This window comes from Lipophrys pholis (assembly GCF_963383615.2).
Source record: "Lipophrys pholis genome assembly, chromosome: 10".
In the NCBI taxonomy this organism is placed as follows: Eukaryota; Metazoa; Chordata; class Actinopteri; order Blenniiformes; family Blenniidae; genus Lipophrys; species Lipophrys pholis.
In genome coordinates this window covers 15,213,852-15,358,030 of record NC_137640.1, presented here as the reverse complement: position 1 = coordinate 15,358,030, position 144,179 = coordinate 15,213,852, and the positions used below count along the sequence as shown (strand labels likewise).

The 144,179-nt window shown below is 41.0% G+C and overlaps 6 protein-coding genes across 12 annotated transcripts; 3 read left to right on the top strand and 3 right to left on the bottom strand.

Annotated features, from left to right (window-relative positions):
• The first annotated feature begins 43,859 nt into the window (after positions 1-43,859).
• Positions 43,860-55,693, top strand: ncln (nicalin). Of its 6 annotated transcripts, none has more exons than XM_080473337.1 (15): positions 43,860-44,155; positions 45,744-45,934; positions 47,274-47,415; positions 47,571-47,665; positions 48,728-48,808; positions 49,293-49,396; positions 50,607-50,695; positions 51,189-51,328; positions 51,624-51,802; positions 52,086-52,173; positions 52,279-52,317; positions 52,884-53,044; positions 53,290-53,343; positions 53,587-53,665; positions 55,037-55,693. In XM_080473337.1, the coding sequence occupies exons 1-15, from the start codon at positions 43,981-43,983 to the stop codon at positions 55,097-55,099; spliced, it is 1,680 nt and encodes a 559-aa protein (XP_080329463.1). In that variant the 5' UTR covers positions 43,860-43,980; the 3' UTR covers positions 55,100-55,693. The 6 variants fall into 6 exon arrangements, with proteins under 6 accessions (XP_080329463.1, XP_080329462.1, XP_080329461.1 ...); XM_080473336.1 differs by having other exon boundaries at positions 43,885-44,155; positions 47,271-47,415; XM_080473335.1 differs by having other exon boundaries at positions 43,885-44,155; positions 47,271-47,415; positions 52,881-53,044.
• Positions 55,694-60,596: 4,903 nt separating this feature from the next.
• cers1 (ceramide synthase 1) lies at positions 60,597-88,543 on the bottom strand. Its single transcript, XM_080473338.1, has 7 exons — positions 87,254-88,543; positions 69,086-69,245; positions 65,050-65,230; positions 64,415-64,576; positions 64,025-64,172; positions 63,198-63,358; positions 60,597-61,190 (listed from the first exon to the last, which is right to left on the bottom strand). Exons 1-7 carry the CDS (start codon positions 87,500-87,502, stop codon positions 61,148-61,150), a joined length of 1,104 nt encoding a protein of 367 aa, XP_080329464.1. The 5' UTR covers positions 87,503-88,543; the 3' UTR covers positions 60,597-61,147.
• Positions 88,544-88,723: 180 nt separating this feature from the next.
• On the bottom strand, positions 88,724-99,150 carry cope (COPI coat complex subunit epsilon). 2 transcript variants are annotated; one of them, XM_080473328.1, is made up of 12 exons: positions 98,950-99,150; positions 98,744-98,857; positions 96,697-96,861; positions 96,454-96,516; positions 96,248-96,348; positions 94,597-94,749; positions 93,892-93,945; positions 93,516-93,597; positions 92,922-93,077; positions 90,692-90,760; positions 89,459-89,533; positions 88,724-89,074 (listed from the first exon to the last, which is right to left on the bottom strand). In XM_080473328.1, exons 3-12 carry the CDS (start codon positions 96,796-96,798, stop codon positions 89,021-89,023), a joined length of 909 nt encoding a protein of 302 aa, XP_080329454.1. In that variant the 5' UTR covers positions 96,799-96,861; positions 98,744-98,857; positions 98,950-99,150; the 3' UTR covers positions 88,724-89,020. The 2 variants fall into 2 exon arrangements, with proteins under 2 accessions (XP_080329454.1, XP_080329455.1); XM_080473329.1 differs by having other exon boundaries at positions 98,830-99,129.
• On the top strand, positions 98,426-114,986 carry tnfaip8l1 (tumor necrosis factor, alpha-induced protein 8-like 1). The gene is made up of 3 exons (XM_080473331.1): positions 98,426-98,877; positions 110,423-110,702; positions 112,564-114,986. The coding sequence occupies exons 2-3, from the start codon at positions 110,431-110,433 to the stop codon at positions 112,850-112,852; spliced, it is 561 nt and encodes a 186-aa protein (XP_080329457.1). The 5' UTR covers positions 98,426-98,877; positions 110,423-110,430; the 3' UTR covers positions 112,853-114,986.
• A 5,715-nt stretch (positions 114,987-120,701) lies between these two features.
• LOC308116046 (uncharacterized protein) lies at positions 120,702-134,563 on the top strand. The gene is made up of 4 exons (XM_080474012.1): positions 120,702-121,998; positions 125,429-126,545; positions 130,861-130,990; positions 134,300-134,563. Exons 1-2 carry the CDS (start codon positions 120,877-120,879, stop codon positions 126,395-126,397), a joined length of 2,091 nt encoding a protein of 696 aa, XP_080330138.1. The 5' UTR covers positions 120,702-120,876; the 3' UTR covers positions 126,398-126,545; positions 130,861-130,990; positions 134,300-134,563.
• Positions 130,684-139,211, bottom strand: mydgf (myeloid-derived growth factor). The gene is made up of 6 exons (XM_080474013.1): positions 138,950-139,211; positions 137,453-137,503; positions 137,295-137,356; positions 136,810-136,891; positions 133,974-134,046; positions 130,684-132,337 (listed from the first exon to the last, which is right to left on the bottom strand). Exons 1-6 carry the CDS (start codon positions 139,112-139,114, stop codon positions 132,258-132,260), a joined length of 513 nt encoding a protein of 170 aa, XP_080330139.1. The 5' UTR covers positions 139,115-139,211; the 3' UTR covers positions 130,684-132,257.
• Positions 139,212-144,179: the final 4,968 nt, after the last annotated feature.

Here is a 144,179-nt window from a genome sequence, read left to right as displayed (position 1 = left end):
TTGCCTTTGCCTTTGTAACTTTGCAGTGGAGACAAGACCTTTCTGTAATATATTGCAGCAGCAGCAGCAGCCACAAAAGACTCCACTAAAACCGTTATAACATTTTGGTAACTCTTAACTAATGCATGCAGCCAAATTTTTTTATTTATATTTTTATCATCCTTGATCCTTCATTTTTATGATCTTTGTCTATTATAATAAAAAAATACATAACTCTCCATACTTTGCAGTGAATTCAAACAATGCTTCTACTTGTTTGAGCTGGTGGGATGATTCACTTTGTCATTAATCCTCCCTCTGTGCATGTGAAATCAATAAAGTTCAATCTTAATCGCTTCCAGTTGAACAATAAATCCTACATGACTTCACACATTTGGACCCTGCATTTCAAAGAGCCATCACATTTTTTCTTTCCTCACTCTGATTATCCTGAGCGTCTGGACCTGGGGTTTTTTGGAGTGGTCCTGTGAAGCAGCAGAGGCCCCGCCACCGGCCTCATTTGTTTCTACACGGCCTGAGGATGGGAAAGAACTGAAGCTTTGTAGAACAGATGTTACTGCTCTGCTTTAAACCAAATCACACAGGCAAAAACCACACGAATGTTGATTGAATGGAGTAAGGGGCAACAAAGGCTGATTGGGCTAAAAAATAAAAAAAATTAAAAAAAAGCTGCCCCATCACAAAGTTTGGTCAGTCTTTGTGGCCTGTATAAAATTGGCATTGCTGTGTAGACTATAAGGAAAGCTGGAAGCTTTGAAGTGGCTGTCTACCCTGGCTGAGTGGATGTGTCAGTATATTTTGAGGAGAGAACTCATTTTTAGTGTATGAAACAGTCAGCCCACATCAGGAAGTGTAACTCAAGAAGAAAATCTTGATTTTACCACAATGTACTTACAGCAATAAAAACACTGATGATGTCTGACCTCAAGTGTGAATCCAGAGGGCCGATGGAAAATTCTTTTTTGGGGGTGTGTGTGTGTGTGGGGGGGGGGGGGGGGGGGGGTCATTATTTTCACATTTAAAAAATGGCATTAAAACAGATTGAAACATATTCTTACCATAAAAAATAAAATAAAATTGGGTAAATGCCTATTTCCATTAGCCTGAAGTCAATGATGAAATAGGTTGATGATTAAATGTTGAAAATGTTCGTTATTTTTACTGCACCACAAACACGTCAATAAAGACCTTCCAACAATATCAAATAGCACTTTAGCATTCTTACACAGGCCCTTAAACTGTCAATACTTCAAACTAACAATCTACTCACATATTATTCATGGATTAACCTGTATTACTTACATACAGTATAGTGACATGACTAATAAGATTTTGCATAGAACTTGTCCTTCGCCATCACATTTAGCAGTTAGCTATTAGCATATCACTGTAAAGAGTTAATCAAAAACATTTAAACTCACCATGAAAGTGATTGTCCATCTGCAGTTTACAACCTAAGCTTCAATAACAGTAAAGCAGCATGTAAGAGCTTTTATATTTTGTGCATCAATAAATACATCAACAGAATAATGCAATTGGCCTCCTCCTGTACGATAACGTTCCAAAAGACAGATGGCATCTCTGACGCTGCAGCATCATGCAAAGATGTGATCCCAAAATGCTTACGGGAAATGACAATTTTAGTCATGATTAATTCTGACACATGGGCCTGAAAGCTTTTGAGAATATGTGGTAATGATCTGCCATTGATTATCTTTTCATCAATTCCCTGCATACAATTTTTTTGCCATGTCTTTTTTTTTTTTTTAATGACCGTTTTTGTCTTCATCGCCACCATTGTTCTTACTTTACACATCTCTGCCACCTGGGGATAATAGATGTTACATTCTCATTATAGAAATTACAATGCTGCAATACATCATTTTTCATTTAACCTTTATTGCAATCAATACATCAGTCTGGATTAGAAGTAACGTGAAACAATAGCTGCACCTGCAAATTTAAAATAAATCATGCACCAAATGGATGAATGTTGTTAGATATGCACTGACATTTAGACTAATCCATTTCATGCACGGCCGTCTTTCACATTTTGTTAAATTGAACTTTTTACGAATCGTAGCCGGCTTGTCAGCGGTACCACCTGGCTTAAACAATGCCCTGAAGTCAATATCACATCAGGGACATGATGAAAAATCCAACTCCCCACTCTTTCACTGGATAGTCTCCCTCAGGTTTGAACAAAACATTTATCCACAGAGATTCACAGCAATAGAAATATAATTTTAATGTGCCAGCCACATTCAGTGTTGGAACTGGATATAATTTTACTCATCAGGCCTGCTGATGAGCTCTCATTTTCCTCTGGGTATGAAATCACCAAAATAAGACACTTTTCCTTGGTGGTGTTTCCTGATCGTCTCAAAAGTGTGGCGGGAGCAGCACTAAACATATTCCCAGTCGCTGATAATGGGGACTGCTGGGTGACATCAATTACAAAGACACAGTAGACATTTTAGTGTTTCAATGGGATTAACTGGGGAGAGAGAGAGAGCGAGAGAGAGAGAGAGAGAGAGAGAGAGAGAGAGAGAGAGAGAGAGAGAGAGAGAGAGAGAGAGAGAGAGAGAGAGAGAGAGAGAGAGAGCCAGCAACACAAGTAAAAATAACATCGTTGGCTCCCACCATTTTCACTGTGACATCTTCAATAATAAAAAGACAATTTAATTCAACCTGTAAACCTCAATTACACTTGGATGTATCTCACTCGTTTCTGTCTTACTCGTTATACTTTCATTTTATAAGTGAATAATTCCTTATGTCTTTTCACATTGCGTCAATTGTAATAATCACAGCGAGAAAAAAATGTAAACTTCTCTGTGTAAATGTTTTGAAAATAACCAATAAGACATTCACCTTCACGCTTTTTCTTTTTTTTTTAATGCATCTGTATTCACACAACAGTGCCAGGCCTACCAATCATGCAAAAATGATCTAATCCCCCATTGGGCCATACTTTCACAAAGGATGCAGAGTCATCTAAGTGAAGCAGCGCTGCTGCGCAGACGTCAGGGTTCACTGGTGTTGTTTGACAGTTCGAAGGTCTCGTGTTTGAGTTTCATCAAGGCCAGTGACTCGAGGCAAGCGTCTGATGCGGCTGTGTGGTGGGTGTGTTCAGTTTACTGCAGCAACTGAAATGTTGAATCTGGGCGAGGCTGCAGTTCACTGTAATTTGCAGGACACATGTTGCTAGTCAGCAGGCTCCACTCCTGTTCCTGCTGAACTGAGCCAGTTTTCAGGTAAAACACTGATACCAGTTCAGTAGGCACGGGAGGGCACAGCCCAAAACTCCTTTCAGGGAGCAGTCCAACATGAGTTTGTGCATTAAAAATAATAAATAAATAAAAACTCCTGGATGAAAGTGTTTGTATGCAGCATGCTGAGGATGCACAGCATGTTGTGAAGGCAAATAATTAGTTATGTTGGTGCCACCAAACACTTAGATCCCAACTGGTTTGCTATTAATTCTGGATATGTGCATTTTTAGTGAACAGAATGGTTAATTCTGGATTTGGAAAATCAAATCCATTGTTAATATGAGACAGTAGTGCTTCAAAGTCAGTGTTACTCATGGTAATGCTGAAACATACACATGAGACTAGCCAGCTTTTGGCATTGTTTTCATTTATTTAAATGCAAAACTCTCTTTTAAAAAATGACTCTACAAATGATCTGTAAACAATAATCTGAAGATGTGCATACCTACATTAGTGCTGCATACATTGGTGCACATGCTTTTACAGTGTGTAAATTAGATTAGTTTCATATCAGAAACTGTCTCGGAGCACTTACCAGAAAGGATGACCGCAACATTTATTTTCATTACCCACCAACATCAAATGTTATATCCTGCTGTGTTTGCTCAATGACGAGCAAAAAACAAATCAATCACCCAAGTTTACAATCGATTTTCTTCTTTTAAATGTGTCATACTTTCAGATACTTACAATGTACCACATGAAGGTTTACCAGACAACTTCAACATGATGAAGACTCATGTACTGCTGTGGGTGATTGAACTCTACGTATTTCTGTGTTTACGTATGTTCTTTGTTCGTTGTTCCTCCAATTTCAAGTTTATAGAACAGGCATGAAAAAGAGATGTTAGTTCTCAGGGGGCCATCCTTCAAATAAACTCTAAATGTATTTGGGCATCGAAGGAGCCAAGTTTAGAAGTAGATGACTTAATACACAACACATGATTCAGCTTCTGGGTGTGTATTCTTTGGAGTTTGCACATAATGGTTCTTACTGAAGCAGATGAACACACTTTTATTCCATTGCATGCAATCTAGGTTTTTGTGTTTTTGTGTTGCACTGACCCAAATTCAGTAGGATGGCTGGAAATTGCTCATGCCAGACAGTTTGGTGGGAAAGACAAAAAGAGGAGGTTGAGCCGTTTTGTCCGTTTGATTGGGAAAGATTATAGCTATGCTGGGAAACGGATGTTGAGGAGGCAAGAAAAGAAGAGGGAGGCCAGTAAAAAAGGTTCACAAAGCGAGAGAGGAAGGACATGAAGGCAATCGGTGTGAGGACGGGAGAGAGGGGCTTTTAGATAAAGATGGTATAATCTGGAAAAAATGTTGAAAGGAAAAGAGGTATTGGAAAAGAGAGAAAAGTGCAAAAAAAAAAAAAAAAAAAAAAACTGTAGTCCAAAAGACTGTGTTCATTATTTGTAGCTTCCATAAGTCTGCTGAAGTTTTCAGTCTCTGAACTCTGACTGGAGAGTTGCCGTCCAGTGACGGGGTTTTATAAGGTCAGTTAAGTGTATGTAGGGTTCACTGCTGTTTGGTACTAAAATATGGGTACAGCTGTTATAAGCTTTCAATGGTTGGACATAAACTGGCGTGCCCAGACAGGTTTTACTCTTTACATTCCTAAAAATATTTTACAATCAGTGGCATTTTTAAGGCCACATTCGAAGCTTGGCTGCACTGAGACCATTTGTAATATATTTGGCTTTCGTGATGAGTCTTGTCAAAGACTCAAGGTGAGATGAGACAGTTGTTGCTGCAGGCAAGCACAACAAAAATGTACAGCTTGTCTGACGTCTCGACCATAGAACACGAGTAAGAAATTTGGCCCAAAGAAACTCACACAGAGATGTGGTTCAAGTCCACATCCCTTCATTTCCATCCAATCACTCGTCACTGTTCTGCTTTTCCCTCCTTCTTTTCTTTCTTCAGATCCAAGATCATCAAGTTCTTTCCATTCGGTGGAACAAATCCCCGACGTCGAATCAACTATTTCACCTCAGGCACTGAACTTAGCCACTGTGAACAACACATAGCAGGGATCAATGCTCACCAATTAGCTAAGCTCTGTGCCTTTAGCAAGTGGGCGGCTGGCTTTCCAAGGAGCGGAGATTCACGCTGACCTTTACGTATATACTAATACTAATACTCATGGTATTGAGGTTTGCTTTGGCTTTCAGGTGTCCAGGCCACTTTTTCATACTTCTGAATAATTTCCTTTTAAGACCTTGTAATTCCTAAAATAAGACCTTCCATATAGAGTACGATCAAGGAGTATATGACTCTCATATGTACTTATGTAACGTTCCTAGTATATTTGAGGAGAAAACAGAGAAAACAGCATGCATTAGGTATAGCTGAAACTTGACAGCAGCGTTAAATCAATTTACACATTTCTCAGACATGTTCGTCTACAGTTTGTCTTGTGAGAACGTGAACAATCAATATTCTGAACTCCACTGAGCGAGATATGAACACAGTATCTAGCGTCTCTAATCATGACCTCTATTACTCCACTGTAAAATCCTGACTCAGAAAACAACAGAAAACTGTCAGTGTGGACTAGAAGAGTTCACAAACACATCTAACAATCGAATTATGGAAATATACTGATACGCAGGGTCACCTGCTGAGCCGTGAAGGAGTGGAAATCCCTGGCAATGTGATTTTTGTTTCTCTTTGTGCATCAAATCACGGTGCCAGGAACCCTCCCCTACCACAGCCAGGACAGAAGCTGGATCCCTCCGCAACCTGTCTGCCCTCTGTTGTCCTCTGCAGTTACAGCCTCCTGGGCTCCAGATGCCTTCTTCAGCAGCTGCTTTGAGGTACCTACCTGAAAGAAAGAGGGGAAAACAAGGTTGGAATACATTACTTCTCTAGGAAACTCTCTGAAAAACAAAGCCTTTGCATTAGAACTGATCTGATGATCGTCTCTGATGCATTTCAAACCATTAGTGTGACCCCGGAGTGAAAGATGATACAAGTTATCTCTGGAACAAAAGATTACATTAGCGGGATGTGAGCAATGACTCTGCAGGCTTTTCTGCTGCACACGTCAGCAGGAAGCAGCAGATGTGGAATCTAGTAGAAACATGCCGAGCCAACTACCTGGTCAGTTTGTTTAAAGCAACTCAGGAACAAAAGCGAAAACACAACTTGTTTGAAATGGCAGAGCCAATCCAAACTGTCTGGTGCTCTTGGACGTCAGCACGCCGACTGTCAAATGTCTGGAGAACAGGCACCAGAACCATATCTGGGCTCTTTTCAGCAAATAATAAGCAAACCACGATAAACGGATTAGGCTCTGTTTTGTCTCTGTCTGTCATTAAATGAGAGGACTTCAGCTCACATTCAATGTGATTTCTTTCCTTACTGTAAAACAGTTTGACATAGCTGGGTTCACAGGAGGACACAGGGAGACAAACAAACTCATTTTACAACTTCCTTTGTGCAAAATTGTAACATCACTGTCTGTCATTATCTTTGCTGTTTTAGTTGTTGTTGTTTATGCTGTTATGCAGGGAAAATTCCTTCCTGGCCCACCCGGGTGGAGACAGAATAATGACAGGATTGTCAAGGCATGAGTAGGAGGGAGAGGAGGAGGTTAGGACTAAGCCTCAACAGTTCATTGTCGTCAGTGTCTCATCTTCCATAATTTTGATGAAGGGTATCTCCTCTATCATGAAATACCTTGAAGTCTTCAAATGGCCATTAAATCCGATAAATGAAAATATGACATGCTGCCATATTTCTGGATGAGACCGGCAGCAATTTAGCTGAGCTAAAAAATCAAGACTGGAAAAGAGGGGAAAAAAACAAGAAATTGTGTTGGCAACCTTCAAGGCACGTTGATTAACATGTTAGATCTTGTTTGTTCAATTTCTCCCAAAATGGGGAGACTATTTCTTGGCTCAGAGAGTCAACTAACGTCCTCGTTTGCAGGTTGAATGGGATCTGCTCCAAGGCAAGAAATAGTCCGGCACCTCTATGTCAGACATGCTGTTTTCTCTCATAGCAATGAGCTCACGGGTCATTTGTGCAGGCAGCTAAATGGATCCCAGGTTCTGTCTGACCATGAGAGCACCTCCTATTGGCTGGATCATTCATGACAGAGTGAAGGAGGTTGTAGGGAGGATAAGAGTTGTGATCACTTCATCCATAACATCGCAAGCAAATATATTATTAGCTCGTCCTTAAACAGAAAGAAATGTGAGGAAAAAAAGAAAAGTCACATCCAACATATTCAAATCTGCATGCTCTCTACGAGCATGCTTGGGTTTTCTCTGTTCACAGTACCATCCAGATAAATGCAATTGATGCTAAATGTTGACTAAATTATCCATAGTTGTGAATGTGAGTGCGTGTGATCGTCTATCTCTGTGTGTTTCTCCTGTAATGGACTGATGACCTGTCCAGAGCACACTCAGTTGGAATTGGCTCCAGCACCCTGAACTGATTAAAGCTCATAAAAATGTGCTAGGAAATAATGTAATTCAACTTGATTTTTCATTGAGGCATGCTTCTTCTGTAACATTATCGAGGTCTGAATATCTGAGTTATGCACACAAAGTAGGTGAATTTCTTGGGTTCAGTGTTTCATGTGAGTCAAGTTACTGATTATTTTATGTTGAATCTATTAGTTTACCTTTACAGAACAGGACCTGAGAATAGTCATTGTTCATTCACCTTTAATTAGCAGGGGTGAGGAAAAATCTGGAATACTAGCAACATTACTGTGATGTGCTCTAAGAAATACTCTTTTACGCTTATGCCACTGCAAAGGCCAAAATAATATTTACCACCTATACAAGCAGTTTATCTGCTTAAACCAAACTCGAGACGAAAAATATCTGTATTGTGTTTCGTGCCACCGGAAACTCTTAAAGCAGTTCTACTCTTGACATGAAAACATTTCACCATGTACTGAAGAAACCCCAAAGACAGTCAGTGAAAGACACTGGATGTCTTCAAACAGAGCCAGTACAAGTTGTACAACCTAACGAAAGCGTGTAAAATCCTTCCAGACAGAGAAATATGTCTGTCTTGTCATGCAGTGTTAACAGTCAGCCCCACCCTTCCACAGTATTCATGAATAAATACGTTTGTCTTGGTTGTGAGACGTGGAACAGGAAGTTGTGCTTCACTGAACAGAAACGCAGAATGAGGGATTGCCAAGGGGGTGTGTGCGCGTGTGTGTGTGTGTGTGTGTGTGTGTGTGTGTGTGTGTGTGTGTGTGTGTGTGTGTGTGCCTTTAATTTCCATGCACGAGTTGGAGCGTGTTGTGTGTGAATAGAAAAGAAGAAAATGGTGAGAGTGTGAGTGAATGAAGGGAGTAGACCTGGCAGCTTAAATTTCAGTGAGTTAGTATTTGATTGTTGGGTGTGAGGGCTCAAGATGGAAAATAACTCATCAGTTCTAAATGAATGGAGTGAAGATGTGACACTTCACCCCATTCAGTCGGTTGGGAGTAGTACCAATCAAGAAAGTTTGTAAAGATATAATTCAGTTTATGCTGCATTGTGTCTTCAATTCATGTGAAACCTGTTCCAACTAGTTCTTATCATCTTTCAGGTTATATTTTTCTATGTCTATTTTTAATCGTTGACTGTTTTTATTCAACTTTGCGATTGTCCATCTTCCCATCCACCTATACCGCTTCATCAACAATTAAACCAGAATGCCTGTCTTTGTAGGAGGAAACGTAATCTCTGGAGAAGAACCCATGCACGCACAGGGTTAACATGCAAACTCCACAAAGAGAAACACAACATAGAATTGAACTGCGGATATTTTGCCGATAGTGAAAGTGTTAACCACGGCTATCAGTAAGTGGCCCATTTGTGGTTGTTGTTATTCTGCATGTTTAATAATTTAAGCAGTTTGAATTGCTTCGCTGTTGAAATATGCGATAGGAATCAAGTATTCACTTCACACACGTTAAAAAAAAAATACTTCCACAAACATTTGGATGTGGCTGCACCCATTAATTTCATTGTGTAGTATTATTTGATTGACATTTTTTCAAATGAATCAACTGCTGTTCCAAGACCACTACTCTCTGCAGGTGAAGCATCAGTTGTAGCAGCGAAACTCGACTCTCCCTGCCATTTGTATGTGGTTTGTAAAAGCCGAATGTAATGTCTCCAGCTTGCGTGAGTCCAAACAAGCATAATTTACAGCCCGATGGAACTTATTATTGTACACATGGCTGAAGGTGTGAACAAGTCAACACGTTTAGAAAGCGCTAAGTTGGCACTCTCAGCCGAACAAACTGACCTCATTCACGCAGTCTCGAGGAACTGCTTGTTGGGCAAACGAGTGAAGGGTGAGTCAGAGTGGAAACAACGTTGAGCTCAGGTGGCAGTCAAGAACTTGGAAAACAAGCAGATCCAGCTGCTAAAAAAAACTAAATAAAAAAAATAAAGTGTCACATTCAGGAGGACATAAAAATCGACAAATGTGGGACTTTATGTTACTCGGCCGCCTCTTTCTCTATTTCCTTTGAGGGGCAACTGAAGTCACACACCATTTGCTGAACAGTGCTTGTGTGCAGTTAGCAGTGTTTACACAGGGGATGTGGTGATATATGTGGTGGTCAAAATTCCCATCTGACCCCAGCGATGCAGCGCTGACGTCACTGTGCCTCTCACACATCGGTGCCTGTGATTTGTCACCCTGCTCTCACAAAACACAGGCGAAAGTGTTGAGATAAAGGAAGGCAAATGAATCAGGAGAGAATCTGCGAGGAAGAGATGGTAATAGTCGTTGTAAAAGCTCTGGTTGATGAACGCCACACTGTCAAGCTGTTGGTGACTACAAGAGGCTCCTCTGAAACATAAAGCTCATTTTAATACAGCAACAGAGGGAACGATTTGAATACTGGCAGCAGTGCTCTCCGAGTGTTTGTCAGGCTGCTGAATTACATCTGAAACCTGCTCCTCTTGCAAGGTCCATATCAGACAATGATGTAACTTTACAGAGTCGGTGGCTGAGGCTTGAAAGCACTGCACAAGATAAAGACGTATATAATATAACATTGCAGTATATATAAAAATGTATTGTATGTTTGGGATTGAGAAATTGATGCAAGTAGTAAATGGACTTCATATATCGTTAATCACATTCACCCGTTTACACACACATTCACACCCCAATGGAGGCCGCTGCCATGCAAGGCTCTGTCAATCCATCGGGAGCAATTTGCTCAAGGACGCTTCGGCATGTGGGCAGGTGGAATCAAATCATGGGAATCAAACCTGCAACCTTACCATTGGGAGACCAACCAAGCCATGCCGCCAAAGTGAATCAAACTTGAGATGTCATGTGGAGAAGAACTTGTGAAAAAATAAATCAATAAAATGTATTCATTAGAAGTCAATAAATACCAACAACCCAAAAAATCTTTTTCTATTTTGATACAGCATGAACAAGCAGATTGATCTCAGCGCATGTCATTATCAGTGTATTTCAACAATAATGTAGCTCAAACTATCTAAATAACATGGACACTTCTCCATTGTTTGCAATTGTGGATTAAGTAAAATACATAATTAAAACCTTGTCACCTCCAGCTTTCTTTGTAGACCTCTGTCTCAAATATGTCAGTCCTGGGGTTGTAAAAATAAAATTATTCAAAAATCGCTTGTATATAGCTGGGCTATGGATGATGTCTTGTTCTGGTTTTCATTTGAAAATAAATATTTTTAAGTTAAAGAAAGGTCACTGAAACAAAAAAAAATGATCAACATGTCCAAACATTGGACAAGGCTGGTAAACATTTCCAATTAAAGCCCTCATAACCTGTCATTTAAGATGAGGTCTCTCTGAAGGTTTTTTCCCCCAAAACTTTTTGTCTCAAATATGTCACTTCCTGTTTCAGAGAAGCATCAAAATTCTCTTTGGGGAGACCAAAGGTAATGGAATAATTGATTTGTTTAAGCATCACAGCATCTAATGAATATCAGCTGGTTTTTCACTCTCCCTCATACTGTGCTTCCAGGCTTTCAAAACCTCCTTCCATAACTCTGTGACTGAGAGGAATTGACTCATTATGTACAACCACTCATTCCTTCATTTTGTAAAAAAAACAAACAAAACAACCTGTATCTAGATACGAGCATGTATTTAGAGTATGTACAATAACTTTCTTGAACACGAGATACAGATACTAATCTGATCACAGGACATCTTTTTAACCAGCCGTATCGCTGTAGGTAACTAAAAAACATTTTGACGGCATTAAAAAGTCATTATCAATGTTCATTGGCTCTGAGTTTAATTATTAAGCTCATTAGATGACACAGTGTTGATAAACCAGCCCTCACATGTGACGGATGAAGGGAGCAGGCATCAGGCAGGGCCTTTTTCTCATGTCCCATTAACAATAATTCACTTTGCATAGTGTTAATGCAATTTGTGAGAGATGTAATTTCATGCCGAATCAATCACTGCCAACATTTTCTTAGAAAAGAATAAGAAACACGAGACTAAACAGATTTGGGAGTTTTATGTCACAACATACTCAATGCTAAATCATGTTCATCTTATCTGTGGACAGTCTGCTGATGCACCTCCTGCAGGAATAATGGAGGAATTATAAAAAGAAAACAAAAAAGATCTTGCCCTCCGCTCTGGCAGGAAAATGATCGATTATGCATGATGGGAAATGGCACTAAAGCCTGGCATGGGCTATCTCTGAATCTGATAGCTATTCCAGATATTAGCGAATAGGAGTGGCTGCACGGATAACACTTTAACCAGAGGAGACAGACTTTTAAAAAATCTTGAGAAGAGCCAAGGATCAGGGAGGTGTAAGATTGAAAAAAGAATAGATGGGCATATATGGAAAAGGAAGCTAAATTGTGCAGTTGTGAAAACAGTGCTGATGTTGGTAAAGCTCTGATCTCTGCTAATGTCTCCCAGAGTATTCAGAAAACCCAACTATTTGTTTTGTTTGTTTGTTTTTTGACTTGTTTTGTTTTGGGTTTTTTAAGTACACCCTCTATAAACCTCCCCAACATTTTGACACAACCTTTCCCAGGTGACTTAAAGATGTGCAGTAAGGATACAACAAAAGACAGCAACAGGGACTACTGGTACACTCTTTCAGGGCCATTAAAGTAGAGCAGGGAGTAGAGGATGATGAGGAGGGAACACTGACAGACTACTGAAATGCATCTGTCAGCATGGCATGTGAGAAGGCCAAGAGGAGTTGCGTGTTCGGATTGTGACCTCTGTAACCAACAGGCTCCCTCCCACTGCAAGCATGCAATCTCCCCACACAACGAGGCCTGTTTTTCCACCACACATGGCTTCAATTGGAGGCTACTGCTGCCGCTGCTGTGTCTGCAGCTCGGAAAAAGAAAAACAGCAGACATGCATAGCACAACAAACCTGATTTTAAATTGACTGGCAATCGGATTGGGTTGGCAGACGCAACAAGTCAAGGATATGTGTGTGGTGATCTGGCAGAGACCTTGGTTTTATGGAAATTCTTTGTCTGCTTGCGTACCTTCGCGAATGTGTGTTTAAATGTGGATGTTTGTGCGTGAACCAGCCTGTATTTAAAGTCTTGCTCTAGCGCCAACAAGGCAAGCTGTTTACTACTTGGTCGGTTGTAAAAGTAAATATGCATCAGAAGAGGCCTATCAAAGGCTCCTTCATTTGGTTTCGGGCTGAGATGGCTTTGGATGTGTGCTGTAATTGCCTTTGCACAGACAGAAATTCTCTGTGGTGGACGCATTGGTCAAGCTGAAAGAGCCAAAGGAAACCATGCTGTTCTGTGCACTTGAACACTCTGCAGTTGATCTAAGGCGAACCAGTGAACTCACAAAGTGCAGGAAAACCAAGGGAGACAACCGCGTGGCTTCAGGACATCTGCAAACCTACACACACACACACACACACACACACACACATAACTAATGTGCAATTGCATCTGTACATGTACAAGAAAAAGCACCCACCACATAGGCAGGCGCATGCAGAGACACATGTGCTCCTGTTCAAATAAACCCTATTAATGACAGCCATATTAACAACTTGAATGACAAACATCTGGTCATTGTTCTCAAGACAACGCCCAAGTCGACATCTGCCACAAACAGAGAGCGCAAAGTGTTCGACCTCCTCTAAAGTGGAGTTTTGAATCAAAATTAAGTGGATTGTGACAGTCAAGCGGGAAAAACAGGAAGACACATGTTTTAACATCTGGTTATCAAGCTGTGATGGCTGTTATTTTCTTGAACTTCAGACAGCCTATTTCTGAAGTTTGACATTCACTGGTTTTCAAATAATAGAGAAAATATATGCACAACGCAGTGTTCAGCTGGAAGCTAAACGGCTAAACTTTTCTCAACCGATGTTTATTTATTTTGGTATCTGTTACTATTTCCAAAAGATTACTGATGCCGGGGATATTTTGTTGCTTACTCAGCTCTGCTAAACAGTCATGTATGGTTTTACATTGGTGGGTGATGATGGATGAGAAACTCAAGAAAATCTTTATAGTGCGCGTAGAGGAAAAAGGTAGGGGAGAGTTCAGAAATGAAGCTGAAAGATGCATATACCACACATGGGAACAAGAAGCACACACTGATACGACCTTGTATCATTCTCAAATATTTCAACTATTTGTCAAAAATGTTTCCTGCACTTGACTTTTGGGTTAATCAAATCGAACTTATTTTCTAAATAGTAGTGAGATTAGGGCCTTGTACAAACCTCCACGCAGTCACGAGATTGCTGAGAAAAAAGTGCTGGCGCTGCAGCCAGGAGTCATGCAGGTGTGTGTGTGTGTGCGTGCGTGCGTGCGTGCGTGCGTACGTGCGTGCGTGCGTGCGTTAAATACAGACTTATTCAACTTTTACAATGTTCTTCATGGATTTTGTGTCACAAAATCTATTTAAAGCTAAAAGAAGCTCTGAGTGAACGAAGATGTTATTTTCCAGTAGACCCCTGTCAGCAACACAATTAAACCACCTGTATGAATGAGCTTGTCTGAGGAGCCTCCAGCGTATTTGTTGTACAAACAGACACATTTTCTTCTCATCATCAAAAGATAAAAGCTGGACTATGAGAATTACATATAAGCAATGAAGCATCACATCGAAACTTTGATCAAATCTGTTGTCTTAGTATTTTCTGACACGTCAGCTGCCAGAGATAAAAGCATGAATAACATAGGGAGGCAGACACTCGTGCCAAGTGAACACAATTTGAAAAAGAAATGCTGCAGAGGGGAACACTGGGAGAAAAAGAAGATGTGTGAGAAAGCATGAGAGACAGAGAGTTGTGTTTGCCACTCACCATGTCCACAGGTCCGTTTTTGCTTCATGGTTTATCTGAGTCACCTCAGAGTTCAGATGAGGATATGCACAAAGTGGAAAGAGTTGACTCTCTGGGTTGGACCCCACTGACCGATTTACTGGCTGACTGTCTGACTGGCTAATGACTGACTAGACAGCTGCCTGGCTACCTGACTGACACTCTGCTGGTGCCAACTGAGCCATTTCAAATCCAGGAATCAGCCGGCGGAGCAATCCTCAGAGTCCGGTTCTCCTGCTGATGTCTCGTGCTGTCCTGTCATGTCCCTCTCTCTGTCCAGGGCCGGATCCCTGAGCTCGTCAGCTCAGCAAGCAGTAGAGAGAAGGAAGACCCGTCCCCCTTGCGTCCACGGTCTGCCAGGAGAGGAGCGTGAAGAGGAGGCTGCTCTGTTCCCATAGAGGTCAGATGTGGAGTTAACACACCCAGCCAGCTGACTGGTAACTGCTGCCTGCCTGCTACCGGAGTTGTCTCCCTCTCTTCCGTCTGTCTCCCCTCCCTGCAAACCTGATAGATCACTCTGGAGACAGAGCAAAGCACCAAGCCACTCAGCCACTTACACACAGCCAGGAGTTACAGTAGAAACAGAGAGAGACTTTCAACCATTGTCCCAGGAGATCCATACGAGAGTCTGAAGGCAGAGCTGCCAGTTCTCCTTCTCTCCTCCCTCCCTCTCTCTTTCCCTCCCTCTCTGCCTCTCCTCTTACATTTCCCTCTCCAGATTTTTTTACAGTCTCCGCTGAGACACTCTTATTGTGTGGCAATTGCATTAGCCTTTAGCGAGCGAGGAATGGCTCTTAGTGTCTAATGCAATGTTCTGTCTCTCCGCCTTTATCTTCCTCCTTATCATTCTTTCTTCTTTCTCTTTTTTTTCTCTCTTTCTCATATGTCTATCAGTCTGACTTGTACACATATGCATACTTTCGTCTTCTTCTTCTTCTTAGTTTTGGTTCTTCTGAGTTATTGCTTCAAGAGACACGGTCTGTTACCTGTTTGTGCTGGTGCTTCAGGTACTTTGAGGGAGTCCAGGTGCAGGATTATGTTACTGGAGACTGAGCAACATCAATTGTTTCCCTGTTTGCCGTGTGATTGTCTCAAATATTTACCTGCTGTTACACAGCTAATGGTCCAATGTGCTATTGAAGGAGATAAGTACGTATGTCTAATCAGTGAAACAAAAATGGGAAGAAAACACAGTGAGCTTCTTGGGTTACGATCAAATGTATGCAGAAGCATGTCATCACAATTCATCCTGGGGGAATCTGAGTTGTTTTCAAATTGGATTAAAGTGTACTTCAAGGAGCATTAAACTTGAGACTCGCAATTCAAACGTAATGTCCAACTCTGATGATGCCTCATATCATGTTCAGTTTATAATCATGACTGTGCCAAAATTATAATCTTCTAACTGTTATTATACTCTTTAACAGGGAGACTTTGAATTAAAAAAAACCAACTGTTGAATTCAACATGGAAAATCTCACTAGTCTGATGTTACTGTACTTTTCTAGAGATTTCATGTTCTGATACTATATTTGAGGATTTATCTATTAAATGCCGAGAAATGACTGTGTTGTATTTGGCTGTATATGAATAAAATTGAATTGAAGTGAATCTATTAAAACTTCTTTTTCTGGCTCAAGATTGATTCGAACTGATTATTCTCATAATAAAGATGAGTCATTTGTGTTTCAATCAATGAATTTAATCTACGTAAGATTATAAAAAGGGCGACACTGTGGGGTCGCAGTTAAGAGAACCCATCTCATAGTGAGAAGGCTTTTCTGTGTGGAGTTCACATGTTCTCCCTGTGCATGCTTGAATTTTTGCTGGCTATGAAAAATATGCACGTGAAAATAATTAATGTCACTAAAATGTCTGTAGTTGTAGGACTGTCTATCTCTGTGTGTTTGCCCCGTGATGGACTGTGAAGAGTGTAACCTGCCTTCGCTCTTAGTTAACTGGGATTGTCTCCAGTGCCGTGCAAACCTGAACTAGTATGGAAGTGGCCAAGATGTTTTTATTGTTGTTTCTTTATTTATACAGTGTAAGTAGGCTAAATGCATTTCACATGACTCTACACATTCACTCATTCTCTCACCAATGGGGAAAGGTTACAAAAATTCCTGTCTGTCAAACTTATGGATCCTTTTATTGCCCATGCACATTTTAACAGATGGACAGTGCAGGACAGGAATTAAATGAGAATTAAACCTCCTATATGGGATTTGTAAGACGATCTGTTATTCCAGCCGCCACTTTCCTTTCTCTGGTGTGATTTTACCACAGAGAAAATGTGCATGACGATGTTATACATGCGTTTCAAAAATAACTGAATGCGGACCAGATATTGCTGATGATGAAGCAGATGTCAAACGTCTGTGGTGCTTGTTAAAATTTGCATTACAAGTTGAAACTCTGAAGAGATGATTTGTCGAATAAGTCATGAATATAACATTTTTTATTTCAACTAGGTTCAGTTTAGTAAAGAAGTTAAATAACTATTTGTAACGAGATGAAGGACGTGTGTACTTGAGACCTGTCACATATCTTTTGCACCTCCGGTTAATTTAAATCAGTCTGACTGAAGTCGTTGACAAACTATTTTTTTAATATTTCTCCGACATTCAAGAGATTCTAAGACACACAAAGTCACAAATATTATGTGCATGTGTGTACTATTATCCAAACAATGCTGAATTTCACATGACTCATTTGGAGAAAATAAAACAAAAGGTTGTTTTCATAAAAAGTCAAAGCAGACATCAGAACAGCCAGAGAATTTAGTTAATTGAATTAGGAGTGACTGCAGGATGACAATGGCAGTTTGCAGTTTGGGTGACTCACATAAATAAAGTAGTTCCGAACATTGTCTAGCACAGAAGCGTTTGAAGAACGAGTTGCAGCGACTCATAAAGCCCACACATCAATATGTTCAGGCCAGTAAATCACTCTGTCAACAAAACTGGTGGAGGGGTGACAGTGTTTTATCAGCAGTTTAGGACTTGGCCTTTAGGTCTGACAGCACAGAGTGACAGGAGGCCCAGCGGAGAAAGTAAGTAGAGTCACGATTTTTCTCCCCGCAGCGCTTTCTCCAAAATAACTTTTCTGTCTTGCTGAATTACTTCCAAAATCATGAAAAAAGAAAAAGAAAAAAATCTGCACCGGACAAAAACTCTCCCTGGATTAAATACCTGCTCCCCGAAAAGAAGTTGAATTTAATGGCATTAAGAGGAACATATGACCAACCAAGCTCAGCAGGAACATCCTAATGATATCCCTCCGAGGATGAAACATGGCTCACGGTGGCTCTAACTGCTAACTGCTCCCCGCTGTAAATCTCAAATGATGAGAGGGCAGCAGAAAAGATTAGACTGTATTTCAAAGGGTATTACATGTCCAGACATAACATTCATTAATTAAACTCTTGTGTTCTCTTTGATGTTAGATAATATCTTACAAAAGCAGTTTGAAGGACGAGAACAGCCCCTGCAATGTTCCCTCTCTGTCTCAAACAGTAACTCACAGTTACATACTGTACTTTATCAGTGCAATCTGTCATTTCATTGCACAAAACTAGACTTCAGTGCTTTTTCCTTGCTGAGTTTCCGAGGTAAATCTAGGAAGGCCAATGCGGCGTTGCGCTGCTCCTGAGCACATGACCCAGGTGTGACAGCAATTACAAAAGACAGATTGTCTCATTTTCATCTCACTGCGCCAATCTTCGTGTAGCCTCGGGTTAGGATTGCAAAGGTTTTGTGATAAGAGGTGGAAGTTTTAATCCCTGGCATAATGAAGGATGCTTTGTGCTGCTTTGCGCTGCATTAATTTAAACGTTTATGTCAAGAAGACACTGTGAGATGCCTCTGTCTTTCTACTGAACCCAGAGCATGTTAACATTACAACTCTGAAGTGGGCCAGCGCCATTTAGCTTGTCTTCAGTTTACAACTCGGCTCTTTTGTTACCTTCAACTTGCAGGAAGGATTAAGAAAATTACAATACACTACCTGTTGAGCAGCAAATGCCATACAAATAAAGCATGTAGGTGTAAACATATTTAATTACCTAGCAGCTTAAGTGGAACCCAGGGTTCAGTTCAGTTTTCTCAAGCATTTGGAAGACAAAATATGCAAAACAAAATGAGTAGATATAGCGGCACTGTGCTGCAGTCATTAGCGAGGCCTCACAGCAGGACGATCTGGGTTTGAATACATGTTAGGCCTCTTCTTTTGGAATTTGCATGTTTTCCTCTTGTGCCTGTGGGGTTTTTAGTACTCCAGCATCTTCTTACAACCCAAAGTCTTGGATATTAAGATAATTGTTTACGCTAAATAGTTCATAGGTGTGAACATAGGATGTTCTCTTTCTTTTACCCATCAAAAAAGGCTCCCAAAAATCTTTAAGTTTCACATTTATACTACAATCCGAGTGTGTCACTGTTGTTGTGTCCCTGGAGAAAGTGTCAAATTGTCTTCCAATGCAGTCATACTTATTTTATAAGTTAATAGTCTCAATGAGGATATTCTAAGAAAAACTCAGCAATGACTAAAAAGAACAGATGCAGGTGCACTGCATGAAACACAAAGGGAATGAACACCCTTGTGCTCTGTTGCAGTTATGCAAACGATGAGCCTCGTTTACATTTCCTGTCAAGCTTGAAAGAAGAAAGTCTTTAGGTGACTTTTACAAGGATTTATTGGGCTTGAATTATGGAAGCTTCATTCCCAGAAATTGTTCAGGTGGCTGCTTGAGTGGGAAGTGGAACTTAAGTCAAAAGTACACCGTTGATAATCATCTTGCTGTAGTATTGTCAGGAATGACACACACTGGAAAGGAGTAGAAGTAGGAGCAGTACTGTCTCGTGTATTTGTGCATGTCGGTGTAGGTCATAAACAAAGTGTCAGTCAGGACATACAAAGGAATATTAACACACGGCTGTGATGCATAAACATTCATTATGAAAATGAGTACCGGTACATATCCGAGAGTTCAGTGTTCAACTACAGACACTGGTTAACAGAGGAGTAAAAAAACTAAATCATATGGTCTGTTTAGTAATTTTTATCATTCTAAAATAATATAAAATAATTTAAGCAAGTGCAAGTTTGGCATACAACGGTAGTCCCTAACCTTTTTGTCCTTGCTTCCCCATTTATTAAACACAAGATAGTCACTGAATGGAAATGCCTACTCATTACTGAAGCCAAGGTGCTGATGTTTGCATGTTTTTCACATTTTTTCCCTTTGAGGTTATTTGTTTGTCTAAAGTAGCCTGAGTGTTTGGGCTTTCCAGAAGGCCGAGCCAGGATAAAGCAAAGATGGCAGGGTGACCGACAGGGATTATATTCTGATTTTCAGTGACTAAAACATCATTGATGAAAACATCAAGCAGTACAATTTGCAGCATTGAAAGGGTTTCACTCAGTTAAACATGTCTGTATTATAGTGTAAACACAAAGTCAAAGGGTTTGTCTGACACTGTCTTGTGTCAGGAAGAAAATACTTCCTCCTTTCACCATATCACGGGTGCAGTGGTGAGCACTCATGCCTCATTCACTCACCCCTATGGTGTCAATGTTCCTATTTTGACAATAGATTAGGCATAGGGTCTTTTTGTGTGGTTTACATGTTCTCCGCATGCATCCATGGGCTTTCTATGGGTTCAGTTTCCCACCACAATCCAAAATCATTTGTCCGAGGTTAATTGATGGCAATAAATTGTCTGTAGTTGTGAGTTCTTGAGTGACTGTCTCTGTGTTTGCCCTGTGATGGACTTGTGACTTGTCCAGGGTTTGTTGATATGGATCAACATATTATTATGTTATTTTAATGAGCGGATGACATTATTTTAAGGTCTAATAATTAGTTTTAACTTCATTACTTTACAACTATCTTGTTCAGACTGATTGTGACTTCAGTGTACATTTCAGTGACTGTTTCTATTTTTCTTGATAGAATATGACTCAAATTAAGATTTGTTAAGTTGTCATGATGCCAGAATGTGGCATTTCTGCTTTTTGTAGATGTTGTCCTCCTGGGACCAATGCATGAGGACCTCCGGCGTTCATTGGAACCGTTGGGAAAAATATGGCATGGTAGGGGGGAGTTTGAGTATCTCTGGGTCTTATTCACGAGTAATGGGAGGAGGGATAGTGAGATCGGCCGCAGATTCGGACAGGCCGCTGCAGTAATGCCGTCACTGTACTGAACTTCTGAGGTGAGGAGGGAGCTAAGCTGTAAAGCAAAGCTTTCTGTTTACTGGTCGGTCACCTATGGACATGAACTTTGGGTCATGAGCAACTGAAGGAGGTCGCGGATACAAGTGGCTGAAATAATTTTTCTCCATAAGGTGGTGGGCGACACTCTTTGTTATATAGAGTAAGGAGTTCGGCCACCCAGGAGAAACTCAAAGTCGAGCTGTTGCTCCTCCACACTGAGAGGAGCTGGTTGAGGTGATTCATCTGATTTGGATGCCCCCACCCAATAGATGTTTACCAGGCATGTCCAACTGGGAGGCATCTCGGAGGTTGGCCCAGGACTCACTAGAGAGACTTTATCTCTGGTTTGGTCTGGGAACGGCCTGAGGTTCCCACGAACAGCTGGAGGAAGTTGAAGAGAACGGAGATGTCTGGACTTTTATACTCTCTATACTGCCACCGTGACTCCTATGGACTAAATGGGAAAGAAGATTGATGAATGGATGGATGGATGGATGGATGGATGGATGGATGGATGGATATACAAAACCCATATAAGCCGCACCCCACCTGTTCAAACCAAAGACTCCACTTTCAGGTCTTTCCCTTTATGCGGTTACTTCTTCAGAGAAAAGACAGAATATTGGAAGACAGTCTGAAGGTGGCTCAAGTCTGCAGACATGCTAAGACATTATCTTCATGTAGTTCCTGCCCTCACACAGAAAAAAGGCATCCGTTAGGAGACCATACTCATCCTTATCTGGATTCCACCTCTTTTGTTTTGGCACTTTTCATAAATATGTTCTCTGAAGGTTGTGTTTGTGTGTCTGTATGTCACTGTGACACGAATCTCTACAATCTGGGCAAACCCATTCAGACTTAGGTCGACAGCAGTGCAGAAAAACAGGGCGACGCACGCACGCACGCACGCACGCACGCACGCACACACGCACACACGCACACACGCACACACGCACACACACACACACGCACACACGCACACACACACACACACACACACACACACACACACACACACACACACACACACACACACACACACACACACACACACACACACACACACACACACACACACACACACACACACACACACACACACACCTATGCAAATAAGCTCCAGCAGCTCCATGGCATGTGGCAGATGCCCAGTTTTCCTGCCCACATCCTGTTTCCAGACCAAACCAGAGTTGGCCTCCTCACACAGGGCAGCAGCAGATGAAAAATGACACTGTAAAAAGAAAGTTTTCATGTGTTTATTGTTTCAGGATTTTTTTTTTCAATACTTTAGTGAACTCAGTCCCAGTTCATCGTAATTTTTGTATGTCCCAGTGCCTGTGCATGTCAACATGAACAGCACAGCTCAAAGATGTTTATCGTAATTTCTTTTTTCATTCTTCAACCCATTCCCGAGGAGGTGATGAGTTTTTAACTTGTTGCTGAAGGGCACTTTAAGTAAGGTCGAGACTTGCTGAAACAGGACTGAGATCATAAAGTTTGAACGATTTTCGGTATGTGAAGAGTTATATAGTTCAGCACATTCAGCTTTTGGAGCAGGGCACCTCTTTGTGGCTGCAAAAACTCCATTCAGTGACCGTTCAGTACCCTCTCTACATCTGCACTCTATTGTAAGCCAGATACAGTGAGAGAGTAACCAATAGAGTTACCAAAATAGAGTCAATACACACACACACACACACACACACACACACACACACACACACACACACACACACACACACACACACACACACACACACACAAGTAAAGCAGCCTGGTAAATGACTATTTTGAACAAAAATCAACACATATGTTCCCTAAAGCTCAGGGACTTTTAGCTGTAAGCCCTTAAAGAGTGGGATTGTGTGTGATGCATGCTGCCCAGAGGCCTCACTGTTCAACTTCTCACTCTGTTCTTTCCCATACCTCCAAAACTGAAGGTCATCTGCATCTCAGTTAATATCAAATCCCACTGCCACGTGTGTGTACATTTTGTGTACAATATTGTGAAAGATTGGACACCTTTTATTAATTTATCACCCCATCTTCCACTTTGTTTAGTTCTGTAGTTCACAACTGTTATTGTGATTTGTCATGACAACAAAGGCCCAGGTGTGTCTAATAACATTAACAATGCCTCATTTAAATTTAAACGTCTAAATGAGCACATGGCAGTGAATCAACAATACCAGGGCCCCAGGCGTTTTGGTTATGAATTGCATCTGTTCTAAAATGAAAAAGACCTGTGGGAAAATGGCAGCAAAAGGATTTGAAGTTGCTAAATTTAATTTCAGTCAGAAACTTGCAAAGGCTTTTCTAGATCTTTCCGTGGTAACCGTATCAGATTAATGATGTCAAAATCAACTGCATTTGGGCTATTCAGGGGTGGTGAACAAAGTATTTTACGGTCGAGGAGGTGAAAGGAGAGGAAAAGAAACTTGAAATGATATGAAAGAGTTGGAGCTATAAGCCATGGTCAACAGTAGAGTGTGGTATTGATGGAGGGAGAAATGAGTGGGGAGACAGATGAGAACTGAGACAAGCACGTATGTGGACTGTATGCTTCTTCCCAGCGGCCATGCATGCACGAGGGGCTCAAGGGGAAAAATCCCCAGGGACTAACTGAACTCTTCGCTACTCTGCAACCACATCTGGATGACACACCACCAGCCTGCATCAAAGGAAAGGACACAGCGGACAGCAAGACAGGTGGCAGGAGTGTATGACTGGGACACACATACTGTATATATTGCCTGGACACACTGAAACAAGCAAGGGAACACATGTTGAACTGCATATGTATACACAAACACATGTATGCTTAGATGGTACTCAGTATCACAAATAATCGTATGTATTAGTGTTTCTATATTAAAATGTTTGTCACCTATTGCCTCGGTCCCTCTCTTTCTTTCTGGGTATTCCTCCCCACGTTTTTCTGCTACTTGTGTTTCACTTTTTATAAAAGTCTTTTTTTAATCATAATTCAAAAGATTTGTCTACTAAAACAAAATTTCTTTTTAAAATACTCTCCCATTGCTTTTGTGACTTCATCTTCCATGTTAGCGTTTCCCCTTTCTAGAACTGATAATCTCCTTATCTGTATTTGTCTCTTGTGTTTCTTGCCTTGGTGTTTCCCTGTTTTCGCTTGAGTGTCCGCTGGTTGTATGCACGTGTCTTTGACTCCCTTCTGTGTACTTTTGCCTGTGGATACATTTCAAAGTCCGAACTAATCATTGTAAAAGGCTGAATCCTGGGTGCAGTGTGTACAAATGCCTATGTACGCAGTACGATCTGTTCAATCTATTTTGTTTGTTGTTTTTTGGTGAGGCTTTCTAATTTTAGAAATAAAAACACAGCATGGTTTATGGATGACCTTTCAATTGTACAGAGTTGTGCATTAGGTGTTTACAGCTCGGCCAAAAATAAACATTTCCCATAAAGACATAAACTCCTATTTGTTGATTGGCAGTGGACATTGCCAGCAATGTTTTGTTGAATCACTTGATCACTAATGCTCACTCTACGAATATGTTATTAGTTATGAAAGATTTGCTGTGACATTGGGGAGATTGGTATGGACAGTAATACATGCAGGCAGTTTATACCTGTATTGTTCTTACTTAAAATATTTTCTTTCAACTGCAGTTCAAACCACATTTCAGGATCAATCACACTGGCTCACTCAAACACCAGTGACAGTGGTCTCCCACTAATGGCTCCAACATCTAGTTTAATGTTTTACCCAAGAATACATATGAACATAGACAGGAAGTAAAGCTGATCAAACCATCACAATTGGGATTGAAAGATGAGCCACTCACCTGAGTCAAAGCAGATTTTGTGATGTTTTGGATCAATCAATGGGTACAGACTCTGTCTTCCCTTGTCTCAGTTATATTTCCTTCTCAGTCTGTTGTAATGGTCTGAATTTTTTTCCAAATTGAATTGTCAATTTTTCTCTACTTTTTTCTGTTGACTGACACATGTATGGATGTGTACAACCAATCGTGCAGGAAAACAAGTCAACAAGCAGAGCATTTGCCTTGAATGTTGTGTATTTGGTTGTCTCCCTCATGTTCACCTTTAGTTGTGTCACATTTGCAAGTATAGAGAAGCGGCTGCATCAACCATATAGAAGTAGTACGCAAAACTTATAAACACATCAATGAGTATGTGGAAAAAAAGTAAGACAAATCTCTTTTCAAGCATTTATTTTACAGTTAAAACACATAAGGTGTCTTGTTAAATCTGCTACAGGAGTGGCGGGATTAATAGATTATTGTGGCTACCTTTGTTTTTTCTCAATCTATCACGTTAACACATGGACGCTGCACAGGCTGAAGTAATCACTGCTGCACACTACAGGGGACTCTTTCAAGCACAGGTTGGACTGAGCACCCTGTGGAGCTCTCCCCTAGTCCAGCGCTGCTCTTCTGCCTGCTGCCAGTGATCGATGACCAGTGAGGGATGATGAATCGGCTCCTGTCACATCCTCAACAGATCCTCATCTGAGATTCAGCCAAATGCAGAGACGAGCATTGCTCCGCAGCGTATTTTCAAACACAACTCTTTCACCTCGAGAGAAGGTGGTCATTACCACTTGACATGACTAAGTGGAAATGGAAAAGAAGGGAAGCGTTGATGTGATCGTTGCTCCAGTGAAGCGGGTGATTTTTTTTATTTTTCAAAATCAACCAAGTAATTGCTTGACGTAATAACGACATTTAAAAATCGAGCGATATGAGACTAACACAAATTGTATTGCAAACACACGCACGCAAGTACGACAGTGCCTTCAGAGTTATTATTTTCAATAATAAGAGGTGTGGGTTTCCACCTCAGCTGGAGTATTTCTGCTGTCATTTCAAGTTTTCTGATTATTTCTTGCAGATCACATCACAAATTTGATGACAACTATGTGACTATGTCATCAGATCTGTTACAGTTCAAACAGACAACTTTTTTTTAAGTGTATTATGACATAGTTTAAGTTATTTGTGTTTCTTATGAGTAGGCCTTTCAGTTTCTTTGGATGGATATTCCACAGCATTTTGCTTTGCTTAATTGTTAAATACTTGCGTTGAATCTAAGCAAATCCAAAATGTCTTTCTACTATCTAATGAGTTTGTTTCGAAATAGGTGGTTTGAAAAATAAATGACTAAAATTCCCAATGATTCACGCTGATATAATGATGGACTGTTGGTGTGTGTCCTTGCATTGAAATGTTTATTCAGTAAAAAGTTCTAAGATGTTTCCACGGTAAGTAAACATGGTGGTATTAAATATAAAGCATTCTATTGCTTTCTGCTTGGCCAACACTCCTCACACAGCGGAGCTACTTTTACTCTTTGAACTTCACACTTGTTGCTTTCCACACTCATTTCGTCAGGTTTTCTTCATTTCCTGTGTGCAGTAAGTAGATGAATCTGAGGTTTGGCTAAGGCCTCGGAGTTATATGTGCTAAGCAAGAGAACAGCTTTCTGGTAGCTTCAAAGCCAGCAGATCGTGAGCTCTTTTCAAACCAAAGATCTTCTCTGCTATCCTGAATGCTGTTTCTCACTGAGATGGTCAGCTGGCTTCATGAGAGTCTGCAGCACAGATGTTTTGCGTTTGGGTGGAGGGATCATGTTAACGCCTCTTGCTGATATCGTGTAAGCAGCTAGATTGATAAGGCTTGGGTCAGCGCAGAGATATCCACATAGAAAGAGTGTGAGCCATGTGGCAAAAACGTCTCATTTCACGCAAATCTCAGCATGAGTGCAAACAGAAGCAGACGGAAACCATTCACTCTCTACAGCAAGCCCCGGCCCAGATTACTTCCTGAAGGTTCACTAGAATTTCAATCTTATCCCCACGCTGCCTTCCTCCATCACACCCGCATCTGGTGAATGTCAGCTGATATGTATATATTCATAGCAAGTACAGAATGATATAAAACAAGTCTGGCAGTGCAGCTTAAGATGCAGATACCCCGTTGTAACATCCATGCTGGGGTGGACTGTTAGCTGATATTGGACTTCCTTCAGAAACCCCCTCGGGCAGACTGTAACGAGGACAATGCAGCCTCAGACAGTCAACTCAGTCTTCTGCACCATGTGTACAGCAGCAAGCCTAATTACAAACCAGATGTAGCAGAAGCCCAGGGATCAGGCCTCCCTGATTGGAGTAAATTAACATCACACACTTGATTCTGGCTCTTGGTTTGAGAAAGGGGTTGAGGCCTAAATAAGATATATGCCACCCTGTTTAAAAAAAAAAGTATTATTGCATCATTTTGGGAAGTCCCACATTTAGGAATTTCAAACAAGAGTTTGATTAGAAAATTGTTGCCACGTATTTATAAGCCAGTGTGGATGGTAGGTAGCTCAATATGCCTACAAACACTGCAGAAGCCAATCATAAAATTTGACTTATGTTCAGATATCTCAAGATTATGCACAAGGCAAAGCACAAAAACTGCTTGGTTACATGGAGAATGTTTTAATGGTCTCGTTTTAAATGAATATGCTGTTCTCTTACATTACACAACACTCACCCTGTACATGTTGGTCTATGGACTGCTTCAGAAAAGTACAGACAGTAGAGAGTTATATCATCACATTCGAATTAATTGTCTAATTGCTACAAACATTAAATCGCAAAAATTGGAGACAGTGAACCAATAGATCTATGATGTGTTCTTTAAAGTGAGAGAACAATTACCACGATTCACAGCTTTTCGTGATGAGCTAAATGCTAAATGAGGGTTCATGTCAGAACTTTGCTCTGTGAAATGTTTTTGGCACAAACATTTATCTACCTGCGCATGTCAATCCATCCATGTCCATTATACCATTTCATGCTAAGTTGGGTTATGGGATTCAGAGCTGATCATAGCAGAGTATGAATGCATTAAGAAAAACATATCTGACAGGGAAAAGCTCACACATGCACCCTCACAACACCTACAGTCACCATAAGTCACCATAAGTCACCAAACACATCAAACACATTTTGGGCTGGAGGAACTAACATATGCATAGGGGGAGAAAATACAATCTCCAGTCAGATATGGACCAACCTGGACTTGGATTTCTCAGTGAAGGCAAGATTTCTAACAAAGATACAAATGTGTGGCCACTGTGAACAGTTATTCAATTTTCAGGTTTTTTTTTCATACACACAATCATAAATTCTTCTCCTCTCGCACAGTTTAGTTAATTTGTGAGTCTGAAAACAGTAATGGAGGCAGTACATGAAAGTGTTTTCTCTTGTTCTAATCAGGAAAAGATGGTCAAAAGATGGTATCATCAATAGAGAGCTTCCATACTCTGAGCAGACACACATGAATCCAATGTTCGAACATACACCAAGTTCTGCATACATGAACACCGTCAGCTGTGATCTCTGTCCTGATTCCTGTTTTTCTCACCATGTGAAAAACCTAAACATGTCTGGCAATCAGTCGGCAATCAGGACAATCAGTCGGGCAAACAACCAAAACAAACAGCGTGCGAGTGAGCGATGGCCAGACACTGCTCCCATAAGCCTGACGTGACCTCTGGATGGAGCGGCCTCATGACTAATTGGTGTTTTAAGCTCAATCACAGTCTGCACACTTCCTACTCCTGTGGGCTTTCTAAATGGCTCTATTGTCTCTGCCTAACTCTCCATCACTCTCTCCCTCTCTTTCGCTCTCTCTCTCTCTCTGTCTCTCTCTCTCTCTGTCCCTCCAGGGTCTCTAACGCCCCCTCTCTCTTCAGACTGTCTGTCTGGACCAGAGGGAGGCACCGTGGGAGTTTAATTGCCTCGTATTTCTATGAAGCAGAGTTCATTACATTAACAGCTCCAGCCCACGCTACATACTTCTAACCTGCTGCAATTTGTTTTTGTATTTATTAGGCTGGCAGAAGGGCAGATTCCTGTTCAACGGGGGGGGGGGAGAGCGATCACAGCTGGGTGAGGGAGAAGGTCAGAGGGAGCTCGGCAGGCACAGGCATCCATTGTGATGCGTCAGGCAGACGGTTAAAAACATGACAGGGAAGTTGAGAGCGTCACACCTGCGCTGATGACGAGACATCAGGGCCGCTCTGCACGGGACGCAAAAGCAAGAGACTGTGAAGGAACAAGGAGATGGTCAGAGGAAGCGTCATCTCTAAGAGTTTGTGGAAACTTTATAAATAATCATATGAACAAGGAAGGAAAAAAATTGCTCATGGGCAATAATTTCCTGTTTAATATGTAAGGACCTTTTTTTTTTTTTTTTTACTATGTGGTGCCTGCTATACATTAGGCATTCTCTATGTACAGTAAACATGTTGAAGTAGATTTTCTAAAATGATTGTTTTTCAGAAACAGAATAGAATAAAATAGAATAGAATAGTATTTCTTTAACCTGTTGAAGCTTCTTTAAAATAGAAATGGCCTATATGAGTATAATTGAGACAATGGAGGCTCCAGAGGAACTCTACACCTTTGGGTCAAATTCAGATAAGCTTTTGTAAGCTGATTAAACTCCCTCTTGACAACTTGTACATTGATAAGTTTGTTAGATATTTAATAGTTTACATGAAAAAGAAAAGAAAATGACACGTTAGACCCTTGCAGACGATGACACTGAAGTCAGGATTATAAACAAATTAAGCCAGTATTAAGACGGTATTCAGTTATGAAGATCATCATTTCTGAAAAAGGTGTAATTATACAACCATACTCACTTCAATCATCCAGTAACCAGTCAAAAAATACCAGTGTTTTCTAAAGGGAACCAAAGTGTTACTAGTTTCCAATTTGATGTATAAAAACACGTTATACCTCAGGGTCAATCCAATGATGAATCCACAACAACACAACACATAGGATCTTTACAAGGGCAGCTGCCTCAAGTGTTGCCAGGAAAACCGAAAACCAAAGAATAAAAAAATAAATAGAATTTGTATACCGATATTTGCTACAAACCAAATTTGTGTAATTTTAATAATATCCACAATTCTAACATTAAAAACACCAGACTTGTGTCTTTCCTGGTCAGATTGCAAGGAGACGGGGGAAATGAGGCAGCTGGGCTTCTCCTCAGATAGATCAGTCTCATACAAACTGGACTGTGTTTGACAAAGCGAATACCCCTTTTGCTTTCTCCATTTGTCACCAGTCTATCGTTTGTAAATGCTTTTATTCCATGCCCTCACTTTCCAAAGGATAGGTACTTTATTTCATATATTGTATGTCAAGAACATGCTTAGGGAATGAATTACTTCTATCCTAAAAATGAATGCTCTGCTCAGACAAACAGATTGCTCTCCAAGTTTGTCTGTTAAGACCTCAGACACAAAACTGGTGGACTCAAATGCACAACTCAGAAACTGGGCTTGGGACCGGCACCAAACGTACATATAAGTGTTCCCCTCGTGTCTAATTTAACTCAGAAAGTAAAGTAGTTTATTTAAAAGTCTTTACTTTGCTCAAAGTAAAAACAAACAAAAAAATACAAATAATAAAAATACAAATAAAAAAAGTGCTCGCAGGATCAAAACTTATCACCAGCTTGTAAAACATGGAAACCCAGTACTTGGTCAGAACAAGACGACGGGAGATGAGGACTATTTATACATGAGCAACGGGAGAACAGGTGAAACCAATCAGAGGTGGAGAAGATATCACAGTGGGGAGGAAGTCGGGTCTGAAATGTGAGGGAAATGTTAAGTACAAGGAAACGCATGAAACAAAAGACTTGACATGGACTTAAGCTAAGGCAAGACATGAAACATGAAACATTTAAAATTAACACACTTGGCGAGATTTTCTTGCGAAATATCAACGAGGAAGATTAGCATGAGTGGAATGAAGTGCAAACAGTAGGATCTCAATGACGGTTTTACTTGCATTTTGCCTGCGCACCAAAGAAAGATTAGATCAGTCCCAAAACCAAGATCAGCAGAAAAAAATGAAGGCCTGAGAAGAGGTACGTAAGAGAAAATCTCTGATTGTAAGATCTCTGGAAATAAAACTTGATGGGGGTATATTGAGGAAACGTCTCTGCAAAGTGTCGATTTGTGCCTCATTTTCAAATGAAAAAATACTTTCAGATGTTGCAAATAACATTGTCCATAGTGAATAAATCTGTTCGCTTTAGCCTTCCACCTACAAGTATTTTTCTGGTAGACATACATAAAACATATATTCATAAAAGCAAATGTGCAATTTTTTTTTTAAAAAGCTGTGTGTTTTGTTTATGTGTCACTGTTGCAGTGCTCGGCGTGTCCCATTCGATCAGCTTCTGTGTTTGCAAGTTTTGCACTTGCATGTGCAAAACTTCGGGCATATCTCTTTTTGTTTTCAGGAATAACAATGGCAAAGGAGGACACAAGGTACTTGGTATCGCTGCCTCACGCAAGATCAGAGAAATGTGTCCTTCATCCCATTCTTGTCTCACAGCCCTGGTATTATGAATTCCTGCATCTCGTTCTCAAAGCATCATCTGGGCAAAACTTTTCACGTGTGGTGTACAAACACTATTTTGTGATTGGTAGATATTCGAAGGGGGCATGTTTATTGCAAAACACATTGAGGCGTTTTGACTTGTGCAAAAGGCTGTTCACCATAGCATTTAGTGTGGGTGACGTGTGCCGCAGTGGGAGGGCCCGTGGAAGACCTCCCAGGAGTTTCTCCTGAAGTATGAAATATCCTTACTTGAACTCACTTTGTTCCAGTTTTTTTCCAGCTTAGTAAAATGAACAAAGTCTTTGTTCCCGCTGTATCACTGAAAAAGTCTGTGGTACGGCAAACTAAGTATTTTAGCTATATTCAACATATTCAGCATTTATTGTGACCATTAACCTTCTTTGCACTTGCAGCAGGTGAAAATTGTTCTACTGTTCCAAAATAAACAAATAAAAACCCCTCAACTCATCTTTCATCCTCAGTCAGAGCATTGAAGATCGACTTTTTTTTCACAAATCAGCGTAGAATAAAGGAAATCTTGGGCCACAATTTTTTTCATCAAGTGAACAATTTTTTTTTTTTAAAGTAACGCTGATGCCCAAATTTGGTCTGCAGCCCTCAAATGAGCTAAATGATTTATGCAGGTTTTTTTGTGCTTCCTAAAAGAAAAAGAGACATCCGTTCCCATCATCACACTTATATTCCCAGCATTATGTAGAAAGTGATTGCTACATACGGTATGTGTAAAAACCACGCACCCATGTCTCCATTCATAAATTTCTCTCTTCCTCAGACAAAATGTACAGTTCACAGTGTATTATTTCACTACAAATGGACGTCTTTCACAAGACTGAGGTTCCCACTTTGCCACACATCCTGCACAGACATGCATGTGAGGCATTAAAGAAGCACGCAGGTTTAAAGAATAGGCTTCTAAAAATCAAGGATTGAAAGTGATTGAAGTGCAAATTCCTCAGCGTAGTAATTTAAAGGCAAAATATACCCTTATTCCTTGTGCAATGACAATGATGATGTTGTGTAAGGTAACCACTAATTAATCTGAGAGAGAGAGAGAGAGAGAGAGAGAGAGAGAGAGAGAGAGAGAGAGAGAGAGAGAGAACAAAAGGCAGAATGGGTAAGAAAGAAAGAGAGAAGGTAAAGGGAAATAAACTAAAAGATGTGTGACAGGAGTCAGGAGGAAGATGACTATAGAGAGAAAGACAACAGAGAGAGCAAAAAGCCGAAGCCACCGCCAGAAAGAGTGAGCGTCTCTGAAAGTGGATATGAAGGCAGATGAGCCACGCCAACCTCCTCTGACTGCATTAACAAAACCTAATGGAACGGCTGGCTCCAAGAGGCCTCGTCATCCATTATCTGACTGTTGCCCCGCGCAACCGAGGAGGTTCATGGTCTCAGCGGCTGCAACTCAGCTGTCATACATCGTGTTCCCCTTTTTCCTTTGTCTTATTTCCACATGCCATAATGAAAATGACTGCTAAATCAATTCCCTGCTACATCAAGAAATCAGGGTTATATTGCCTTAACCCAGCCTGTGGCCACACATCAGAGCAAATCATCTGGAGACGAGAGGAAAAGGATGATCAAATGCTACAGTGAGATGCAACCATCACCTCAGTGAACACGCATCAGGATATTATTAGTCATGTCCTGTGAGAAAGCACCATCTAAACCTTCAGACTAACTGGTGGGATACAATCATGATTAAGACTTGGTGTGTTAATGGTTGCTAAGTAAAGGATACTTGTTAATTTGCTTCCTTGTCTGTCTGTCTGTCTGTCTGTCTGTCTGTCTGTCTGTCTGTCTGTCTGTCTGTCTGTCTGTCTGTCTGTCTGTCTGTCTGTCTGTCTGTCTAGCTGGCTGGTTGGCCGGCTTGTCATAAAATTCGAAATCCAAAAAAGAAATTTTGATCCCATTTGAAAAATGAAGTCTTTCTTTCATGTCCTGACACCTAACAAGAAAATGCTAAATGCTAAAAATGAAAATGGCAAATGGCTCTTCAAGCACATGTTTATATTGCCCCTATTTTGACACAGCAGAAACACTCTGTCCTGCAGGTGGTATAAACTAAATTATTTCTGTTCTGAAATCTCACCAGTGTAATGCCACTAAAATCAGCAACATCCTGATCTCCAATAGATACAAAATGCTGCAGAGAGTAATGCGAATTAAATATTATATTTCTCCCATATTGTTTCCCTTCATTGGCTCCTAAAGCCAAAACTTAAGGTTCTAAAAGTTGGAGACAGCTGAGCCTTCAGCTATCAGACTTCTCTCATGTGGACCAAGCTCCCTGTCTCATGAGCTGGGTATGTTGAAATTTCCATAATATCAAAAAGCTGAATCGGAGTGATCCATCCATCCACCATCCATTAATCAATCCCTTCTATGCTAGTCATATGTAAAATCCCCAACAAAAATGTTATCTCTGTAGTAATTCACAATTTTAATCACGGTTATTGCTCATTAAGATAATAATTTTGTAAAAATACAACCAGAGCAAAATATTTGGTTTATAGTTCCTTAAGAATGGCTGTATGTTCAGTTTGGCCTGGGAGCAGTTGTGCTGCCCTGCTCATTAATAAGGGGATTACAGCCAGTGGTGACTTAAGGAGAGAATGACTCAAAAGAACTGCTCCAAGGTTTTAGTAAGACAGACCACCATTATGTGGTACCGGTGGTGTCTGCATGCAGAACTCGGGCCAGGGAGCACTCCTTCTTACACTGTATCTCTGGTATTCTGTGATTCTGACCTGCTCACTGAGCGGTTTAAGCACTTCACTGTGACCAGTGTTTGAACACCCAGATGGAGTGGTGAGAAAATGACAGCATCCTCTGGGAATGATAAGGGGCAATAAAGCAGGGAGAGAGAGGGGAGCCACTTACACAGGCATGCTACACAGAAATTACTTACTTACAGCAAGGTAGATAATCTGTCACTAATCTGGGATACTTACCCCAACTCACATAGTGACTGTATCTTTTGTGCGGTTGCACAGAGAAAGTGTTTCTCTGTGGCCGGAGGTCAGTAGCCCAGGCCGGTCTGATTCGGGACATTCCCAGCAGCACTGGGAGGAAAATGAGGACACTGAACAGCTCATGCATACAGTGCGTGCATGTGTCCATGTCTGTACCTTTGATTGTTAGTCTTCCTTGTGGAGTGTGTTGGACAGAAATGCCATTTGACAAGGCGACAACAAATGAAAATGTGACCACGTGCATTTTTTCCTGAGCCGCTGTGTCTGAAGGTCCCGTGATGACAGGATGTTATGAATTTTCAGGAATTAGATTCATGTGATGTGATGGCTGCAGTGCCACTCACGCACCAACCACACAAGAATGCTATTTTTCTTCACGAACAATTGTTCTTTTCTACTTTTGTCCTCACAATTTTGTTTTCCTTTGAGCAGACGGGGTCATGATGTCTGCATATCTCCAGAAGATCATTCCTCAATAATGTAAAAATCATCATAATGAGTTTCTATGGCCACATTAAATTGGTTTTGTGCTTTGTTTGCTGCTTGTTCTCTCACCAGCCCGGGCATGGATTACTCATACAACAGGAAATAATGACGCCAAGGTCCATTAAGTGGGATGGCAGGACATCATATCAGCATTAATCTCTCCCACTTAGTGGAGCAGCCCCAGGAGGAGGCAAGAGATGGAGGGGAGACGGGAGAGAGAGAATATTATTTTCAGCTCCTCCCTTCGGGACTCTGTCATTTTTATTTTTATTGCTGCTTGAAAAAAAGATTCAAAATGTTCTGTGGAAAACAGATCTCATGACATATCTACAATCACAATCCGGCCACATTTTCAGTTTTTAAATCCTGTTGTGAGGGCATAATTATGAGGATTTCACAAAACATGAAAAGACTTTGGGTGCATGTGTGTCTTCCATTTTTATGTTTTTATTTAGTTTGAGTTTTTTTGATGAACCCATTATACTGGGTACAATCTTTTGGTATTTTTAGTCACAGTGACCACGATAGACATGAACTGCTGCTTATAAGTGCATGCGTGTCACATACAGTGTGCATTTTATCGGAGTTGCTTTTGTTCTGTTGGAATAGTTTCATAAGTGCAGCCCCATGACACATAAACATCATTTCCTACATTATAGATGATTGAAAGATTACCAAAAACTGCTTGTCGGTCAAAGGCTAATTCATCAGCAAAATGATTCACACCTACAAAAACATCCGAACATGTAAATATATGAAGGACCACTTCCAACTGGGGGGTATTTAACTTCAGTAGCTTGTTGTCCCTGCTTAAGGTGAGTATACACAAAATGAAAAGAAGACTGGAGAGGACTGTCAATGAATAAATAGGTGAGACATCATCTACTATAATTTTAGAGTTATATACAAGTTCAAGAATAGAGAAAATAACTGCATGGTATAACAGGTCGAAGGTCATATTGTATACGGTTGTGGAATTGTGTCGCTATGACTATGAAATCAACTGAAGAATATAATTGAAAGAAAACATTCTGCCTCAAAAGATACCTCTTATTTTTATATACTTAAAACACATTAAATGTATCCATGATTGTTTGTATTGATATCAGCTGTTAAAATTGACAGGAAGTTAATTCAATGAAAACTGTATAGTCTACTGCTTTGTGTCACTGGCAGTGAATGATTAGTTTACTTTCCTTGTTATGATCCGGTAGGGAGACTGACGGAACACAGTGCCGCTCCGATCCGGCTCGTTTCTTTGGTGCATAGCGACACCTGGTGTCCCCAAAGCAGTTACTGCTGTCTGGGTCTGAGGTTTTCTGACGTACCATAAACTAAATTCAACTTAAATATATTTTATTTATATCAAAGCATGACGCAAAAAACTTCAATTGTACTTTGGAATTAAGAAACTCCCATCTGGGCCTCTTTAGAAACCTGTTTAGTTTTTTTTACTGTCCAAAGCAGGAATTATTCAAATTTTTTGGCAGAACAATATGTCTATACAAAATGACAGTTCAAGCTGTGATCTATAATTTCAAATGTACACTTTTATACTAATGAGGGATTAATTGTTCATTAAGAGACGTTCAACCAATTAAGGCTGAGGGACAGTGAAAACACTGTTAGAGAATAGATCTCTTGAAAGGTAGTTGTGTTTATCTTCTCTACCCGTGGATCATTGTAGTATCAGGTAGTAGCAACCCCTATTGATCAGGAACCCTGTCTATTTCTTTATTTTTCCATTACTGTAAAAGCAACTTTCAAGTCGAGGTTTGATTGATTTACAACCTTTACAGTGAGCAATTTATCATTAAGGAGCTCAAACCTGTTGCCATGAGCACTCTCCAGGCCTTGTCCTAACACACCGAGTCATTTGTCCCACCACTTCCACCATCATTGTGGTGATTTTATCAACACACATAGCAAAGAAGAAGGTGCTGAGGGAAGACGTGGAAAGTAAACTTGTCAGTGTGTGTTATAAAGCTCATTAATGAATACAACTTTATTTATGTGTTTTATATCCAACAAGTTTGACAGAATTTCCAAGGATGTCGAAGGGAGGGAATGTGAAGCTGGAGCCAATCTGCTAAGAGGGTAGGGTACACAGAGACACGGACAACCAAACACACTCACATTCACACCAAGAGGTAATTTGGTCATCACCTACATGTTTTTTGGACTGTGGGAAGAAAACAGAGTACCTGGAGGAAACCCATAGATACACTGGGAGAACATGCAAGCAGGATGAGAGCAGAATGGAGATTGGTTTCAATTGCATGTTATTCTTGAAGAGGGTCTCTAACGTGCAAATGATCGACATCATCCTCTTGGTCGAGAGTTGTCAATCTTTGCGTGTATCTTTGCAACGGCAGGACCAAAAGATACCGCAGAACCAGTCCAGTCCATTGGATCTGAGTACACGTTGCTGTTTTCATCTTTCAAATTAAATTTAAATAAAATTTGGCATTAAATAGAGAAGAACAAGAGGAGAGAGTAAAGACTAGAGGACAAAGAGCAAACTACAGGACAGCGTCTTTCATAGCACACAAGATCATAATTTTTGAGAATTTCTGCAAGTAAAATAATGCAGTCCAGCAGTGTTTTCAGTATTATAAGTGGGAGTCATATTATTTTTCCTGTAATTAGTTTTCATTGAAGGCAAATAAACCAAATGTTTGATTGGTTATCAAATTGTTTACTAATAAAGATTTGGATGAAGGAGACCTTATGGCTCATAATCTATCTTTAATTGATGTGGTTGTTTGTTTTACTATACACACAGTTTTTACAGTGGCCCAAAAGTGCCAACAGCACAACGCAACAGCAACAGCAGTCTGTCCTCTCTCCTCTTGGTCCTCTCTGTATTTAATACAGAATCTCTGACATGGAATATGGATGTTTATGGAGTTTGTGAAACCCCAAAATAATGGAATGGATGGATTACCTCACACTCTGAGAGAAACTTGATTGTTTGTCGTTCTCTGTCCTGCCATGCTCTGGCGTATATCTCCAACCATGCAGCAGAGAAGCTGCCACCTCTGAGTCTGGATCTGCAGGAGTCATTTACCAAAGGAATCCTTGTGTTGTGGCTTTTTGCTGTTGCGTTGCGCTGTTGGTCCTTCGGTGCCACTGTAAGTTTTGATGTTCATTAAAAAATGTATATGTATTTTCCTGTGGAATTAAGACGGTCTAAGATTAAGGAGTCAGAGACCAGACAGCCTGACTGGACCCTTTCATTAGGAAGGCTGGTGGAGAGGAGATGGACTCTGAGCAGGTGGTCTCAGAGAGGAGGGTCTGGTCCAAACTGAGGGCCATCTTCTGTAATGATTCCCACCAACTCCATGATATTCTGGTCAGCAGCAGGAGCATCTTCAGCAACAGACTCATTCCTCCAAAGTGCACAACAGAGCGCCACAGGAGATCCTTCATTCCCGTGAAAATAAGACTCTGTAACTCCTCTCTGTAAAATAGTGGTTGTTGTGTTTGCCTGTTAACCTCACTCCTCTATGCGACACCATCACTGCTGAGCTTAACACTGTATATATTGACATTTAATTTAGTATTACTTATTTAACTTTATTCTGCAATATTGATTAGTTACATCAACTTCCATCCTATTTGTTCTGTTTGGAGCAATGTTACAAGAATTTCCCTCAGGGATGGATGAAGTATTTCTGATCCTGATTCTGTCTGGGGAAAATATGTTGGATTATTGAAAGCTAGTAGGCATGACTCAGCTTCAGAGAAGCTTTCAGGACTGTTACTCCTACTGCTGATTTTGATTCTCTGGAGCAGGGTTCCCCAATTCTGGGCCTCGAGGGCTGGTGTCCTGCATGCTTTAGGTTTCTCCCAGTTGCAACACACCTGAATGCAATGAGGGGCTCGTTATTGGGCTTTTTCACAACCTTGGTGATGACATCATCATTAGATTCAGGTATGCTGAAGCAGGGAGAGAACTAAAACATGCTGGACATGGGCCCCCGAGGACCGAGGTTGGAGACCCCTGCTCTAGAGTAACAAGAAGTTGTTTCATAATAGAGCTGCACCACCTAAAGTTTACAGAGTGAAATCCCTTCAAGTCAGACCAGGTTTCCAATTGTTTACAGAGCCCACTGCACAGTTGTCAAAGGCAGCCTGTCAAAGGCACCTTTGGGTTTGTCTTATTATATAAACAGGCATGCAATTTTTTGATCGTTTCTGGTTCGTTTTAGGGAGCTTGTTTATAAAATGTAGTTGCTTATTTAAATTTTTCAAAGGTCCAGGAGTTATCACACAACTATTTTTGTTATTTTTCTTCTTACAGGTAATTGGAGATTAGAGTTTTACTATTTCATAACGAGACATACGATGAAAAATAAGGGACAGAATACCACAAACAATGAGAGAAAGAGGGTCACTTAAAAGAGTGAATACATTTTTGTTTGTGGTCCTTGAACTTAAAGCCAAGAAAAAATGTCATGGGAAAAATGATAAAAAACGGAACGTACATTTGTAATGAAGCGAAGTGCATAAATTGAGGTTTGGAATAATAAAATACCTGCAACTAGAGTCCAAAATTAATTTCAAATAGGTTCACGTTTTGTCATTAACGATTTAATTCTTTTGCTGCAGTGTTTCTGTTTTAATGTGCGTATTCATTCTTTCGCTGCTTGTTTTGGCCCATAGATATGCAGTCTCTAGAAATACGGTTTTGATCAGCAGGTTGATTGTTTCACGAGATCGGGAGACACGGGGTTAGTGACGTCACGCGATAAAACAGGTCGCCTCTCCGTCACCGTGAGCAGATCAGATCCAACAGGAGCAGCAGACACGTCTCCGGATTCACCAACACCTCAAGTCATGTATGGATTTACTGTTGGTGGAATCGGGCGTCGTTATCATCACCAATTACTATCACATAGTTTTTTACCTTCACTTGGATCTACAGTTCCGTTTCCCCTCGCGCGGGCTGGTGTTCAGTCTGCACGGGAGAGGTGAGCTGGACCGCCCGGGCTCGCTGCGGCAAATCCTCACTTCCAACGCTTCGTAAGGATACTGCGATCACCAAACGACCCGAGGAATAATATAACGAATCCAACAGAAGTACTAACAGAAAAGGGGCGAGAAAGAAGCCACCGCAAAAGATTTTCTTTGCAAAGCTGCTCCGATTAACAGTGTATGGACGAGGGAGCACATTCAGCGACAATGTTGTCGACATGTGTTTTTAAAAGAAAAACAAGTAGTATTGCAAATATTTCATTGTACTCTCCCCATCCCACACACTACACCGGCTTCCACAAAATTGACGTCTCCTGTTGTTCGTCTTATTATACGGCTGCTGGTATACTTCCAGTAATTCTAAGCATAACACTATACAACCATTGTTAAAATATCCAAACCTGACCAATCGTTTTTAATCAGGGGTTTGGAGAACGTGATGCCAATACATTTTTACTTGTTGCCACTTGGCCGTCTTATTTGGAATTCAATTTTATTTTAATGCTTATGGCACATAAATGCACATATACCAATCGCATTGAGTTTAATGATAAGGCGATTGTACATAAATTACTTAACTTCCTGTATAAATTAATTCTTCCGTCGGTGCAGACGGGCGGCCCTTCATTATTTTTATTAGTTTGTGTTTTCTGACATCAAAAGTGCAGGAATAATGGACATCAGACGCACTAAAATGCCTTTCAGTCACAAGCAGCCATATTGCTACCCCCTAGCGTGCACGATGAGAAATAAAGGCAATGAATGCCTCCTGTTTGGCGCAATCATCTTTTCTGCGCATGTCCAAATCAACCACGCACATTGACCCATACATGGGCAGAACAAACCGCAGTTATGGCGGGAATCACGATTTTTGCGTACGTCCAAATCAACCACGCCCATTGACCCATATGTTCTGTACATACGTAGAACAAACCGAGATTCTGGCGGGAAGTACGAATTTTACGTAGACGTCTAAATAAGCCGCGCCCATTGACCCATATATTCTGTACATGCGCATAACAAACGGAGATTTTCGCGGGAAGCACGAGATCTACGTTCGTATCCAAATAAGCCACGCCCATTGACCTATATATTGTGCACATGCGCAGATCAAACTGGTGTTTGGTGCAGTTTTAATGCGCATGTCGACTGAGCTATGCCCGTTGACCTAATTATTCTGCGCATGCGCAGATAAAACAACCAGACACAAGCCTTAACGGAGCCATATCCGCGTATGCGCAGACGAACCGGAGCTTCGGCTGCAAGGCTAAACGGCGACATATTTTTCTTTTCCAAACTGCCGTACATTTGAGACATCAAGAAAACTCACAGATACATCAGTGAGTGTTGGTAATCAACGCACCGTGAGCAGGAAAGCGGTGTCCAAGTGGAAACTTTGCGTTTCATCGTTTCCCCAAAGATCCTGACAGGTAATACCTGAAAACATGGAACCATGGCAAGTCCTACATATCTAAGAGCTGGCTTTGAGTAAGAATGAATCGTAACAATAGCAGGATGAACTTCCTGCGTGTTTTACGTCCCTGACGTGTGAAGACAGCTGTATTGAATTTTGACGGATGGATCTTCACGTAACTATAGAAGCAGCGGTGATTTAGTGGTGAATGAGAATCATGTATAAATGATCTATTTCAAATTCAGATGCTGCAGGTTCATGCCCAGATTTAAAACATATAATTGTGCTTCTGTTAAACATAGATAGTTTTATACTGGTAAGTTAAATCATATACCGGCTATTGACAATGATTTAAACATTCAACATGTAATTTATAGAATTCGAGATAGTTTTAGAGAAGATTACTTTTACTCATGAATAAAGTTGTCATTTGGACCCAAATATGCCAAACATACATTGGCATTATGCCACAAAGCAAGTGTTTTTTTTACTCTGCCAAAAGTGTTAAACTTCATGAATCAGATTTACAGAGTGACAACCAAATTAATTTATGTGGAACATTGTTTAATTCTCAAATGTCTGTAGCTACATAAAGGCTGTGCATTTTAGACCGGTGTTACAAGTACAAACCTTTCAACAAAAACAAAAAACTACAGCCCACATTTTTTAAAATGTAAATGCATTAAGGCATTTGGGCCTGACTGCACTTTTTCCTCAGGGATTATCACTATAGTAAAGTTTATCTTACATATCAGAGACAAAATATAACAGACAGCCAACTTATTCAGGACCACAATAAACTTAGAAATTTCAGCAAATAGAATAATTTCTGTGATGCTGATTCATGTTAAAACATATTTACTGTCCTTGTAGTTGAAAGAAAATATATCTTAATATTCTGTAGCTTTCTATTAGTCTCTACTTCATACAATTCCCGTGTTTACTTTGCTTTCTATAAAAACACTGACGAGGCGAATGAAATCTGATGAATTGAAACCAGACCAACATGACACGAGTTTCATGCCAACAGAAGCTGTTTCTCGTTTCTCTCTATCGTTGCACCTCTCAGTTATCATGTTTTTTTTATGATCAATGTACAGCTGATTTTGCATCCTGTAGTGAACTCATTGTGTTTGAAATGTCTGCCAATGTCTGTCATTATAAATGAAATGACTCAGAGAGATGGTATTACCGTGTCTGCCAGTCAATTGTCTTTTTTTAATAGATTGCTGACTTCCCATCAGTGTTTATTGGCATCAACTTATGGAACCAATTGCAAAGTCGACCACCGCAGCAGTGGTGGATAGTTTGATTTTAAGCAAACTTATCCAGAGCTGGCCAGTAATTTAGAGGAGGCGATTTGTAAAGTATGCAGGAGACTAAACTATAACAACATTAAATGAAAAGTCAAATATCAATTGGAACAGTTTGCATGCTGAATAATTGTAATGCACAGTGTGATCATTGTCAGGTATAATAAACTTTAGGGCTCTAACATTGAAGCAGTCTGTAAGCCCAATTAAATACTGTGGCACACGAAAATGATTTAGTTTCTGTCATTTTAGATTCTATGAAATGCTTTCTACTGCCTTCTGAAGTCATTCCTCTTTGCGAAGTGAATTGCTTATTGAAATGTATTTGCTATCAAATAAACCTGAATTGATGTTACACAAATGCCTGTTTATTCTTTTTATATAGATTGCATATGCATTTTTTAAATAGAAATTGAATTTGTAAAACCAAAAAGAAATTGATACTTGAGAAGAGATGACATCGTCCATCCATCTTCTTTGTACACGAGCCTTTATCACATCAATTCAAACTATTTGTATCGCACTTTTCATACAGTTTTTGTATCGCAAAATGCTTTCCGTGCTTTAAAAAATGTAATTGAATACACCCACCACCATCCCCAACTGCCCAAATCAAAATATAAAAACTGATGTAACAATGACCGGGCGCTGATGAGCCAGGAGAGAAAACACCATCCTAAGGGGCAGACCACCTTGAGAGGTGCCATAGCCTACAGCTATGGCTATGGGGGGGCCCTGACCCAGCTGGCCAAGAGCCCACACCACGGTCAGTGGGCCACAGTGCAGAGCTCCCACCTCATTTGGAAGGACGACGCCCCCCACAGGCAGACCAGACACAACTCCCCATGCGGAGCCTCAGGGCTGCGGAGACTTGATGCTTTCACCCTGAGCACGTTTGTGGACTAGCCTGCTTGTTATAATATAAATAAGCAACAAATGAGACCCTTTGTTGATTGTATTTATTTTAACAATGAAAAAGAAACAACTGTTGTTGAAATAATTAAACTTCCCTTGTCTTGAGTCTGACTAGATTTTTCTGATGAATGGCAGAGCTGTCCAACAACTTTGTATTGATGGATTTGTCATGGATAAGTTCTTCAAATAAGAAAACGAATATGTTTGTCTCTGAAAGAGAAATACAGTATATATACTACTTTTGAACAAGATTTACAAAGTTGTGTGATTTTAAAATAATATAACATTAAAGAACCTCATAACTTCACGTAGCTTATAAAGCTAATTATAATACACCATTATTATAAGAGAAAAGACACATTGCATTGAATGTATTCTTTTAAATAATAGACAACGGTAGCATGATCAATCTTACTTGGAAAATGCAATAAAGCAGATAATAAAAATAAACATTAACGAAAATATGAGTCGTTGACCTTGCCTTGTGAAAAGTAGTCGTCCCTGTAGGTGCCTGATCAGAATTTCCTCCGCTGGTTGTACCCCGGTTAGCTGGAACAGTACCGGGCTGTCAGCAGCTGAGAGCAGTGACAGCTCCACACATCGTTTCGTCTTCAGCTTACCACCGAACACAACCGCAAACATGTTCGAGGAAGCCAGCGAGGTGTTTGACAACATGTTTAAGTCTTCGTTTCCCCTGACCTTCATCGTGTTTCTCCCCGCGGTACTGATCCTGGTGTCCCCGCTACCAGCCGAGGCGGCACACGAGTTCACCGTGTACCGCATGCAGCAGTACGACCTGCAGGGACAGCCATACGGTACGTCCGCTGGCTCTCTCACTCCCGTAGCACACCGGCTGAAGCCACTCTTACCTTTTCATTACACGGCTATTAGACGGAGCTTTAGCATTCAGCAGTTGTGTCGCCTCGCTGGAGTCTCGGCTTGCCGTCCGGGTCGCCCACATTAATGACAGCGTGCGGAGGAGCTAGTTAGCTGCTCATGTAGCTCCGCTGTGCTACTTAGCAGCTAACTAGCTCTTCAAGTGAAGACAATTCCTCCTTAAATCTCCTACCATTGTGCAATGTAAAATACGCGGATCCTCCATAGGAGGTTCTTGCTTTCTATTTTAAAGTATCAGTAATCAGTACATTTGCAGCTCGGGGGAAATGGGATTTAAATGGCACCGAAAGGCCAGGCTAGCAGAGCAGCCCACTCCTCCCTTTACACCAAATGGCACTAATGGTGATTGTAGAGTTGTTGATCCATTGAATGGGAAAGCAATCGTGATTGTAGACGGGCAGACGGCAAAAGCAAGCTTTCTCAGACAATGATAAAATTGTGATGCGGTTGTAGTTACTTTGTTTTGAAGGTCTTGAGTGGAAATGAATGAAAGGTAGCAGAGCTTAAACAAAGCTCACCAGCCCGATCCTCCTTGATCATGGGCTATATCAATAATAACTCTTAATCTTAGGTTGCTTTGCTTTTTCACTTTTCACAACCAGTCACAAAATGCACCACATGAATTAAATGGTTGGATATAGCCACAACACTAGGTGCAAGAAGATTGAGCATATTCACACCACTGGCTGAAAACATTATAGGGGGTGTGTGTTAGAGTTTGAGCAAGTGTTTTAAAATGCACAATCGTTACTTCTTTATAACATGTATCAAGGCACTATCAGTAGGCTGCTCTGATGTGTGTTGCTAATAAAGGGAGGGAAGCAGTGATGACAGGAAGAGTTCAGAATTGTATGAAAAAGAAATAAACAACATGCTCACCACAGAGAGCTCTGTGAGTCATAATAAAAACTTTGAAATGGATCTTGAATTTAATTGTAGAAAAGATGAGATGATGCACTGTCAGTCCTTGTCATTTTAGTTTAAGACCAATTGTATGGGGTCCAGGGGCATCTGAGTGAGGCAGGCAGAAGGGGTTTGGCAATAATCTTGCTCACATAGGCAATCTTTGTTTGATCAGATTGTGATACAGTAGATGTGAGTTTGATGATTTTGTTTGGGTCCCCCCCCCCAAAAAAAGAAGAAAGAAAGCATGCACTTTTCAACACAACCAACATTTATGTCCTTATAAAATATGTTTAGCTATACATTTTGAGAAATTGCTTCTTAGAATTTGAGCAATGTTAAAAATTGTATTCCTTAATCTGATAATGAGAGCCTCAGTCTAGTGTATCAGGATGTGAAAATACCAGTGATACAATTGAGTAAAGCACATAGTTTGTGAGTTTTACTGTCTGTAAATAGCTGAAGATTATCAGGACAACACCTCTTTGAAATGCCTTCTAATTTTCTGACCGAGGAGCTTTGGGGTACTATATGATCAGCACCAGTTTGTTTGTGTGGATATCTGATGTTGTCCCAGAAATGATGTCCTGTGTGTCTTCTCAGGTACCAGGAATGCTATCCTGAATACGGAGGCCCGTACTGTGGAGGCAGAGGTATTAAGTCGCCGCTGTGTGATCATGCGGCTCGCAGACTTCTCCTATGACAAGTACCAGAAAGCCCTTCGCCAGTCAGCGGGGGCTGTGGTCATCATCCTGCCCAAGAACATGTCCGCTCTACCACAGGACATAGTTCAGGTAACAACATGCTCACCTCATGCAGCAGTTTCATCTATACAGATGTGACTGCACTGTTTTTGAACCTCTCCCATCAGAGCTGGATGCAGCATCATTTTATTTTCATGTTACTTGTATATTCCTGCAATTTGACGTGTATGTTTATTGATAATGGGTCTTTCATTTCATGGTATGATATTAACGTCCTCAGATCATGTCCAGCTTTTAAAGGAAGAGTTGTGATTGTGTTGATTTTGAGGAGTGAAAGCTGCTACAAAGTCACGATTGTATGTTTTGTCATCTTCTTCACTTATATCTTTATCCTCAGACTGATTTCATGTTAAATCAGGGCTAAATGTTTGCTTCCGAAATGTATTATTTTATTGTGTATTGTTAACATTTTCTCTGAGGTTTGGTGGTACAACATTTAAGAACATGTGACCCTGTGACATATATCACGAAAGGGAAAATGAAAAATTAGAGCCTCCACTATGTTAAAAGTAATGTACTCTTTCTGATTTCTTTCTGCTACTGATAATATTTTTCTTTCACATTTGGCAGCCCATCACCTTTTTTTTTAATAAAGAGGCACCAGCTGGACCACCACTTGCATCTTTGTCAAACAAATGTTATCGGCTGTTACTTAGTGGTCCAGGTTGTTATATACTGTTACTGGTCAGAATGTAAGACTAAAGCATTTCAGATGCAGTATTGTGAAGCGTTTGAGAAGTTTAACATCAAGGTCCAGCCCCTTTAGCTGGCTCCTCTTTCACCCTGTATGATCACCAACTCACCATTTCTGTGATCCGTGGTTCACATCCAGCTCGGCCCTCTTGTTTCTGAGGCTTGTTGTTATATAGAAGTCAACATAACACTGGGATTACAATATTACCAACATAAAACAATTCGACTTCTTAAGACCTTTTTCTTGTGGAGAAAAAACTGAAACAAAACACTGTATTATATTTGGAATACCATGCACAACCATCTTTTTGATGTCTTTCTTTCTTTGTGACGTATTTGTAATGTTTCACCAAATCTTATCCAAGATTAGTTTGACTAAAATAATGTAAGAAAAATGTTGTGAAATTGTGGGAGGAAAACATTGAGGTGGCAGTGCTTTATACAGACATTTAATAATACATCTGTGAAGCACATAGTGACTGATTAACCTGCACACTTTATGAATGTGTATCTTTCCGAAGGGAGAAATAGTTTAAAAAAAAAAATCATTTTCTAGAATAGTTTATTTAATTTATAGGGACATGGTGTGTAAAGCTGCAGCGCTACAAACCTTGCAGGAATGACGTGGTTGCTTCAGTGTTTGAGTTTCTGACCTGTTGTTGACTCTTTGCAGCAGTTCATGGAGCTGGAGCCAGAGATGTTGGCCACTGAGACCATTGTCCCCGTCTACTTTGCTATGGAGGATGATGAGCTGCTGTCTATCTACCTTCAGACCCTGACCTCTTCGTCCTCGCAGGGCTCCTTATCAGCAGCAGAAGGCAAGACTGAGCGCTTACACAACACATTGCTATCCTTCCTGCCTCCACTGTGTTTGAAAGTCAGGCCTGACAGGTTTTTAAGGCCAATGTCTGGGGGACACTTTCCTAAATCATTTCACATTTGTGACATTTTGTGTTTATTGTGCTCTCTGCAGTCCTGCTGCATACAGCCACAGCCAATGGCTTTCAGATGGTGACGAGTGGAGCTCAGAGCAAAGCCATCAGTGACTGGGCCATCACAAGTTTAGAGGTGAGAGACTGTAATCTGAATGCTTCTGGTGAACAAACACATTCCCAGTCCAAATGTTTCTGTTTTGTCACAGTAGAAAATTCATTGTACACAAAGTCTATCTTTAATATCCAAAGACCTGTTTCAGTCTATTGTGTGTGGGTTTTAAGAGGTGTATTTTCTCCTCCATCAGCCAATAAGCTGAGACTCAAGCAGACTGCAGTAACTCTGTACACGACAAAATATTGACTCACTGTGCAGCAAATGATCTCTAAACTGTTTAACACACCAGGATACATTAATCCAAAGGTTGATAACAAAATGTCACAAGGACTTATTTACAGGAAAAAGCTTTCACAATCCATCCTCCTTAACTGAGTTCAAACCGGAGATGTTAGTATGTGATACAGTGGCAGGGGATCTTGTGTTTATGTTTCAGCATTGTGAACACTCCAAGATGTCTGAATGCCTGACCTGTGTTGTCTGAATCCGTGGAGGGCCTAAATTCCTGAACAAAAGCCGTTGTGTGGACTGAAAGCACATTTTAGCTGAAGAGATTAATATGAAATGTTTACGTTTAGAGTTTGTGCCTTTACACATTAACTCAGGAATTGTAGTCTTTTCTTTTAACTATAATACGCAAAGACACTGTTTCCTGACCACCTTTTGGTCTCCAAATCGAAATGTTCAGTGTTTTAAATTCAAACACTTTTTATGAATTTTATGTGTTAATGCTAACTGATATTCACAAGGTCCTATACACTTTTTATTGTTTGTTTGTTTTTTCAAGTGTTAAGCAATTCTAGTATGATTCAGAGGAGTGTGTTACAAAGCGTTACAAGTCAGTCAAGTAACTGGAGTCAGACATACAACAAAACAAAGAAGGATTAAAATGTCACTCATTTATTTCCTAATCTGAGCTTTTACATCGGTGGTTTAGTCAGACCAACAAAGAAGGCATTGTCCATTGATTCAGATGCCACTGTTTGTTGTTTATACACCATATTTAATTTTATTGTTTCTGTTTATATGTTTACTTTATTTCTTTCTCTCTATTCTAAAACCTTTTAACTTGTGCTCCAGGGTCGTCTGGCTGGGGTTGGAGGAGAAGATCTTCCCACCATTGTTGTGGTGGCTCACTATGACTCATTTGGTGTTGCTCCTGTAAGTTCACTGCTTTTTCACCTGCCTGATTGTCCATGTAAAAAAAATGTTGTCTGCCATTTTTGATAAACATTAAGTTAGTTACAACAGCTTTTTGAGGTGATGCCAGCTTTTGTTAGTGAGTCGTATAGCACATTCAGATAAAAATTTCCTATGTTGTGGTCCTTCAGGAAATAATAGTATTTTTGTGTAGCTGCTTTTAAAAAAGAGACTAATCAGATTCTTCAGGGCAGCATTGGTTTGCAGGTTAGAGAAGAAGAGTTGGAATTGTAACTTTGCAGGTCAGCTCTTTGGATCCTGAGTAAGGCGGTTGTCCCCGCTGCTCCGAGCGCAACGCCAGAGCAGCCCACTGCTCCGAGCATGTAGAGTTCAGGTTAACGATGAATAAGATAGATTAAATGCAGAGTAGTGTTTCCCCTGCGGGATCAATAAAGTATGTTTTCTTTCTTTCTTTCCTCCATTCTTCTTTTTCTGTGGTGTTTAGTGGCTGTCTTATGGAGCGGACTCTAACGGTAGTGGAGTGTCCATGTTACTTGAGCTCGCTCGTCTCTTCTCCAAACTCTACACCTACAAGAGGACACACGCTGCGTGAGTCATGAAGTCATGAAGATATATTTTCATCATTTGATCATGTATCACGGAACCCAAACAGCTTCAGCCTTATATGAATAATCCATCCATCCATCCAGCTTAAGTCTGCATGGTGCTGGAGCCAATCCCAGCTGTCTGTGGGTGAAGGTGGTCCACCAGTCCATCACAGGCCAGACACAGACAGATAGACATTCAGACTCACTCACATTCACACTTACTGGTAATATAGAGTCACTTTTATTAACTTAGAAACTTCAAATAGACACCAGGAGAACATACAATCCGGACTTGAACCAGAGACATTGCTGTCAAGCGACATTGCTAACCACCACATCACCGTGAAGCTCAGTAAGAATCACTTTTTGTTTTTTTTTTTACTTCACAATTGTTCTATTCAGAGTCACTTCCCTGCAGCTTGGCCACACACACACTTATGCTTTTTGTGCAAACAGTTTATATACATATAAAGGGGACACTGTTATGTCCTTTCAGGGGACCAACAGCACCAATGTATGAATATTGTGGTTACTTATTCAATTTGTTCATTCATTCATTTGGTCCATGTCTGATAGTTTTGAATAGTGGCTTCAGTTGTCTATGTAAACACAAATCAAAGTTTATTTGTAATGTCCGTCATTTTTACTGTCCTGCTCTGAATGATTTATAAGACCTGTATGGAGTTTATCAGCTCACTCTAATGACAATAACAATCACATCTGACTGTGTTCAGTAGTCGGTGCTGTGGTGGAGACTGAATTGTATGTCTGAGGCCCTGCCCACATGACGTTTCGATTGAAGACACATTGTTTATTCGTTTCAGAAAATGTTTGTGTTTATATGGCTGTATTCAAAAAATAATGTCTGTTTACATGGCAAAGGCAGAACCACTGAAAACTATGTATTTAGCCTCAGCTTTAAACTACCAAGTCCCAGGACAGTATGGAGTAGCAGTTATCCTACTCTGGAAGCCGCCATAGATGTTAATGTCCACCTACCTACGCACGCACAGAAGAACTATTTACTATGGTCGTGATGCACATGTGTAGTAGAAGGGCTTCTGCCATCAACTTAGGACAGAGTCCGAGCGTTTCCAGAAAGTACCTTTCAGCATCAATTCAGGAGTGTATCCTGAATATCAAACCTGTTTTCATTCAGCTCACTCACACGAGTCTCATGTGGATTTTGTGGACTACTTGTGTGTGTTTAGGTACAACCTGCTGTTCTTTGTATCTGGTGGAGGAAAGTTTAACTACCAGGGTACCAAACGTTGGCTGGAGGACAATCTGGACCACACAGGTATTTCTTTTTACACAGAACATCTGATGAACAGTCTAAAAAGTAAAATAATATCCATCTATTAATACCGTATGAACTTGACATGAAGCTACTCCAGCGTGTGGCTGTACAGAGCTTGACTGAAGTTCCAACTCAGTGATGTGATGACAGTCTACAGTTTTTTACAGCAAATTTAAAAACAGGTTCTGCAGTTGTTTCTCTAACAACATAAGTGCTAATATATGATAACACATGGAAAGTACAAGAACTTAAAAATATAACATTTTCTAACATTGTTATGTAACTATGGTTTATCCCAATAAAAAGACTTTCAGTTAGATCAAACCAAAGGAGCTACCATTTTAACTTTTCTTTAGTTTTTTCCAGATTTCATGACTATAAATGTGCAAATGTTGAAGTCAGACAAAGTCTGCCCATAATAAAGTTTATAGAATTGATGCACGTACTTCAAATCCAGTGAAAACGATGTGCTTTTCTGTTTTGTCTGTTGCAGACTCCAGTCTCCTGCAGGATAACGTTGCCTTCGTCTTGTGTCTGGACACACTGGGAAATGGAGACACTCTGCACCTTCACGTGTCTAAACCTCCTAAAGAAGGGACCCCTCAGTATTCTCTGCTCAAAGAACTAGAGATGGTAAAATTCAGAGTCATTCATTCATTTCAATTACATACAAAACAAGGGGGGGGGGGGGGGGGGGGGGGATCTTACTTAATGGAACGTCTCATCACCTGCATATCCTTAGATGATACTGCAGCAACAAGAGTTTTATCTAATTTATTGACGTCATCATGAGTTGCCTGAAGTCAGACACTCGTCTGCACATTTGTTTCCAATGGGGCAACAAACTACAGTGAATTACACTCTCATAAACTCCCCACACCTTGAATGTCTCTTAGGTCCTTAACCTTCAGCTGTTTCCTTCTCGCAGGTGGCCTCAAGTCAATACCCAGAGGTGAAGTTCTCCATGGTTCACAAGAAAATCAACCTGGCTGACGACATGCTGGCCTGGGAGCACGAACGCTTTGGGATCCGCAGACTGCCGGCCTTCACTTTGTCCCACTTGCCTTCGCACCGCCTGGCTCAGCGCTCCAGCATCATGGACGTGCGGTCAGTGTCCCTCTCCTCTCGCCACGGAGCGGGAGAGCCCCCTGCTGGGTGGGTTCATTACTGCAAGTCTCTTGAATCAAAAGAAGTTTCATTTTAGTTTAGTTCCACTGTGGTCATCATATCCCGTAAACCATGAATCTTTGCCACTCTACATATCAGCCTTCCTGTGTGAAACCTGAACCTGATTGCTCTCTCCTTTCAACACTTTTTTCTCATGATTTTTAGTGTCTCGTTGATATTTGTGTTATTTCTGTCTTCATCGTCTCCATATTTGCTGTTACAGGCCTCATGTAGACGTAAAGAAACTCGGCAGGAACACTAAGGTGGTCGCAGAAGCGTTGGCCAGAGTTATCTACAACCTCACAGAGAAGGTATTTCTCGATTGAGCTCATTATAATATCACTATCATCAATGCCTCCGGTCTCATTTCTAACGTACAACATGCTCTTTCTCTTGTGTTGCATCCTCCTGCACAGGGCGCACCTGGAGACTTGCAGATTTTCACAGAACAAATGGTACGTGAATAAACTGCTCGCCTCTTCTCTCACGCTTATGTTTCAGTCAATTACTGACAACACTTCAGTCTTTGTGAACCTAAATGGTTTCTTGTTTATGGACGTGTACTACATTCAGACAAATTTCTTTAATGACGAAATCCTCCAAAACACCACGAGAGGGCCCAGTCCCCTTCCTGACACTGTCTGCAGATATCTTACCTGAGTGTCTGAGTCCGTGTCTGAAGCAGAGCTCATCCGGCAGTTATGCAGTGCGGTGAATAGATTGCTATACAGTGTTGCATGCTCTGTGAACGCAATATGGTGCATCTCAAAGGTACTCAAACTGATGATATGATGCCACACAACAGAGAACTGGGTACTGAAAATACAAATGGTTGGTACAACGTTGAGTTGAACGGTCTAGTTGACAAGGAAAATCAAGTTATTAGAATAAGTTTATATTTCTAATAACCAGTGTGGACTTTTTGTGTGTGTCATTGCAGTTTGCCTCTGTAGGTTTTGTATTGAAGAACATGATGATAAATCTGTGGTGGACTCTGATGATCCTCTGTCTCCGTCAGCAGGTGCAGGAGGAGCATCTCTCAGCAGTGGTGGACTGGCTCACAGCGCAGCCCAGAGCCGCCCAGCTGGTAGACAAAGACAGCAACGTGGTGTCCACTCTGGAGTATCACCTCGGACGCTACCTCAAAGACGTCAAGAGACACTATGTCAAAGCAGATAAAAGGTACAAAATGCAGTGAGGTCAAACGGAGAGTTCGAGCAGAGGGGATCTTATAAACACCCGTGAACAAACTCTTGCACATGTTGCCTTCTTCTGTGTATGCAGATCTTTGGGTCTGCTACAAGGCTCTTTGAAACCCGAGAAGTTGAGGCTTGAATAGTTTTCAATGTCACGGATAGATTCTTTGAACATGAAGCTGTTTCCAGTACAGATTCAATATATGATCTGTTTTCTCTTCATCTCTGCAGGGATCCCGAGTTTGTATTCTACGACCAGCTGAAGCAGACTATGAACGCTTACAGGTTTGGTTCAATGAGCTCATTTTCTCTCCTAAAATTTTACTCTTGTGATGTGACGGCTCTGCAGCTAATACGGCTCTCACCTGCTTCACTTCTTCCTGTCCTAACTTTATTTTCAGACTTTGGTCCATAACAGTAAAGAAATGACATTCAGTGCCCTTGTTTCTTATGCGGCTCTTTTTGAAAGTCTCTTGTGTGGTCTCGTCTCTGTGGGTCTGACTCTGGTGGTTTCTCTCTCGTTCTCAGAGTGAAGCCGGCTATTTTTGACCTGCTGCTGGCTGTCTGCATTGCAGCCTATTTAGGGATGATGTATCTTGCGATCCAGGTAAGTCACAGTGTTGCTGCAGCACTCTGTACATCCTCTCACACCAGCTTCACTTTACAGAGAAGAAGTATTCACTTTAATAATGATAATAACTTTATTCATTGAGCGCTTTTATTACAAAGTCTTTCATAGAACATAATGAAAGGTAATTAAAAGTGGAAATATTTAATTTAAGTGATAAAAATTCTATGAAATGAACGTTGTGTCCTCCCAAAGCTTTATGAACTGAGATATGATGTGATCAAAAAGACAGACATGTCAGAGCGTCTGATCTCAGACTCCTCTCACTCACCAGACATGAGTTTTTGGGGGTTAAGCAGCAGCGCTGTGATCAAAATACTGATGGATCAAAGTCGGTCTTTCATTTGCTCTTCGCGTCAGAAAAAGAGAAACTGGTTGCAGGAAAGTTTTAATAAATAATTTAATAAGTTCAAAGTTCAGACAGTTTCGCCTGTCAGAGCTTGAAAAAATGATGTGACGTAGTTTTGCTGAGAGAGGAATTTATAAATATTAAACAAAGTACCGTACCTTGTGAACAAAGAGTAATATAAGTAGTGTCTTGATGTTGAGTTATTTTATACTTCAGACACCTTAACCATGCAGAAAATGTTAAGAAGGTGATCTCATATATAAAAACTTAAATTCCCAGACTGATGATAGTGTTGCCGTCACTGGTCTCTCAGTAATTCTCTTCAGTAGGTTCATACGGAGACCTCAAAAACTATATTACAATAACAAGGAGTCCTGCGGTCATTTGTGGCTTTAATATTTGGTCCCTCTTTTCTTTAACACTGTGACTTTAACCTGCTTCAGATAAAAGCTTTCATATCTTCTGCCGTGGCTCAGAAACTGGTCACGGATGTTTGAGATCATCTTCAGACAGATTTCAGGCAGCGGTCTCCCTCCGCTGCACTGAGCTGCTATGAGCTTCAGCTACTAACCAGACAGAAGAAAAATTATCTAAACCAATTAGATGATCATGTCCACATTCTCCGACTCTTTCCAGATGGAGGTTTTTCTCTGCACATGAATGTTAATCGTAATGTTGGAGATTAGATTAGGTAAATCATTACTCTTTTGGTTGCTTCCTTCATGTTGCAGGTAAAATAAGCTGTAGGATGAAATCGTTCATTCTGTAACAGTAGTTCTAGAGGAACCTGGTTGAGCTGATGGTGCAGTTTGTCTTGTAAGAGGACAAACACCTGAATGACCATCACGAGAAGGTTCAATACATCTCTAATATATCTCTGTGGAATCTGAAGAGTGACAACATCATTATATTTTTGCTTATAAATGTTTGAAAAGCTGTTGTGACATTTAGTATCTGAACACCACATGATCACTCTTTTTCTCTTGTTGGTCTCTTCGCAGAACTTTGGAGTCCTATACAGCATTGTCCGTAGGATCACTCAACCTAAGACCAAGACCTACTGAGAGCACACCACATGGTTCCCACCCCCCCTCAGACCCTGCTGCACCTCCTTTCCTCAAGTGTAAAAAAACCAACAAACTCTTACAGTACGATGCAGACGTGGGACCGAGCTGCTCTTCTTACAATGGTTTTCCAACCAGCAGATTCACTTCTATGTCCTTTATCCTGATCCTCAACGTATGATGTCAGACCACTTCCTGCTGTCAACTTCGGCCATTTGATCTCGGTAATCCTGTTTCTCTCAGCAGTCAATTGTGTGTTTTGATTATTTCCCCCACATGACGGATCTCAGAGTGGCTGTTGTGTCGCTCTTTATCGTTCTTCTCAGTCCACTTTGAGCCAAACTGACACCATGTGTTGTCTCAGGCAGCTATAGAGAGAAACTGAACACTTTCAGCCCCCTCATGCCCACCAACCCTCAGGTTAAAGCCTCTTTCAACACATTACTTACATTGTTTTTATGTTTTTCAAAAGGTTACAGATTGTCGCAGTCATTTCTTTTCCCCATGTCGACCATGCAGAGGATTGTACTAAAGCTTAATTTTTTTATCCTGAGATAAAACTGAGGTTTCATTCCATAAAATGTTATGATTTGATGTTGCATTAATATGATTCTTCCACTGCAGGAAGCAGGGTTTATGGAAATGACTTGTACAGACATTGATAGCATACAAGGCTCATATTGCATTGGTTTTCATTTTTAAGGCCACCGGCAGACGTCTGCTGAGGCATCCAGCTTCCTCCAAACAATACAAGCTCATGTTTGTCCAGAAGTGGGATTCTCTCTGTGGTGACTCTTGACCTGAACCTTGACCTGAGTCTTTTCTCACATAGTTGCTGAGATAGACCCCCGGCCTCCTCGACCCTAATAAAGCTCATTTTTCTGTGGTGTTTTCAACCATGTTTCCTCATATTAATCATCTGAAAGACTAAAATTAAATTACAGCAGCAGCAGTTAGATATTTCCTGCAACCAACAAATGTTTAAAATTAGATTTTGATTATCATTCCTGCAGAATGACAAAGGCCCATTTAAAAAAAACAAACAGGAAAAGACAAGCATTTATTCTTTTATTTATTGTCTGAATATGTCATGTAATGAAGCACCCACCTTGCAAGTACAACAGTTTGGATGAGGAATGAGAAATGATCTGTGTGGTGAGGAGCACTCCATGAATAATGTGATTATTGTGTTGAGAATGTGCTGATAAATACTTGTGGATCTGAATCCTGGAACACAAACTACTGTTTACAAAGAGGAGTGGTCTGAATGAAATGTGAAGTAGTGTTTAGATCGTGTTGACTCCATCGCCTTGGTCATGGTTTTGTTCTAAAAGAAGTGACGAAATGAAACATCCATGCCAAATAATGAACGCTGTATGACTCCCGGGTTTAATGTCACTGGAGAAACAAATGTTGCCATCCGCCATTTTCAGTTTTTCTTTCTTTAAGGTTTGTTTTCTGTCGCTGTCTGAGCTGCTGTGTCTTATTTTCCCACCTCAAACCTTTTTAAATTTATGAAATCAAATATTGAATTTTGGCGATTGACTCGTGTGATCAGAGGACGTTGGCGATGTTTGGCATCCTGTCCCGGAAAGATCAAACCTCTTTACTCCTGCTGACGGGAGGAAAACATGAGCCATCATGTGATTCTAAAGCTTCGATAAGATTTTGAGTAATATAGCAGTGCCGTACTTTATCACGGCACTGCACAAAATCTAGGGAACTATTAAAATTGGAGAAGTAAAAATGGAACATTTGTTTTGTTAATTAAAAACTGCAGTACTGCCCAGGCACTTTTCTGTGGGTGAATCTTTTTATATACTTTTTTTTTTTTTTTTTCCCCACCTGTTTGCTGCATGACGTTTTAACCACCTCTTGCCATTGGAACAAAGCAAAGATTATTTCCTGCCCTGACGAGAATTACTGTGGTGGTACAGAACACATTTTTATTTATTTGATGCGGTTTGTTTTCATTGGTGCATTGTAAGAAAACCTCCACAGCATTGAACTGATCTTCACCACAGTTTGGTCCTTACAATAAAAACGATATCAGTTGTGATTAAAAAAAAACAAACAAACACAAAGCGTGAGCTCTTGTTTACAGACATGTTTTATTTTATGAGAAAAAAATGAAACAACATTGGCAGAATGGTATTAAAACTGTATTACAAAAGAGTCATGTTTTGGAAAGTGGTCAAATTGAGAATGGGGGGTAATTCGTTTATAGCTTACAGTATGCATCAGTGGTTCAACCGTCGATAAAATACACCTTTTTAAAATAAGATATTTAGTCAATTATTCTTCAGTCGAAGTCATAAAAATGCCCAAATGTTCCCTTTTTTCCTTCTTTATTTTTCTTCATCAACTAATGAACAATAAAAATAATACCAATAAATTACAGTGCAATGTAAAAGAAATACCTGCAGGGGGCTTTCTCTGCCCATCACTCATCACCAGCTCCCACAAACACTTGCCTCATAGTTTGGGTGGACTTTTTGGCACAATCAACGCCTCAATGGAAACACTTTGTCATCATGGAGCGGAACTTGTCATCCAGGTCATGAAGATGTGCAAAACAGCACCTTCCTCTCTAATCACCTTTCACTGTTTACCTCAGGGAAGCAGACAAATCCAGGCTGATATGTAATACTATTGATTATTGCATTAGAAATCCTCTGCCACTTTCGCAACGCAGCAGCTTCATCAATGTTGCTGATAAATTTTCAAACATAGATGGTTTTGTCATGATGTATAATTTTAACTTCAGCATTAAGCCAGGGTGGGTCGAGACGGTTTACCGCCTTCCCTCAGATATCTCTGCGCTGATCTCATTAGTGTGTACATAGACAGCAAATACACTGAATATCAGCCCTCCGCCCACCACTGTTTGCTATAAGGTGCCCAACGCAGCTTTACAATGCAGCTCACAAACACCGGTCATAATCCATCACCCCCTACATTTCATGATTTGCTTTGTCAATGTGGAGATAAAGAGCTCAAAGTCTGGAAACCAGCTGCATCACAAACTGTTTGAAAAACACTTCATTAGTCCTTCAGATAAAACCCAGATTTGTGTAATGTTGAACTGAGTGTTCACTGCTCAAGAGGAAGTGAAAACCAATAAATGATCGACTGAGTGTTTTCACACAACTTTGTGAGGGTGATTATTCTTCGCTAGACTGTGATTGCTTTAATCATAATTTACCTCAAAGATAAGAATCATTCTAACACAAGCTTGGAAAATCATACAAATCCGAAAGAAATAATTTAGAATTCACCATCATGAACATGTGCCGTTAAGACCTTTTTTTCCCCTTTTTTATTAATTAATTAAATTTTTTAAAATAAACTCAGTGCGGATGGTGTCTAGGTATTGCAACTTTTATTGCACAGGGAAATAGATTACATAAACACACTTCAAAGTTCTGGGGAGTTTGTGTGATTTTAGTTTTTTGTGTTGTTTTTCTTAAGGGGAGGGGGTAATTCACTAATTTAAATACTCAAAACCTTCTTTAAATGAAAAAAAAAAAAAAAAAGATTTAAAAGCTATTAGCTGTTTAAAGACATTGTCTGTAAAAGCTGAACATACACACCGGTGTTGAGGAGGGTAAACGCCACGTTGTAAACATTACAGTCTTGTCTAGTGGTACATTTAATCTTATTGCCCACCCCGAGTAGTCGCTACTCGTTGACACCACACAGCGCTGTGTGTTGTGCGAGCGAGCTGGAGAAAACAAGTGTGTATCACACGGTACCATTTCATCACACCTAATCCAGATCACAGGTCTTTGTGGGTTTACTGTAGTCTTCCATCCCAGTTCAGGTATTATTTCCATCATCGCATAACAAAAATATCAGCAATCTGCTGGATATTCTAGTCTCACAGTTGAACAGGAACGACGGCAACATGTTGGATGAACCATGTCGCTTACAGTACAGATGTGTCGTGTGACTACACCACAGCGAGTGTGAGCCAGCATTCAGATTAGAAACGAGAGGTGGGGAAAACTAAAATCCAGAGGTTTGGATGGACAATGGACAAAACAGCTTTTCCCTGGTCCCGGGTGAAAATACCTGATCCGAGCAGACGACACACAGCAGGAAATGAAACAACACATCTGGGATACAAACAGTGCTCTCACGGGTAAAATAACAGCAGCAATTCAAAAAGAATGTAAAAAAAATAATCAACAGAGATAACCCGAACTATAGCAATAATAGTGATAGTTTCATGTAAAAATTAAAAGTTAGTTTCAATCCCCTCATTCCGTCACACAAACGTGGGGACTGCGGATAACAAACTAAAACAGAATGAACAGACGACATCTGCGGCCTGCTCCAGCAGCACAAGCATGCTGTTCATCCAAACAAGAGCTTGAATTTGATCGAGAAGGTAGTAAAAATAGAAACATCCCTTATTTAATAGAGGTGCAGCAGCTGTTCCAGTAACACACACAGGTAACCAGCAGGAGAAAAGCGGTCAAATGAAACAATTCCCTTCACTGTGGTCTACTGAGTTCTGCTCAGATGTCTAAATGTGTTTTCGAGGAGCTCGTCTGGAGCCACACAGTCTGAAGGACCCATGTGTGAATTTCACAGGAGGCTGAGTGGCGCCCTGTGTCTATGGTGGTCAGCGCTGCTTCAAAGAAAGATCCATTTCAGGATGTATTTCTGACTATAATAAAGATGTAATGATTACATAGCTAGAGGATTTTTGACAATTTTATAGCATATTTCCAAAAATCATTCCAATGTCATGCATTCCTGAATACCATAATGTGTGCATACATGTTTTGATTTTTTATCTTTTTTATAAATATCATACTGATTTCTTTTTTTATTTTATTATCTTTACACATGTTCGGGGCTATTGTTTCAAATCTTTTGCAAACGCAATAGCCGCCGCCGCCTCCAAACTGCTTTAAAATGTGATTCAAATCCATGTGGGTTCAAACAAATTAAATCATGAGGATGACACTAAAAACCCGTTCAATCAATTCTCGCTATTTGCCGTCATTAAACCAGCAATCAGCTTGTACGCCTTCATGTCAGTGCAGCAACAGATGCTTTGCAAAGCACACTGAGGAACTACAATTAAAACATAAGAAAAAAGCTTTCTCCACACAGGAATGCTGAGGGAAATAATCCCAATGCCTGTTGATCTTCAGTATACACACACATATTCACACACACAGACACAGACACACACACACACACACACACACACACACACACACACACACACACACACACACACACACACACACACACACACACACACACATACACACACATACACACACACACACACACACACGTACCTGCTTTTCAGTTCAAACTAATAGATGCAGAGGGCCGCAGCTGTGCAGTCACCACAAATAGTATGAAAATCAATCCATGTGGTGCAGCAGCTCCGGACAACGCGAGGCAGGCTCGCCCTGCATCACTCAATCATGTAGTTTCTGTTTTTTTTCTTTTCTTTTCTTTTCTTTTTTTTATCTTGATTCCTCGTGTTTTCAGTCAGAGGATGGACGGAAGTTGAAGTAGGAGAAGGTAGGAAGAAAAGGAACCCATTGGGAAACATGTCACCCTTACAGAAGTAGCATATAACTTGTTCGTCATCTTACTACAGGTCTGAAGGTCTATAGTGCTTTTAGCGGCCAAAACCTTGTCCTTGCCTGGGTGCTGTGGTGGTGTGAGGGTGAAGTGATGAATATGACACCCTGTACAGTCACGGTCCAACTCTCACTCAAACGGGTGTTCTACTGAATCTACCAAATGTAAAGTTACCAACAGTAAGACAAAAAAGTCATCTGAAATAACATTCACAGTGCTCTAACAAAACAAAAAACTGAGAACAAAAATGACAGAAATGAAATGAAATGTTCTAATACAAATAAAAAGAATACAAACTCGTCGCACTCTGGCTTGGTGTTTTTCCTATTTTGCTTGTTTTCACACTCATCCTTCCGGCCACGTTCGGGGCGGGAGCTTTCTGAGGAGTTGCGTCCCACCGTGCATGCACAGGTGGTGGCGGTGGAGAGGCGGTTATAGATGCTTCTCCTTAGTGATCCCGTTCTGCACGTGCTTCCTGCCAAAGACAGACAGAGAGAGCAGCAGTGAGTGGTGGAAGAAGGAGTGGGGGTGGGGGTGGCAGCCGAGGTGATCAGCAGACCGAGCCACGAGCGGGCGCCGAGGATATCAGAAGTGTTAAAGGCCGGGCTGATAAGGAGCGCCACATAATCAAATCTCCATATGGTCCCGGGGTGGTTTGATCCTATCTGCCTCTCAGTGCTGCTGGTTACACGGGGCTCAGCAGGAGGTCCACCTGCTCCGCATCTACAGCTGGTCTTATGAGAGGGGGACTCCTGACCCACAACAACAAACCTTTTAATTATATCACTACAACACTGTTATTGTCATATTTACCTATTCTTAACAAATCAGAGAGGCAGAGTGAAGAAGACCCTAAAGGATTCAGGGTCTTCAAGGATAGAGTGGTCAAAGGCTGCATTGATAACCAGCAGCAGATGACAGGGATGCACAGGGGTAAAGGTATACGCACAGATAACAACGGATGAGTCAATAGCTTGAGATAAAAGCACAAAAAGATATACTTTGGTTTCAGTCAATATTTCTCTGGTTAGGTGCTTCAAAGTACATTCGCACGAAAGTACAGTGTCCATTGTGTAATACGGTGGCTTCCTCAAAGGTCTAGAAAAGGCCCAAAGACTAAGAGACAAAATCTGAAAGCCTCAGTGTCCTTCTATAGAATCAGAGAGTAATACCACAGTATCTGCTTGGATAACTCACAAATGGATCAAATGAGACAACATATCCTCACTGAGCTGAAAGGAACATTGTTAAGAAGCTGAAGTTCAGCAGTGATTTTTAAAGTGTAACCCACTCCCCTGTTGGAGTGGGCTCGGGGCTTTTCTATGTGGAGTTTGCATGTTCATGTTCACTCCAGGGACTTCAGTTTCCTCCGACAGGTCGAAATGATGCATTTGAGGTTATTTGGTGACTTTCAGTGTCCTGTAGGGACAACCTTCCCCTTGGGGGCGCCAGAGAGCTGCCGCGGGGGCTCATCCTCAGTCTCTGAAGCCCCCACAGGGTCTCTGCAGTTTGAACAACTGAATACCAAATAAATGTGTTTTGTGATGTAATGAATAACTAATTTCATTGTTGAGTAATTATCTCGTGTCAGACGGTTTGGAAATGCGGTTTAAAGGCTAAAAGAGGAGCTCTTGCAAGTCTAAACACTACATCTTGATTAATCTTATATTATGTGACATTAAAGCATCCAAAGCACAAACAACACTGACAAACTCAATTCTTAATTGTCACATATTTCATCTCGTCAGCCTGGGGTTAAATAAAAACAGTTTCACTTCTGTCAGTAGTCTTGTGAAATCCAAACACCGTCTTTTGTATGAATGCCACGGCTTTTTGTTATATAAACAGTGGAGTTGAGTGTGAGTCAGTTGAGTTTGGATCTATTGTACACCATGTGGTTATGAGCAAGAAGAGAACTGTGGGACTTTGGTTGCAGTTTGACCGTTGTGTGAGCCCAGCTTATCTTTGACAGCAGGGTAAAGTATATCATAGTATCTGTGAGGCGACACTGTCAAAGTTTGTTCATATTTCTGGGACACTTTCATCCAGAGGCAGTTTGAATTTGACATGCAGAAGCTCCCATCCCTCTCAGGTTTTGGATTCATCTTGAGTGCGACATGTTAGCATGTAGCTATGCTATTAAAAAAAAAAAAAAAAAAAACTATAACTGATGATCAATGTGAGAATCGATACAGGTGATAAACACCAGGACAGGAACAACTGAACACGCTGACAAAGGCTGGCTTTGTACAGTAGCGCAGGTCTCCCCAGAGATCTGTCTCCTACTGATTTATTGGTGTGGAAATTCTACAAATAGCAACTAAAGACGGGTTTGGTTTTCCTCCAAACTGGCTGCTCCTAAAACAGGTTCTACTTTTATAGTGAAACTCTGCCACCACTTGGCTGGAGGGTCATTTTCCAGCCAGAGCTGTGGCTTCTGAGACGGAGTAAACACAAGACAGAGACCGACGGCGTCGCTCACCCCACGGCAGGATTGTGATGTCCAGCATCATCGTCGTTGTTTTGTGCCTGAGGGTCTCGCCGCAATCTCGCCGCTGCCTTGCTGCTGTCCTCGTCCTCGTACTCGCGGACGTCGTTCACTTCCTTCATCTTGAGCACCTTCACTACAAAGACCACGATGAACTACACAGACACAAAGAGACGGGAGGAAATCAGGGACAAATTAAAATAGATCTGCCACACAGGTTTTTTTTTTAGGACAAACAGTGAAGTGTTATTATCGTAACAAGCAGGGGGAGAAATCTGCCACCTGAGTTAACAGTTTCTTATTATTAAATCTTCATAAGCCACTCACTAAAATATCTGTAAAATCATTATATTTGCCTTAAGGTGTTGTATATTGCTATAATTCTATGATTTTAATAAAGTTTTATCATTATATACCAATTGCCATCATTTTTCTCCATATGAACCTTGACATCACATTATCCCGTTCTATGAATTGCTTAATGAATATTTCAATCGTTAAGCTGGAGTTCAGACTAATATCTGACCAACTCTCCAGATCTTTCCTTCTTTTTTTTAAATTAATTTTTTGCGTAATTTGCATCATATATTGTCAGAATGACTTGTGTAACATTTATTCCTAAATATTCTATTGATTTATCATTCATATTGAGCTTGTATATTTGTATTATCTCTTGAGGTGGGAAGTGCCTGTACATTGCTGAGAAGTACTGACCTCCATTTGATGTAATTTAATACTGTTTGTTGTTAAAAGCTTTAAATGAATTCTCCCGTGATTGTGTGAATTTCAGTGTTTTGTAAATGCCTCTCACGTATCCTCACCAAGAACCAGTAGATATTCATGATGAGCAGCGCAAAGAGAAGTGCGTTAAAGAAGAAGTAGAAGGGGATGGTGGGGACGGACTGGAGGCTGGACACACATGTGGCGTACAGCACTTTGAGAGGGAACCAGTAGAGACGGAACCAGAACCTGAGAGAGACAGAGACGGTAATACAGTAAGGACCAGAAGTAAACGCACCACCCATCTGTTCATCTTTAACATCTTATTGAGTGAATGACACAAAACATTACGTGTGTGTGTGTGTGTGTGTGTGTGTGTGTGTGTGTGTGTGTGTGTGTGTGTGTGTGTGTGTGTGTGTGTGTGTGTGTGTGTGTGTGTGTGTGTGTGTGTGTGTGTGTGTGTGTGTGTGTGTGTGTGTGTCAGCGCTCACCAGGTGATGCTGAAGCTGACGGAGCCCATGTTAGACAGCACGTCATTGAGCAGGTAATATCCTCCTCCTCTGGACTTCAGGTAGACGTTGAGCTTTGTGAACTCCAGCTGGATGTCATTAATGTCATGCAGGAACAACACCAAGATGCCAACGTTGTGGTATCTGAAGGGCAAATAAAATACACAGTACAGTACATGTCGTGTTTGTATTCATTTCTAATGCATGCACGATAGCAGGACATCATACATCGATAAAAGAAAATTTTAAAAAAAGGAAAAGAGAAAAGAACATCTAATGTGATTCATTTTGATGGTCCAGACATTCACTGATGCTGTGGAGTTTTTTGGAGTCGTTTATTCTGTGTTAAATTTTTTGTTTTCCTGGTTACAGAAAAGGAATTGCATTGTTCTTGTTCCTGGTTTCTGCCGAACTGAGATAAATAAGTAGTTTCTGTTCAATCTTTTTCAGCATATTAAATCATAAAGCAAAATGTAATGCTGGCGTTCATGAATTTTATCATCGTCGCTGGTACAACACACTGTATCCCTGCTTCTCTGTGTGTTACTGTGATTATTACATCTGCCTAAAAGTTTGAACTCTCTCAAAGTACAACAATACACCATTAAAGAAAGTACCTGAAGGCATAGGAGAAGGAAATGAGAGCCAGAGTGATGATGTGGTGCACCACCATGACTGCAGAGTCCTTCCTCCACGCGTCCATGTAGACTGTAGCATAGATGGAGTGGCCATAGAAGCTGCCTTGGATCAGGTAGGCTATGGCGATGTCTAGAGGCACTGACATTCCACTCTTCCAGTCTGGACGAAGGGCGAGAAGGAAACAGGTGATTTCAATATGTGTGCAAAGGATGATTTCTTTTTCTTTTTACTGCATTATATGCATTGTTAACCAGACGTTCACTGTCATTGTCTGTTAGGGAAGACATCTTAAAAAAAATAGAGATTTCTGTTAATATCTTGGGACAAGTCAGCCCTTTAAATTATATTCACTGAAATACTTAAAAACTGGGCCTTGATTTCAAACATGGGGTCAAATGGGCAAAACATAATGTGTTTATGCAATTAGGACAAGTGTGAAACAGAAATGTGGTCTGTTTTCATAATTCTCACAAACAGTAGATCTAATGCACAATACTGTATCCTCATCGTGAAATGACACAAACAAAGTTAGAAATTCGACCAAATATGGTCACTGATAAAGGGTAAAGTATAACTTTTGAAGAAGTAACATCACATGACATTTCAAATTAATGTTGATACAGTATGTTATGCACAAACCTCTGCAAAGGAATCTTGACCAGGCAAATAATAGAAATATAATAGAAAGCTTTAAACCAGAAGTCTTGGAACCATTTTTTTCTAAGGTCCAATACCAGGTTATGTTATGAGCTACATATGTTTATTTCATATTATCAAGCTAAAGGGAAATAAACACGTAAAGGCAACACTATAATATATGATCAGAGTTTTGTTAAATTTAGGAAAAAATCCTGCTAATCTCTTGAGCCATGTATTGTTGCAATGTTTAAGAGAGTCTGTGGTAGATATATTGAAATTTCATCAACAGGGGGCAGCAAAATGACACATTTAACAATCACAGCTTCATTAGTTCTCAGTTCCCTGTGCACAGTGCTGACCTGTGCACACATCATGCACACGTTACATGTCAGCAGCACATAAACAAATATGACCCCAAACATACAAACACAAAGATTCTTTTGTAAAAGATAATTGTTATGCTAAAGATTTATAAATGGCACGGGAAAAAAGCCACACATTCATGTTGTGTATGACAGGTCTTTCCTTTTTCTGTTATCTGTGCCTTTTTTGCTCCTGAGTGCAACATATTTTAAAACTGAAAGGAGTAGTGGTATCATCACTATCACACAGTTTGATACAGCCATGCCAATAGGCCTATTTACATCAGGCATGGAGCTTATCAGTGAAAACTCAAGGGCTGGAGGCCCTTGTTTTATATCTGCCACGCTGTGATCTACTCTGCACGCACTTGTTTTTGTTGCACAAACCAAACTGCATTGTCGTTGTTGCAGTCTGAGCTGTGATAAACTTTGAACAAATCATTTGCTCATGTTTGAAAGAGATCAACTTCACGAACGCCTCGGATAAGAATGCAGAAGTTGACTCAACAAAAGAAGAAGACAGCCATAGTCACAGTTATATCTACTGGCAATTTAAATTCATCATTACTCAGAGCAAATATACACAATGCACAAGAAGAAGAACATGCAAATTCCAAACAGTACACCGCCCAAGCCTAACCCAAACTCAAACTGTGCACATTTCTGTTGCGAGACGACAGAGCTGACCACTGGATAGCGCTATTTGATTTTAGACATATTCTAATTGCTCCAGGGCATTACAGCAGTAGTATGAATATAAAGAGGAGTAATGCAGCAGTTGTTTTCTGCAGATGATGAATAAGTGAGTATAAAGCCAGTTCCTCATGGTATATAAACTTACAGCCCATTTTGACATAAATATGCTTTAACCGGTATCAGTAGAGAGCAAACTATATACAATCATTTCCGGGGAGAGATACCAGAGGTGAAGGGTCAGCTGGGGTAGTTGGTATGAGGGGAGGCTGAAGGGATCAGGTTTACCCTCGAGAGTAGTCGGCAGGGTTTTTAAAGTACTGCAAGAAAAACAGGTCGCATGTATATTAAGGCTATGAGGCTGGCTCATGTCTCTGAGACCTATCGGATGTTGGACGGAAACTTTCTCCTCTGGTGTTTGAGTGAGGTTTGTCTCTAGTGAGATGAGGTTACGTTCGGGCCTTGTGTAATGTTTATTGATTGGACCTTCCATCATTAAACATTGAGAAGAGGTCTGCTAGATGGATCACAACAAAGTAGCTGCCAAGTGGAGGCATGGGAACTGGAGTCTTTCCTATAGATATGTGCATATGTGTGTGTGTGTGTGTGTGTGTGTGTGTGTGTGTGTGTGTGTGTGTGTGTGTGTGTGTGTGTGTGTGTGTGTGTGTGTGTGTGTGTGTGTGTGTGTGTGTGTGTGTGTGTGTGTGTATATATTTATATTCCTCTTTTCTCCTCAAGACACACATACAGTAACCCTCTTCAGATCTGTCCCTGTACTTTGGTTGCTTTTGATTTTCCAAATGCTTGGAGAAGCTTCACGTCTCCGCCTGTCCGTTCTTTCCTTCCTCTCTCTAAACCGTCCAGACCTATTATGCTCCTTTTGTGCACGACTCAAGCTGACAGCTATTAGAGGTGAAGTAGCTATTAAAGATGAACCTGGCACTGTCAACTGGCCTTTGCGAGCTCCACTCAGGAGCCTTGACACCTCCACGTCTGATGGAAGAGGCTGAGAGGCTATAAAATACCTCACAAGTCCCAGTGCACATCCACCCTGCATTAGTAATGCTGAGTTTACAGGCATGACTCTTTTCTCCAGGTGAAATTACTCAGATAATTTATATTTGATATTGAGCCAGAGTGTAATGTGCTTTGCAATAGGCAAAGAAAGAACAACTGACTTATGGCTTCTGTTTCTGATGTTGGGATGCTCTCTTTAAAAACAACATATGGGATTCAGCAACATGACGGCAAAAGATGATTAATTAGGGTCTCAGCATTTACATGAACCAGCAGGCTGCATATCCTGTCTAAACTACTTTAAATACCTTTAAATATTTGAATACTCAAAGAGACATTTTACGAGACTTTGTTGTGTTGCCTGCCTTTTAAAGAAGATTCAAATAATTTACCTACCCTGGGAAGTGAAAAGAGAAACTGCCTCTGATGAAACCATTGAACAAGTTGTGTATTATTCATATGGGTATAAATCAGTTATTGGGTGTTATGGTCTCCGACTGGACAAATGGCTGGGCGGAGTCATGTTATTGGTAATAAAATGGACCCCAAAACACATTAACAAAAAAAGAAATACTGTGGCAAAACTTTTATTTGTGTTCAGGGATCATTCTAGCTCATACAGCAGAGTATCTGCAGTAATTGCTCTGTGTGTGTGAGTCTACACAGGAGGCGTTCAGGGACAGTGGGCCAGCAAAGAACTCAGTTCAGTCCAAAATAGAAGTTGATCTACAAGTTCTGAATGTGAAGCCAAGAAAAAAATAATAAAGAAAATTCTGCAGGCTGTGGTTCAAGAACATCAACAGGAATGAGGAAAAAACGACTCATTTTAAGGTTTTAAATAATATGCGTCTTTAACATACTTTTTTATTTCTTCAATTTTTATGAATCCAGAAGACAGTGTTTGGGTTGGAAAGAAAAGGTGTTGAAAGTTACAGATTTTAGAGGACTATAAACATAAAATATGGTGCTAAATTTCAATGGGCTCCTCTCTCTTTTTTATTGTGATTATGTAAGTAACTACCCAGTGGAAGATCTTTTCAGCCGTTGCATTATATTACAATTAATGTGATATGGATGAGTACAATGGAATGAATCAATTAAAAGGCGAACAACATGTGCTCAGTACATGCAACTGAGCTGTAGATGCCCCTAAAGGCCTGGAATATGTAGTACATGCCCTGAGGCCTTGTGTTGAGCCGTGTTCATAGAGAAGTGTGGACGGAATCTTTTTTGAGAACCCCCGGGGAGAAAAAAGATCGTTTTGGCTCGTGTGGCTGTGGCCACAGTCTGCTGGGTATCTTACTGTAAAAGACCGACGGTGGGTCGTTGAAAAAGGAGTAGGAGGTGAAGAAAAGTAGGTAGGTGCTGTAGGACCATGACATGGTGTAGAAGACCAGCTTCCACGCGCTCTCCGGCATCTTGGCAGCATCTTTGGGCAGCAGCCTGCACCACTGTGCGAGAGGCTGTAAGGACAAAGCAGAGACAAAAAAAATAAATATAGTCAGAGGAGAAATGTCTTTTTCGGAGTTCAATGAGCTGCTTCTGCAGGTTTGTGGCAAAGTGAGCTGCTCGGGGGCTTTTGGACAAAGCAAATTCATTTTATTGTTTTGCACCACGGTGACTTCAGTGTATAGTGAAGTCGAAAACGTGCAGCGCTCCCAGCCACTTAATGCACGCTGGTGCTGGTGAGTTGAAGAAGTCATTCAGTTGGGATTGTTTCAACATTTTGATTGTTTCAAGTTGAGCAGACCCAGTTTGTTTGGTTTAACAAGCTAAAACTAGAGCAAACTGGTAATAACACCCATGTTTTTGTAATTCCAAGGGAAAAGGAAAGGTTTTCCCAGTATTCATTCTGTTCTCCTCTTCCATATAAACAGGATGGTCGGAGTAATAGTTCACAGCAGTAAAGTTCAGCAGCACTATAGCCTTCAGAATGACCATGAAGCTGAATCAGCACCTCTCTAAAACTGTTGGAATCAAATATTCATGAATGTACAATTTATTGCCAGGCTGTTGAAAGAGATTGCATTAATGTTGCTTAGGTGTTCCTAAAATCGTACATTTAGTGAGTGTAGTTAAAAAAAGAAGATTTTCTCACTTTAACATTATATTAGTTGTTTAACATTTTATGAAAATGATATATATACATAACAACGGCATACAGCAAGAGATGTTAGGTGGCAAACTGGGGTATGTGTGAGTGAAAGTAAGGACATCAAGTGGACTGTGTATGTTGTACAGCAAGCGCTGAATGGCCCCTAGCACTAAAATCTAAAAAGAAAACAGAACGAATACAGAACATATTATGACACGTAAACGTAAATAACAGACATCGCTTTCTGAAGCAAGCTACTTTCAAAACACTGCACCGGAAAAAGATTCTTCATTCATTAAAAAAAAAAAAAAAAAAAAAGAGTGATTTATATAGGTATATACTAAAGTGTTGACAGAAAGTGAAAGATGACTACTGCTGGCATGCTGCCGGTGCTGCTGACGGGGTTGTTAAGATGTTACATCGCAGACACTGAAGGCATCTTTTCAAACTGCTGCACATACATCAAAATATGTGACTCATTAACATCAACACATTGATTTCCTTTATTTCCATATGTCTCTATCTCACTGACACATGTTCACTTCATCATAAAGCTTCAGCACAACACAAACACATGACTAGCCACCCACAAAAATGTGTCTTTTGCAAGTCTGCTTATAGCGTGCTGTGTAAGCAGAAATAGAGGAAGTGGAAGAGAAGGAGCCTGACATACTGATGTAGCCTGATAGCATAACTCCACCCATCCACTCACTGGTGGGGCTGTATTATCTTGCTCTGTGCAATCCCCAATTGTATTGCATCTTTAATCTTTACACTCATTTGTAATGGCAAAGTAACAGTCTCAGGAAATGCACAGGATGTGAGAATGATAAATATTTCCACATGTGCAGAAACATGTAGAGGAAAGACAGAAGGGGGCATCGCAGGCAGGTAAAATATTAAGTTGGGTACGGCAGCTTAGTCAGGTTGTGAGACAGGCGGGTTCTCGGGGTTTCATAGCTGTGCCAAGACAGGAAACCAAACCCAGCACACTGCCTCGTGTACAAAGTGACGCAGACACACACACCCGAGACGAGATGCACTGAGACGGTAACAGGAGGCAGGAAAGTGAAAGCTGCCTGTGTCAGTGATACAGTGCATCTCATTCAGATATTACCATGCTGCTGGTCTACAGGACATGATCTGACACGGCTCACTCACCGCTGACATGACAAATTAATGTAGTGCTGCTGTGGCTTAGGAGCAGGAATTCATCTTCTTATTTATTTCTCCCTTTAAAAATACACGACAATGTATCTGTGTTTCTTCTGAAATTCACTCTCCCATTTCTCACTTCGTTTACTTTTTGCTCGTTGTTTCTTCATCTGTGATGTTCAAATTCTTTTCTGCAGTTTTCTGAATGAAAAACTTGCTCCTGAGTCACTTATGAGTCAAACAAGACCAGCAGGGAAGTTGACAGGGCAACACTGATGCCTGATGGAAATGTCACAGCAACAGACTTTGTGGTCCTCAGCCGTGACACATGCAGAGGAAGATAGGCAGCGGGCAGAGAGCATGTGATCCCATCCGGGGCCGTTAATTGGCTGAGACGGGGGTGACATGTGGTGTGTCTTCAGTAAGTCATGACCAGAGCGCAGTGGAGTGCAGGACACTCACCACATTCTCTCAAGTCTCTCAGTACATCTGGACCAGCCCCCTCTGTATCGGCCCTCCCTTACATTTGTCTCCCCAGTTCTCACCCCCTCCATCCCCTTCAGTTCCTTCTCTCCCCTGCGCCCTCATTTCTCCTCTCCCAACCCCTGTGTCCACCCCCTGCCTGCTACATTTATTTTTAGAAGCCAGCTGTCAGCACATAGCATAACCCCCCCATCCCACCACCAGTCTTCCAAACCCTCCCCCCCCACATACACAAACACCAAATCATAAGCTTTACACACACATGAACACTGATATACACGAGTGGCCGACACAGGTTTATGCAAACAACCACACTGCCTCTGCAGCTCAGATCACACTCGTTAATCATGGCTATTGCTTGTCCATCTCTTTACTAGAGCTCAGGAATTCAACCTTTAGGTTCTGTTTGCCTCTTCGACCGCTGCAAACAATGAGTCTCGACTGTGAGGCGGAGCAGTAATGTGGGATGCATGCTTGCAGGGCAGGTGCTAAACAAAACCAACATATTTACAGGAAAATCTGCAGTGAAAAGTTATTCTCAACTTGTAAAGGGTCCCAGGCGTGCAGTGGTCAGTGCTTGTTTTCTAACCTCTGGCAGGAGGACATGAGTTAACTTTCAGCTCTTTCTGTAAGGTGGAGGAGTTTGCATGTTCTGCATGTGCCTGCATGGGTTTTCTCAGCTTCCCTTCACAATCCAGACATGCTTGTTTGGTCAATTGCTCTAACTTTCACAATCATGGGTTTGTGTTGTGGCGAACACAACCACAGCGATATCATATCATCCCTGGGTCAATTCTGTGGTTTGTGGCCTTTCAGTGTGGGGTCTTCATGCTCTCGCTGGATGTGAGTTTTTTCCTCCAAAAGTCTAAAGTATTATCTGAATTATTGCCTCCTAATTGACCATGGGTGTGAATTTGAGCTATTGTATCTGTCAGTACTAGCGATACTGTGTACTGATATAAGCTGGTGACACATGGGTGTGGGGGGCATTTGGACGGGGGGGAAGCTTTCTGTCAGATAGTTTTCTGTCCCTTAAAGAGTCTCTGTCTCAAACATGGCCAGATTGAGTTCAATATTGTTTTTGAGGTAATACTGAAAGATACTGTTTACTACATAATTTTCTAAAGACTGAACAAATATTCCCAATGTCTGTATTCAAAAAACGTGATATATGTTCAGATTATCTATTCTCGGAGTGAGTGAAACACATTTTAATAATAGTATGCAAAAAATGTGCAAATTTAAACAAATGTTCGATACGCTTGCTGATGCTCTGTTAAGAGGTGCTGCTCAAGCTACCATGATACCAAAACATGTTTCAGACTGTCAGCAGAAGTTGTTTTCTGTTTATTCAGCACAAAGAAAGAAACTAGAAACTTGGAGGAAGAAGTCATTTAGCCAAATTCAGCAAACTGTGAGGGGCTTGTTTAAGCTATATTTGAGGTACACACACATCAAAACAATCAATATAACAATATGACGCAGACAAAAGTCATGTTGTGAAATCTTCACAAAGTAACACTATTTTCAATGTTTTTATGATTTTTAAGGCACAACCCTACCACAAGAGAATGTCATAAATCACCTGTTTCTGTTTTTTTCTTGACAAAACTCACATTAATAAAGCACCGAGCACCTTAGGCCACAGTTGGCATATTTACATTTGAGGTTCACAAACAGTTACTTGTTGAGAACAAATCAACAAAAATGATGTTTTCTCTCGTGGCGGTATTGGAAAGAGAGCAGTCCTCCATATTCCGGCGCTGGCTTTTAACCAGGACAGCAGGAACCAAATCTTTGTTTGGAAAGCAGATTGTGGGAAATTACATAACAGCCAGCCAATGGTCCCTTCCTTGCCTCTGCGTTTGCCACCCAGCCCACCTTCTCTTTGGTCTCCATCCACACACTGGAGCATCCAACCTTTAGGATTTCTTCTTATGCTCGTGTATATAGCTGGGGTATAGTGGGTCAAGGACACTGAGATAATCCACTCGTCCTCTGTCAGATAAATGACAGGGCCTTGAGTTACACTCAGCTGGGACCTATGACCATTCAACAGCCCCCCCCCTGTGTCTCTGTGTCTCTCTCTCTCTCTCTCCCCCTCTCTCCCTCTCTCTCTCTGACAGACATACTCTGGCTCAACTCTTTCCCTTGCTCAAGGCATCGCTGGCTCTCGTGTCACTGTCCTCTTCTACCTCGTTCTCCCTGGTAAGCGGAGAGGCTGAGCTCTAAAACAGAGGAATAGGAAATGGAAAGAGATAGCAGGAAGAAATTACAGGGGCCGAGTGTGTCTGAAAGAAAAAGATCCAGTTTGAAAGGACCTCACGTCAAATGAGTGGTTCCCTTAGCAACCATGCCGGGAGGCTGGCAGAAAGCTCTTTCCATCTTGCTTCCATTTCAGTCCTTCCTATTTGCCCCAATCTTCCCCTTGCGTTTACTTTATTTATGTCCAGCTGCACACCACTGCTCCCTCTGTCACCCACTACACGCTCTAAACTTTCCTCCCTCTGCACTTCACAAATGCAAGTGATGAGGGAGGACACAGGGTGTATGAACTCTGGCCTGTTGCATAAGGAGATAAACTGGGCCAGTGAGTCAGGATGCCGGTTCACGAGCAGCTTTGTTCAATAACACTCGCTCCCTCACTCACTTTCTAACAATTCTTTGGCCTTGTCTCGCTTCGATCTCTCCTGAGAAGGCTCATATCAATCTGTCTGTTTCACTCTTAAACCCATTTCCAAAGCAGGTTCCTACTGGTCCCTTGACATCTTTTTCCAGGACTGAAGACAAATAGGATTTGCAGTGGCTAATCCTATGGGTGAACTGAGTTTCAATCTATATATACATATGCTAGTAAATACTGTATATCCTTTTTACCTGTACCAAGTTTACATTGGTCCAATCTGTAGTTATTGTAAGTTTTGGTAGTGGAATTGGTCAAATTGCATTTTCAGTTTTAGTCTGCCCATATCTCCACTCACCAAATCATTTTGATTTTGCATCTCTAATAAATTCACATTTTTGCATTGTTTCAATTTTGAATCTTTTATCGATCATATAGACAAAAACGTAACAAGTGGATTAATGAGACTACAGAAGCTGTTGGAGTTTCCAGCTTTTTCTTATTTATCATATAACTATAGTTATGCTAACTATTGTAATTCAAACTATACAGTTCAATCCAATAAGAAAGACAGAAGTGATATGACTGTGGTGTTGTTTTCAGATTAGAAATAGATTTCTATAACTGTTTGTGCCCACAGAACTGGAGTTTCATCATGTCTTTTTGTCACATTTTAGTTTCTAGAATGAAAAACTTCTGGGCCATAATATACCGAAACACATCATCCTTCCAGTGGTCTCCTCTGCATCATCCAGTACAGATTATCCTTCTCTATGGCGAGGAAATCAACTCACTCAACACAGCCATTTTGTTTCTTGTTCTTAACAAGGTGAGGAGTGGACAGCTGTCACTGAGGATAAAGCTTATTTCCCAGAAAGAGTCGCAGAAGGAGCCAGCAAAGGATACCTTTGGTGAATCTCTGTATGTTTTAGAATTCTAAACTGTGCTGGTCGGTTGTTTTCCATTTTTAATGAATGACACTGCTTAAAGTTTCACAAAGCTTAGGTAGATGAGCAAATGCATTAGATGCATTAGGCTAAAATGTAATTTAGCTTTAACTATTTCACACTGGTATTGCACTCATGTTAGGAAATAATCTGTTATACATTATCCATACCTGTCACCGTTTTAAGTGTGTGTGTGTTTGTGTGTGTCTGCTCAATGACTGGTGACCCCATAAGACTGTATCCTTTGTCCAGTGTCAGCTGGAATCAGCTCGAGCCCCTCTGCAACCTTAAGTTGGACAAAGTGGTAAAGAAGATGGAATGAATGGTAAACACGTTGGCTGGAGCTGAAGAAATGACGTCTCCATTCCTAATGTCAACTACCTTGGGTGGGCACCAACTGAATCACAAATCAATGTGAGATTTATGGAGTGAATACAACGTCTGAAACCAGCCTACAAGTTGTTCTATAGGGTTCTGCTAAGAATGAGAAATGCCGTAAAGTGTGGAATAAGGCCACAATAACGTCACGCATTTGCTTTCAGCAGGGTGCCTTTGCAGCGGGTTCTACTCCCTGCTATCCTGCTGTATGTTTCATGTGCAGTGTTCATGCTGGCATGGTGAATACACTCTTTCTCTCCCCTCCAACCTCTCCGGCTCAATAATGTTGATTAATGGTGGCAATTTTAGTCATGACCTCCGCATATCTACATCCCGTCTCCTCTCTGGAAGCTGTATTGAGACATAAGTGATGCACGGTGGGAAACTAGTCAGCTGTTAATTTGCATGTGACTAAATTAAAAGAGATGGACTGATCAATTCTGAGGGCGTCTGATGGAGAAGCTTGTCAAGAGGCATTTTCAAGTGTTTGTGGAGAAACACTCACTTCGATAATCATTCACACTGACAAGGAGCAGAAAAGCAATCCACACTGTACAACCCTGGACAGGCAAAGCAGACGCCTCAAAACCTGTCTCTTTCATTAAAAATATGTTAATATATATCATATCTACACACTCAATAGCAGCAAAGTTAGCGTCGTTAAATCTAGGGTATTTTTTTACTGAACACATATTCCATATCTAAATGAAAGGAATAAACATTTAGAGTTTATCTTTCTTTCCAGAGCATTTAAATGTAGTTTTGAGCTCCAGATGTTTTTCATCTTCACGTAAAGGCATGTGGTCTCTTTACTGAAAAGAAGCCATCAGCTGTGTGAAGATAAGTTTTATAAGGTGCATCATACATAGTGTGTACAATACATATATTTGGGTCAAAGTTTTGAGTTGCAGAAAAGCCCTTTCATTAAACTCCTGGCACAATTCGTGTTTCCCAAGCCTTCCAAGCACACACACAGAAAAGAGCAAAATTACTGAGGGACAGTAGGAGTTGCTTCCATTCCAACTGGGTGACGAAATGTACTATGTACTTTCTTAAGGGCAACTGGAAGACACTAGTCTAACAGAAACTAGGCCAAACAAGGTATGATGATTTTTGGCTTTACACATGAATGTTGTTAGGCAAACTAAGAAAGCTCATATTACACGAGGTGGTTAAAGGAAACACAGCTGGACAATGAGCATTTGACCTTTATTTGATTAAAAGCACACAATTGGCCATGGAGAAAACTCATTTGCAAATAAGTACGTGACAGGACATACACATTAGCCACCAGCATCCACATCATTCCCTCACCTGCTGATAGTGACAGATTACTATGCTGTCTGTGAAGGACAAGCTCGTGTAATAAACTGTAGTTACATGGGAACACATCCTATGACACATTCCAACAGACATTCAATAGACTTTACTGAAAAACGACCATCTCATCGCCAAAAGCAAAGGCTTGGTGACAACTTATTATTTCTATATTGCTATTATTTCAATCACAAAGTTTTGATCTTTTGAGTTCAACTTTACCACGTCATTTGAAACATCTTACTGTTATGAACTATTAGAACTATTGATAGCTTTTCTTGTAGTCAGGCACAAATTTCAAGAAAGAAAAGAGTGAATACTATCTTTCTATTTTCTTAGACTACTTACATAAAAAAAAACAAAAAAACTTAGACAAACAATTTTAGGACGCTTTGATCGTCTTTGCTGATGCCCGACTGTCAATAAGAAGCAGAGTTGCAAACTGGACACTGTTGAGTCTGTTAGTTGATGACTAAAATGTTAAAGGAGCACGACCAACAACGTTTGAGATAAAATCAAACTGGCGGTTTCAGTTCCTGGATTCATACCTGATATATATTCAAATCAGGAATTTGTCGCGTAGGAGTATGAATATTAAAGAGAGAGAAAGATGGAAATAGGGGCAGAGAAGACGAAGACAGAGACAGAGACAGAGACAGAGACAGAGACAGAGACAGAGACAGAGACAGAGACAGAGACAGAGACAGAGACAGAGACCGCAAAGGAGAGAACAGATGCACTTGTTAGGAGGAGGTCGAGCCTATTAGGAGGTCAAATTAACTCCTGGAGCACCAAAGCTAATACACACACACGCACGCACGCACGCACGCACGCACGCACGCACGCACGCACGCACGCACACACGCACACACACACACAGGAAAAGTCTTTTACAGGATAAAACTCAGACACACGTTTATGAAACATCATTGTTTCCTAAGAGTGTCACAGAAAGACAATTGTGCAGCGTTATTTATCAGGCTTCGTTTCAAAAAATACAAATATATATATATTCCTTAAGACAAGTACACAATGAAGTCTTGTCATTTTAATCATCTCATCATGTGACGTTATTTTTAGTTGTGATGTGATATATGTAGCTACACCACCTCCTTTCCTCACATGCTGTGGCGCTCACCCCGCGCTAACACATACAGCGCAGCCTTTCTGGAACGAGCAGTTTAACACTGTGTGTTATAATGAAGTCAAGAATGACTCAAGCTTTTTTATAAAGATCCAAACATATTTTTGTCCATGTTTTATTCTCCTGCTCAGAAATCTCCTACACCACTGGGACGAACACTAATGTAAATTAGACACAATGTCTACTTTGTTTTGTTTTTTTTATTGCCGTGAGCAAGAGAGAGAAACAACACTAGACCTGTGATGTTGTCATGAGTTTTTTTTTTTTTTTTATCTGTGTCTGATCCACACATGAAATAGTGTGTAATTACTATAATGCCGCATTTGTTTTTGCTATTATATAAGTTCTTATTGAAGAAGATGATGAATGTTTATAAAACAAAAAAAGTCCCCCAACAAACAAACACATGGATAGCTGTCTTCCCCAGCGCAACAGAGATACAGTAAGCTGGGCTGAATGCAATGGAGTCCATCAGAGATTATTGTGGTGGTATTTTCATCATCTGTAAACTCACCAACAGAATAAATGTCATTGGGAATCGTGTCCAAAGGGCTTCAAAATATTCCTTCGTGGTACACAACATTTAAGATCTGCTGTAATGATATGGCACTTCAGAAGCCTGTGACATCAGGGATCCGTTTGAATCCCGTAGGTCTGTGCTGCAAACATACTTCAATCTATCTCCCATTTAATCACAACAAAATGCCTTTCAAAGTGGCGAGAGGGATGGCAGTATTTACACTTGTACAAATGAACTGTACAAACTAACAAAATAGCAACAGGGTGAATTTTATCCGGACCTCAGCGTCCAATCAGTGACATAGAGTGAGAGAAATAAAGATACAGCCTCGGTGAAGTGTTGCCACTTAATCTGCTCTCTGTCCAAACTGACAGCTCGGAGACATATGGCCGTCATTCATAATGCAGTGTCTAGGCTCCTGGCAAGACAGTGAGAATGAGGACTGGTAGACGTCAGTGTAATGCGTACACGTGTGCCACAGGAAAATGTACGTTGATGAAGCAAATCATTATGAATGAGGCTGCTGATTAACTAATGTTAGATTGTTGTTTGTTCAGAGCTGCCAACAAGCTTTCCAGAGACGTAACTAAAAAAATTGTTCTATAGCAGCTTTTAATCATAACTGGAGGTTATTTGTGGCTGTAACAATGGAGGTCTGCATATTTCATCGATGTGGCTGTTGTTCTGGTTGACTCTGATCAGAGTGCGTGAAATTACGCCGATTCTTCCTTTTGTCTACGAGCACAAAGTGAAAACAAATATGGGACACCATGACACTTGGAAAAACACACAATTTCAGGCAGAAACTGCTCATATTTGACATGGAAATTGATTTAGAAAGTAGATTTATTTGTAATTCCCAAACTGTGGCCAAACGTGGTAAAACGACACGTGGGGCTGACTGCAATGACTAAATATTTCCAGCTTTGGAAGTAAAGATGAAAACGGGACGAATCCAATTGATAAAAGTACCATCAACATAATCGTTGTGATTAGATTTGAGTTTTTACTTTTCTGTAGACATTATAACAAGGCTCTTTTACATGAACCGATTTTTTATTATTTTTTTTAAATTAAAGCTTAATAATTAAAACTTTGTTGATCCTGTGAAGCAGGGGAGGGCAGTTCTTTTCCACATGAAAATCTTGGACTGAGGAGGGTTGAGCCATGAGTTGATATGACTATTGCTCATTATAAATACGTTTCTCATTAGAACGTGGTTTTGAGAAGCTATTGTACCTGCTCTGCATCATGCCTGAATCTCAGTGTTTTTTTATGGTACACCAAGTTTTATCTGGCAAACAGTGAGTACTGGCAGTGTATCGAGGTGAGATCTCAACATTTAGCTTTTCCCATATTTCTTTTTTTTTTTAACTACAGGTCTGCAGGGTAACAAATGTCAGTGCTGCTAGCCATGATAGCTCACCATGGCCTTTAGAAACTGAAAATATAAAGCAAAAACTTTAAAACTGAATGCAAAGCAGTTGTAATCATGCCTCACGTCAACTCATTTCTATTTGATCAATAATTTCTCTTGGAGTGCCGACAGGCCGGTTAGAGACAACTGAAGGGCAGCATGTTACCCAAGCCGGCTGGAAAGGGTCAGAATACCTGTGGGATATCCCAGCTGCCAGCAGGTGAAGCTCAGAGTGCACACTGCTGGTTGCTCGACAGAACTTCGAACCCTTCGTCAATTTGGAGTCTCCAGTTAAAACTGCGTGCATGTCTTAGACTGTAGAAGCACCAGGCCAAATCTCACTAAGGCAAACAAAAGGCATACTCAACTCCACACAGTCTTACAGCTGACCAGCAAGTCTGAACCCAGGAGGCTTATAAAGTAAAGCACCGGGGCTAACGAGGGTACCACTTAGTCATTGTTGATCTTGTATATACTGTACAGAACCCAGGCCTCACCAACGCGTCCTACTGAGACATTCCTGTCAATTTCCATTCGTGGTTATCACTAATACTATTACCACTTGGCCACATGACACTGCAGCTAATAACATAAGCTTGTGTATTAAGCTTGTTTGGGTTAAAGAACCAGGTTTAGGTCGATGATTGTGGCTCCCTGTATTGCAGATAGGCCTCATTACAGACTAATGGTTTTAAATAATGACTGGATGTGTGGATTAAGGTTAAATTACTGGTTCAAGTATTGATTACAGGAGGAGTAGATCAGACACAAGGTGCTGATCTGTGTCACGTGGCCACAGACCTGTGCAGTCGATCAATGTAATCCTGCAACAAGTTCAGCTTTTATTGGCTTCATTCATCAAAAACATGATATATCAATTAATATGATCTTTGTCATTTATATGTCCACATGCCGTCTTCAAAACGAACTTAATAAGCCTTACTTTGATAGTTTTACTACTAACATGATGTAAAACAATTGCTACATTTCGAATAAATCAATAAAATTCATAATATTGGCTTTGGTTTGACACAATTCAGTTATACTTGCTAATTTAATTCTCTATAATAAAAAAAAAAAGTGAGGTAAACAACAATTTACTTTTAAAAATCTGCACTTTAAAAGTGACAACCGAAAGGGATTTTTGAAGAGTGAGACAGGAAGTGTCTGTGCAACATCTCCATGTTAGTCACTACTTGGCTACTCATTTAGTTACAATAAATGTTGTAACTATAGCCAGATGTCAGTTCGATCCTCTACAATGTGCCACACTCAAAATTCAGCCTTGCGTTATCTTGCTACGAGGTATTGCAAACCCAAAAGTATGTGCTGAGCGAGACAAAAGAAATGCCAGGCAGATATAACGGAAAGACGGAAGAGTGAGGAAAGAGAGGGGAATAAAAAAGTAAGCAAACGACCGCATCGCATTGGAAAGTGCAGTGTGTCCGACAGTAAGGCCATGAGAATGTACCCGTTTGTTTTTTCCGCAGAGACTGACAGGCTGAAATGAGAAGGATGATCTCATCGCATCCGAAGAACACTTGGCTCTAAGATCCAACCCATAAGTATAAAGAACAAATGGCCACACAACCCACGGGTTGAAAGTGCACTAATGTGTGTGTAGTGGAGTGAATTAACTGGTTCCCGTCCGACCATCGCCTTCTCAGTCGCTGTTATAAAGTGTCCTTGTTAGAGGGGAGAGAGCTGCCAAGTCAGAAGCCCTCAGTGACAGCATGCTCTTGCCCAACAAAAGCCTGTCCACTGAGTCAATGTGGAGGGAAAATAAATGAGACAGGAAAAGAGAGGAAGAGGAAAAAGATTGAGAGGCGGCTCTGTCGTGGCCAAGGCCTCATGGCACATTCCAGCTGACCAGAGGAGAGAGCGACTGCTCTGCTCACAAAACAGAGCTGATTCACAGCCCCGTTTCATAGCTGCTGATGTTTATATGGCTTCTTCAGCTATGAAGCCCCCCACACTGGTAAAGACTGCACCACCATTCCCACTAAATGACATCACTGATCGGCAGTTATTTTGTGTGTGGAATTACAACTCGGAATTTATGTGTGTGGGTTTTCTCCAAAATGTTTTTTTCTGAACAAATAAAATGGAGAATTTCTAAACTGACCTGAAGGATAGAGGCTGAGGAGGCAAAGACGAGGGTTGAATAATTTACCTACTGTGCACATAATTAATTCAATTAGATAACTATCTCCTTTCTGACTCTGATTTTCTGTTTACTTTTGTGTTTCGCAAAATCTTTCTGGTTCTAATTGCTTAAATCTGTGTCGACTTTGATCTATGTAACACTAAATTCAAAAGTCTGACGTTTAGTTTCTTAAGTCTTTTTTTTTATTTTCTTAATTTACGATATGAAATGACACCTGCTCCCACTAAGTCAACGATCTACATTTGACATGCAAGAATTTTTTTTAATAATTTCTAAGCTGTCTGCAATTGATCAGTCATAATGTCTGATCCATAAACGATCTACATGCAGTTAGTGTCAAAGTCTCGACTTACAAAATGACTCTAACAATGAACATTTGTTCTGTTGATTATTTAATATTCGATTCACATCGGTTGTGACCGGGTGCATGTGATACAGCAGATACATTTCGGAAGAGACATGACAAACATGGGAATGCAAAATTTTATCCGTCCAGCTAAATGCTGAGTGCATGAAAAAATACAAAGAAACTACGGGAAAGCAAGTGTGCAAGGGCAATTATCAAGAGAGGAGAGGAGAGGAGAGGAGAGGAGAGGAGAGGAGAGGAGAGGAGAGGAGAGGAGAGGAGAGGAGAGGGATATAAGACCAGCATCAGTCAGATTCCATGACAAATAACAATTGTTTGCAATCAGTGTCAAAATTACAACCAAGTTTCACCTGAGTAGGCACTTTTGACTGAATAGATGGCACTTCCCCTTGACCACAAATCCGGTGTCGGATTTCTCTGCGGCTCTAATGCACAACAATGAGCGTTAGCTTAGTGGAAAGTGATCTGGGATATGTGGTTGGGAACCTTGTCAAACGTCAGGCTGCTTTCACATTTAGAACAGCAGGGGCTGGGGTGCCACTCAGCTCAGAGCAGGAAGATAAGCACTGCAACAAGGCCAAACAGTTGGCACAGTCAGTGCTGCTCTCCTCTTTATGGCACTGCTTCAGAGTGTGTGTGCGTGTAATTAAAGAAAGAGGCATTTATGAGAGTGGCCATAAAGTGCTGCTGAGAAGGCTTGACCACTACCTACCTGGTTTGACATAACTGCACATCTCTGTCGGTACAGAAACATGCAAGATGTGGCTTGGATGAACAACTAAGATGGTGTACGGCTCTGACATTGTCAGATCCATAAGACATTATACAGCGCGCCCTCTTACCCGCCATGTGTGTAGGTGTGTGCGCAATTGTGTTACTGATTGGCTGCTGTTTGCTGAGTCAGCTGGCGAGGCCCCAGATACACACATCCCGTCAGCCCACTTCTCTTCTCCAGTCCTTCCTTCCTCTCACGACCTCGTCTGTGTTTATCATTTTCTGGAAATCATCTTTTTCTACTGTTCTCACACTCCACCGTCATTATTTTTGCAATTACTTTTTCACAACTATTAAGGAAATGGCCTCTTGTAATGTACGTGCAATGTGAAGAAATGCTTGCAAACTCGTAACCACAACACCTTGTGTCTTTATACAAAAAAATGCATTGCACAGCTTTTTACTCTGCAAATAAAAAATAAATAAAACACATATATTGTTCCAGCAAACAGCGATGGACATGCTTCACACACTTTAACAAAGCATGTTAGTGCAAATTAAAGTTTAAAAATAAAAAGAGGAAGGAATGATGACTCATGCTTTCGTGTGCTCTGTGTGCCATTTAGATTGCAACTTGCTACATTTCTTTAGGAGTGCAGTTCAGCACTTAACATCAAGGGAACTCGATGTTAAGAACATTTTCCACTTATTTTCAAAATGCAGGTTTTCAGTAGCAAGAGGGGGTGAGGTAAAACACGTTGATGCAACACGGTACAGTATAACTCCAAAAGGCTTAGCTGCAAGTTATCTCCATGAGGTGCTGCTGCAGCTTGTACAATCAGGCATGAAACTAAATGTGAAACACTCACTCAACCACACGCTACAGCACAGAAGTCCCTCCCCCCACCAAATACACTCACTTCACCTCACCCAGCCACATGGCCTGTAACACGCGAAATTAAGCGAGGCCTGGTTTTAGCCTCTTTGTTTAACACATAATGGCTGCTACATATATTGTAAATACCCCATAGATCTGAGAGAGAGACGGTTAGCATGACCTCCTGGTTTACAATTTGTAGTTAACTTCATGGCCCTCGCACAGCCTCGTACTTTAAGTGATATTTATTTAAAAACCACTTGGCTGTTATTGTAAATGTTTTCAATGAACTAGTCTCATGTTGTGGTTACGCCATATGATGTGCATCGCATTTATCATTCGATCTGTGCAATTAACAAAATCGAAACCATGAAAGAAATTGATATTTTAAATCTTCAGTTCTTCAAACATGACTGTAAGTACTTCAAGTAAGAAAGAGGAAATTAATTATTCTATGTATTAAGGGATTCATTAATCCATCCATCCTCAATACCTGCTCCGTTTAGAAATGATCGAGGGCTGGACCAAATCCAAGATGGCCAGCAAAAAAATAAACATTACAGAATGGACAGGTGGCTTGTCCATCACAGTGCGAACACAAAGGAAAATACAATACAATCACCCACCTGCACTGTATATTCACACCTGTCATGTTGTAGACAGACACCAATTAGCCGAACAAGCATTTCTTTACATTGTGGGAGGATGAAAAACATGCAAACTTCAAATTGTTAAACCTGAACTGAACTTGTATTTTATTTATGGGAAGCAAAATAACTAAACACTGAATCACTGTATATATCAAAATGCAGAGCGTATAACTGTTTTCCTTCTTGATTTATCGGTCAACTAGATTTATTTTTTTTTTTTATGAAGAAACGTCTTCTTGAAATTGGTTCAATTGAACTGACCTAAAAAAAATAAAAATTCAAGGAACTGCCAACAGGAAGCCCAATGGGCTTCACAGTTCAGTTTTTTTAGTGCACATGTAAAGGCCCACGTCATGTCAGAGACACCAACCTTTAGTCCTCATGTCACAGGCGAGTCAAAGGCTAAGATTACACATGCTTTGTCTGCTGATGCACAAGCTAATATTTACTGTCTATAAGGTTGCAGGTCTGAATCTAATCAAGCATGTTTATTCATGATTGTGTTGCGACTTATTGTTCCTTTGACAGTTCAGCCACTTGACTACCAATCAGTAACCACAGCAATTATACACTTCAACACTGTGGAAGCCACAGTCAGTCATTACTAGGAAGTTATGAAATGCACTGTGGTTTACTCAGCATCCAACTATACGAAAAGCATCCTGTTTAATTGCAAGCCAGTGGTCTGTTCAAACAAAACCTTAAACATTGTAGTTGTATTCCTGACAACCTAACTCAGTTTTGATGTATAACTACAATACCCATCCACAATATTTCTAATACACACACTATAAAAGTGGTATTACACCCTGAGCAACCTTAGCTAGACTATACAGTCAACCTCATCTCATCCTGTAGAGCTATAATAGTATCCAGGCCTCAGACAGAGTCCAAACCATCAGCGTTCCCGAGAACTCAGTGAGTCACACATACTCCTGACACACAAGCATAATGTGAAAGGAAAACAGACCTCAATTCTTTGAATTTTCTGGCCGCATCTGGCTTTGCACATGGGGCCCTGAGCTACAGTATACCGCTCCGGCATCATCACCCACCATGTGCAGACACACTCAACCCCCACCCACCATCATGGTAGAGTAAAGAGCCACAGGCCACATACAGGCTATCTGTGGGCTCCTCCCTGGCGGAGGTACTCAGACCTTGGATGGGTGAAAGAAATGTAGAGGAACTGGGCAGGAGGCCAGTCTGTCAGATCACAGCCTGAGCATCTGGCCTCTAACAGACACATGAAGGTAAAATGTTGTCATGCTGCTTTTTAGAGACACCGGAGCTCTGTGAGTGCATGTTGTTAAGTACTGTCAAAACACAATGCTTTCCCAGTTCATGCCAGCAACTTGCTTCTAATGTGAGCTTAAAATCAATAAGTAGGACTGGCTGATGACAACAATTCATTTTTATTTGATTCTACATCAATGCTATTAAACACTTTTCTCAGCTATCCAATTTACTAGATTATAAACAGGCATCACTGTCAACTCCTATTATCAGCAGAACGCCAAGAGACTTCTCAGAAAACGTCCTTCATAAAGGTATGGCTATTGGGACTAGGAATATATCTAAAAGCGTGCCATCTTCATTGTTACCCTTAATATATAACATTTTTGATATCTGTGAGAAAATAAAAAGAGAGGAGAAGGAGATCTGATTAATTGGTTATTTTCTACTTTATTCATCTATGGTAAATGACTTTGCTGTTATGCTTAAAAAGTACTGAAAAGCATGAAAAACTATATTTTTTACATAACTACACCACAATAGTTTAAATCTGTTAGGGGACAGCAAGGCAAATGAAATTAGATTACAGTATTTGATCAGAAAAGGGTTTAAATAGTGGGGATTATGATGTAATACCTCAAGACTGGAACATACACACCTTCCTTCAATATGAAACCATTGTACTTTTGCAACTGATTATTCCTGACATGTACTAACAAATAAACCAACAAAACATCTTTAAAAAAAAATAAACACTAGCAATGATGTCTTTAACTCGTGAGAGCTCCCACACCTGTTCAGATCAGTTCTTTTCCCCTGCAAAGTGGACAGATAAGAACTCTGAATGTACAACAGGCTCACATAGGAGTCACCTGTCATCCTGGTCTGCCCCCTCTCTCTATGTCTATATGCTGAGAATGTGATTCGAGCCATGCAGCAAACATCATATGTATTTGAGCTGGCTGGTATATCTGTATACACTTCCTGGCCCCACTTGAACCTGCAGCCAACTTCAGTGACTTAAACCACCGGAATTATCACGTATGAGGAAACTGCGGGCAGCATCTGAGTTTCCAGGTTATTGGTTATTTTCTCACACCGAGGTTGAAGCCATCTGACCGGAGGTGACCCCGCTCCCCTTCCCCAAATGACTCTGCATTTATCCAAAACCTGCAACTGGATCCAATATTTGTCCACATCTGTCACGCTCTCATCCCACTTGTGTATCACTCGCCTCACACGTCTCCGGCGTGCAGAGCGCGTGCCTCCCCCTGAGAGACGCGAGGCCACACCTGTGCAGCGCTGCTGGGCTTTCAATTAGCACAATGTGCTCCCTAGACCATATATTAGGGATGTAAATAGGTTAATAGGTGTCACCCACCTTAAACAGACTTTCTGTCAGTCCCCGCCTGACCTGCGTGAAGAAAAAGGCGCAAAAGAAGAAGAGGGCGATTTCGACCCAGGTAATGTACGCGTTATCCAGGAGAGTCTGTTTGGAGAGCTCCAGCCCGCAGCCGCTACAGTCCCTCCATGCGCCCAGTATGGTGGTGGAGGCTCTGCCGATGAGGTCCAAGTATCCTGGCATGGGCTCCACTTCCACCGGCTCGGCGCTCCCGGCGTGACCACCCATCGTGGCGCGTCGCAGGATCAACGACAAAAAGGAAAAAGGCGTGAAAAACCGAGAGAATTCGCCCAGTGGCTGGAAGGAGGGAGACAGGCGGAGGACACGGTCCAGACCGGGCGACTGATGGGTCGACCAGCTCGCTCGCTCGCTCAACTAAAAAAGCCAGAACGAGCTTATCTAACCAGCTTACCCTCTTCAGTAGCCTAATTCTTTGTTTTCCAAATTAAGACATGGGCCCATTCCTCGCCTCCGGGACGCTTTTATGAATGATAGCGGCTCCTACTTAAAGTCTGCCCGGACAACACTGCGCCGCGAGGCTCGAGCCGATAATCACACGAACCAATCACTAAATGGATTTTGATTATTAATCTGAGCCATTGGCGACGGTCTGTAGGAGGGTTCTTCTCATCATCATTCCGCTACGCACACCGCTCATCTGCGACAGCGGCGGGTCCCGGTTAGCCGCCTAGCTAAGTTCAATCAAACGCGCACGATCGTGAATGGAGCCGCATTGGCGGCGGCTTTTCGGTTAGCGGGCTATGGGAATGAATCGGCCTGTGAAATAAAGCACCGGCCACGAGTATAGACGTGTATGAATCTAAAGCTAAATCAGCTTGAGGGTCCGGGTCGCCTTGCCGGCCAGATCACGGTGCCGCTACGCCGTCACACACGGTCGCATCTCTGTCCGTTATTCGCCTTATATAATGTCTCTGTGCCGCTTCATGAGCCTCGGCAGCCGATCCCTGACAGCCCGGCGCCTCGCGCACGAACACGCGCTATTCCAGCGGAAAACAGAAAGGATAAATGTGAAGGAAAATGATTCCGGCGAGAGGCTGCTGCTGCTGCTGCTGCTTCTGCTTCTCCTCCTCCTGGCCAACGTGTCGGAGGCTGCGCTGTGACAAGACGCGCCGTGCGTCTCCGCTGGGATCAACTGGTGCGCCAAAAGGGGGCCAGCTCGAGACCTTTATGACAATAAGGGATGGCAAATAAGAAAGGGCGTGACGTAACGAGGACCGCTATCTTCTGTTCGAACCCCCGACTTGAACCTCGGAGGATTAGAAAGGATGACTTAAAGAGACAGTGCTGGTCGGCGCTTCTTACCGAGACGCCAGAAGATACGCTCATTTACATAATTTCAGCGCTTTTAATTCGTGCAATGGCAGTTGAGCCCCCCCCCCGTTCTTTTTTTCCCCTCTCGAGCCCACAAATCCACACATCAAACACAAGCCCAGGTTTCAAACATTTATTGTCATTTCAAAGGAATGTTTCCACAACACAGACTTGTTCATATCTGTAGGAGAAATGCAGGTTTATAAAGAATACACACCAGAACAGACACATCTCATTTGCCCGCAAGGGAAGCTATGACTTCTAGGTGGATTAAGTAACACAGCCAAACTTTCCAAGTAAATATATCAAAACAAATACATGTAAGCAAGAGAGACGCAGGGAAAAAAAAGAGCATTGTTGACATGGTTTTAAGCTGAATTTCAGTGTTGAGGCGCCTCAGTGAAAGCAGATGTTTTACGCTGAAGCGGTGGGAGCGTACTGCATCGTTAGTCTGTCAAACTCGTTCTCCTGTAGGAAAACAGAGCAGGGAAAACAGTTAAAAAAAAAAAAAAAAAGTATGACCATGGGGACAGCTGTGCATTGCAGGATTTGTTTGTAACACTCTAACCCAGTTTTTGCATGTTTATGTACATCTGTTGTCTTGTGTAATCACAGCATAATGTATCACAAGGGGTAAAGATTCAAAGTTTAATGCTCCCAATGGCTATGCTCCAAAGCCACCTGCTGCCAAACCATCATAACAACAAAGCCAGGTAGATAAATTATAACACGGGGGGGGGGGGGGGGGGGGGGGGGGGGGGGGGGGGGGTCCCAGCAGCTATGCAAGGGTCTTTGTGAGTCTAACCCATCCTGTACAGGGACAGTGTGGGTACTGAGCATCAAGCAAATTACCTTGGCTAAGTAGTCTTTGAGGAAAGGGTGGGCTCTGTGTGCGTCCTTCAGCTGGGAGAGGTACCGATTGGTTACCTGAGGACAGACAAATACAAGTTAATAAATGGCAGTTAAAAAAAAAAAAAGCACCCTAATATCTGTGTTGTTCCAAACGGCTTGAAGAGGGTGACGCTCAGCTGAAACAACATTATAAAACATTGTGTGCACTCGCGAGTACTCAATTACAAACCTGATGAAAGTTGTGTAATTGCAGCCACCGCTAATCATTGTGATAAAACAACTAAATAAACACTTTACCACACACACACACACACACACACACACACACACACACACACACACACACACACACACACACACACACACACACACACACACACACACACACACACACACACACACACACACACACACACACACACACACACACACACACACACACACACACACACACACACACACACACACACACACACACACACACACACACACACACACCCTTCTGTTGTTGCTCAAAGGGTATTTAGTCATGAAAATTTTATGTGATCGAGGAATACATTCTGGAGATAGAACTATAAATTGACACAGCTTCCAGGAAGAAAGGTGATTTAAATGCTGTTACTCCAGAATATGTGCATTCAAATTGTTGGCACTTGTGAGAGCTTATAGCCTGGATGGCATTGGCATAAATCTTAAGTGCACACATTGTAATTTTGGAACCAGAATTTGCTCAGCGTCGATTATAGAGAAAAAAAAAAACATGTTGGGAAGAATCCTTTTAATCGTTAGGTTTTATGGTTACTCTGAGTAAATTTCACTTTAACCTTGAGGGAAATGTGATAATCAGCAGTTGTCACAGGCAGAGACACTTTAATGATGACTGTGAGTTAATGGTCAGCATTCTATTGCACTGCTATCACGTCCATCAAATTTTAAAAAAAGATAATCACGCCTTTATCTCATGGACTCTGAGTTGTGCGTTGTAAAACTCACACCACTGCACCTACAGATATGCTCGAGAAACATTCTATACGATACGGCACTTTGCTTCCAGGAATACATTTTCTTTGTTTAAACTGTCATTCTTGTGAAGTGCATCTTGGACGCGTCATGGTGTACCGAACAATTCCTGGTTCAAGACTTCTTTGTAGAAGCGCTTGTCTTCAGAACAGTGTGAAACCGATGACTGTTGAAGAAGCTGTGTCATTAATAGCTCTGGGTCCAAAGTCTCACCTCAGGAGCTTTGCCCAGGTGCTGGGTCAGCACTATGAGGTTGATCAGTGTCTCAGGGTGGCTGCTGTCCTGATAAGGGTGAGAGAGAAAGATACAGATGGTCAGAAAGTGAGAGGCTTGATCAAACAAATGTAACTGGACATGTGAAAATTGGTTGTTAAAAATCAGCAGGAGCTCCAATTTCACATGGTTAATGTCTCATACTGAGAGCAACTCCTTTGTACTTCAGTCACATTTAGTGAATACAACAAGCTGTTGGGATAGTTACAGTTTACTGTCTTACTACATTCTGTCATTCAAATGAAAGTCAACGTGGTAAGGAACTTATGAGTGTTGCTTGAAAAATGTTTCTTTTTTATATTAATGGAATTACTTAGATTTTTATCTATAAAACTACTACTATAAAACAATACGTCTGATTAGGCCAGACAAAAAGAAAAGTCTAAAAATCGCATTACACTGTGGATGTGTTCTTTTTAGTTGAAGATGTCAATGGTTAACCATTCATCTGTAAATATGTAGCTTGTTAAAAGTATGCAAATCCCCAAAAGGCAGAGTGGTATATCTCATCAGCCCTACTCACAGTGAGATATGATTATTTTGATCGGAAGCTGCAACAATAATAAGACAGTAAAGTTGGAAAACACAAAGAGAAAAAATATGTGACAATTTCTTGTATGTTTCTCATGCTTAACTGATCATTCCTGATTCAGTTAACTAAAGTTCAAATTCAATGTAGGACACACGTTTGCTGCCATCTGCTGTTAAAGTGAAGGCACAGCAGGTTTTTTTCACAGCAAAATTTAATTCTTGAGGAATGCGTCACAAATACGCTCAGGTCTGACATCACTGATGTCACTTATGACTTCTTTAAAGACTCATGTGGGCCAGGAAGCCCATCTGACTTTAGGGGGCATGGCATTTATTTATGTCTTCAATAGGTGAGTCTGCATTTACTGTATTTTTATGTCACAAAACTAAGTTTAAGCATTTACATTAAAAGTGTAAGCAACGGTAGAAACAATGGTGGAGTGTCAGGCTGAGGAGAAAGGTGAATCTGTCAAAAAGAAGAAAAACAAAAAGTGTACCACAAAAGTTACATAGACTGCGGCTTCATTGAAGTAATGGACAAACTTCGAGCTGAATGCATCTTTTGTGGTGAAAAATTGGTGAACAAAAGTGTCAAACAGTCCAAGCTGAAGCGGCACCAGTCCACCAGTGTATAAACACAGAGTATAACAACTCTGTCCGTCCATATAGCTGCAGACAGGCATGTCTGTTATAACCTTGGCGTGAAAGCTGATATATTACTGGTACATGTATTTTGGAGAACTCATAATTCCCACAAAAAGCAATACCAAAACATGCACATTTTGTTTATGCAGTTACACCAGTCAGACGTGTCTTTAATTTTAAGTGTTAAGTGCTACTCTACAAGAAAACCTACTGCCTTAAATCAATGGAGGATAAATCCCGCCGCTTTTAGCCAACTCGTGGCTAATGGTTAGCCACAGGCAACCGTGATATATAATCTTCAGACCATATATCAATGAGCAACTCCCTCACTACTTCATGCCTGCCCACAACACATTTTCCAACCGAGACCCACATTCTCAAGTGGACCAGCGGTCACTTGTTTGATCCGGATCACAGTCCAGGGGAGTTTTCACACATGCCCAAACGAAGCAGACTTTCCCTGAAATTCCCTAAAATGAACTCTGGATCAAACGGCTGGTGTAGACGCGGCCTTAGAGGGTCATCAGCAGTGTGTGTAAGCGAGATGTGGTCTGTTAAATCAAGGGTCATTGTATTTATAAACTGGCATTTAGGGTAAAATTTGGAAAATGTATTCATATTTGCTATATATGATGATGACGACGACTGAACTTAATGACCTCAAAAATATTTTCTAGTTTAAATTTTAAAAGAGAGATTTTTTAAATATGATTCAGTGACCTAAAGGGTCTCTAAACCAAGTGTGTTTTTTGAAAGGGGGGGCCTGAAGGCCAAATGTGACATAGTAATGGAATATGGGGAATAAGATTCTTGTTTTAATCTAATATGGGAATAATAATCTATGGCACAGAAAATGTACACTTTGTATGAATTAACTACCCATATCAGATCATAAGAAGCCCCAGTAACAAGGCATTGTATAAGAATGTAATCAACTGCATGCTTGGTTTATCAATTAATGTTGAATAATATATATCATTTTAAATCCTCTAACCTTATCCAGTGCTTCTTGTAGCACTCCCTCAGCCTCTTCCCACTTGTTCTGAGCCATGTAGCAGGCTGCCTGCCCATTGAGGAGCAACAGTGTGGATGAGTACTTGTCAGACATCTCCTGGAAAATGTAGTAGACATCCTGCAGCTTCTCTCCACCCTTGAATGAGAAAGCACAGCGTTAGTCAGAGATTATTCTGAGAAGTCAACAATAAGTGCACAGCGTCAGCCATTTCTTGTTTTGCATGTATTGAAGGTGGACTGCTTTTGAGGAGCTGGTAGGAACAATGACCAGTTCCAATTGAACAGAGGACCCGTCAAGATAGACTAACATTACACTGTACCAACAAATGCTGCAGACTGCACTGCCTGCTGATTGTTTTAAACCAGCCTGCAGCTTCAGACAATCTTAACGCAACCTGAATGTTAATTATGTGATAATGTGAGAGAGCCATTCAATCTACTGCTTAATGAAAGTAAATCATTCAATCATCATCAGTCGCTGTGTTTTGTACAGAGGGTTTATACATTTGTGAGGGAATTCAACTAGAATTCTTGTTGCTGGTTGGAAAATAAATGAACACTTTTTTCCCCTCACCACAGCAATATTGACCCACGCTGTGGCGAGCTGAGTGAGAGTGGCATCCTCGTCTTGCTCCTGCATCTTCTTCAGCTCTTTCCTGTCACGGTGGAAAGAAAAATGGCATAATGAGTAGAGGACAAGAGAATAAGATTTTTATATATTTTTTTTAAATGTTTTATTCTATCCAGTGGTCTATGGAAAGATTTTACAATTATGCATCGTACAATAAGGAGTCAAACATCATAGAAAAAGGAAACTGTTCAAATGTGTTTTGGTGTTTAATAACAAACAGGGGGGTGTTTCTGAAGCCTGAAATGAAACAGGCTAATGTTCTAATGCTATGCTCTTTCCCCTCAATGGCGCCTTTTGCACGAGGATAGTAAATGCATACCTGGCCAGGTCAACTCGATCCAGACTCAGAAGCACCTGAATGCTCATCGCCATACTGACAAATAAACAAGACAGCAGTTTAGTTTTGCACTGACATCTTCTAAACAGAAACAAACAGACGAGAGTCTCGCATGGAGGAAATATGTAGGAGTCTACCAGAAAACTGTCACAGTGAGGAGCATGTGTCACTTATTTGCTGCACACTTGCGAGCTGTACAATTGACCTCGGTAGAGAGAGAAACTCAATGTCTCTACATTGGATTAACTGTGAGTCTCTTGAATGAACATGTTTTCAGAAATTAAACAAGAGCTGCTGTTCTGAAACTGTGTGTCTTTCTGTTTTCGAATTTTCTTTGTAAAAATGTATTATTTTTTTTTAAATCACATTTTAAAAGATATTGTCATATTATCATTATCAGGACATTAAAAATAATATTTTTTTTTCCCATATCGCACATCCCTAGTGATGAGCCTCTCAATATATTACACAGGATTGTGTGTATCTTTTGAAATTTATCTCAATGAGCACTCATCATTTAAAAGGATTTTATGATTAATGGGTACAGAGGCATCTCTTGAACAAAAACTGTTTCAAAATTCCACATTAAAAGTAACATTTACAAGGTTATGACAATGGAGGGTTATTTCATCTGTGTGGTAAAAGAACAACATCTTCAAGCGAGCGTGGGAAATAATCTTCTCTCACCATTCCAGGCTTTCTCCTTGGTGCAGAGTCCTGAGAGCAGCGTCAGTGTTCGTCTCATGGTAGTAAATGGAAGCGGCCATGAGCAGGAAGGTGGTGTTGGCAGCATCAACACTCTTTGCCATCTTCTTTTCTAGGTCAGCAACAATAGCATCTCTGTAGAAATACAAAACGTCACTGCAGTAAAAAAAATGTAGGAAGAAAAGTCAAAATAATTACCTTCTGATGAGCAGAGACCTGGAAATGAAAATGTGAACTCTTGACTGTTCAAACTCTCACAAATGACACTTTCGTTACTTCATCCTTGAACTGTGTCAGGTTCAGGAAACTGTCCTCCTCAACTTTGTTTCATGAAATATATAACAACAAAGGTGGCCAATGCATATAATATTGAAAGTAGTTAAATAAATGATTACACTGTTTAAAACAGACATTTATTTGTACCTATTTTCACTATATAGTTATTCGACTACATCTAAAGATTACTGAACAGGCTGACAAAGTACAAAACCAAGAGATGAAATGATCAGGGGCTTCGACATGACCACAATCCACCCAGCCATCCTCTTTCCAGCTTAATCCACATGGGGTTGTGGCAGCAGTAGATACAGCAAGGAAACCTTCCTCCAGCTCTTCTGAAGCCCGTTTCCAAGCAACTTATAGTCTCTCCAGTGGGTCTGCAACGGACCCTGGGGCCTTTCACTAGTTGGGTGTGCCTGGTAACGCTCAATTAAGAGGTGGTCAGAATCACCTCAACAGGCCCCTCTCAATGTGGAAGAGTCCTGGCGTGACTTTGGAGTCTCTCTTAGATGGCTGAACTTTGCATTCTGTCATGAACAATGAGGCCCACCACCCTGTAGACAAAATTTCCGCTTTTTCGTTCTTTCAGTCATGACCATAGGTTGGGGTGGGGATGAAGACTGGCCATTAAACAAAGAGCTTTGCTTTACATATCGGCTTCCTCTTCACCACATTACCGCAAGTATCTGTTTGATCCTGTGGCCAATGTCACAATGCTTTTACTTATCACTTGTGAGTACAACCCCACGATACTGGTACTCCTCCACCTGGGGAAAGTGCCGCTCCCTTCCAATATAATATGGAGAAGTCATGTAATTCTTTTCTGTAAGAAAACCATTAAGTCAGATTTGATGTACTGTTCCCACCCAAATCTGCTGGTGAAAAAACTCTTCTTGTGAATGCTAGAGGCTGATAGGCCATCACATGTACCAGGAGGACAACATCATCTGGAAAAAGCACAGATGCCACCCTTACCCCCCACATGATGCAATCCTACCCTCAGCTATGCTTCGACACCCTGCCCATGAACTTCACAAACACGAGAGATTAAGCACAACTTGGAGTCCAACACCACGAACAAATCCAATTTAATGCCGAGTGTATAAACGGAGGCCTCATACCAGAAGTACAGATCTCAGACAGGCCATAGCAGCTGTTCCAATAACCCATATTCCCTAAACACCTCACATCTCAAGGGACTGGTATGCCAAATGCCAATGCCAAAGGAAGATGACCACAAATACAATTGTAATTTAGGAGGGTATTACGTAATCTAATTATCAGTATCCAGAGGCCACTGCGTCTCAAATACTTCCCTATGGTTCAGTCTCAAGGACCTACAATGTTGTCCTACCTTTTGCTTTCACTGGACAGATATTCTGCAAACATCTTCACAGCCTGAAGTTCCGGGGGAGAGTGGTCCTTGATGTCCTCCAGAACAACAGCATACTTCCTCTGCATCAAAGCATGTCAGGTTGATTACATATGTTCAATCTTTTGAAACCGTGAGTGGCAAGAGTACACACTAAGAGATGCAAATGAAACCGAAGACAGATTTACCTGAGCGATGTATGCTCTGTACAAAAACATGTCCCTTTCAACCTCCTTGTCGGGTGAATACGGCTTTGAAGACACACAGCACACTTTTTAGTTAGGTGCAATTCAAAAGGACACATTTCAAGTTAGTACAGTGAGTAGTTGGAAAACACAGGACAGCCTGCCTTCAGCTAGGCAAAACAGAACTACAAAACAGACAAAATAGTGCCACTTCTCAAGATGAAATGGTAAAAAGGTGTCACTCACCTTCACTTTCTGAGCCTCATTGATGCATTGCTGATAACTCCCGATGTAATAAGCATTTTTCACGTCGAAGAGCTCATCAACATCGGTCTGTTGCGCCGCCATGTTGACTGTAGACTTCCCGACACGTAGCAAAAACACGTCACTGCCTGCGTCTTACCGAGGATTCTGGGAAATGTAGTTTATAAAAAGAGCATTTCTGAAGTCACTGTGCAGCGCTTTTTTTCTACAGGAAGTGTAGTCTTGTGGTGCTCAAAGTACAGGGGCTCACAGTACTAAGGGTTGTAGAAAAAGGTTTAAACACAAATAGCCAAGATAAAGTTAGTGTATGTGGCGGCATTAAACGGTGTCTTTTAGCTCTGTCAATTATGAAATGTGCAGTGTACTATGTCTGCTAATTGATTAAAAAATAAAAGTTCCACTCACATCGCCATGAATCTATTGGAACGCTTATAAAGAATGATTTATGCAAGCTAAATTAAGTTAATTCAAATAATGTATGGATAATGTATGGATGGAATTCAAATATTTTCAATATTCTATTAAGTCAAACATATATTTTAAGTCCATTTGAAGCTACGGATTTGATGAGTTGTCTTATTCACTTAATCGACCATCCCAGGATTCCACTCAGGTAATAAGAAATTCATGTGTCATTTAAAAATAAAACAACTTTTTTTTAAAGAAATTGGAAAATGGCCAAATACTACATGATTTCACTGGATTTCAAATTGGAATAATTTCCATAATTCCTATTAGAAGGTAATTTTTCATCACAGTAATTGTTAACCATCTCAGGATACCACAGGAATTATGATGTGTCATTTAAAAAATTTTTTTTTTTAATAATTAACAGCGCTACATCATTTCACCTGATTTCAGTTTGGAATTAAAGGTGCAAGCAGTGTTGCTACTTGCAGGACTCTATAACAACTAGGACTTGCAGTGGACAACATTTTCTTGGTCAAGCAAGGAACTATATTTGTTAACTTATACAGCTTTAGTCATAGTAGCTCCCAGGGGAGAAGGGGGCGTTACAATCTAATTGGATAACATTACACAAAGACACAATCAGATACCTATGGCGTTGAGAAGATTTTTAAGCAGTTGTGGTTTTAAATCTTTAATTATCCCCCCCAAAATCAATCCTCTGTAGTAACTTTGAATTTTCAAGCTTTCTAGTGAGAGTAAGAAGAAAGTTCAATCACAAGTCTTTTCACACAACTGTTCGCACTTCCCGTTGATTAAAGCGACACAGGCTACTTTTGACAGCAGGTGTGTATTATTTCTCCTGGCAAACACACCATACCAGCAGAGGGCGCTCCAGATCAAGGTCCCCGCTTCAGACGTCTCAATATTTGCATATACAGGCCAGTCACTCTTCAAATATCGTCTCAGTTACAGAGTAAAATAATGTAGTGACACAGTGATAAAAATGCACTAAGGATTTAGTGATTGTGGGGATGCACGTTTTCTTCATTAAACACAATAGTTTGTAAGGAAAAGACAAAGCGTTGTTTCTTTTTAATATCTATATGGGTATGTTGTTACTATTTTACTGTTGTTTTTTTTAAGTCGGAAACTTTATGGAGGAACTAAAACAGTGTGGTCCATGTCAGAGAGGCAGCTCCTTCAGTTCCTGCTCATTGTTCCCTTCTCGCCGTTTCCTCTGGGAAACTTCCAGCCTTGAGACCTGGGAACAGGACGAGGATAATTACTGGAAGCCCTAATGGGGGCAGGGAAATGTGCTGGCTGTAAATGGCCTTTTTCTTTCTGCCTGATTGGGCTGGACCACTCCCCTTGTTACTCCTCCATTGGCCCGAGCCTACATCAATCTGGTTATTCCCAAGTCCCCTCAGGTTTGAAACTTTTTTTTTTTTTTTAACGAGAAGGCGGAGGAGTGATCGGGTTACTAGTAACCGAGCCGAGAGAAGAAAACACTCTTTCAATAATTTACACATCTGTGCCTGATACAGCAGCAGCGGCGGCGGCGGCGAGGAGAGGACGTTTCCCACGGCGCAGAGCCGACCAAACCATTGGACAAACTTACTGATAAGAAAAGTGCAGTGAGGCCACTTTCCTGCGCTGCCAGGATGAAGACTTGAGACATTTGTCCCAGATTCCAGTTAATCTCACCGGTTGCCCCGCTCCCGTGTCCAGCCCCCTGACGCAGAGAGGAAGAAGGTGAGTCCTAACGGTCGGGCCGTTTTTAAACCAACACAGATTAGCCGCAGCCATTAATGTCCCCGGACCGACCTGTGGCTGTTCGGTTGGACTCGAGCAGTTGATCGTGTTGCTCTCTCACTTTGTTGATCTGACGTGAAGCAGCGGCCAGTCAGCCCGTCCTCCAGAGGAGCCGCTGCTCTCATCAAATCAATACAAAATGTGTCGGTTAGGAACGTCCGCCTGGCCTCTGTAACATGTTGTCAACAGGTCAGATGTAGATTTGGTTTCTCCCGGTTAATGGGGACTACTAATCCGGTTATGCGGTCATCTGTGGGGTCTGGTCAAATATCGTAGCGGTTACTCGCACAACACAAATGTAAATGTAGTGATCAGGTCACGTCTGCTGTGATCAAATACATTTGAGGAAAAACAAAACCGTTGTGACAGTTGAGATCTGGTGCCAGTTTTCACAGTTTAACCAGTGAAATGAGAAGTAGTAATCTAAGAATGTTATAAACATGTGTTTCTAACATCATTTGTGTTGATGGGGTGGACAAGCCATCAAGAACTTCAGTGTAATTGCAATTATAGTCATTCTAAACGCAAACAATTAACAAGATAGAAACCTTACAAATGGAGAACAGTTACCCTAACAGTACACGACAGCACTCAATTCTACTGGAAACATCTTTAAAAAAATAACATAAAATTAAGTAATACAAATCTGTGGCAATGTAAAGCAAAATTGACTTTGAATGTATTGCTGTTTTAATGTCCGACATTGAATCATACAACTGTATTTGACAGAGAGGGTGTGTGTGTGTTGTGGATGTGTCCTGCAAGAGCTTGTGGGAGCCTGAATACTGGAGGAACTCCATTAGGGTGTACAGGTACATGGTCCTCCCCCAAATCTTTTAAAATAGATATATCAATATAGTACTTGGCGCACTCACTGTGAGTTAAAGATTCTTCCTCAGTATGTTTTTTACACCTTTTTGAAAATTGATGGTAAAAAGTCAAATGATGTTACATATACCTATACTTTTATACTTTAAAACTAAAAGACAGATTTATAGTTGAAACAATTTATAGGTTATTTTCCCGCTTTCTATTTCCTATTCTGGCCCAGTTTCAGTTGAGATGAAACTGCACTGTATCTTCCCTTGAGCTAAAATGAGTTGGACACCCCTGCTTTAGAGCTTTAAAGGAACCATGTTGTGACAAACTGGACCATTGTAGCCTGCCACAGTCTCTGTATAGCTGAGAAGTATATTTGGGGGAAACCTGACTTAAAAAGAAAGCTGTGATACAGGAAAGCTGCATGTTGTTATACCAATAGAAAGTGACTTTGTCAATTTATGTTAAGATAATTTAATCATGGTGGGTTTTTTTTTTTTTTTTTCAAAATCTTACATGACATACAGACAACAAAACTGATTTCCATCCATACTGGGATAGAAACATCGAATTGTACTTTAATCCTGGGCCAATCCATACTGCATCCAAAACCCGGACTGGAAGAATGAAGACATGTGTTTAGCAAACAGTGATGTGTTTTGTAACGAATTGCTGTGTTTACATTGTAAAGCTTCTCGCCATAACAAGGCTCAAGTGCAGATGAATAGCCTCACTGTGCAGTCGGGGCTCTGGCAGGTAGCGGCACACATTATCATGCAGAGCTTCAGCAGACATGTCAAATGAATTACAGCCTTGGATCAGAACGTGGAGTTGCCTCTCTTCCTGCATTAGCTGTGTCAGTTGTGAAATGATTTGGCATTTTTTCGACCTACTCGTTTTCATTTGTCAGGGTGTCTTTCTCTGCTGAGCAAATGAACATGGAATATCACAGGATAACTGGAACACTTAATGCAAAGAATTCCTGTGTGACTTAGTATGAAGGCAATGATCCAAAATTAACTATATTTACTTGAAATTATAAAAAAAAAAAATCTTTTTTTTTCTGTAAATATTCCCTTGTAGCATTTTAGTGTGTTTTTGGTGATTATAGTGTTTCATATCTATGGGTTTGGAAGTAGCGATGACATAAACTTGAAGTAGCCTACTTGGGCTCATTGAAAATATAAAGAGCTTTTGAAGTACATTTTTGTTGTCTTTTATATAAAAGACCCTAAAAAAAAAAAACCCTGCTCCACCAGAAATAGCCCTTCAGAATCTGTTGTACTCTGATCACCAGTTTCCTAAATGATGTTGTGGAAACGACTATTCAGGTAATTGTACAATTCTTAGGTAAAACCTTGAAAATAAAATGGATTTTATTTTGCCCTCAATGACAATATAGAAATCACAAATCAGTACAATTAATGTCAAATTAGATTACTTATTTCCAAGACCTGATTTTAACATGTATTTGTTTTTCCTCATTACTGCCAGCTTTGTGCCACGCAACAGATTTATCTTTGTTTCAGCATCATACGATTGTGAAAAACAATAAATAATATTATACAATACATGCCTTGCCGGATTATGTTGATGCCGTGAGCCTCATCTATTTATGTCAATGTAACCGTATCTATTCAGATCCCCTCCTCTGAGCGTCTTTTTGAAGCGGACAATACAGTCACGTTGCATGTCATTCGCCATGCAGTGTTATTAAGGGCAGAGCTTGAAATTGCAGCAGTAATCCTGGAGACACTGTTGTTCCTGCTGTGGTGAAGCCATGGTAACTCATTAACCAGACAAGAGAGGTGTTTGACCTTCTTTTACTAGGCTGCAAAGTTCATCTTAACACACAGGTGGCCTCCAGAAACTGGAAACATTCGGTGCGTGTGTCCTCATGTGAAAGGGCATTGGTGTGTGGCCAGCAAATATTGTGATTGTTTCAAGAAAAATAAAAGAGTGAGGGATGCTGTCTGTCACTCCAGTCCTCTGTGAGTCCTCATGTTGGTCCCCCTCTGTTTTCTCTGATTGCCATCCCTGCTGGTCCTGCAGCCAAGCACACTGGTATTTGCCTCTCTATTAAATACAGAGTTAACAAATGATGCTCTTTGGGGCTTGAGGTGAGGAAAATTAGTCATGATGTGCCTTGCTCTTACGGTGGCCTTAATTAAAATGGTTGAAGTCCAGACATCGGTCACAGCTGAGGCACTGGTTATTGCACTTTCATTATGCCTTGCATTATTTGCTGTGCTGCTAAGATGCTAATTATAAGGTAAATAATATATGATTAAAATGTGATGGTGGCAGTTAGAGTGAATTCACATGAGAGGGGACCACTGATTTTGTTCTTTATTATTCTTTCATATCTCACAGATGTGCACTTTCAGATTAGCTCAGCTCCAACCATAAAACAACCATCCACTTATGCATTTTAATGTGAGAACAAATGTTGTCAGTGAGCGCTGTGCTGGCCCCCTGGCACTATGGCAGCTACTGTATTCCCAGCCTTATTACGCATGCGTAACGCTGAAAGATGGTCCTAAATTAATTCCAGCGACTTACAGCAGCCATGTCTCACTAAATATCTGTCCTTTATCCCTGACCCACATCTCTGTCCCAACCTGTTGCACAACAGCAGTCTGCTCTTAGCCTGCAGTCTATTTTAATCTGAATCGGCAGGCTAAATTATTAATCCTCGATCCATTATATGCCAATGTGTTAATTATTAATTGTTCAGTGGGCTCTGGCAGATCTGAGAAAACCGTTAAAGAAGAGTAGGATGGGGCATCATTTCTTTGCAGAAAGCATTGATTGCCTCCTTTCTCAGCAGATCTGCACAACTCTTCACAGATGACTGTGTGGGAAGATGAAAAAGTGACGGCACACAACCATCATACAAAGACCCGCTACATCCAAAGCATGCATGCTAACGTCCCTGTGTTTTGCCTCAGTTACACACACACACACACACACACACACACACACACACACACACACACACACACACACACACACACACACACACACACACACACACACACACACACACACACACACACACACACACACACACACACAATAATATACTGCTATATATGAGTATGTACACTAAGACACCTAAAACAAAGAATTATATGGTGGCTTCATACAAACAATGCTCCCTGCTCTGACTTTCTTATTAGCAGCCAGTCCCTCCTTTGTCTCACTTTTCTCTTGAGATGTTGCGTAACAAACACTTCAAAACTTGATGAAAGATAATATTGCCGCATTCACTTGTATTGAAATCCTGCCGTTGATTTCCCCAACAGTGGAGTGGCTGCGGTAGTGCCGCTCATTTGAGTGGTTACTTGTCCTCTCATTTCACAAAGCACGGATGTACCTTATATAACCACCAGGATTGTCTATTGTATCTCAAAGTAGAGACAGATTATATCATACAGCTGGTGAGAATCTGTATTGGCAGAAGTCCTTTGATTCACATTTTCACCAGAATCAATTCTAATGATGTTTTTTAATGTTTGGTTTGTTTGGTGTTTTTTTCACAAATATTGGCAAGTATTCTTTTGTTGGTTTGCCTTCTTTGCAGTTCTGCTGTGTTGTGGGACTATTTTAGAAATGGCTTTGGAAAAAGCAGAACAGTGGTTGCAGAAGTTTAATCTGTAGGCAACAAATCAAACACGATATGTGCAGATTTGTCTACACAGAACAGTATAATCCAAACCAGTTCAACATCCTTCAAGTAATGGCTCTCCTTGTTACTCCTATCAGGTTTGTTTGGCCTGGTTACTGCTTGAATATAGTAAAGGATGATTGTGTTGTTCCCTCTGCCTTCACAAAGTCTGACTGTTCTCCTTGTTAATACAAATTCTATAAAAAGACTTTGTATTAATTGACTTATATTGACAATGTATTTTAGAGTTTAGTCTCTATTGGTATTTTGCTGGACGGTCAACGGGCACAAGGAACAGCATGAGAGACGGGATGGGGAGGGGCAGACATATGGTAAAGGTCACTGGCTGGACTCAAACTGAGCTTGTCTCAGTTACCCTGTATGTGTTTCAGACCTCTAGGTCAACAAATATATGCTTTTGAAAATGTGAAAGACTAAAACCAGGAAGGAATCCTTTGGGGCCGAGTACAATTCAACACATAGTATAAGCAGCAGCAAAATGGGTTAATTGAATCATATTGAAAGTACTAAGGAAAATGATGTTGGAAGCCGATATTGGGGCTGTTTTTAATGCGTGGCTCATGATTGTCATTTGATTCATGTCTATTCAGTCATCGCTCGCATCCTGAAGCAGTGAAGATTTTGTCTGCTGATGGAGTTGTCTTTTTCAGGGTCGCAGTGGCCCAATCCATGTGACTAGTGATCCCTGAAGAGCAGAAAAGTCGTGACATTTTCTGCTGCCATCAACCAATCACTTGTAAAGTGAAGTGTCATGGAAAGTTCTGCAGCCCCTGCCAAAGCATTTTTAGAAAGTTGGGGTGGCCAAGCGCTATGGAAACACATTCTTCATTGGTTGTCTTTCTTTCTGTGATCGGCATCCACCTCTGTCTAGATTGGCAGCAAGCAGCAGTTATATTTTTATGTTGTGACCTCCTCCTTTCTCAAGAGGCTTGATGGCACAGATTACTGTGGGTGGGAGAGACAGGTATATCCAATTCCCATCCCTTTCTCACCTGTCACACCGGGGCATTAGTTTGACTGACAGGTCAGTCCAGTCAATGCTCAGGTTGCATCCTGGAACCTGCTCAATGCTCCCCTTTCGGAAAACCAATGCCACGATTATTTCACATTGGATTTAACCTAAACTTAAACAGCCATAAGGCAAATACACATTCATATCAAGAAGCATTTGTACAATCAATGATGGCAAATGCAACATATGACTATAACTTTTGATGCAATAGAAAAAAAATCTAATGGAGCAATACTAATATATCAAATCAAAATTAAAGAATAGTTATATAAATAATCAAGGCCGATGCAAAAACAAGTAGTGATTAACGCTCCCACCTTCAAAACAAGAATGTCCCTGATTGGGAGCCTTTGTCTGAAGAGTTTGCGTTTGTCTCCTTATGTGCGTGTTTTCGCTTGATATTCTAGTTTCTTCCAAAAGCATGTCTTTGAGGTCGATTGGCTACTGAAAAGTTCCTGTAGGTGTGAATGTGTGTGACTGTCTCCCTGCGTTTGGTCTGTAATGGAACCGGGAACCTGTACAGGGTGTACTCAGCCTTCATCCACAGTCAGCTGGGAATGGCTCCAGCGCCATGTGACCGTCAGTTGGCTAAATTATTCAGCATCAAACAGCCACGGTCTCTCTTACTTTAACATTTTCTTAACTTTATTTGTTTTATGTAGTTATGAAGTTGTAGATCTCATATTGTTCGGCTAATCCTTTCATGCATCTATTTTATCAATATTTTTGCTATATTTTCAGAGGCTGGATTAAAATCAAAGTTTAATCTGATTTGGGCAAAACAATTGACCTGAGGTTGTCTTCTCAAGCCTGTTGAATATTTTCATGTGCTGTTTTCAGTTTTTGGTTTGAAAAAGACATGGTTGTTTACTCCATACCCTCAACCTCAGTTTGTATATTTTTAGTAGACTAGACTTGAGGGTACTGCTGCCAATATTTTTCTATTTCTTTTCTAAGTTAACTATTTTGGAAAATTGTTTTTTTGGCCTGTGATGAGAAAATAGGTACCGTTTGTTCAATGCCATTACTTTGTTGTTGGAAACTGAGAAAAAAAGATTAACAAAACAATCCTAATTTTTACTGCTGGCAATAATAAATAGCATTTGTGTCACTGATGTATGAAACCAATATTACATTTGAGGTCATGTTGTACAGAATATTAGCAGCACAACCTGGAGTTAGATATTACTAAAAAGGAACATGAGCTTTATGTATTTATGGCTGGATGTAATTCTCCAATTACTCAACACCGACATTGTTATTGATTATCTACTGAATTGGATGTTTTGTTATTTGGACCTAAAACACCAGAAAAAAGTAGCAATTTTTATTCTAAAAATTACTCCTGAATATTACTACTACTAAATAATCCATAAATTATTCACAGCCGGGACAGAAATGTTTTATCAGGTGAAGAAAGACTCAAACTGAAAACAAAGACTCAAACAGTTATGCAGATATAAAAGGTTTTAGTACATTTACTTTTGGCTGGTTTATTCCTGTAATTGTTGAAGCTGTAGTTGGCCTGATGGATAGCTCAGTTTTGCATTCATTGGCTTTCACAACCTAGATTATAGAAACCACAACAAGATTTTGTGTTTCCTGCTGCCCTTTTTGCATCCACCTTAAAGGTCACAATAGGAAAAAAAACAAAAACAAGAAAGCAAAAGCCAGAAGGATTTGGCATCCCACTTATTTTGTTTCCCAAATGAATACAAAAAGCTTTTGGCAGTTTCCCCAATGCAGGCATCAGCATTACCTGCCCTGAAACTCACACAGGCAAAGCAAATTAAATCTAGATTGTACAGTGCCTTCCTAGTTTTGTTTGACCCAGCTTCAATAATCCTCAATGGAGTAGAGAAGATGACAGGAAGGTTCTTTTTGGTCATCACAACCTCGTTTTTACCTCGATCCCTGAGTCAGATTTTCTCACAGGCTTGTCAAGGCTGTCTAGACCTGCGGGAGGATGAGAGTATCCCTGGGATCATTACCCAGGGTCCCTCACTGTCACCAGCGTGGGGTCCAGTTTCATTTCCATGCGTCATCTTTGCTGAGCTGAACTTGCATCTCTTTGTGAGTGTATGCCAGTTTGTTCTCAGCGGCTGTATGGGTTTGTAGCTTGTTTAACTGCTGTAATTATAAGTGCTGAGCTCTTGGCTGCTGCAATCTGTCTTTGTTTTAATTTTGTTTCTGCTGTGCAGTAAGCCAGCCTATCAGTTGTGCGCATGTGTGCGTGCGCGCGTGTGTGTTTGATCTCTGCATGCACTAATGATGATGAGGCTTGTGTGTTTTGCTACAAAACTGCAGAATTTGCTGCTGTCAAGTCTTGTTCTGCAATAAATTAGTTGAAATCTTGTCTCTCTCAACACAAAGAGACGCTGTGTCATGGTTGGCCAGCCGGTCCCTGGGTACCACACTTCACAGGCCATTTAGATTTGCTACTAGCCACTTTCATGCTGCAAAGTCACCGGGTAAAAAAAAAAAGAGAGAGAGAGAGATATGATTCAGAAACCTTTTCATCAGTCCCTGTTTGTCTCCTGAGAATATGTTTTTTATGAAGCCTTTAGTTTTTCTTGCCTTAGGGGAATGGAGCGGGAAACTGAGAGCCAGAGTGAGGATATCCTCCATCCGTAAGATAAGAGTGCCACGGGTCTATTCTGTCACTCTTGATTCATGAGTGAAACAACAGGCAGACAATTCGGTGCGTTAAAACTGTTTGTACACACGGATATGAAAGCCAAACATACCATCCTTTCTCATTATTTTACCTCCTCCTCGTCCCCCTCTTTTTCTTTTGCTCACCGGCGGTCTACGCTGAGTTGACGGCTATGATCGCTCTGGTCTCCAACAAGAGTGGAACTTAATGGGGACGATGAAATCACCCTCCAATCTGAGAAAGAGGTCTGCCCATTATCCTTTCACACATTTTCTTAAACTCCTGAGCATCCGTCAGTAAGGGCACAGAGAGGAAAAGGCAGGAGGTAAAGGCAGATTTGCTCTAAGTGTGTTGCTAAGTGACTCCTATCTTGAGGCTGACCGTCGTGATTAAAGAATCACAAAAGGGCCAGAGTGCCTGTTTTTTCTGGTGCCACTCACATCGAAATAAATAGATTCTTTATTTTTTTTCCAGTCCGATCATTAGTGTCTTTCTCCTTGTTCTCCATTTCACACACATTGCATCAGAGGAGGATTTTCTGTAACAAGCAGAACTTGGCAAGTTTAGAGTTACAACCACGGCGAAACGGTCGATGGGGATCTGCCTGTAATCCTTGATCAGCGCAGCAAGAGGCCTGATGTCCAGCACCTGCAGCTGGAGACGATGAAAACTTGTTTCAGCATGAGGCAGTATATAAATGACCTCTCATTCAACACATTTTCCTGACGTTTCAGGATGGATGTATAACACACCTCTGCTCTCATTTCTCTCCGTCGTTCTGCCTCTGTCTTTGCTCAGCCTCTCCTCCCGTGTCTCCTTTCTGGGAAGCATCCTGCTGACACTCTCCAAGGAGTCTTATTGATATTCTTAGAGAGGCATTGCAGTGAGAAGGGGAGAGAGAATAGGAGCAATGAAAGTCACACACTTAGGCGGCAAATACACTGCCTTCCTGTACCAACAACCAAACGGCGCCCAGCAGGAAAATGTCACCACTCATTTTGTCTGCATGCACTCGTTTCTATTCTACTGCTTCAGGTTTTATTGGTCTCCATCACGTGGATAAGCAATTAGCCAATCATACATATTGCACTTAATCTGTAGGGTTTATTTCCTTCGCAGACATATTGCATGAGGATTAATCCCCTGTCATTATGTGAGTGAGGCACTTCTACTTAAATATAATTACTTTGTCTCTTTGCTGAAGCAGAAATCTATTGGGCTGCGTTTACCACATCAGGAGATTCATCTAGGAAATAACATCTGACAGTTAAATGTACTCTGTTTTTATTTCTCCCCTGAGGGAAGAAATGTGTTTCTCTTATTTGTGTGCGTGTTATTTTCTCGTTTCCCCGAAACCCCTAACACTGGTAGTGAAACATGTGTGATGTTGTTTTTAGCGGCAGGACTTATTCGGTTCCTGTTTTGGTCACACGCTGGCATACGTTTGTTTGAGTAAGTTCACTAAGATGTTTGTTCTTTAGACAAATAGATCAGTTTATCGGTGTTTTACCTTATGAATAATCAGCAGCCACATCATAATATCAAAGTGAATTCATTCTTTTATTTTGACTCCTTTACATTTGGATGGCTTTTACTTTTCATCCCAGTATGCCCCAGTAAATTAAACGATTCAATTTGACCTCATTTATATAGCACCGGAGAGGGAACTTACAACTGTGGACTTTTGGTCGCATGAAACAAATCCACTGACAATGTCACCTTTGACTAGGCAAAGAGTGAACATTTTTAACTAATCTCTGACATTATAATGAGAAATTGTTCAAATATAATAGACTGCAGTGGAGTGAGGTGACATCAAGGGTCGTTCTTAGCTACACGCAAAGTTTTATCTCGGCTTGTTTTTCTCCACACCTTTTTGTTTTATCATGAATTAAAAGCTGTTTGAAGTCACCTTAAAGGGAAAAAAAAAACCCTAAATGGAGTCCAGTCTGTTTCTGACACTACAATATGACAAAAAAGTAATTTCATATCAGCTTTCAGACTTCGTAATAACCAGTCTCACCAGGTTAGCATTTGTTAATTATTAACAATTTGGCCAGTTGGCAGTGCTGCATGAGATGTTGATAGAAACTACAATTTATCCTCTATAGAGAAATCCCTCCGATAGTTCTTGAGTAATTTTAATCTCCTCACTGTTGTTTCAAGCCAGCTTCTTGAATTGCCACATTTGCATATGTTATGTGTTTATTCAATACCATTTTATGTATTTGTATTTTAATACATCTAAATATGTCACCCTGACCTTTTGGGGTAATGGGAAATTTTCTGATATACTAAATGCCTCTATTCACTTTCGCTTAGTTTTTTTCTACAATTTTATAAACAAGCCTTTTAGAAAATGGCAAATATGGTTCAAATTGTAACTCATAATACAACCCCCCCCCTCCTCTTCACCTTATTCATTCTTTTGCTCTCGCGTTGGAAGGCAGTTGCGGGAAACAGCTTTGTGTTGCCTGTTTACACTTTCACTGGTAATCCTTGGAGGTCTGCAAAGGTTAGAAAAGGAGTCCGCAGAAAAATAGATTGATTTAATTTTTTTTTGACAAATGATTTAAAACCCTGAAGAAGTGCCCTGCTGAACGCATTGAGATGCAGCGACTGAAATGATGTCGTATGCCGCTGACTGGCATCATTTGTTGGGAGTGTGTGGATTCCGACGACCCCCGTGACTCCAGCTATTTATGAGTCTCTATCATGGGTGCAGACTTTCTCTGAGTCACCCCACTTGGCGTGCAAACACACTCTCAGAAACACCATCACACATAAATCAAGCCACACGTGCAGCGAATGAGCTGGCACCGTCTGTCTCTTTCTCACTTTCACACCTTATTTTCTGAATGCATTCAGCTGATGAAACGTGCAGATTACATTTCCTACTTTGCGTGGTGGTGCTGTAAGTGATTTTACTCCTACACGCGCAATCACACATTCTCCTCTAACTACCTTGTAGGCTCCAAGCCAGAGGGCTGCTGGGTCTAATTTGACAGCTGCCATGGCTCATTATCTGATAAAGGGGACAGTTCTTTGCCCTGCAGTTTAAATAGTATTAGTGTAGATGTTGTGTGCAATAACCTCACACATTGCAGCCTTCCGGGGTAATATGTCTCTTTTTGCTTTTGAGCTAAAAACCTTCTCCTTTCATTTCTAATTTTACAGCGGCAAGCAAGCACATGAAAGGCCTTTCCTGGAAGAAGAAGAAAAGAAATCCTCTCTCAAACATAATCATTTAACTCCACTATTTTCTCTCCCTTTGTACTCTCTCATTCGCTCCCTCATCTTGATCCAGACTTGACCATGGACTCCTTCAGCACCAAGAGTTTAGCCCTGCAGGCACAGAAGAAGCTGATGAGCAAGATGGCCACCAAGAGTATGGCCAGCCTCTTCATTGACGACACCAGCAGTGAAGTGCTGGACGAGTTGTACCGTGTCACCAAGGAGTACACCCGCAATCGTAAAGAGTCCCAGAAAATCATCAAGAACCTAATCAAGATGGTGGTGAAGCTCGGCGTGCTCTACAGAAACAACCAGTTCAGCGGTGAGGAGCTGATGCTGGTGGACACCTTCAGGTAGGTTAGGAGAATCACGAATGAAACGATTGCTTTGTTGCTTGGCCTCGATTTGCATGAGAAGGAACCACTCTCATGTACGTGTGTGCATGCGCATGAAGTGCAGAACATCTGCCAAGAGGAAATAAGTTCAATTTAGTTTAGCATTAAGCATGACATTGGGATCCGATGGGGAAATACACTTCTAAATGTTAATCAGCATATATGACATGTTGCTTGTTTAATTCATAAACAGAAATGGGGAAACAATACATAATCAGAGGATTTATGTCCTGATGATCTTGACAAAAGGTAGTTTCAGTTCCTCGGGCTGTTTAGCTTGCATGCTTTATTGGCCACTGAGATGATAAGTCTTAATCTATCAGAAGATACATTTATAGCAACTTTATACCATTCTTTAGATTAAAATGTAAGTGAAGAAACAATGTTGGCAGTGATACTAGTGCATGCTGGTGCACTCTCCACTATGCTAAACTTGACAATTCCACAACACTCTGTACTTGACTACCCTACACTAGGCTTTGCAATACTGTCTCCCACTGTACTACATTACACTACTCTTCTATGATAAAGTATCCCACAATAGAATAAACTCGTACTGACTAACCTGTACAAGGCCAGAGTGGATTAGACTGTACTCCTCTAAACGAGACTAAACTATATACATCATATGACTATACTGCCCCATTGATATGTCTGTGAAAATGAGTGAGTGTGACCAACAGTTCATTGGGACTGCTCGAACAGTGAAAACGCACAATAAAAGTGAAATCGGTTTACCCACGCCAGACTAAATATGTCAACAAAAATAGTCAGATGAGCCTCAATGTAGACATAGACATGTAGACAATGTAGACGTCAATAAAGTAGACATAGTTCAGTTCTGGATTAAATGAAACTGTACTGCTATGGTACACGTTTGAAGTGAATGTCCACAATTTGAAATAACAGAATAATTTCCTGTTTTCCTCAGCCTATGTGTTAATTTTTCACTCTGTTGGAAAGCTTTATAGTACTTTAAAAGAAGCCTAATCAGCTGCTGCCTCACACTCAACATGCAGCCATGATGAAGGTATTGATCTTCTCATCGCACTTTTTTGTGAAGAAAGAAAATCAAATGAATGTATTACCCAAAATTGTCCCTTTTTAAAGTTTATTAAATGAAGAGTTTGCTGCACCCTTTTATTAATTATTACGTTGGCTCAGGCGGAGCTCTGAAGCGATGCTCATGTTGGCTGATTGGCAGCAGCTGTTTGCGACATGTTTCTCTGTGATTACACTCACACAAACGCTGCTCTATGCAGCAGGCCACCACCACCCCATGCTGTATTGTGTATCATTAATTCACCTCGATGTATTGTTTATATACATCTATATCGGTGGAGATTAACTCCGAATCCTCATCACTGCTTGAATTTAAATTATGAATGGATTGTTATTGACGTAATGTTCTGTTGGCGAAATCTATGCATGGAGAAGTTTTGTATGGGGGCCGGGGGGGCGGGGGTGGGGGGATGTTAAGCAACTGGGCTGGATGCAAGTTGAAGGGAGAACTGCATTTCAAGTACATTTTGTTTGCTGATGGAAGCAAATTACGGGAATTGACTTTTAGTTTATATATTTTCCACTAAATAAATCGGTACAATTCAGTTCAGTGGCCCATCAAGCTGATAGAAGTGCACAGTGTGGAGAATTGGTGATTATATTAACATGGAGATGTGTCTCTGTGAAGGACAACACTCTTAAGTCGCGGGGGTTTCTGAAGAAAATCATAACACAGCAGTTTTTATTTTTACTTACGTCTGCTGCTGTGGTCAGAATTAGAAACTGACAGCCTCTCTGCTCCCTTCTTGGCTCACAGGAAGAAAGTCCACACTCTGGCCATGACGGCGGTCAGCTTCCACCAGATTGAGTTCACCTTCGACCGTCGCGTCATGAGCGCGCTTTTGAACGAGTGCCGTGAACTGCTGCACCAGGCCATCAAACGCCATCTGACAGCCAAGAGCCACTCTCGAGTTAACCACGTCTTCAATCACTTTGCTGACTGTGACTTCCTGGCTGCTCTGTATGGGCCCTCCGAGGTTTACCGTGCTCACCTGCAGAGGATCTGCAACGGGGTCAACAAGATGCTTGATGAGGGGAACCTCTGACCTATATGGGCCTCGTCATCAGGCATGTTTACCTTGAGTCACTCTTCGTGTACCTTTCTATGCAGGTTTTCTTTTTTTCTTTTTTTGAAAGATGACAATCGTGAACCTTTTTCTTATTCTTGTGTTTCTTATTGTTTGTGTGCCTTTCAAGCATTACTGTAACACTGAAAGTCTCTCGGCTAGTTAGTCCAAAGCGTATGCCTTCTGCAGCCTTACTTTTTGTGACACCACAGCTATTATCTCCAGCTGAATGTAAAACTTCATGCTCTTATCAGTTTATTCAGGTGTAAGAGCCTTGACAACTGTGCCTTGAAAAACACTTTTTTTTTTTTTTTTTTGCTCATTCCAAGGGCTTTCTTTCTCTCTCCCTTACGAAGAGACATGATTCCTAGCATAGGCCTTCAGTTATATCTCTGCGAGGTGCCTAATAGACAAACATTGTGCTGGGAGTCCCAGAAAAAGAAAAAGAAAGAAAGTGAATGTCCTTGGATATAAAGAAGTTACCTATTAGTTTTTCTTTGTTTTGTTTTTTCTAAAAGTAGCATTGCACTCAATCCTGAACAAGCGCTGTACTGTACTTTCCTGCAGTAGTGAACTTATGTGAAGCATCACAGCTGAATAATCCTGCTTAGCCTGCATTTTAAAGCTCCACACATCATGCACTGAACGGTTTTGTAGAGAAGCCAGGCTTCTGTTTGGACCTATAAACCCAGTTTTGTTTCTCATAGTCTTGCTTATAACCACCAGAACAAAGATGAGGTATTTGGGTCATAGGGGGACCATAAACGTGAAGGAATTTGATTGTGCTGTGCATTGTTGATTGTCTCTGTGCTGACTCGAATGTCTCACTGGCCGTGCGGCACAGTTGAGCACCAGCTGCAAAGGTTGCCTCTGTGTTTTATCAGAAGGGAATTAGGCATGCAACACAATTGGGCTACTTTTCCTTATAGGTGTTGGAGTGCAATATCAGCTGTGCTTTGGATTTATTGCTGTTGCTTCAGGTTTAACCTAAAAGCACTAAAACTGCAGTTCATATTCTGACTGATCTGGACCAAAAAGGACTCCCCTTGAGCAGTGAGATGAAAGGCTGGACGAAAAACTGCTGCTCCACATCTATGAAAAGGACCAGGCAGGGTATAGAGATTAGAGCACAGACAAACACAGAACCTGATTCTACTTTCCCTCTGCAATTATAGCTCTCCACTCTGGGCTGGTATAATGGCCTGAAGCTCGCCTGTCGAGCAGCCACTCCATTTCACTACACAGCAGTCTCATGTAATGTGATGGAGATAACCATCTCTGTTTGCGCAAAGCAAGTCTTTTAATAGAGTGAAAGATGTTGTTTCTTCCCTATAAAGGAGCATAGTTACTACTATCCCACTCTAACCTCACATAATCTTTCCTTTTTGTCTCTTTTTGTATCACTGTGCTTGTCTGGGAGATTGTTTTGTTCTGCATCCTCATTTTGTATTCTCTGTGTGTGTTTGTGTGCGTACCTGTGAGAGAATTGGAAATTGAGTCGTGTAATAAGTGCTGTGCTTTCCCACATAGGATTGCTGAAACTTTAACTTCTTCCACAGCAGCTCTGCCAAAGAAAAGAAAAAAAAAGGACTGACGTTTTTCAAAATGCAGTCTTTTTCCTGAGGAACACTTCACGTAATGATTCACTTGATAATTATGACACTGCTTTCTGTGATAATAAAGACAAAGATGGCGGTAGTTGTGGTTCCAGTACCTTTTTAATTCTTGGTTTCTCTGAGTGTACTTTTTTTTCTTCTTTTTTTTTTAGACCCATTTGACTCTCATCAGATTGTTTATGGACTCTTTGAAGTAAATCCTCTCAAAACAGTTGACTTTAATTGTCTTTCAGTTCCATTTTTTTAATCCAATCTGTCAACATCTCAGGGTTAGTTTAGTTCTCCCCTACTTTAAAATCGACAATATACTAAAAACCACAAACCCTTTTCCAAAAGCCTCACTTATTTTTACTAAAGCTCTTGAATGAAACATACTTTCCATGTTGTATTTTTACTATGGTGAATTGTGAAATGTTTTATTTTCATCCATGTACATACAGTGTGATTGTTTTTGTGACCCTACTTTATCTGGACACAATAAAGACAATTCAAATGACCTTTTTTTTTTTTTTTTTAATTTCTTGTGTTCTTTCCATGTTCTTAATCATGCACGCTGTCCTCCCATCATTGCAGTGGATGTTCAAATTTTATGGCCAGATCAAGAGGGTAATCTCACTACATCTGACCTGAATTTAGCCAAATCCTTCCCTCTAGCTCCCAGCATTGTTAGGAAAATATGAAAGCAAATACAAACCCATCAGACTGACAAACAATTCAAGTTTAGGTCATTTTTTTCCCACTTCCTGCAAGCCCCCGCCTCGGTCAAAGGTAGAACAGGAAATGAGTAAGATGGAAAGACTGCTTCTGTTTTTGGAAGTTCAACTATTCAACACAGCTGCAGTTTAATTTCAAGTGTACTACAAGTAGCTCTCTGTGAATTCAGTTGGAGTATGATCGGCCATTGACTTTGCTACTTGTCAGACTTTGGAATGGTAATTTGGCCTGTAACACATCTGCTGATCCTCCCTGCAGCACTCTTGAAAGGCCACTGAAGTACCAAGTGCCCATTTATCCTCCAATATTATCATTATCATTATCTCGACGTAAATTCTTGCGTGTGTTTGGACTTACCCTTGAAGTCAAAGCACTGTGTTGTGACTGAAGTCACCTTAAAAGTGCACCTTATTTTCTCTTCATACAATCTTATTTTCCTGTTTGGACTTGATAATGTCCGCACAAACCAAAATGATCACTTTCTGTCTGACCTCTTTTCAAGAGGAGGTTGTTTAAAAAATATTTGGAGGGATATAAAAGTTGAGTAGAAACTGATATTGCTTATTTTTCTCCCTCCACTTAGAGTGTCTTGCTTAAACACTTTGAAAATTAAAATTTGGAAATTACAGTCACGACTTGATTATCAGTGGATGTGAATGAGGGTTCTAATGAATTTTGTAGAGGCTAGCTTCCACTGGGGCACAATTATCATTTCTACATAATAAAGTGACTAAGACGGAGCTGGCCTGCATCCTAAGAAGGGAGCTCCAAAGATTGAGCAAACAGTGCATCTATTACTCTTTCCACTCGTGTTCAAGCATAGATTACTGAGTCATAAGTTTTGGTGTCACTACTTAACCTGAATGAAATAAAGTTGAGCTCAGCTACTACAGGATCCCACCTCTCTCTCGGATGAAAATTGAAAAAGATAGGATTATTATGTATGGCTGCACACACGTATAACTCTGTGAGGAAGGACAAACGGGGCTGGTTTTTCACGGTCCACCCCTGCAAGGATACAGGCAGTTAGTTTTGGCATAACACCGCAATGTCTGGCTGCATGTCAATACCGGCACAAACACCCTAATGTTTGAGTTCTGGGTGGTGCAACAAAACAAACCACAGGGCATTGTGTTCAAACAGCAGGCAGTGGTCTGCACTGGTACATCAACACACAGTGATATTTCTAGATTTTCTTTTATCATCAAGGCCAAAGAAGAAGAAAAAAAGCCTTTTAGGCCTGATGTGTGAGAAGGACTAGGATTGCAGTCAAAAGATGAGTGGCACTAAAGATGACATGGGAAAGAGATTCAACTGCCTTTTGCTATGACGTTTGGCTTATTGTGTTTTTTTTTTCAAAGACAAACCAGCATAGAAATATGTATTTCCTGATTTATTCTCCAAAGGAGAATCAGGTTTATATTTCTAGCAGCAGTTATCAGAAGCAGTGACAAGAGAATGGCTGATTTAATATGGCTGAGGTTACATCCAATATGTAAAACATTTTGTCACGTTTTGAATTAGACACAACATTGACTGTTTTTGTCCCTCATCTGTATGGAAATCCATGTGTCAAGGCCAACATCTCAATCTAACAATTGCATCCACCCTCTCTGAATCTTATTACAGCATCTGCGCTATTGTAAGGGACTATCCGATTTTACATGAGGGCTTTGCTGACCTTTTGCGCACTTACAAATTTTTTCTCAACACCAATCTCATGTAGGTTAGCGGGCAGAGCAGAGTGAGCGCTGCTTGTTATGTATTACTTTGCTTTTGTAGTCCTTCCACATCGTTACTCATCCAGTATGCTTAAAGGTGCTCTCCCCCTCTGGCAAGCACAGCTATGACAGTCAGCTTGGAAGTTAGAAGTCTTTCAAAACTCTTTTTTTTCCCCTCCCTCTCTTCCTCCCCTTTTCTCTGCCTCTTTCATTCTTTCTTGGTGTCCCCACGTCTCTCTCTTCCTTTCTCACTGGGGTCCTCAGAGAGCACCTGACTGACGTGTTGTTCAAGGATGAAAAGCATGGTGGAGGGGAATCCAAAAGCAAACAACACAAAAATATACATGAGTGGACGGGAAAGACACTGCTGCAAACACACACACACACACACGCACGCACGCACGCATGCACGCACACACACGCACAGGCAGAACCGTGTGCCGAACCCCTCAGGATTATCACTAGCACAATGCTGGACACTTCAGGGAAGACAGCATCTGCTCACTTCCATATTTAATACAGCAAAAGGGAACACTGCATTCTCAAGAAACTTATCATTTCCACTCTGATTAAATACAGATTCAAATACAGTCGTGTGAGCACATATAATCCTCCCTAGACTGCACTTTTTTGCTGTCCAGGTGGCTGTAGAAAGTTCTCAAGTGCCCTGAGGCATTCACACTGTGACTAAAAGCCATTTTGCACAGGGATTTTGACAGACATGGGGCCTTTGCCTTTCAAAGCACAGCTTTTACATCTGTCTTTTCCACCGAGTTATGTAAGCTTTTCATTTGTGCACTCTATCTCTCTTTTCTCTCTCAGCGTTAGAGATATTCAACCAGGAAGCTGTATCTCCAGTGACAGTAAAGCTCAGCAAACACACGCGCTGTTGCCTATCGATGGGCTGCCAGCCTGTTACAGTACTCAAAACAAGAGCAGGAGCACAACAGGAGCCAGTGGACAAGGTTACAAGGAGGCCATATGCTGTCTGTCTCCCAACTGCACCCAACAGATTTATGACAGTGACAAAAAAGACCTCCTGCTGAACAGTGCAGGGGTAGGACAGGGCAAGAAACACTGGAAATAAAAATGTATCCCAGCAGCTTCTCTTCTATTTTTGTCCTTCAATCAGTCACACACATATTCAGCATATCAATTCATGGACAAGCAAAGGAAGCCATACTCCAGAAGCTGGCCAGCCAGCTTTAAATGGAGACCAACTGTGACAGTTGCTTATTATTCCACATTGACTATAAAATGAGCAGTGATTGTGTATTTCACTGCCATGTTATTTATGGTGGGTGGCTGATTGGAGGGAAACTGAGACTTTTAAGGGACATCAATTCACAGTTCACACAGCCACACACAAATAATTATTGAAATTCATAAACTTTTATTTTTGTCTGACTACTCTTCCTCCAAATTGTACAAATGAATACATAAACATGTCATCACTGCAGTAAAAACCTCTCATAAGCTAAAATATTAACCCTTTTTTATACACTTGACATGCTATCTGTTTGAAATTAAGCATTCTCAGCAGGATTAATTTAGCTAAGAAAAGCAGGGCATTAATCTTTAAGGTTTTATGAAAAACACAGATTTGGAGATGTGTGATTTCACCGGGGCAGTGACCTACATCTTTTTCCAACGATCATAGCCCCAGGTCATGAAACTTGCAGCATCAGATCCTCTCCACACATGGGAAAACTGACACTTTCAACTCATCAAAAGAAACGGCACATCTCCGTCTCTTGCAAGAGCACCAAGGAGTACTGCAGTACTTGCAAATTGATGTGCAATTTACAAATGACAATCTGTGAAACAACATGGTGGCAGCATTAACAACCTGCCTGGAACTTGTGCTGGCAGATTACTTCAGTGAAACAAGCCCTAGGTTTGCACCACATGCTGAATGAAATGAAGATATGACTGTTCAGTTTGGCTTCTTTTATGTGTTTACAAATGCACAACGAGTCTGTGTCTTTGTATCTCTCTTGTTTGCATTTGATCACTCTGCACCATATGTTGCCTTTACTTATTTGTTTTCACTTCAAACAGGCATCAGCTTGAATCGATTCAAAATCAAATCATCAGTTTGAAATTCACATTATGCATGCATTCACATATAGACCTATAAGCAGCAGTTAAATCTTTCAATACAAAAGCTATCTCCCGCTGTTACACAGAAGCACATGGAGTGGTGTGCAGCAACATGTCATGTGAAACAAGAAGCTCTGAAGGATTAATAGCAGCTGTTCTATTACTTCCTCTCTTTATTGTTTATTTTTTTTATTTTTTTATCCAGCCTAATGGTCATTACAGGCTGACCGCAGTCTGACAGCATGTTGGCATGAATCTTCTTAGCCTGCAGATTACGCCAAGCCCTTGACTATCTTCTTTATCTCTTCTATGTACCTGTGTAGTGGAATATGTCAGTGAATGAAGTCATATTTTACCAGGGCACTACCAGAGGAGTAGATTGCTGTGCTGACTAACAGAATGACAGATGCTTTGAGTGCCTCGCTGCTGAGTGACAGCAAACTGTCAGGGCTTTTGTGTGGCTCTGCTTCCATCTTTTCATTTTAGATGCTGCCAGGGAGGGAGGTACCCATCTATGTAGCCGCAGCTGAGTGAAAAGGCACCTAGGAGGCATCTCTGAGCTTGTCAGACACAAGAAATCTAATCCAGACAGCCAAGAATTGGAATCCAAATGAGAAACCCGAAAATAGCAGTTGTCTCTGCATAATTCGAACAAATGGATGTTGGATGTGTGGCAGAAAATAACAACAAGAAAACTACTGGGACGTAACATGACACTATTTCCTGACAGTTACAATAAGCTGGTGAGAGCTGTGCCACAGGCTGGCTGCTGTTTCTAGTCGGGCAGCTTATAGTTTCTGTCAAACTGGCGCTGATCTCTGATCCTGTAGGTCGCAATTATGTGCCCCCTTACTATTCCTTCTTCATCCCTTCCTGCTGCCAGGCTGCCACCCTCCCTTTTCTCCTTTAAACCCCCTCTGGTGTCCTAAGCAGCATTTAATTGTGAAGGGCTGAGCCCGGGAAGGAGTAATCAGATGAGAAGGGAGGCAGGGCGAATCACGTGGGTATACACTTTTCTAACGGGGGGATTAATAATACTGAAGTCTTGATTGAACTTCTGCTGCTCTCCCTGGTAAATTGGAGGTGGGGTATTGAGGGGTGGGGGGTGGGGGGTGTAGTAAGACAGAAGAGAGAAAAAAGGAGGAGGGAAGCAAAGACAGAGGACGAAGAGGGCTTTCTCAGATGAGAGCAGAGTCACAAGGAGAGGAGAGAGAGATTGGGAGAGAAGAGGGAAATAGAAAAAGGGAGTCAGAGCAGAGAGAGGGAGTGGGAGGAAGAAAGAGCGAGGATAGGAGGCAGCGCAGCGCAGTGCAGGGGGGGTGAGGGAGAGAGAGAGAGAGAGAGCAAGAGAGAGAGAGAGAGAGATGTAGAGACAGGAAGCCTCCACTGCTGCTGAGCCAGTGAGACGCAGGCAGGCAGAGAGAGAAGACGGAGAGAGAGGGGCCCTCGGCATCTCTAAGGCCAGCCCAAAGAGGCAGTGAGGGGCTCAAGAGCACTACAACAGAGAGATCAGTGGGAGGAGAAGCAGAGACGGAGGGAAAAGGAAGAGAAGTGGGAAAAGGCAGGGTGATAAAATCAGGAACAGGCTTCAGCAGGAAAAGGAGAGTGGGTGGGTGGGATGTAATCCAAAGAGGGGAAAAGCAGATAAAAGTTTTAGAGACAGAGTAGAAGAGGGGGAGGAAAAGGGGGAAAGACTCTAAACATCAGATCCGATAAAGCCTGTGTTAATGGGAAAGGTAGGAGGAGATTCATGGAAGAAGAGGAGGAAACTCTCTGCATCTCGGGAGTCCTCCTGTTCCTATCCTGCGACTTCTTCATTCTGTGAGCTGGCTGGACATCATCCATCACTATGTTCTCTGACAGCGGGGCTCCAGCACCAGGGGAGCAGAAAGGCTTCAAGCCCCACACCCCCCACTTCATTCCTTGGCTGCGCAATAGTTTGAAAGCCCACCACAGCAGTGACCTGGGGCTCAATGGACCATACAAAGCCAACTCAGAGGCCCACAACAGCCTGACCCCACTGGAGAGAGCCAAGGGGATCAGTTTCTTCTCCATCCAAGGAAAGGACCGGGCAAAGAAGGGAGAACTTCGGTGCAATGGTGTGGGTATGGCAAGGATGCTGCCAGTAGTGCTGAGGGGGCACCACATCCTGCCAGGGACTTTGGGTAAGCAGAAGGAAGACAGACCTGCCAGGTGGAACCAGAATAAAGAGCTGGACTCAGCCCCAAGCACCCAAACCTGCCAGGAAGACGGGCCACAGGGTCCTACTGACAGCTCCTTCGCTGCCGAGGACAACCACACCTTAGTTAGGAACCACAGCACCCACCTGAGCCTGCATCAGCCGAACAGTGACGGGACTAATACCTCAGTCAGGAAATATGGGCCCCTTGTGGGACCCACTCTTGTCCCTGTTCCTGCACTGCTCGACAAGGAGCCAAACTGTAAGGTGCCTGTTGTGATGTGTATGGAGGACAGGAGCGGGAAGGTGTGGGATTATGCCAGCCATACAACCTACCACCAGAGAGACCTCCATTCATCCAGCTGGCTGAGTTCAGATACTCAGGGACTAATAGAAAGGCAGCATGGATTTAGCTCAAGCTTCAGCTACATCAATAAACACAGCAGGAACTCCCAGAGTCAGAGAGACCTGACTGCACTGAGAGAGCCACCTGTGGAGGCTGTCAATGGGCCCCTGAGCAGAGTCATTTTCTCCACAGAGGTTCCTCACAGAGGTCTGGGCTGTACAACAACTCTCCGCGGCCCCAGGAAACCCAGACCGAGCTCAGAGCGGATCACCATTCAAGGTCAGAATCAGACGTGGGTCCAGCCAAGACCAGTCAGTGAGGGAGACTCACAAAGTAAAAATGTCAGCTGCACCAGGAAAGTGGTTCGAAACCAAATCAAACGAGTGGTGGACAACCTGGAGCATGTTCTCAAAGCACTAAGGGATGTTCACGAGGAAATGAGAGAGGTAACATGTCATTCTTTCTGTTGATTCTGCTACAGTTGCAAAGAAAGCCCCAACCAAATCCTCAGAGACAAACGTTGCATGTTTATCAAATGTAAAATTGTTGTGTCATTTTGCCCATTTATTTGTGATCTTTTCTTTAGAATTGAACTGTAAAAAATAACTTTGACATAAGAGCAGAAAAGTTACTGAAGTCATTGCATGCTCTCGCACTCATTTAGACATTGCCCTGTGCTGGAAATGTTCATGTTTATGCAAAGAATAAAAACCTTCAGGGCTTGTGCACTTATAGATAACAAGCCAGACTACAAATGCACATCCTCAGCAGAATTTCACATGCATTAAAAGTCGGCAGCAGGGTTGCATAAATACAACGCAATTTGTTTCTGCAACCCTCTTCTCTCATCTGTCTCCAGACACACACACGCACAAACACACAGCACTCAAGTCATGCGAACATTTTCATGGAGGTGATTGAGATAGTAGTCATGCCCCATTTGCCTGATCCATTCAGAAGTTGTTGAAATGATGCTGTGTGACATTAGGCAAAGCCTTTCTCTCTGCATCTTTCTGTCTGTCTTTCCTTCCCCAAACACCCCCCTCTCATCTCTGCCACCACTTTCCCATCTTCTGGACAGATGCTGCTCCAGGCACATCTGGATAGTATCCAACGCTTTTCTATAATCCATTTATGTCCGAGTATACCCCTCATCCAGTAAAAGTGATACGTAAATCTCGCCTCGTGGCATTTGGTCTGCATCTGTGGGGTCACAGCTAAATCCGAGGTAGTAACCTCATCATCCAGGCGCTGAGGTTTGTGTGACAGTATTAATATAACACTGATGAAAGAGCATAAAGGCTACACAAAAAGAGGGAAGGAGGAGGGGCAGCAGGCAGACACTGTAATAGAAAATCTCAAATTTTCACAACAGAGATGACAGATCAAAGGATGATAAAGCACCAGAGAAGACTTTGGTCACATATTCATTTCAAAGCCCTGTTTTATCATTCTGTTGCATGCATAGCAACTCTCAGGTTTATTCAACATCCAGTCACTGTTATAAACAGAAATTGGAGTGAGCTCTTGAAGTCTGTTAGGCAGACACTAAACAAATATTATAGCAACACTAAAGACCTCTTTCTGTGATACATCTGAAAAGCAAGCTCGCACATTATCATGATTGTGATGTTCAGCCACTTTGACAGATCAAAAACTGCACGATGACTCACAACTCCAAGCAAAACAACAAGCCAGCTAAATGTAAAGAGTTGAGAAAACTTAAACAAGTGAGCTCTATAAAAAGAAGAAAAAAAACTGCACTCAGCACTATACTGAAGACCTGAGGGGGTCAGAAGACAATGTTTTTAATAAATTCTCTCAGGAGCAGCAGATGAAATCCAGGGTCCTCTGCTCTTTTATCTCTACTGACTCCTGACATTAACAAGCAGCACCTGCCCAGAGTCAGTTGATGTGCATATACATGCTGTACTTCAAAGTAACATAAAATGCTTCGCTCAAACAACTCCTTTTTTTTTTTTTTTTTTTTTTTTTTTTGTGGTGGTGGTGGTGTTGGGGGGGGGGGGGGGGGGGGGGGGGGGGATACAAACCAGGTCATCTTTTCACATCAGCAAAGATGTTGTTGATCACAACAATGCTTGGTCCAGCATGGGCTGAGGATTTATCTGTGCACATAGAGCAGGTGGCCCGATAGGTCAAACGTTTTCCCCAGTGTAATTTTCCCAAATCTCTGTTGCCTCCATCATCAAACGGGTGGGGATTTGTGTGTGTCTGCCAACATGGCTGCATCTTTGAGTTAAGAGTTTGTGTGTGTGTGTGTGTGTGTGTGTGTGTGTGTGTGTGTGTGTGTGTGTGTGTGTGTGTGTGTGTGTGTGTGTGTGTGTGTGTGTGTGTGTGTGTGTGTGTGTTTTGTGCATTGAATTCTCAGCACTCATTTAAATATATGCTTCCAGAAATCTATGCTCGCGTATGATATATTATACTGCTGTACTTTTATACTGTCCTATAAGAGGTATTAGAAGCAAAGCCCCCCTAAATTTATCCTACACATTTGTGTAGTAGTAATCTCCTCCTTTCTTGTTTCTTTTTTTTTTATGTGACATACTTACAGAGTGGAGCTATACACCTGGTTTAAGACTGTAGAAATGTTCCAAAAACAGCCTTAAAATAAGAATACACATGACCCCCGGATATTTTTCTTTTATAAACATAAGTGTACAGTGGTACTGTGCATTGTGCTTTTCAACAATAATGTTTTTTCTTTTACTGGAAGAAATCCTTCCCATGTACTGTAGTGACCCAGCACCTAAGACTTACATGTAAACACATTACACCAAGTTAAATATGTGTGGAAAGTGAATCTTTGTGTCATGTTTGATGTTTCCTCTCATGTTCTGTTCATTCAGTACTCTTGATATGTGGTCTAGTAAAATGGGGAAATCCCAAATGATTTAATTATATACACAAAGTAAAAGATTATCCAAAAATTCAGTTATAAAATTGTTAACCCAAAAATGTCCATGTGTTTCCAGCTGCTTAATTACAAAGAAATTGGTTGTTAAGAGCAAACAATCTGACTTTTATTTTTAATTCGAACCATATCCACAGTTTTGTAAGCACTTGCCTGATGTTAAGTCTTCATTTCTTAAGTCTGAGGCCTCACATCAGTCTGTTTATTCAAGTTTTATATAACCTGAGGCAACACATGGTTGTGACATCATGACCTTCAGTCCCAGATAATTCAAGTCAGAATGTAGCTCAGACAGCTTTATCTGTGTTAACAAGTTATCACATTTTACTGGGCCAAGCTGTGCTATGTGTCCTTGGAATATGTAAACGTATCTTTATTTTTAAAAACACTAAGGCACCCAGTTTTCAGTCCATTGCAACACATTTTCTATTCACTCTAAAACAAGTTGAACAAAGATGCAGCACCATAGTTTAGACTCCAATAATCTTAAAAGCTCCATGTTTACTGTCTGCAATGTTTGATTCATGCAGAATAAATTGGTCTTCTAAATTACAGCTCTATGACAGATTGTCCACCGTCCGTGCTGAAGCCCTCTCTCTGTGTAAAGTCATTCGAACACAAACAACCTTGGCAAGTTGATGAAAATATCCCTTGTTATTCCCTGAAGGTCAAATTAAGATGATTAAATAGTTTTGCTTTGTCTGACTGGCAGTCTAAAGTCCTTATTTTTCTGATTTAGCAATACCAGAAATTAAGTAACTTGTAACAAATTTCTGGTCTATTATGTTTCAATGTGAACTGTTGAGCATTTGATTTCTGGAGGAATTAACAAATAGAGACACTGGTAGGTATAATGAGGGTCAGCAAGAGGGAAGGGACAAATATTCTTGTTCTTCGGAGGACTGAGCGATGACTGTGTTTATGAATCACTGTGTGTTTTGTAGGTGGTGCATCAGATTGACAACCTAACTTCATCAATTGATTTGAATGAGGAAGAGGAGCAACACGGTACAGAAGGTGAAGGCGTCGTTTCCAACGACGGCAGCTACAATTCAGGTTCCAGCTCCAGTGAGATAACAGTGGGTAGCAGTCATCAACGGCCCTCAGACACTGAAAGCCAGCAAGGAATTGTTGACTTGTCTGGCACGCTCAGGAGAAATCATCATCGCAGGAGCCGGTCTCCTGTGCCACTCTGTTCTTCAACCTCTGGGATTTTACCCGACAGGAGTCGGACACTTCGCTTCACCTGTAGTCTCGGGTCACCTCCCAGACAAAGTGGACTGATGCCGTCTGTCAATAGCACCTCCTCATCCAATCCACCTCAACTTCATAAGATCATCTCCCATGAAAACACCCTATCTCCCACAAAAATCCTTCCGGTGCGCCCCCCTACTCCTGGTCTTTCACCTCTTACAGTAAATCTCCACCACCCTGGAAGCCCAGGAGCTGGACCTCAATCTCCTGGGGCGTCATCCTCTTCCATTAGGATCAGCCCCATCTCCCCTCCTTCCCCCTTGTCTCAGAAGCCTTACCCACCACCTAACCTTGGCACATCTGTCATGATAGAGAGCAAAGTTGGGTCTTATCAGGCCCCACAAAGCGACCTCCCATCTGCTGGTATACCCTCCCCATCGTCGAACCAGACCCCGTCTCCCAGCGTCCCACCCACCGACTCACAACCTCAAACTGTATGCACCACTTACAGAGAGAGGCGATCATCCTCAGCAGGACCTTCACATGTGGGTACTGTCTCAACAGCCACACCCAAACCACCTGCAGCACAAGGTCGCAGAGGCCGCAAGCCTCCGCCGTACCCTCATCACAGGTTTTCTGAGCACACAAAGAAAGTGAAGGAGCCCCGCAAAGCTCCCCCCTATCCTGAGAAAAGAAGGCTGCTCTCTACCACCGTGTGAGATGATGCAGCAGGTGGGGGAGGCTGATCGAAAAGAGCCATATTCGCAGCACCAGCAACAAGTCTGCAAGAGCGGAGAGCAACTTAAGGCTCACCAAATTGAGCTGTGACCGAGTTTCCAAGGTGACAGGACGGAAACACAATCTGGGGTGAGTATGTCAGAAAGAACAGCTTGGTTCGGCAGACATCCTTTTCCCTCTCTCCTTCCATACAAATCTCCTTGGTGTATACACAGAACATACACAGAGCATCATAACATCTGTCTGGATTACTCCTCTGGTAACAAGAGCCTCATACAGATGTCCACTTTGTGGCCTCCTACTCCCACATTGCGGAAGATTGCACAGTTCAAGGGCAAAGGCGAATTGAATAGAAATGTGAAGGAAATGTAATTATTGCAAGATGACCAGACAGAGTAAGGACTTTTAGTGCACTTCATCTCAAGCATCCCGACATGTCCACTCACATGTATCAGCATGGTCTGGGATGGATAATTGCTGTCAGGGGTCGTGATGGTGCAACAACTCAGTATGCTTTAGACTGTTTTTGGCTCACCAGAGTGAAAAGCACATGTGAGGGAAGCAAGGTTGGAAACTTGTCAAAGACCTAGAGCCAAGGAATAATGTCTTAATATAACAACCATTTGTGATATGACCTCTTGCCCTTATCCCATCTCCTATAGACTACTGTAATACAGCTATGTCTTTGCTGAGCAAGTCTGCCCTTAGTTGTCTTCGAGCGATACTCCTGCAAGACTACTCACAGGGTCACACACACTTTCAAAGATTTCTCTTATCTCTCTTCACTGGCTCCAGGTTGCATGCAGTATTCATTCTAAACTCCTTACTCACAATAACAGGAGGCTGCATGGTCATGCCCTTGCATGTGTGACTGAATACCAAACCTGTAGTAATCGTCTCCATCTTTAAGGTCAGATGAAGTAAATTCATTGTCTGTCTCATACATTAATATCTGTATTAATCAAGCTTTTGAGTTTGCAGTATTGTGTCAGGAGTTAGCTGCGAATTGTAATTCTATATGGGAATTTTGACTGTGGAAATACTGGGTAAATAAGTTTTATTTACTTACTTAAGGTCAGATAGGAACCGAGCCGACGGGGTCGCCGGCGCAATGCTGGAGCGCTCGTCAAGGGAGACAGAGGGCATCTGGCCATTCGTTGTACCCTTCACCAGGCCCCTGGTGTTCTAGAAATCCCATCTCCTTTGCTGCCTCTGACTTGACCGACCCGGCCACAATCTCCATCTGTTCCCCTGAAAATGTCAGGAGATGCAAAGAGAGAGAAATAGGGGGCAGGTGTGGGAGAGAGGAAAGGGAGAAAAACTGACACTGGAAGGCCAGCAGGATTCATTACAAAAATACCACACAGCTAATCGATGGCTCATTCATTTAGGTCATCTGATGTCGTCCTCAATAAAGTGTTCCTTCAGTTCATTTCAGTTCCTCCATGTAGCCTTTTTTTAATGAATAAAACTTCAAGTATTAAATCTTTAAAATTGCTCTGAAATGTGTCAAATTTTAATAATTAAAAACCCCTCCGTGATTTCCCAAAGCAGCAGGGAATTGTAGGTTTTAGAAAATAAAACTCGTAGAAGAAAGTATAATGTTTTTGTCGGATACTATTTCTAGATGGGGATTAATAGGAATTTGGTGCTCTAGAGTGTTTCCAGCATCAGTGGGATTGGCTCACATAAATCATAGTGCTCAAGGTCGTAATGAAGGAACATATCACACAGTGCAACTCTGTGACTCACTAATATGTTTCAAAATAGATTTTCAATGACTTTTAATCTGTTTCTTCCAACAGACTTTAGTTGCACAGAGAAAAAAAGTCTTCAGTTTTTTTTTAATTACTGACAAGATGAGAAATCTAAGATACCTCTAAAGTCAATGCATAGAATAAATAGTGAATCTTCGTGCTTGTGGCCGTTCAAGGCTGTACTTCAACCTGACGACACTTTAACCCTGACATTATGAAATTCTGAGAAATTAAATGCAAACTTGCAATCATGCAAACATGCAAACATGCAAACTTGCAAACATGCAAACATGCAAAGGTACCTCTTACCCGAGTGAGCTAACATGAAAACACTAATGATGATGGAATTCGGTTAAATTTGGGGATTAAAGAAAATAACAAGAAAGAAATAATGTAAAATTCTCACTTAGAAGTTAGCCTGTCAAACTAAACTAATAACAACAATAATTATTGCATCATATTTAGCTGTTTTTCCAATTTTAGTTGAAGATACTTTTCTTTTTTTATCACGTACAAATGTACTACGAGTATTTACTGGAAGCATTCCTGGCAAACTGGCTGGAACTATTTCTTCTTCTGCCTGTAAGAGTAATGTGGATTACGGCTGAATAAATTTACAGGTCCACTGAAATCCCAAAGTTGGAGACTTTGTTTATGATCACAAATTTAGTGTTATACATATAGAGCTATACGTATAGAGCTCCTTTTGAAAAGCAAACCCTATTTGTTAAAAAAAAAAAAAGTGAAATAAGAATACACTGTGTGTCATCCATCTTCACACTGCTGGAAGCTGGAGCTTATCCCAGTTTACATTGGTGTAAGGCAAGATTTAATCCCTGGACAGTTCACTAGATTCTAACAGGGAAACCAGTCGTGTTCACGTCTGAGAAATTTGGAATCCTCAATCAACCTTAAGAAGCACAGGGAGAACATGAAAAACCACCACACTATTGTGCTGTACATTTCTTAATATCATATAATCTTGAATAACTTGCTTTTCTCTGAGGACATTGGAGTTTTTTTTTGTTTTTTTTTTAAATATTGGTTTTGTATCGCTATTATTGATATACGCTTTGATGTTACTTGACATCTGATTGAAATAAAAATCACTGATATTAGACATCCCAAGTATAGCTGATCACAGCTTACATGTCAGTAAGGGCGTGCTGTCTTACAGATTGCTTTTTTTATTGGGTCACAAAGCGTAAAAGCCTGGAGACCAATGTACTAGAGGAAAATTCAAAGGACGACTAAAGATGTCCAAGCTCATCCTGAGGGGATCATAACTCGGTGCCACATTTGTTGGTAGTCGGTCCAGCACTTGTGTCTGGACAATGGCGGCTCAACCTCTTATATTTCGCTCGCGTGGGTAAAAGCATTTCTGATCAAAGCTCTTTAATGCGTGCCATCATAATCTAGGCCAGTTCTTGGCAGGATAGTGTATAAATTATCCTGATGGTTGTACTGTGAAGGGAAAAGTTGAAAGTAAACATCTTTATTGGTGGCAGATGGTAAAACTGTAGTGATATGTGTTCATGGTGTGGATGGCAGTGGTGAGGCAGCTCTGAGTTTCATAGACGGAGCAAAGTGACGGTAAACAAAGAGCTATTGTGCTACAGACACTTATTACTCAATGGAACAACCGGCTTGAGAAAAACAGTGTCACTTCTTTTTCAGCAAGGCCACAAAAGTGGAAATCGCAGTCTGAGACAGTCCCAGCTCTGCCATAAGATGTTTTAATTACAAGTAGGAGACTCTGTGGGAGTTTTCTGTGCACAGCTTGCAGTGATCTTGATGAAACTTAGCTCTGCCAAACTGCTGCTACACAACCAATTTCCCCCACATAAAATTCAGATGTTTCATAGTCACGGCTACATTTCGACATTTAAACACTGCTGAAGGGTGTGGTTGCAGTTCAAACGTGTAGCTTTTGAATCAAACAAACGGATGCCAATTTGAGGACAATCTAGATTACCGATTTTCTCTTGGCTTACCATGAGATGAATAAATCCCTCCTGACTCTGTATCTCAATAAGCCCTCCAAGATCAACGCTCTATACATTCCCATATGTGCATGTGGATTTAGTAGATCCTCCCTGAAAAGCCTTTCTCCCCTAGAAATTAAGCAGAAACAATGAAAGCTCTTTATCTCTCTGAAACATTTATCCAAGGACAATACATGTTAATTGACTATGCATATAGACTAGTTTCAGGCCAATTTCTCATAATGCTTATGTTAACAAAAAGTTTCACAGGATGATGCGTGCTGAGGGTCTGGCCTGTTTTTTAATTGAGGAATGCATTAGTGCCATTAAATTTTTTTCGGCAGGCAGACATGATAAGGACGTAAAAATGCTATCCTGCATAATCACTGTGGCCCGGCTCTGACAGTGCTCAGAATATTTAATGCTCTGATGCTGGCACTCAAATTTCTCCTCTCTTTTCATGTTTACCCTTTAACAAGGATGTGGGAGGTTCAATGAGATCAGGACTGACACAACGAGACAAAAAACATTAAGCCCTCTCCACAACAGTGACGACATGTCTTTATTGAAACACCCCAACATCCCATTTCATCATGAAGGAAGAACAATCAACAAGTTAAAAGAAAGAAAGAGAATCAGAAAAAGAAGACATGTACAAAATCAGTAACATTGTGTGTGTTTTCTTTTCCCCTGTTGGGTCAGGATCTGGATGTGATCATTTCCTGTTGTGACCGCGAGTGGAAGTCTCAATGGTGACAAACGGACGTGGGAGGGAAGGTTCCTGCTGAGCACTTCCTCGTCTTCAGAGGATCAACAAGACAAACTAAACAAGGTAAAAAATAAAACGTGCAACCATTGAATCAAACCACCCGAACTGAAAAACCTGAAATCAATCTCAACAGATCTAATCCTCTGGAGAAGTGTGGCTCTCAGATGGCAGGATCAGTGTAAGGCAGCTAAAGGCTTGCAAAAGAAGAGACTGTAAAGGATCGAGAGTAAAGGAGGGAGGGGTCCTGAAATCATGCAGAACTTCTGAATCCTGCAAAATAAGAGACTGTAAAGGATCGAGAGTAGAAGAGGGAGGGGTCCTGAAATCATGCAGAACTTCTGAAACCTGCAAAAGATCCTCGCTGACCCACATGTTGCATTAAAAGATGAAAGTAGAGGACAGAAGAATGACTCAGAAATGAGTGCAGGTATTCCTTGAGTATTACCATCGAAATGTCTGTGCGTGCCTTTCAGGTCACCATTTTGGGTTCAAGATGCAGCTTGTAGAAGTAGAAAACAGCATCTCAGAAGTGAGAGCACTCAGAAAAAAAAAAAGTCTTCTGCTTGTTCACGTCCTCACAAAAGTCTGATCACGTTTCAGTTTTCCAAAAATGCAAAAGCACTAAAAATCTTTAATGTACACTCTTGATTTTTTAATTACAAAATCATGTTAAGTTGCTGTAGTAATGACAGCTTGTCCCAGGTAAAACAAACACCTATCACGAGAGGTCCTGATTGGTGGACTTGTACGTTATTTATTTGTAGATAAGACAAGAGCGATGGAAACAGACAGGCGGATCTTTCAACAGCAGCTCAGGCTAGAACAAGGAAATTGCACTGGTTTATATGCGTGCCTGGCTGATATTGGGGATTACACACGTTTCTCTCAGGATTACAAGAGATGGATAAATCCTTCCTGAGTCTAAATGTGCTATCTGTACTCAACAAGCCCCCAGACAGCAATTCCTATACATTCAAGTGTAACCCCAGTGGCTCAGAGCAGTATTATTCTCTGTAAATCTTATAGCTTCCGAAGCAAAGAACCAACTATAAAAGCATGTTGTCTTCAGGCAGAACTTAACTCGAACAAAACACTGGTTGCTCCAATGGTGCCTTACTGGCTTCCCCCCTCTGTTCCAAGTAGCATTAATTCACGATGACAAGGAAAAAAATAAAAAATAAAGTACTGACACTAAGTGCTCTCGCTTCAATTTTTGATAATAACTCAAGATGAAATCCAGCCTTTTGATGACTGAAGGGAAACACAAAGGCCCGACTCTGAGCTCCACTCGCTGCTCCGACTGATCATAATGTGATGCACCTCTGACCAATCACAGCTCATCATGTCGCGTCCGTCCAATGGCAGTCAGTTTGGAGAGCTGGGCGCTGAACTTCCCATCATTGTGGGTCACTGCGGGTCAGAAAGGAGAGCGAATTACTGTCAAATACAATATTGCGACGAAAGCAAGGACAGAGCGCATCAGTTATGGAGAAGCTGAGACCAGCCGGCCTCATCAAACTGCAGAGACGGCAAGTTTCAGAACTGCAGACCCCGACTAAGTCTGCATGCTTCACCAGCAAGCAGAGTGACATCAACACAATACACCTGTAGATTATGAAGTGTGTCCACTGCAGGTCAACACACTGGAATTCCACTGTACTTTATATTATTTCATGACATAGAGTTCTGATACATGGCAGTCGTTCACCAACAGCCGATGATAATACTGAAGCAGTAGTTTGTAGCATAGATTAAATAAAATACAAATTAAAAACATGAATACATTTTTTTTTTAATGAAACTTTCATTTTAAAACCGTTTTTGATACAATAAAAATACTTTATTACCAAAATAGCAGTAGACTCGGGTATCAGGGGGAAACGGATGAGTAATATAGAAAACCATAGCATAGATTTTGGGTCTTCACATTGGCAACATGAATGTCTTTCAATGCTTTTGGAATACTTAAAATCCTCTAAATTAAACTACAAATGAGGCCTTTACAGCAGATTTAGAGAGGGTGACCATGAACTACAGTCGCAGTTAGATACCAGTAAGCAATATATCCAGAACTTATAAACAGAAATATAATGCAATGGCTGGTATGAATTGTTTTGAAAAGGATACGTATCCAGCTTGATTGTCCAAGGCCCAAAATCACACTCTGCATGATTCTAACAGTGAGGGCGGAAAAGTGCTCTATCTGAAGAAATATTTTATAAAACTCTCACGCACAAACCACAGCAGCAATAAAAATCTTCAGTGCCTACAGGTGCCACATATGTTATATAAAATAGTAAAACAAGAGAAAGAGCAACTGTCACCATCTATCCCTGAAGGTAGAGACATTATTGAGCGATACCTGTAAGCCCTGAATACAATTACTTTACTCTCCTGTAGGTGGTGCAATGCAGCCGATGCGTGACTAAGCAGTTCCACCTTGAGGAAACTCAGCAGCTACATCGGAAGAAATAAAGTTTACAGCGTTTCCACTGAGCAAATGATTGCACTTTGCACCTTAAAAAAAAAAAAAGTAATTTACATAGGGTACAACCATTCAGCTGTCTTTCCCTGGAAATCATGACTGCAAGTGTTTTCCAAAGATGGGATTATCCTTCAGTCTGTGATGGTTTCTGGGTTTGAAGCCTGTAAGCCTCTGTACTGTAGAGACTAATCTGCTGAAAATGACAGTTACAGTAAATTGCTGGTCGGTGTGACTTGTCAAATCTCGCTAATCACAGTCTGGAACTGAAGCCACAGCAGGGATTTGTGCAAGAACTGAATAATAACAAATAATGCTACAGGGACAAATGAAAACCCACTCACAGCTGGAACATATGCTTTAGAGGGAAATCAGCAGGGAGCTTGCAACATGATGGGGGAGGATAGAGAGAGATAGAGAGAGAAATAGAGAGAGGGAGAGAGAGAGAGAGAGAGAGAGAGAGAGAGAGAGAGAGAGAGAGAGAGAGAGAGAGAGAGAGAGAGAGATTGATGTGACAAGCAGAGGGAGTTGATTGAACACTTATTCATACAATCAATTCCTCACCTGTTGATTCGCCGACAGTAAATTCTTCTGGCTTCAAAGGTACGTCACTCTGTCCTGATGCTGACGTCTGCGACTGAGGAGAAAGAGAAGGAGGAGGAGGAAAAAGAAAGAGAAATAAAACATGGGAGAGAAAAATAAAACAGGATGCTGGGCGGCTCAGAGGACAACAATGTTTTGCACCAGACGGGCCCGGGAAGTAGGAGGATATAATGACAAGGTCACAGAGACGCTGTGTGGGGAGGCAGGTGTGTGTTTGTGTATGCGAGGTTATTTCTGTTGCATCATTTAGTGAAGTTATTTTCTGTGTGTTTGTCTTTTGCTTGCAGGGCACGGAGCCAGAAGCAGGAGGAGGAGGAGGAGGAAACATGTGCTCGCACTAATGACAGAGTGTCAGGACTGTCCTTGCTGGGGGAAGGAGGCGTGTCGAGGTGTGCTTCACCTCACAGACGACCACATCAGGCACAGCAGACCTCCGCTAAAGTGACTGCGCTCACACTCAGTCCAGACATTAACCTTCCACGAAACATTATGCTCCAAGTACACGGCTGGAAGTTTGACTCCGGGAGCAAATAAAGTTTTTATGTTACTTTAACTGCCTCGACTTCAGTTCGTTTGTCAGAGTTGGTATTAGCTCCTGGGAAGCCGCTCAAGCCATTATTATAGGACAATGGATCTAAAAATGCAAGAGATCAGTGTGAAGCACGGAATGGGTTTCCATGGAGACACAGGTAATTAGTGGAGGATTGTGCTTCAGACTGGTCCAAAGTGCCCAGAACAGTGTGTTTATATGTGGTTTTCATTGGGAATGTGTTAATGTACAGACATATTCAGCCTCTCAGGTGAAAATGTGAAGTGATGCTTAAAGTTAAGCAGCGAGAAACTCTTACAAAACCCTTAAGAAACTTTATAAAACCGGCAACTCTGGCTAGTTTATGGGAATAAAAGAGTGCATAATTCATTATAAAATTATTTATTTTGAATCAGAACAGACAACACAGAGCCTTTTTTCTCCAGATGACAGCTGTGTCATAATGTGGAGCTGAAACAATTAATCAAACACTCCACAGAAAATGAATCTGCAACAACCATGACAGCAGATTAATCACTGAAGACATTTACCGAGTTACACTTCAAAACAATGTGTGCCTCCAGGGTCGAAAATGTGACCATTTTGTTTGTGGTTGATTGAACTTAAAAAGCTTATTTGGGCATGAACTTTCAGATACACCAGAAAAAAATCTAAATGGTTTTATTGTTTTAATTTTCAGATATTTTATAAACTAAAATAATTTTTTTCCTCACTCTTTGAGGTGAACAGAATTTTTAAATGATTGAGAAAAAGCAAGACGTTTTTTAACCCTTAACAGGTCATGTGACTGTATTTGGTAGCCTCTGAGTATATTTGTTCTAAAGTATAAATGTCAACAAAGGTAAATTGAATAAATAAAAAAAATGATCAAAATACAATTTTGTTGATTAAAATGTTCACTATTTTTCTCATGATCACATAAATACCATATTGTTTGGTCCCTTGGAGCATCCTCTATTGCCAGTTCCCAGTGCATTTGATTAAATTAATTTATCTTAAATATATGTTTAAAAAAAATCTGAAACTTGGACATTTTCATTTTATGCAAAAAAACTACAGAAAATGACATAATCTCGTCTTTAAAAGACACCCTATTAAGTGTACTTATTCTGTGAATTATACAACGTATTCTCGGACAGTAGTGTCCAATTATGTAAAGGGAATGAAAGGAGGCCTACAGTCAAATTAGACATTTCTTTAACGAGTAATGAATAAATGTGATTTCACACCACTTCACAATATTGTAATACACAAGATTTTAGTTAACAAGCAATTGTGAAAACGTATACTAACCCCAAAGTCTTTAAATTATGTAATGTCCTTTAACAGGACCTTAGGTGAAAATAAATGTATCCATATTTGAGTGAGGGCCCTTTAAAAAGTAAAATCTGTTGACACAATAATGTATTCATGTCGTACATATTCAAGAAAGAAGGACCCTTTGCCATTCATACAAATAGGCACGGAGACATTATCCGGGAGAAGATGGTTGGTGACAGCTGTCTGCCTCGGCTTTCATACACAAGTCTGATGCAGATTAATGGTTCATTTTTGTAGACTGTATAAAAACATCCATTTAAGCATTGTACATTAAATCCATTAAGGCATTTTGCCTTATTTTCTTCTGACATTTATGTTGACACTTTCAACTCATTTTATACCCAGGTAAGTAAAGCTTTTCATGTCTGTGCTGACAAGGGGCCAGCTATAGTTCAGAAACAGACGACACAAAGTGTTTGTGTAACGGCGTGAGTGAGTCCAACACAAGCAGCAGGAACATGTCTCAGTCACGATAGAGGATAGACAAAAGGAGCAATACTAGTGATCGACAGCACCAGGAGTAATATAATCATAGTGTGCATGCGGTGCTCTAATATGGCTTTCAAAATACAACAAAGAGGAATATGAATTTTGGGACTTTTTTTTATGTTTTTTTTGTATTGGATTCCTTCAATGAAGAAGAACTGCAGTGAGATTACGTCTTTATATCTGAGCCATTGACTTTCTCTTGATAGAAGGAGACGTAACAACAAAAGCATGAAGTTCTTGATATGCAGCAATGTTTTTATAAAGTTCCCTTGATTTCTATTTTGGATGGGCTGGATGACATTATTAATTTTATGATATTAAACAAAACTAAATATACATCAGTCACTGTACTTCAGTATTGAGGTGCTTGCTGGAGAGTACATGATTGTGACCATTTACAACATTGAAGCCAAAGCAACCAGGTTTGTTTATACTTACATAAGCATTGGCATATTCGATTTTGGCTCCCTTAAGTTCAGCTTTGAACTGAGTGAAAAACAGGTATGATTTCCCCTGAGGCCTGGCAGAAAAGAAGAAGAAATATTGTTCAGCGTTAAGTCATTTGCATACATTCATTCTCTTATTAAGTTAATGTCACACATGAGTACAGTGGTGTTCGAAGTTTGTTGTGTTGTTTCTTTCCTCGCCTTTTCTGTCACTGTCACCATCAACTAAAATCAATCATATGACTCAGTGTCGAGACAGATGGGGCAAATATCCAATGGTGACACTCTTAACATGAGGGCCACAGCGCCGGAGAAGGGTAGTGCTGCAGTCAGCTTTGTATGCTCTGTGTACCTCCGTGTGTGTGTGTGTGTGTGTGTGTGTGTGTGTGTGTGTGTGTGTGTGTGTGTGTGTGTGTGTGTGTGTGTGTGTGTGTGTGTGTGTGTGTGTGTGTGTGTGTGTGTGTGTGTGTGTGTCACCTCCACACAGAGCAGGAAAACAGTCTGTCATCATCACTCAGGCCAACACTCATCATCCATTGCTGTTGTGCACAGAAACAGAAAGCTTTATTTGTATGAAGACCAACAGCCGTTTGTCCAAAAATCAATTAGATGATGCTGGAAACAGAGATACTCGCCTCATTGGTTCCCCCTTGTGAGGCATACGTGAATGAGCATTCATAATCCCCCTGCAACAAGTCAATCACAAAGTTAGCATGTGACTTTCATTGTTAGATATTTTCCTGGTTAGATTTTTTTTTAAATCATTTTAAACAAGCAAATAAAAATTATTTTCTTTATATCCTCCTTTTCACCACATGATCATTCAGCAGAGCGAGAGGTTTAAATCGCAGTTAGTGCTGATTTCACATGATGATGTTGCGATGCATGTACAAATTTTAAATCCCTCCCAGTGTGAGTATTTGCTGCTGTTCTATGCACGTTACATTTGAATGTCGTTGTTTGAACCCACTGACATTTCAGGCAACATTTTAATGTTTCACTCTGTACAGGTTCAGACTTGTTGATTAGGGAATATCTTCAGGAAAGACACAATTTCACCACTCAAACGTTATTTTTTCTATTCTTGCAAACTTGATGAGACCATCATTTTGCCAATAGAATTTAATGTATTGAATACACAACTTTAATCTTCCGGTTTGCATGTTTGACTTGGATGCATGTGGCTTTTCTATCTGCAATATTACAATTGTGACAAGACACAATATGTCATTGGGACTTGAATCTCACAGTAGAAACTATGAAACCCTGAACAAGACCTATGACCCCCATCAACTTGTCGGATGGGTAAATGCAGAAAAAAGTATTTCCCCAAAGGGAATAATAAATTACCATAAGTTTCATTTTTTTTCTTCTTAATAACAGTAAAAAGTAGTTTAAAAAGAAATATAAATATAAGGCTAAAATAAACATTTGATAAAAAAAATAAAGATTTTATCATCGAAGACTGCTGGTCGTGTGCTGGTTTTTAACCACACTATCGGGTTTTACCAGACCTTCCTTTAGTTAAGTGACACCAATGCATTTCCTGCTGTGACACATCAAAATGTCATCACGTCAACAGCGCACTTTGGAGTGCTTATTAAGTTTCACTACATTTTAGAGACTCAAAGTAAAGTGAATATCAAAATTCATGAGCAGCTAATTGTGAACGCAACAGAATCGGCAATAGTATTTAATGTGCAGACAGAAGCTGAACTGTCTTGGTCCACTGTCAATAACAGTATTGTCCAATCAAAGCTGCCGCTGTGTCAGTCCATCCACGTGTCAGAAGCTCATGGGATGTGACGTCATCAGTTCGCGAGCAGAGTCCAGCAGAAAGATTGTAGTTTTTTTGTTTTTTTTCAATTTTATTACTAAAATACGAGATAAATCACTCTTGTATGAAGTAAGCGCTGCGATTAAAAAAAACAACAACACATGAATGTAGAACAACTGCTTTAAAATCACAGCTCCGACCAGCTAACGACACGACTCGTGGTAATTCTATCGTTATTATGAACGTCATCAGACGAAAAATAATAAATGATTATTAAATAATGATAATAAATAAAAATACGCTTGAAGTCCAGCTGGTAGAGGTCTCATCCGTATGTACAACTGCAGTCACTTACGATCTTCTCGCTAAAACTGTGCACCACTCCTCCGGGTTTAACGTTGAACTCTACAGTCTTGGACCCGTCTGGGGAGGCGTCAGCCGGACCTGAAGACGCTGAAATCAGCACCGAGAACAGCAGAAAGGCTGAACTCACTACGCAAAAGTCACTTTGATGGACCATTTTTGAGTCTTCCTCCGTGTGGAAGTGATGTGTCTACGAGCTGCAGCACCAGTTACGGACAGTGTCCCGTCGACTGTGGATGACGTCATCCCTGCGTACCTTCTCTGAGATTAAATGAAATTGGGTGCATGTAGAATACATAAACAAACAAAAAACACAATAATACCTTAACCCACATTCAATTGCATTTCTGTCATCTATAAAATATCAGCATTATCTAATAAAGATTCATCATATATCTGTCGTTTCTGTTCACAAGGTGTCGCCCTCTTTCATACATTTTCCGTGTTGAAATGTGATGGATGGAACTTTAGATAATATGGATTTATATCTCATCATAAAAACCTTAATCAAACATACTTATTCAGAGAGTATATAAACAACAGCTATGAAAAGTTACCAACCTTTTTAACTGGGATACGGCTTACATTTATGAGGCAGTTTCAGCTCTTATTTAAACTAAGGAGTACTCAACACATAATAAAATGTGACTGATATTCTAGCATGTATTCCTTTACTTGGTGATTAATATACATGAAAGCATACTTATTGCCTCGTATTATTAAATTTTTGTATAAAATGGACCCATAACTACTTCTAATTTATCTATGTAAAATAGCCATCTAATTCTTGTATTGTAATCTGACTAGCCTGTGTTGTGGATGTGATTATTTTGCTTGACGAAATATTTTGAATGAAAGAATTTTACTTGACATGGAACTGTGTTGTTGTCATTGTTGTTGTTGTTTTCATCACTTCCTTATTCTGCTTCATCCTTATTTTCTTTTAACCCCAACTTTTCCAGTAAAAAGTTTCCACCTCTGAGCCTGATTCTGCAAATGTTTCTTGTCAGGTAGTTTTTGTCTACAATTTTGCCTTTTCATGCTCATGTGGAACTTTTTTAAGGGTTTTCTCTATAAGAGTACTATGAGATGGCTGTACTGGTCTACATGAATACAACTGAATTGAATTGAATATTCTCAGTGTTGTATTGCTGTTTTTTTTTAAACTTCAACCTTGAATATATGTATGATTATTCTGGAAAAACAACCCAAGTGGAAAAAGTTAAACAAGTGAAAAGTGACCCAATTCTTGATGCAGACACCAAAAATCATCCATGCACATCAATGACAAATCACTTTTGAGTTCACTATAAAGTGTTGTGTTTTATATTTTGTATGATAAAATCTATTTATATAAAATTATATTTTATGTTTTGGAGGTGCAACACTCCAAAACCTTCCCAATTAAATAAATTGTAATCTTGTGCCATTTTGCCTGGCTGCTATAACCAGTGGTATGCCTGTAACATGTCCTATCTGACTTTAACAAAAGCAAACATGTGTGCCTTGTCGGAGTGAGGCCAGGGTTTGTGTCTGTGTATATACTTCTGTTTGGTTATGTCTGTAGCTGTCTTTCTGCCTAGACAAAGCCCATGATGTTTGGCCAAGGATGTCAGAGTCAGGTGTCAAGGTGAGAGGCCAGAGTGCACCCCTCGTCTCACAAAATTTATGGAGTCCATTAAAATACCACCGACATCTTAACAAAAGAGGTCATCCCTCATTGCATACATGCACACTGCATGAGTGCATTTCTGTATGAAGTTTGTATGTTCTCTCCAGGCCATCAAGTTGCCTCATACTGTCCAAAAACATGTATTTGAGGTTCACTGATAAATTTAAATTGCGGATAGGTGTGGTTATCTCTCTGTTTGCTGTGTGATGGCCTGATGACCTGTCCAGTATGTATACTACACCTCAACCTTTCGTTAGCTGGGAGCGGTTCCAGTAACGCTGTACTGGTTAAAGCACTATAAAACATTGAAGGATATTTGAGTTTTTGTGGTTGTCTTTCTCTCCGTGTTAAAGCATAAGACCATTGTTGAGAAACATTTCACTATTTCCGATGAAGTAACCCCAGAACAAGTCAGTGCTGGCTCAGGGTAGATAGGGGTCAAATATAAACTTTGAGTAAACTGCCATCTTGTTATACACTTTGTCCAGAAACATGCAGACCTGCCAAAAAACACGCAACATATTTCAGTAACAAATGCTGTTCATGTACATTCCTCTCATTTTCACAGTGGACCAAGAGTTTGTATGCCAGGAGATGCCAGCAATCTCATGTCTGCTCCTGGAGGTCTGCATGTATGTGTGTTTTGTATGCCTCTGGAGCCAGAAAATGTTCTCCTTGTGAACCGTGATGGATGAGCAGCTGTTTAGGAGCCTCACGAACATGTGTGACGCTCATGTGTAAAATCCATAAAACAATATGGACATTTAGAACAAAATTTAAAACCTAAGATAAACAGAAGTTTTCATCTGTCATCCTGTCTTCCCTCCTCGCCCTTGTCTTCACCCTGTCTGTATTCCCCTCTTTCTCCCTACACAGACCACCTCCCAGTGTAATCCCACTACCAAGCCCAAAAATAATACAATAACAGGATTAATGCCACTGTGCGTTCACTCGGGAAGCCTGCTGAGTATTTTATATTTGTCCAGCAGCTCTAGGAGGAAAACTACTGCAATCATTGGCAGCACATTCTTCTATTTCAAACAGGGAGAACTGTGTAAGGTGTAATGATGTGTAAACGGTCACATCCAGAGAGTCCTTGTTCTGCCCAGGTAAACATTGTTTTCCCTTTCATGGCGTCAGCCACTCAGCTGGGTAACAGCAGCGGCAGCAGAGAAAAATATTCAGTCATTTCCCCTCGTCTCGCACAAATCAGCTCTTTGCTGTAGACAAACAATTCCCTGTACAGCAAATACAAGCCGAAGACAGAAAAACTAGAACATGAGCAACAAGTTGGCATTAAATCATCTTGCTCATGAAGCTAGTTCATTTTCTGCACTTTACACAGGCAGCAGGGAGCAGTCCGAATGAACACCCTGGAAGAGGTCAGTGGTCTGTGACAGGTCAAACACAAACAGTCACATGCATATGGACAATTTAGTAACATAAATTATTCTTTAACACATGTTTTAGTCTACAGGAGGAGACCTGGAGAAATCTCACACACAAAACATGGAAATCCTGACAGACAGACCATGAACTCGTACAGGAGATCTTGACTCGCTGTGAGGCGAGAATACTACCCACTACTTAACACAAATGCAAATCTGTTCTGATTGGCTCAAAATATAAATTTACGCTTTATATTTTCCCAGTGTTTGATTGTCTATGTGTGTTTTTCATTTAGAGAGGGTTGAATTTATCTACTGAATCCTGATTTTTAAGAATCAGTTCAATCAGTGATGAGTGATCAGTTATAAATGCAAAACAGGTTCTTCCTCATGAGCCCATAATGAGAAAAACTATTTTGTCGGGGAACTTTGTTTAAGATTACAGTCGCATCGTTTCCAGACAAATCAAAAACTGAAAATAAAAGTTGAAAGATTTATTGTATTGGATAGCTACAGATAGATAAAATGAGATAGTGGTCCAATTACTGCTAATGTCTGTGTGGAGTTTGCATGTTCTTCCTGATATTTGATGAAGATGTTCGGAGCAAGCAAGTTGGCCAATTCCTTTTTCTACTCAAACAGTTAAAGCTTTTCATGACATTCTCTGTCAATACTAGAACACATAGCTGGCTAGAATAGCAACAACTAGACCAGATAAGCCTAAGAGGGCAGTACAGCATTTGGTGCAATCACCAGACATGAAAAACGGCCAAGGTTCACTTCCAGACCAGAGCTTTTCAGGATGCAGATTTCCTGCCATCATTTGTGGATATTGCTCAGGTACTTCAGCTTCCTCTCGCTACCCGAAGACAGACTTATCTTTTACTGTTGAAATTAGGTGTGAATGATGGGTGCTTTTTCTCTGTAATGGACTTGGAACAAAGTTCACTTTACTATCATTTATAGAGTCTGAGATGGTGTATGAATCTAATGCTTGTGAAGCTATAATATCTATTATTTTGTGTGGACTGGTCCACAGTGTACCCTGTCAGAAGGTATTACACAATTTGGAGTGAGCCTGGGTTGCTTGTCAGCAGCTCCATGTGAGTCCAAACTGGAGAAAGTGGAAATAGAAGATGTGGGCATGTATGAATGATTTAGTGTTTTTCTCTATTTTTTGTGCTTTTCTCTTATAAATGTTAGTTTCCATCAGGACAGACAACTAAATGAAACTTAAGTACTGGATGTGGTGAGGAGAAAAAACAGATCCTTCCTTCAGGAGCTGATGGGCGCTAAAACAGCTAAACTAAAAGTGAAACTACTGTTTTGAACAGTTGATTTATGGAAAGAAACAATAGGTGAATGTATGTGAATGTATACTGAACTGCATGAAGTATTCCAGTTGGTGATGCATTTATTAGTTGATGAGCATTATTGTTTTGCTTTTGTATCTGTTTGTATCATCCCCAAATAACAAAAAACAATTGTGAGATGCAAGTGTGATATCTTGTTTTTGTGAAGTGTGAGATTCATTGGCGTTTTTAATAAGTTCTTTGTAATTACTGTAATTACTATCCATCAATGAGCAGTTTTGCAGTTTATGTCTGTACAGACAAACAAACTGACCACCATCATGTGTCACTGCAGTCTCGCCTGTTGGCTCTGACACTTGTTGACCTGCAGTCTCAGACAGTCAGACCTTTGGACTTGGCCTCACAGACAGTCAGCCCACCATAAAAATGGTTCAGTTGCAGAGCTGCGATGTCAGCAGTTTGCAGTAAGGTTTTTCTGGCCGTCATTAGATCTGTGGAATTTCTCTCCCCTTCGACATCTCCAGCAAGGATGGCCGGCTGCTCTGTCCACCCCGCTCCCCCTGCGGACTTAACACATCGGCCTGCCCTGAGCAAACAGCATCCGGAGAGGCGGAGGAGGCTCTGTTGTGACCCGCCGTCACACTCAGACTCACATCAGTTGATCACCTCTGGGTCTCTCTGGTCAAAGATGGAGAAGGCTCAACAAAGTGACCATGTTTGGATGAGATGATGAGTGAAAGAAGATAAGCTCAATTCCAGAGTGATGTAGATATAAATGGAGAGGTGTATGCACTCAGACATTTATTTCATCCTTTCATCTTTAATACATTTTAGACCTATGTAATCCTA

Excerpts from the sequence above, each read along its gene's own strand:
- ncln (XM_080473332.1), top strand. The coding sequence starts at position 43,981 with ATGTTCGAGGAAGCCAGCGAGGTGTTTGACAACATGTTTAAGTCTTCG. Across the intron at positions 47,666-48,727 it reads GGGCCATCACAAGTTTAGAG|GGTCGTCTGGCTGGGGTTGG; the intron begins GTGAGAGACTGT and ends CTTGTGCTCCAG. Across the intron at positions 53,045-53,289 it reads TATGTCAAAGCAGATAAAAG|GGATCCCGAGTTTGTATTCT; the intron begins GTACAAAATGCA and ends TCATCTCTGCAG.
- cers1 (XM_080473338.1), bottom strand. The coding sequence starts at position 87,502 with ATGGGTGGTCACGCCGGGAGCGCCGAGCCGGTGGAAGTGGAGCCCATG. Across the intron at positions 65,231-69,085 it reads CCCACCGTCGGTCTTTTACA|ACTGGAAGAGTGGAATGTCA; the intron begins GTAAGATACCCA and ends CCCTTCGTCCAG. Across the intron at positions 64,577-65,049 it reads TCCTTCTCCTATGCCTTCAG|ATACCACAACGTTGGCATCT; the intron begins GTACTTTCTTTA and ends TTTGCCCTTCAG.
- cope (XM_080473328.1), bottom strand. The coding sequence starts at position 96,798 with ATGGCGGCGCAACAGACCGATGTTGATGAGCTCTTCGACGTGAAAAAT. Across the intron at positions 96,349-96,453 it reads ACAGAGCATACATCGCTCAG|AGGAAGTATGCTGTTGTTCT; the intron begins GTAAATCTGTCT and ends GCTTTGATGCAG. Across the intron at positions 89,075-89,458 it reads TCAAAGACTACTTAGCCAAG|GAGAACGAGTTTGACAGACT; the intron begins GTAATTTGCTTG and ends GTTTTCCTACAG.
- tnfaip8l1 (XM_080473331.1), top strand. The coding sequence starts at position 110,431 with ATGGACTCCTTCAGCACCAAGAGTTTAGCCCTGCAGGCACAGAAGAAG. Across the intron at positions 110,703-112,563 it reads ATGCTGGTGGACACCTTCAG|GAAGAAAGTCCACACTCTGG; the intron begins GTAGGTTAGGAG and ends CTTGGCTCACAG.
- LOC308116046 (XM_080474012.1), top strand. The coding sequence starts at position 120,877 with ATGTTCTCTGACAGCGGGGCTCCAGCACCAGGGGAGCAGAAAGGCTTC. Across the intron at positions 121,999-125,428 it reads TTCACGAGGAAATGAGAGAG|GTGGTGCATCAGATTGACAA; the intron begins GTAACATGTCAT and ends TGTGTTTTGTAG.
- mydgf (XM_080474013.1), bottom strand. The coding sequence starts at position 139,114 with ATGGTCCATCAAAGTGACTTTTGCGTAGTGAGTTCAGCCTTTCTGCTG. Across the intron at positions 137,357-137,452 it reads CACAAGGGGGAACCAATGAG|CAATGGATGATGAGTGTTGG; the intron begins GCGAGTATCTCT and ends TGTGCACAACAG. Across the intron at positions 132,338-133,973 it reads TACTGTCGGCGAATCAACAG|TGACCCACAATGATGGGAAG; the intron begins GTGAGGAATTGA and ends TCTGACCCGCAG.